General features: G+C 38.1%; 4 long non-coding RNA genes across 6 annotated transcripts; 2 read left to right on the top strand and 2 right to left on the bottom strand.

The window, feature by feature from the left end:
- Window positions 1-2,877: 2,877 nt before the first annotated feature.
- On the top strand, window positions 2,878-15,161 carry LOC143649322 (uncharacterized). Its single transcript, XR_013158950.1, has 5 exons — window positions 2,878-3,203; window positions 7,467-7,578; window positions 10,689-10,773; window positions 12,647-12,913; window positions 15,091-15,161. It is a non-coding gene; the product is annotated as an uncharacterized LOC143649322 (long non-coding RNA).
- Window positions 15,162-29,622: 14,461 nt separating this feature from the next.
- On the bottom strand, window positions 29,623-52,305 carry LOC143684994 (uncharacterized). The gene is made up of 4 exons (XR_013176317.1): window positions 52,121-52,305; window positions 39,168-39,873; window positions 38,171-38,733; window positions 29,623-29,748 (listed from the first exon to the last, which is right to left on the bottom strand). It is a non-coding gene; the product is annotated as an uncharacterized LOC143684994 (long non-coding RNA).
- Window positions 52,306-55,872: 3,567 nt separating this feature from the next.
- Window positions 55,873-109,541, top strand: LOC143649275 (uncharacterized). The gene is made up of 4 exons (XR_013158940.1): window positions 55,873-55,981; window positions 58,474-58,650; window positions 60,175-60,243; window positions 109,447-109,541. It is a non-coding gene; the product is annotated as an uncharacterized LOC143649275 (long non-coding RNA).
- LOC143649262 (uncharacterized) lies at window positions 59,113-102,838 on the bottom strand. 3 transcript variants are annotated; one of them, XR_013158938.1, is made up of 5 exons: window positions 102,512-102,838; window positions 102,029-102,117; window positions 73,735-77,083; window positions 73,599-73,648; window positions 59,113-60,234 (listed from the first exon to the last, which is right to left on the bottom strand). It is a non-coding gene; the product is annotated as an uncharacterized LOC143649262 (long non-coding RNA). The 3 variants fall into 3 exon arrangements; XR_013158937.1 differs by having other exon boundaries at window positions 59,113-60,186; XR_013158939.1 differs by lacking the exons at window positions 59,113-60,234; window positions 73,599-73,648; window positions 73,735-77,083 and adding exons at window positions 82,100-83,248; window positions 83,536-83,614.
- Window positions 109,542-144,179: the final 34,638 nt, after the last annotated feature.

Genomic DNA, 144,179 nt, shown 5'->3' with positions numbered 1-144,179 from the left:
TAGTTTAAACCTTTGTTACTGCTGAGCAAAGTAACAGTAGTTCACTGGTTAAGTCTAACCAGTCTCTTCAACTTCCCTACCACTATCTCCTTCAGGGTGCTACCAGATTCATTTTAATATATGCTCTGCTTTCCTGCAGTTTCTGTGTACTCTCCATGATTTGATTTGGATATAATCAGTCATCCCCAGAATCCTCCTACTTTCCATCATATTTCTTGGGAGAAGGGATTGAAATTCCTAAATGTGCTTAGATTTCCAAGTTTCTATTTGTTCGACAGACCCTGGGTTTCTATTTGTCAGAGAGCAAAAAGCAGGAGAATTTCGCTTCTGCTTCAGGCCAATCTGTAGTCCAGATGCCAGGAGAAGCTCCACACCTCTGTTCTGAGCTTCATTCATGTTTTAGTAAAAAGTATGCTGTGACCCTGAAAGAGTGTGAATTAGGGAGTACTGGCAAACCTCAATATTGAGCAGGAAATTTCATTAATCCATCCTGCATACTCCTATGTGATTCGGAGAACTTAAGTAACCGTCTCAAGTTTATTGGTAAATCTAAGACATAAGCCTAAGTGTGTAAACTCTCAATATTGAATTCACCCATAGGACAGGTTGAATAATGACCCACAAAGATGCCCACATCCTAATGCCTGGAACCTTTGAATTTTATCTAATATGGCAAAAGAAAATTTGCAGATGTGACCAAATTAGGGATTTTGAAATGGATTTTATCCTGGACTATCTGGGTGGATCCAATGTAATCACAGTAAGAAGGTAGGAGTGAGTTTGAGGAAAAGGCAATGTGATGATGTAAGAAAGATTTAAAGATGTAACACTGTACGGCTGGTTTGTTTTAAAGTTGGAGGAAGGGGCCACTAGTCAAGGAATGCAACTTTAGAAGCTGAAAAAAGCAAGTAAATGGATTTTCCCTTAGAGCCTGAGAGAGAGTACAGCCTCTACAACAACTTAATTTTAGCCCAATGAGGCCCATTTCAGATTTCTGACCTCCAGAACTGTAAGAAAAAATTGCATTAAAGTCACTAAGTTTGTGATAATTTGTTACAGCATCCACAATAAAGCTAATACAACTAGTACAACTACACTTTAATGTACGAATATCTTCCACCATGTAGTCACCACTTAACTTTCTAACCTGACACTCACCAAGTATCTTAAAAATGCCTTGAGAATGATTGCCTATGTGGTAGAAATCATTTCACAAGAATCCCCTAATAGCAGTCTCCTCATAGAAGACACTAAGGCAAAGTTGGTTTCCTTCGATATGGGAAAATTACTTAATTCCTCAGTTTCCTGATTGGTAAAAGTGAATGTAGCATTAAGAATCTTGGATCATAAACTGTGTTATTCAGTAATAACTGTTTTGCTGCAAATTAACTAATTTTAAGCCCCTCTTTCATTAGTGATGAAAGCTTGCCATTACATAAGTTTAGCTTCTTTGCCTTTCACAGCATCGAGTCTAAGTATGGAGGAAAGACCATAAACATTTCTGAAGCCTGGGGAGAGGGGAGAAGGTTGCCTTCCCCCATGATGACATCATTGAAATGCCTCTGTTCCCTTCTGGTCTGTGTATATTGTTCCAAGCAGATACCTCAGTATATTCTGAACCATAAGGACTCTTGGTTCTCTTTGCTACTCTCATTCCAAAGAAAAATGTTGACATTCCCCATGCCACTCTGGAGCCCATGAGGACTCTGAACCCTCTCAGTAGATTATCCCCATGTGGGCATTGCTCCTGCTCTGCCAAGTGCAGGGAACTCCACATTTTGCTGACTCAGAAAAAGGGGACCATGTTTTTCTACTCCAAACCTAATTTAAGGACTCTGGACCCTACCCAGCCAAGTTCTAGAAATGTTCATGTATTCTTGGCCATAAGAAAAAAACTTGCTTCAACTTTTCAGTGTCTATTTATCTCTAGATTTTAATGTGAAAACCCAAAGTAAACAACCTGACCCTGTGTTGTCTGGATTGTTATGTCACCATCCTCCTTTCAAGCAATAAAAACCTCATGACCTAGCCATTTTCTCAAAAAAGAAAAATGAAAAAAGGGGAGGAACCAAAACAAATGGCTTAAAATGCAGGGTATCTTTTGTTTCTCCCTTCAGAGTCACTCTTCAGTGCCCTGCTCTGTTCCCCAGTGGGAGGCACTGGCAGGAGAACAGTGAGGTTTGCTTGTTCATTCCTGGAGCCCCTTCTCCACCAAGTGGAGGAGAGATGGCCACGTCCCTCTACTTGATGCCACAGTTCCTGCTGGGTGGACTTTTCCACAGGTCTCCCTCCCTCTCCAGTACTCCCTCCTAGGGTAGTGACAGCTGTGCCCTCAGGTCACTGCATCCTCCCTTGTTGGTTTCCCCAAATCCTTCCCCTTCCTCTGCAGGGAGTCCTCTTATCAAACTCTCCTCAAATATCCCCTGCAATTTCCCATCTGTTTCCTGTCAGAACCTAGCAGAACCTAGATTGACAGAGTTTATATATATAAATTTTTTAAAGTACTTCATCACATGGAAATAACCTCACCTCCTTCACACAGTTAGTGATATAATATATTAAACTATTACGTGAAGGTTTTGGTTTAAATGACTCTCAATGGATAACATTAAAATACACATGGATAAAAAAACATACACATCAAGATGAAGAAAATCGTTTATTTCTTTTTTAGGATGTAGCTCATATGTAGTCCGAATCTGAGAGTGTTGCCATTAAATTTACAGAAGTCAGTTGAGACTCAAAATCCAGATAAGAAGCAGCCTTAAGATCTGAAATGTGCTGCCAAATAATTTTGGTAGACAGGTGTTCCAAAACAAATGTAGTCTTTTAAACTATAATATTTTTATCTTTTTATTTAAAGATACAGCAGTAAGTTTCAGGTAATAATGCATAGTCCAAAAAATACCTAGATTAAGATTCAAAGACTTGGGTTTTCCTCCTCCACTCTCTTTACTGATTCTGTGACTCGGGCCCAGATACCTCAGTATGCAGGTCTGTAAAGAGACAGCCAGTGGCTTAAGGTTTCTTTATCTTTTTAGATCCTAGGCATCTTTACAGGTTTGCCTAAGAGTATGGACATGGAATATAAATATGACTCTCTCCAGCTGATGAAGTCCACCTGTATATACATACAAAATGCCATATGTTGTACCTGATTTAAGAGGTTTCTAGACCAGCTGGATCTAAGAATTTTTGCTCAGGTAACCAGAAGATCATCTGTAAAGAAGATCATCTGTAATTCTTTCTCTAAGTCTTTTTGATTAATTCTAACTCTTCAGGTATTTCTGAGCTCCATACTTACAAGTATATAGGGATATGTAAAATACCATAAAATTAGCAATAATAACTAAGTTTACTGGGCACTTACCATGTGCCTCATGCCCAGCTCTTTCTGTGGAATATTCATTTAAACTTCACAAGAGCCTTACAAGGCAGGCTGAGGCAGCGCCCATTTTATCAGACATGATGTTAATTATGTGCCAAGAATCGTGCTCTGTGAATCCTCCTAACAGCTCTATAATGGTTTTCATTAGAGTTAGCCTGCAATTTATCATGCAAACCAGGACACTTTTGAGAATTGAAGGACCCATTATTAATAATTATGCTTGACAACTGGCATAAACACAGACTCTCAAGGGCAAACTGGGACATATGGTTCCTTTAGTTATCATCCTCATTTTTATAGAAACAAAGACTGAAAAAGTGAGGAGCAAAAGAATTTTCTAGAGACCATTCCCTAGGACATGGACTGGGTTTGATCCTATAGATGTCCAACTCCAAAGCCTAGCATTTAACCACAGCTTGCTGGGATAAACCAGTGCATGGCACCTACGAGTTTCCTAAGTGCTTATCCTCAAATATCCTTCCCCTCCATTGGAAATGACCTCGCTATTCTTGTTTCTGATCTTCCTGAAGATATTGAAATTATTTGCTCTTTTGTGTCAGTCAATCAATCTGCCCCTTCAAGACAAATTTTCTGTATTTAATCAATGTACTAGCATCAGTCACTTTAGAGATAAGCTAATGCAAGCTAAAGTTCTATGAAAATGAGGATTCTACTTCACTGGCAAAGCTCACAATAGCAGGGGTTTTTTTTTTTCAAGAAGGAGAGCCTAATTACCTTTCGAAATTCCAAAAATGTCAAACTGATTACGGTGTGTGCTTTTTTTATAACATCACATGCACCGAAGCTATTTTGGGATAATGAGCAATTTTAATCTTGCTTAATAAAAGCTATTCACAGGGCACTTTAGGAGGGGATCTGCATATAAGTAATTTTACTAAACCACTTTACCCCTTCCTTGGCATTTATTCAAGAGTATGCAAATTCTTCTGAAACTGGGAGCTAAATTTAGATATCAGAAGGGCAGAGCTATGGACTTAATTGAGTAGTAAATTTTATGTTTTTTTAAGAAAGTATCTGATAAAAAGGAAGTAAAACTGAATTTTGTATTTCACATGTCACATATGTGCAATAAAAAGCAGGGACGTTTTAAATTCCCCTCAGAGTTTCTCTTAATTAAACTCTGAATTAAGAGAAAAAAATCCTTTCAGTTCTTTCAGTCAATATGATAGAATAAGAATCATCAAAAGATATTTTAAAAGAAAAAAGGCCTAAAAAAAAAAAGAAAGAAAAAATGCTTAAGAAACTTTGTTTTTCTAAACATTTCATTTAAATTTTGACTCAAAAAGCAATAGGAAATTTTTATGGCAATACTTAAATTATAAACACAAGTTAAAAATAATCATCTGAAATGTAAGAGATTCCCCTTGTTGGCCAAGTAATAAGAACCGATGGCCAGATGAAGGCCAGATCATCTAAGCTTTAATGCCAACAAAGACAGCTGATTGAGACATTCATGTCTTGGTCCTTGAGATGGAAAGAAGTGGACCCTCTTCAGAGCATCCCAGGCTCAAACAAGTCTTCTGGAAATATTCTTCTTGCTGTTTGCTCTAGCTCTTTACTTTCTAATATTCTGCTAATACCAGAGCTCAGAGACTGACCAACAGAGACAGGCTTGTGAAAAGGAAACCTGAGGAAGTACAGATCTAATGGTCTGATGGAGGAAGCATTGAGCATCATTTCCCTTGAAGCTGTGATCATCCTCTGTTCTGCCCAAGATTTCTGCCTTCTCCAAATATTAAAGAAATCATTGTCCAAGCAACAGACAATGAAAATGAGGATATTTATTTGTGACTTACAGTCTCTCAGTCTTTTTGCTCTTAAGGAATTTAATGTAGTTACCTCATCTGATCGTTTAAAATCTTCTCATTTCCATCCTTATTTTCCACAATTCTTCCTTTTTTTCTTCCATTACTGTATCTGTCTTAAGTTCAAGACAAAATTCATTGGCTTTTTAAGGACTTAAGTGTAAGTCCCATTCCCATGGTGCCCCATTACCATCTTCATTCAATCAACAACTTTCATTAATGTTTACTGTTTGACTTGGGGAGCCATGGTGAACTAAAAGTAGCTCCAGCCCCTCAGTAAGCCTGTAGTCTGACACCTCTCCCTTTGTAAAAGCACTTTCCTTGCTTCCTTTTTTTCTACATGCACAGGGCTACTCTAGAATACAAAAAGCCTTCCTTCATTCAGAACCCCTCCACTAGTCAAAGTAAAACCTTTCTCTCTTCATTCTCCCTTAATGCTGCCTCTATTTAAGGTCCTGAGATAACCTGGTAAGCTTGTGCCATCTGTTCTACAGCCTTAGCATCCTCTGCAATCATTGCCTTCCTTTTTGCCAAAAAAGCACCGACTAATAGCAACTTAGAGTTAGTAGAGTCCTTAGAGATCACTGGATCCTCAGAATATTCTACCTGAGGAAAGTAAGTTCGTACCATGTCCCATATGTATTAGTAAGGGTTCTCCAGAAGAACAGGAGAGTTATATATATATGTATGTATGTATTCATAACTATGGGGATTGGTAAGTCCAAATTCCATAGGACAGGCCACAGGTTGGAAGCTCCAATGAAGGTTTCAATGAATTCTCCAGCAGAAGCTGACTGGTTAAAGCAGAGAAAGAAATTCTTCTTTCTAACTGGCAAAATCATCAGTTCCCACTATTGGACAGTAAGTTCCAGAAAGGCAAACAAGACAAAGCTGTGAAGTTAAAATTAAAGTCTTAGTCTAATTTACAGATGGAAAATCTATATCAGCAAAGTGATTCATCTAGCATCTGACAGCATTACTGTGGACAGAGCTGAACTGGTCTCTAGGTCTCCTGATTCTAAGGTTTTCTCTTGGATTTGCCTTCAGTCTAATCCTAAGAAGGAGAACTAACTTCTGTCTTAGTTCTCCTTGGACAGGTTTCCTGAAAATATCTTTTTTTCTTTGTCTACTATTTCTCTTCCAAGGCCCTTTACACTGAGCGTGCTCCCCCCAAAAATGTTCAGAGAATTCATAAACTCTCGTTTTCACTAAGACCTATTTATTGAAGACTGTTGCATCTACACACTCATCTTGGACATCTTATTGTCACCTAGTCTTATGCTGATGGCATAAGTAGGATATTTGCTGTGTATCCGAAATAGTAGAGGACAGGATCATCACCACCTTTCCTCCTCACCTCCACTAATAGTGATCATAGAGAAATACTTCAAGTTTCTAAATAGACTTTTAAATTCCTAAATAGGAATTGAAGTTCAGAAAACATTAGTGACTTGCCTAAAATTGTCCAGTCAGTAAGGAGTGAACTGGTATTTAAACCAAGTCTTCTGTCTTCAAATCCAAGTCTATATAGTCATCAGATTTTCTCTAACTAAAATTTCAGCTAAACAATTATCTTGCCCTCCTTGATGGCTAGAAGCAATTCCTTTCATTCTCCTATAGGAAGTCTTATGTTTCCTATAACAAGTGAGGCTCCTTAGCCCATCATTTCCCCCAGTCTCACCTTTTTTATGAGGCCTCCCATCTTTAATCAATTGCTACATCATCCAGAAGGCAGTAAAATGGAAAAAAAAAAAAAAAAAAGGTAGTCAAGCCAGCGAGGATATTTTTTTTCTGGGATTTATAAGGTGCTGATGGTAACACTACCTGTAGTGCAATGCTGAGAAGATTATATGAGATCAGCCATGTAAATGTACTTAGCTGTGGGCTTGGCACATATTCAGTAAGGATTCATTTGGCCGGGATCCAGAGAGAAATTTATTTCCATGCCATGTGTCTTTAGGAAACATGAACATCAATAATCATTATTACAAAATTTACAGAATATATTTTGATAGACTCTGCAGTGGAAATCCAATAAAGAAAAGATGGGAGAACAAACTGTTGGGTCTCCTTATTTCTTTAATTTTTATATAATTATTTTATTGCTTTTATATATAAAAGCAAGCATGGCCATTATAGAAAAATGTAGACAATTTAGGGAAAAATAAAAACATAATGTCATCCCCCCCCAAAGACAAAATAAACTATTGCATCTGGTGTACCCATTCTAAACTCTTCCTCTCTATTTCTAGTTTACAAACAGGACTGCCAACCTCATCTGTGTAAGTTGTGTACTACCTGACCCCAGGCAGCGTATTCACACAAACTATGTGATTGGTGCCCTCTAGGCTGTGCAACATAGTGGTATGACATATTACATATAACATTATCTGTAAATATGTGTATTATTTGTTGTTGCTGGAAAACTGTTCATATAAAACTGAATTTTAGTAATTTCATTTAATTGCAAATGTTTCAGTTTCCTAGGCTTCTCAAAGCAGATTCCATGAAATGGGTTGGCTTTAAAAAAAAGGAATTTATTAGCTTGCAGCTTGAAGCCATGATAATATCCAAATCAAGTCATCATCAAGCAAGGCTTTCTTCTTAAAGACCAGCTGCCAATGATCCTTGGCTCCTCTGCCACATGGCAAGGCACATGGTAGGGTTTGCTAATTTCTCCCTTTTCTTCTAGTTTCCTTTGATTTCGGCTTCTTGATCCCATGGTTCTCTCTCTCTCCGTTCAGTTTATAAAGGACTTCAACAAGAGGATTAAGACCTATTCTGACTAAGGTGGGTCACACCTTAACTGAAGTAGCCTCATCAAGAGATCCTATTTACAATGGGTTGACACTCACAGATATGGATTGGATTTAAGAACATGTTTTTCTGGGGCATATAAAGCTTCAAAACACTTTAGCATTTTACACAGTATTTTACAGTGTTATAAGAACTGCTTCACAAACATTTTTTTCTGGGACCAAATAATATCCCTTTAAGTGGTTGCATGATTTACTTAATTGTATGCATAATTTTTAGAACTTCATCTTCTTTCCCAATATCTGCTATGAACGTTACCATTTTAATGCATGGCTTTGTTAGACAGCTTTCTCTAATATTAAATAAAATATTAGATAAATATTTTGAGATTTCTTTAATATGTGTTATGATGGTTAAGGGTACAAACTTTTTACAGCATAGAAGATATATTTCCAGGTTGCTTTTCAAGAGTTAAACCTATTTATAATCTTACCAAAGAAGTATGAAGGCCTCATTTTAGTAAACCCCAATGTTTATTTAAGTCAACATTTACTTTAGCTTTCACCTTATTTCTGAAAGCAAATCTGGCTTGTCATCCCAACACAAAAAGGGGAAAACTGCTGAGAAAAATAGTCCTGGTCATAGTGCATTGGCTGGAAGTGAAAACCTGTAGAAGATTGAATTACATACTCAGATATAGATGGACGCATGTTCTTAATCTTAGTCCATGTTCTGTGGGTATGAACCCATTGTCTATAAGGCCTCCTGAAGATATTATTTTTAGTTAAGGTATGGCCCAGCTGAATGAGGCTGAATGTAAGCCATATTAGAGAAGGCCTTCTGAAGAGACCCTGAAAATCACGGAAGCAGGAAAGGAGAGAATATTGCCATATAGTAGGAAGCAGAGATACATCTAAGTAACCCCAAGGATTCATCAGCAGACAGCATCAGATCAAACAGACTCCAGAAGAAGGCAAGTCTTGCTGATATCTTGATTTTGGACTTCTTGTAGCTTCAAACTGTAAGTCAGTAAATTCCTATTGTTAAACCAAACAGTCGTGCGGTATTTGTCATTCAGCCTGGCAAACTAAGACAAAACATAAGGACTTAACGGTGAAAAGAATCTAATTCACTTGGCCAAAGCAAACATTCCTCTTACATTTGAAGGACAAATGTCTGTAAATACAAAAAAAAAAAATAAATGAGTAAAATTTTTTTTAAAAATTTCAATGTTAATATTATACAATTATTTATAAACATAGGCCTGCCTGCATTGACAAAGTTCTTCTACTTGTTCTTGGGAGCTTTAGAGACAAATTCAAAGAGAGGTTCTAAGAGCAGCCATAAGGCAGTAGTGCTGTCTACACTGTTGCTTCTCACTGTGCTCCGCGGACCAGCAACATCTGTACCACCTAGAGCTGGTTAGAATCTCAGCATCCATCGTAGATCTACAGAATCAGAATCTGAATTTTAACAAAATCATCAAATGATTCGTATGCACATTAAAGTTTGACAAACATTGGTTTGTATGTCGAAGCACAAAATGAAAAAAAAAAGCATATTTGAAAATGACCCAGAATGTTGTAGTCCTCACTTTGCTCTGGGCTAGGCACCCCTACTAGCTAACACCATAGCACAGCGACACAGTATAGAAACCCTATCACATTGTGCTGTGATTGTTTGCTTGGCAACAATTTTTTTTTTTGTATGTTTGCTTTTTACTTGTCTTCTACTCAATAATTTTTAGGGTGTTGCTCAATAAGAGTTCTGTAAACTTAATGCTCTTTTTGCAGCTATACAAGCCACATTTTAAAATTTATTTCCAAATGCTACTTGGGAAAGACAGTACAATGAAAATTATAGCAGTAAATCTCTTTATTGTATGAATTTGCTTCTCCAACTAAAACAGGTCTGCCTTCAAACTCCTTTCCTTTCGGTTACAGCACAGTTAAATCATGCCTACTCACTAGCGAAATCAACTTTTGTTAATATTCTATTTCATATTTTAACATCTTATTTGACAGGTGTGGTTGAGTTACTGGCAAGCACCTAATTTATGTCAAATCTAATATTATTTTCCTAGAGTAGAAGTATTCCCTGTCTTGTCTTAATCCTAAGGTGACTGTTTTTCTCTTTCCTTTTTTCAGGAGAAGAGGAATTGTGAAAGCAAAGTTGAATAACATATGTTAAATTATTTTGTGTGTGAGGAAACAACATTTATCACACTTATTTAAAAACCTTGAAAAATCCATATATATTTATCCCAGAGATAACTTAAAAATGGGCAAACATTGACTTAACATCATTTTACAATAATTTTCCAAATGTCTTATTTTAACCAATATCAAATCTTCTGGGTAATTTGTGAGAGGAGAAAAATATAAATGGAAGGTTTTTCAGGAGAATAGTTTTGCTCAAGCCCAGTTCAAATTTGTCACCTCATTTCATTTTATTGTTATTTCCATAACCCTGCAGTCTCAGAAACACATGCATTTCTTTTTGCTGGATACCTTAGATGTGGACCTAGCTGTGGTGGTAAATAGTGGCATTGTTAAAGTAAGATTAAGTATTTCAGGACCAATAAGGCAACTGATATTAATTGAGCATCTAGTAGTTGTCAGGCAATAGGAAGCTTTGCCATGTGCTTCACTTCATAGAACTCTAGCTGCGGTGGTGCGTAATAACAATATTATGTATTGTTATCTCTTTTTTCACAGATAAAGTAACTGATGATCAGAGAATTAAGTAAATTGCCATAAGCTTATACATTTTAAATGGAAGAAACCAGAATTAAAACACAAGGTATGTTTGAGTCCAAAGCTCATGCTTTTCTTCCACAGCCTTGCAAACATTATACTATCCCAAGCATCAAATGTCTCTGGTGTTTCTCTTGATAAATTGGGACTGAATATGTATCTATTTTATTTAAATAGGAATAATTACTGTAGTTCGGCGATCCATCCTTGGACATGTCTGAGGTTCCTTCTGCAGCTTGTGAAAAATCCTCAGTCTCAGAGGGATTTAGTAGTCTTTCCAGATAGCTGAGGACCCCAAAAGCCTTCTGTTCTCCCTTAGCTTAACTAAAGTATTATTATTTATTATCTTATATTTTATTTGTATAATTCTGTGGATTGAATCAAGTCATCCTCAAAGACATGTTCAAGTTCTAACCTCCAGTTTTGAAGGAGTGAACTTATTTGCAAATAGGACCTTTAAAGATTCTATCTGATGAGGTCAAATTGAATCAGGTGGACCTTAATCCACTGTGGCTAAAGTCCTCATAAGCAGTCAGTCTGTAGAAGTCAGAAAAGGAGAGAAAGATTGCCACGTGATGGAGGCAGAGAAGGATTTATATGTGAAGCAATGCCAAGGATTGCTGCAAGCCATCAGCAGAACACTACAGACTTGGAGAGAAAGCATGGCCTGGCAATACCTTGACATGAGATGTACCTCCAAAACCATGAGTTAAGCCAATCCAATCTGTGGTGTTTGTCATAGCAACCTTCGCAAACTAAGACAAATAGTGTCACTTTGTTAAAGGATTCAGCTATTTCTAGGAAGTTTCCTATGAATTTTACCTTTTATATACTTTTTAAAGTGAATTTTTACAAGTATTCAGTGACTATGCTCAAGTTGCCAGAACCCTGTGTTGGAAGCTGGTTTTTCTAACCGTTATGGCTATGATCTGGTAGTAGACTGGAGAGCATAGGAATGCCCCAGGACTGACAGGCAGGTCTGGGGGAGAGTGATTAGGAATGTGGCCCTCAATACATAAGCATCTAGTTAGGCCTTTACAAAAACCAAAGATTTGGCAATGTCAATGCATACATTATTTACAGCTTCACAGATGTGGTATCACATTAGGGAGATTTACCATTGTCAAAATAAACCCCCCCAAACACACACACACACACAACTCTTCTCAGTTAGGAAACAATTTTTTTTCAAATCTTTAGAACACATTTGAATGCAACAGGATAAACAAGCCCTTGGTTAACTAGGGATTAGTTCTGTTACCTTTTTAAAGTCATCAAAACAACATTTTCAAAGTTTGATTATCTAACAAGGCCTCCAGATAGGGTCAATATTCTGCATCTTTTGCTTTAATTTAAACTGCTGTTGTCCTCAGATTAAATTTACTTGAGTTCAGACCAGGTTTTTGCATACAGTCTTCCAAACACCTTAAATCACATCCTCCCCACCTCTGAAATTTTTCAAGTAGGCTAGTGTACCCCAGAGGGCAAGATCAGTGTGTCCCCACTTTACAGGTGGAGTAATTAAAGCTTAGGTTAGATTCAATAACTGGTGTTGAGGAATGTGTCTAAAAAGCTGAAAGACCGGTAGAAGAGTCCATCTCTATTTAATAGAGGCTTAATACTTTACTAGACTCTTTCAGGTTTTATTTATATTCCCTTGGATATTTTTTAAATGTAATTAACGGTTGACCTTGGCCAAATGACTTAATTTCTCTAAGCCCTAGTTTCGTCATTGGTAAAAGTGGGATAATAATGGTAGTAACTCATAAATTTATCATCATGATTAAATGAGGTAATTTACATAAAGTGCTTAACTCTGAGCCTTGAGCAAAGTAAGCAACTGAAAGATGTCAGCAATTACATTACTCTTTGGTACTGTTGGTCATGCTAAATTGAGGATTTTTTTCTTTTAATTTCAGTAAAGTCAACATTATTCTCAGCTTGTCCCAGGACTGCAGCTCACAAACTTGACTGAGTATCAGAATCATCAAGAATGCTTCTGAATGCACATTCCTGGGCCTTAGCCTTAGTTTCATTATTTAGTCATTCTGAGGTTCTGGAACAAGGCCTGAGAATCTGTATTTTTAAGGTTACTCAGATGATTCTAATGATTACCAGGGATGAGAACTACTTCCCTAGAAGATTCTCTCAGTGCAGGGAGTGCCTCAGGTAGGAACAAAGGGAAGGTAAGTTAAAGCATCCTCTTTCCCTATTTCTACTTAAAAGTGGTGATTATATTACCTAAAGGTATCCAAGTGGACTTAATCTCTCACTTTTTTGCATGCAGCTCTGCTGTGTGTGGTCCATAAGAGACATGTCCCAGTAACATAGATTCTGAGGGTCAGCTTGGTTCAGGGTAATATCTTTTGACATCTTTCTTGGTTTCCTGGTTGTAATCACAAATACCACAAAATGGGTTGGCTTAAACAATGGGAATCTATCAGTTCACAGTTTTGAGGCTAGAAGAGTGCAAAATTGAGATGTCAGCCAGAAGACAATTTCTCCCTGAAGTTTATGGTGTTCTGGGTCTGGCTACTAGTGATCCATTTTCTGTCCCATGACAATGCATATGGTGATGTCTTCCTTCTCTTCTGGGTTCTGTTGATTTCTGGCTTCTAACTCTTTTTTTTTTTTTTACATGGGCAGGCACCGGGAATCGAACCCGGGTCCTCGGGCATGGCAGGCAAGCACTCTTACCTGCTGAGCCACCGTGGCCCGCCCAGCTTCTAACTCTTTTGATGGCTCTCTCTCTGTATGGCTGAACTCCATTCTCTTTATAAAGAGCACCTGTAATCTGGAATAAAGCCCATCTGGATTCAGTTGGCCACACCCTAGTCAAAAATAATATCTTCAACAGTTCTTATTTACAATGGGTTCACATTCACAGGATTGGGAAAAAGCATGTTTAAATTGGGGTACATAATACAATCTACCTTACTGTCCAATTCCGGGCTTTGAATGAGTATCACATTACCCAGAGGGATTATTAGTGCATTATTTCCTTGAAGTTTTTGATATCTTGCTCTGGCAAAAGCAAAACTTACTTTGCATCTGGAAAATGGGAATAAACAAGACCATTGGCTCATGGTGTTTGAAGATTGAATAAGCCAAGCACTCAGCTCATTGCCCAGGCTCTGGGAATTCTCGTCAGTTCAGATACTATTAGTAGCAACAAAATATCACCTAAAACCATTGCCAAATGCATCCTGTTTAATCAGTTGTTATAAACATTATGTGTTGTTTTTTTCTTAATTAATTTTTTTTTTAATTTTGGCGACATTTTCATTGATTCGGTGAATGGTCACCTTGAGCACTTACAGAGGGGACACCAGGGACCCCCAATGCCCCAGCAGCTATTCCAGAGCTTCTCACACTCTAGTGCCAGTCTAGAAGATTTGCTCCCTACCCTCTACCCTATCTGCAATGTCCACTCCCTCCCACCTGCAGCCTTTTGCCTGGGGATTCCAGACCCTAGCTTCATACCCTGGATCCCTGATGAGCTTTATTCTCCTTCTTGGCTCAGCCTGGACTGCATCATGATCAGAAACAGAAGGTGCACAGGTTAGACCAGGGGCTTGCAAATGGACTTTCATAGATCCATCAGGAAAGGGAGGCTTCAGGTACCCTTCACCGCCTCTGCAACCAGGGCAGTTCCATTTCTGTCAGTTTCATATGTTGGGCATCCATGTAAGCCTCTGTTTGCTAAGTGTTCCATAGCTAAAAGATTTTGGCAGCAATAATAGTAATATATTATTGTTTTTAATATACGCAACTTACAGCATGGTCATATATCTTTATTTTGTTTTTGGTTGTGCTCTTCACTCTTGGGAACCCTAAGTAGCAGGAGTTCCACTCTCACCATCAGTCATGTTCCTCCCAGAGATCTTTCTGCACTCTTCCCTCCTCTCTACAGCCCCTTCTCTCTTGTTTGTCTTTTCAATCTTAAACCCCAGGACAGACTCCACTGCCATCGCTCCCACTCCAGCCTTCCCTTGCTCCTTCTCACTGTGGTCAAATGACAACTTGGCTGGTCTTCAAGTCCTTTAAATGTTACTCTGGTCTCCTGACTAGAGAAAATAGGGGGAGGAGTATGAGACTCCTGCAACCCCAAAGGGCCTGTTTCTGCAAGGTTAGCTGAGTCTTCAGGTTTAAGGGAAGGATGCTTTTTCCAGGTGTTAAACTTTGACATTTTCTCATAAGAGTTGATATTCTTTTTTCTTTTGCCACTGTCTTCAAAATACTGTCGCAGTTCTCTCTCTGGCCTTGGAGTTGTCTTAGTTATAATTCAAAAATTATAAATTTCTTGATCACCTGTTGTGGCAGGAACATAACTTATTTTGCATCTGTCTCCTTTCCTCCCCAGGGACACCATATGTCCATTTCTGGCTTCCACCTTCTTTTATAAACACAAGAGTAGAAGGATTTGGCTTTATTTAGTGAGTATCTTTTATGTCAGTAAATTATATACGTCCCTCTGTTGCAATCTTGGTCATTTCTCCTTAACCCATATATCTTCCATACTTGAAATGTCTCATTTATCTTAACCCTTTTTGAAATAGTGTTTTTAATTAACACCTTATATTCTTAAAAATATATTTATAGCTTTTTATCTACCTTGAACTCCTTATTATTGAACCTACAAACATAAAATGTTCTTGTTATTTTACCTATGATTGTTAGGTTAGTTGTTTAGTATTGTGAGAAAGTTACTGCATTATTTTCATTCTCTATCCAAATAAAGCAGTGACATGGTATAAATTTAAAATTACATATGTAGGGCAGTGGTTAGAATGCTCGCCTCTCATGCAGGAGACCTGGGTTCGATTCCCGGACCGTGCAACCCCTCCACAAAATTAGCATGTGTGGCTCTTATTTGTGGGTCTCATCCTATTTCTGTTGGTCAATGCTGCTCTAGACACCCAACATTTAGTGGCAAAGCAAGGGAGAAGAAGCAGTGTCCCGTGTAGATGAATAAGGAGAAGGAGGGGTCACAAAAACAAAGGCAAGCCTGGTCCATCTCCAAGATCATCATCTATCCAAAGTGAGCATACATGGGCTGCCTGGCTATAAACAAGTGATACCCCGCAAGTGCTAAATGTTTGAAAATAAGGACATTCACTTCTGAATAGGGTGATCATGAAAGTCTAAATGGAAGAAATGCTTTTGAGTTGGGCTTTGAAGATTTCCCATGAGTTTTCTGGGTAGAGGAAGTTGTGTTTTCTGAGGGGAGTAACTTCACACTTCCCTGGGCATGAGAGGACCATTTCTCCATGTGTTTTTTTAGCCGTGTCTATAATTTCATAGATAAGGATCTCCATTGGAAATTCTCTGCCTTTAGGGAACAAAGGATATATGACATCATCTATGGAAGACTGAGGGTGGGGTGGGGAGGAAAGTGGTGTGGGAAAGGGAATCACTACCTCCAAGGTAATACTTAGGTTTCCTTTTTAAGTTTTTAGTAATAATTAAAATAGATAAAAATCAATCGTCGATTAGAATAAAAGGGTGTTAAAGCTTAAAAGGACTTCATATTCCAGGAAGGAAAATTGAATCCCAGAAATGGACCAAAAAAAAATGAAGGGAATGAGTATTTATGTTTCCAGTTCTGTGCAAGGAATTTTTCATAGTAAGTTCATTTACTTCTTCCCTGTAACGTATTTGGAGCATCTTTTCAACGATGGAAAACCTGAGGCTCAGAGAAGCATAATGATGTCACTCTAGGCAAACACCTGATTACTTGGCAGAACTTTGATAATAATGATAGATTATTATTCCCAATGATCTTTCCACCATACCACATAGAGACACAAAGTTGGCATTTTAAGATTCTGCAACTAAGGCATGCACTGTTTAATTCTAAGTATCCGTGGATATTGCCTTAATTTTAAATATGATGAGAAAGGTCTAAATTTATTGGGGTGGGGCTGAGGGTGAAGGGAGCAAACCCCAGGATCTCTCAGCATTCAAGAGAGACCTGGGATCCTTCCATTTTTAAAAAAACTCCAGGTAACACAGAGATATACCAAAAAAAGTAGTGTGAATGTTCTGGTACATTTTAAATGTTTACATTTAGCACATTAGTGATATCAAAACATAAAATGAAATATGTTCTGCTCTTCACAAGACCGCCCCAGAACTTATGAAAACATTGACTCTTCACGCACCACAGGAGGTATAGATCATCTAGCAATGGGATGAGCTCTGAAAAACATCTTCTTTCAATCCAGTCACTGTATCTCGGTGACCAAACAAATACAATCATTTGGAGTTAAAATCAGAAGTCTAAATCTGAGACTAGACTAAATGATCCCCCCGAAGCCTCTCTGTGGGAGTTGCCTATCTGCATATTTTCAAAAATCCCTGCCCTCTCTAGGAAGCCTCAGAATCCTAACTGGCCAATGCTTTGGTGTTAGACTGGGTGACTGCTGTGACCCCATGGTTTGACATTCTCTCTGCCTGCTGGCGCTGCACTGAATTCATGCCGGCTGTTATCTATCTTCCTTTCAGCCTCCTTAGCAGGTCATGCTATCACACCTCTGCATAATTCCCCATGACCCTAACGTCCTTGCTTTCCTATCAGCAGGTTGATTATCCCCTCTCCAGTATCTCTGACTGCAAAGCAGTACTGATAGAAAAGACAGAGAAAGAGCCTAGTGAGGTTGAGAACACAGAAAGGTCAGCAGCATGAGAGACAGCCTCCAGCTCACAGGCTCTTTCCCAGTAGGCCCAACTCAGGCTCAAGGAATTCCCCCACCTCCAACCCAATGGCTGTGTACAGGTGTCCATGCAGGTGGCCCCCAGCCCCAAAGTCAGGGGTACTGTGTTAGGCAGCAGACCTAGACTGCTCTCACTTTTTACAAAGGGCATGATTGAGTATATCACGATTCCATATGACTCAGCTCCCCAACAGGATGCTGTGCATGAATACCAGAACTGCTTCCTGGCACACCCTGGGGATGCTGTAAGGAAAGCAATCTCCCCTCTATACCCAAGTCCTGAACTAGTTGAAGTAAAGTCAAATTAGGAAAAGACTGGAGGCCATTTCAGAAGTGAATGCCACCTGACCTCTGTTCGTGACCAGAAACCTATGCAAGTAGACTACAGAGTGCTAACTGTGTGTTAATGAGCAGTTATGAAAGATGAAAGCTTTCCACTCTGCTTTTAATAATTCACAGACCCAGGCTTTATGGGAATGAGCTGTGTGTTAAAACAATCTTCCCTGACCAACAACCCTTCAGCAGCAGTGATATCCAGTAAATTTCAAAGTGCCCAAACATAAAGTTTCTTTCAATATCCATCTCTTTCATGGCAACCTGAGGTGCTCAGTATCTTAACACTTGCAGGTGTAGATGCACTTGCCTCTTCCAGGCTTATATGAATAACTGCATCTTCCTGGTTTATACTTATTTGCAAAGACTCTGTTTCTCAGGTCAAGCTCCTGCTCTTTTTTACGCTTCTCTTCCAATGGAAACAGTACAGTTGCGGGCTCCCTGCCATGTACAGAGTGACAATGAGGGGATGGGAAGTCAGGCAGATCCACATCAGCCAGACGGTGGCCCCATGTACCTGATTCACCAGGCTCAGCGCTCCAGGCCTCCTTTGTTTTCACTGTGACTCTTGTACACTCATCCTTACACAATGCACTAACAGTGTTGATGGGGTCTCTGACAGAAAGTGGTGACATCTGTCATCTCTGCTTCACTCAGACTCTGGCTAGGAACTAGACCCCCAGTTGTGTGTTGTCTCCTCATTGTGTTCATGCCTGGTGGCTGGTGAGGCTATTGATCATGCTGTCCTGCAAAGACAGGTGGGTTAAACTTGGTCACTCCCCAGGCCTGTGCTTCAGAGTCAAACTCCATGAGCCAAACTAAATTCCTCAGTAGAACAAAACATAATTTAACATTGGTAGGCGAAAAATAAAAACACATAAATAGTCATCCACCAGATTATATTCATTATATTGAAAAGATTAAAAGTAAATAGATTTGGTAGTAGCAAATCATTTAGTCTTCACAAGGTGGTTGAATGACATCCCGCCTTCAATACCATCTATGGACCAGTAAGATCCTAGGAGAAGTGCCACAGGTCTAGGGAAACTCCACCTGTGTTGATCTTGAACCTCATCTACACAATTCAAGTGGGCAAAAATCGCTTGCTCTGAAGGATCCTGGGTCACAATCATACATCCACTGTTCCCTCTTCCATCATTACCCTAAGGCTGGTCACCCTAATTCTAATGCATCCTAAATGCCACAGTTACTTTATTCTCCTAAAGCAAGTTCTAATCCGGACATGCAAATCTGATTCTATCACACTCCCTCCCACCGCCATCACCATATACACACACATTCACATACACACCATTCTTAAACCCTCCCCAGCACCCTTAGGATGAAGTTAAAATACCTTGAGTTACAAAGCCATCCTTGACCTGTCTAGACATGATCAACTTTCCCTGCCTCGGTTTTGCCTGCTTTCTTTCTCAGTCTGGCCCAGCTGTTTTCTGTTGTTTTTCTTGCTCAGACATGGTCTCAGTTCTTATTCATACTCCTGGGCTTCTCTTTTCTGTTCTTGCAGTTCTGTGTTTCTGAAATGCTTCCCTCTTCTCTTCATGTAATTAACTGCTGTTTATCTTCTGGATTTTAAATGTCACTTACTGTTTAAATCCCTCTGTTCTATACTTTCATAATACCTTATCATAACATCCTTATCATAGCATCTCACTTAACTGTAATTACTTATTTAACATCAGTCGTCCTTGCTACAAGAGCTTTGGTCAGGGACTGTGTCTTTCTTGCTGCCACTGTATTTCAGTGCTTAGAACAGTGCTTGGCAGACTGTGGGTGCGTACGAATGTGGGTTGTGTGGTTGGTGGATGAAAGAATAGAAGAACAAATGGGCCTTTGCTTCTCAGCTACCTAGATAGCTACTGGACAATAAATGCCTTTACTTTTCTTCTTGTCCTTCTGCTTAAAATTACTAACCTTGAGCACATTAAAAACACCTTCTCAGGTGTACATACATTCATCTAGTAGAGTTATGCTACAACTGCCTCATTCTATGCTCATGGATTGGGTATCTGCCACTCTTACCCTTCTCTGCAGATGAGAACTGGTGCAGATGCTTCACATGTGACCAACCATAGATACAGGAGATAATTTGAAGACAATTTTTGCATTTGAGGCCATCAAGTTTTTTTTTCACTTCCAAGAATGGTGGCAATGGAGGTAACTTTTTGTTGTTGTTATGCTGTATGGCAGGGGTCACATTTCATTCTTTTTCCATGTGAGTATTCCCTTATCACAGCACCATTTGTTGAATATTTTGCTTGTTTGTTTGGAAAGTGTATGGGCTGGGAATCGAAACTGGGTCTCCTGCATGGCAGGCAAGAATTCTACCACTGAACTACCCTTGCATCCCCTGGAGGGAACTTTTAAATCTTTGTAATTCCACATCTATTTCATAGGCTGATGAAAAGTCCATTTAAGTTTTTGAATGATATATATCAGCTTTGGATGCTTAGCTCAATTAAACAGACCACCACATACTGAGATTTATCCTCTTCATTTTTTTTTGAAAGAGTAGCAGCCACTTCAAAACGTAGAAGGAAAACACAATCATCATCTGATGGCTTGTTCACATTAAATTTGAAGTCTGATTTCATCATTATTGGCAACAAAACTGAAGCTGTTGGAGATCAATTAATTCAATTCCTGCTTGCTTCACCTCTAGACTTCACTGAAAAAGGATCCACATTTATCATCTTCTCTTTCCTTAGAGAAATAGTCATCATTCCTCCTTCCCAAGACTAATCCTCCCAATTATGCACGAGGTCCCAACCCATCCTCAATCCTACTGCCCACCTCGCTGCCTCTATTATAGGGTTTTCCATCAAATGACCTTTTTTTTTTTTTGGCATGGGCAGGCACTGGGAATTGAACCTGGGTCTCCGGCATGGCAGGCGAGGATTCTGCCACTGAGCCACCATTGCACCACCCTTCACCAATGACCTTTTGTATCATCAACCTCTCCCTTTCCATCATATTCTTTCCTCAGCCTGTGAGGATGATAAAATATCCATTATGTTTAAAACATAATTTGAAAATATTCACAGTAGATAACATCTTATCTTCTTTTTAACCTTTATTACCTTACTTCTTAGAATAGTCATTCTGTGTTACCTCAATTTCCTCACTTCTCAAACCACCTGGTCTATCACTTGTGTAAACTATACCGTAGAAGCAGTTCTTGCTGATATATATAATTTGTGACCTGATAATTGTCAAAGGCAATGACTGTTTTTCAGATTGATTTATCTTTGAGTGGGAGTACCATTGACTAAATCCTTGGAGACCTCTTCTGCATCACCTAACTCCTTTCTGAATGCTCCTCCTCCTTCACTAACTTTCCTCCTATTCCTCTCCCTTGCACATACTCATCTTTTACCTTGCTGGTCTTGCTCTTTTTCTTCATGCCCCCTGGGAAGATGAAGAAACTTGTACTTTCTTATGCCATATGTAGATGGGCCCTCCAGACCAAATATTCCTTGGAGAAGTGCAGCCTGATTTCCTTTAGTCTATGAGTAGCTATACTTTAGCACCTATACTTCTCAGACACCTGGAGCTTTCTCCTTCACTGGTCAGCTAAAACTATCTCTTTGCTTGGTTTTTCTTTTGTCCTGTGCCAGTCTCCTCACTTTCTCACATGTTGCTTCTTAGTAATGACTTGTTCAAGAATATTCACCTGAAGTTCACGTCTAGAGAACCTGACCTAAGATAAACATTTCCATATAGCTTTTTCTCTTTAAACTAGACAATCTGTTATTCAGAAAATGTATGTCTTAGTTTGAGCTTCAAAGTATATCAAACTTAGCTTTAATAATTTTGATATTTTTTATCTCCAACCTGAATAGGCACAATCTTTGCAAAACAACATTTGCCTTACTCTTAGCATCTTCTTAGATTCAACATTTTTTTTTCATTAAACAACTCTAAGAAATGCTATTTTCAATATCTGTGGAATATTGAAGGTTGAATTTTATGAAATACTAAAAATTTTTATTAGATATAGACAGGTGATATAGATTGATGGATAGATAGAGATACGCTATAGATGAGAGATAAGAGATAGATAGAGATACATGCAGAATGGAAGTCCTTACTTCAGTCAGGCAATGCAAGTTTTGGCTCTGTATATGTTTGGCTCGAGTTTTTAAGTATCCTCAAAAATTTTTAAATGGAATGGGTGCCAATATATGAAAATTTGAGTACATCATCTGGAGCATGTCATATGGCGATACACGCAAGACTGCTATCTACACGTTCATTAGATCTTATTCTTAAACATGACTATAAGCAGCAGCTTGTAATTTATTTGGACCAGATTAGGTGATAGCATCAGAAGCTAATGTTTAGAATAGTCTGGTCACTCTTCAGTGTTCCTGCCTTATTAACAAGATGTGAATTCAAATTTCTCATAACAATTTCTCTTCTGGATGTTGACATAACCATATCATTTCAGATCATCATTAGGTTCTTTTTCTATATCCTTGACTGTCATCATATGTCCAAACTTATTGGTTCTAATCATGTAATGCTTTCTCTTTTAGGGAAGGACATATAGCACTCTTAGAAATATAAATTATTAACATGATTTTGAAGGGAAATATGGCAATGTCAAAATTTTGTACATGCTGGGAGGGCCGCGGTGGCTCAGCAGGCAGAGTTCTCACCTGTCATGCTGGAATGCTGGAGACCTGGGTTTGATTCCCAGTGTCTGCCCATGCAAAAAAAAAAAAAAAAAAGAAAGAAAACAAAACAAAACAAAACAAAATTTAAAATTTTATACATGCTGCCCTTTGATTTACCAGTTCCATTTCTATAAATTTGTTCAAATGAGATACTCAAACAAGCATGTAAATATGCATATACAAGGATAGGTGTCATTGCAACAATGTTTACAATAGTTTTCACTATCTAATTGTTTATCAATGGAAAACTGATTAAATATATTTTGATACTGCCACACAATAGATTAATTCACAGGTCTTAAAAAAAGATTATATATGTGTGTGTATCTGTCTGTACAGTATCTTAAAAAATCTCTTTGGCATATTGTTGAAAGAAAAAACAGCTTGTAAAACAGCATGTATATTATAATCCCATTTGTGTACAATTTATATACATATATGGTCATACATATATATCCATATATTATAGAGCAAGTTTTGGAAGGTTGTCCATCAAATTGTTGACAGTAGCTGTCCCTCAGTGGTTACAGGCTTGGATTTTTCTTTCTTTCTTATATTTTTAAATTTTCTGAAACTAACCTATTTTATCTTTATAAGTGGTAAAACAGTAAAAACAATTTCTTTAAGGTCATCATATAGTTATTTATGATTCTACATTAATTTGAGAATTTGAAAGCAAGTGATTTACTCATTGAAAATATATATACATACATAACATAATATATATTGTTTTGTATGTTAATATATATATTCAAACACATACATGGAAATTTCCCATTGAATCTTTACAAAAAGCCTGTGAGGTGTGTCTTATTATTGAAATTATTAGAGCTGAGGGACCAGTGATGGTGTCACTCTGATGGGCCCCAAAAATGTATCTTTTTCCATTTCTGCATATGACGTAAGGTCTGCTCTGGAAAATTTCATCATAGGATCAGAATTCATAGGCTGAATGAGAAATGGCCGACTTTATCTTACAGTCCTTTGCAGCAGGTATTATTTTTCTTTGATTCTAGCTAGGATCCCCTTCCTAAAAAAAAAAATTATTATTTTGATTTAGGATCAAATTAGTAGTTTGATCATATGTAGATCAAACTGGCCATTTTGTTGCTTTTGGGTTTAGCCTATGGACAGCTATGGATATTCTAGAATGGGATTGTTCTCCACATGGACAGCCTAACTTTTCTCTTTCACACTCTCAGCATTCCCTCAACACAGGAGTATACCCCAAAATTTATCTTATGTCTGCCATCTTCTATATCACCAATCATCCAATCTCTCTACCATGCCTGTGCTGCCGCTTGTCACCTCCTCCTAACCGCCATGTGCTGGATCAGTAAGTGGAGAGGGGCCTCGCCTGTACATACCCTCTGCCTATTTGCCATAAATACATCACAAGTTTCCTGACTTGTGGTTTTGTTGATATGCAACTTATCACATTTTTGAAGTAATTCAAGTCTCTCTTGGAGAATGAAGAGACCTAAAGAATTATGTATCATGCCAGTCTGATGGGGTCTGAACTGTGCTCCCTTTTTAGGTTGTTATCTAAAGCACTCAGAGAGTTCCTTGAAACTAAATGAAGAAAATAGACTCCACGCTCCTTTTACAAGTTTCATTTTATGCTGCTGAAATAAGACTAGATTCTGGCTTATTTGACTGTAAATAGCAGTTGGCATTCATATATGATAACCAACTGGCCAGAATACCAGTGTCACTTTGAGCAATTTTTCTGACTTCTGGTTAAGTTAGCCAGGCTGCAAAATGTTATTCTCAAAATCTCTGCCTTCTATACATTTCATAATTTTGAAATGATAAAACTAATGATTTCTCCTGAGAACCCATGAAAATCTTTGCATTCATTGTTTCTAATAAATTACTTGGGATTGAAAAGAACAATACAGTGGAGGGATTTTTTTCAGGTAGCATTTAACTAATAACTTCTTCACTTTTTAAATTGCAACTCATATTGTTTCAAGACCGTGAGAAATCAATCACATTATCAAAATATAACCAGACAATGAGACATTTGTTTTGCATCTCGGTTATGCAATTTTCAAGTCAAGGTCTGAGCCTAAGTAATTGAGCTTTAAAATATCATTTGACTAGAGGTCCCGATACAAGGCCCCAGTATTCCGCTGTGTCATTCGTAAGATCGAAAACTAATGACAATGCCAGGATCTGGGCAGTATTTCCCCTATCAATAAAGTCAAAGAAATTAGATAGAGAAAATTCATTATTATTTTTTTTTGCCTATTTGCATAATGAAATAGAACAGTTTCACCTTCCAGAATGATGTAAGCAAAACATTTTATTTATCACCCACTAATTCAGACACACTGGTTCAGTTAGAGCTAGAAATCCATGAAGCTCCTGTTGAAGTAATGTTTTGTTTCTATCCCCCTCTCTCTCATTTACCTACTATGATTTATTTTTATGTAAGAAAGAATTTGGATGGCATGGATTTTTCATATAAATTGATACAAAAGACATGGCAATTTTAATTTTAGTTAAAATCATCTTAAGCCAAAAATTATACAACTGTCATAAAGATGTGTGCATCGAAATATAGAAGCAAATATCTAAAACAGCACATTTGACAGATTGAAAATTGCTAACCATGCTCTAAAAGATCTCCAAGTCTTTGCAAAATAAACTGAAAGGATGACTATTGTAATTAAACAAGTTGCTGAACATTGCAGAGACTTTCCCTCTTTTTAGTTACTATGAAATATTTACAGAAGTTCATCATCTATTAGGTCACAGAGAGAATTCAGAAAACTTCTTTTGGTACTTTGTAGGCAAATTTTTATGAGCATAATGCAATAAAGTGAATAATTAATACAGTTTAAGTAAACAGCCAAAGCAAACAAGCAAAAACTAACCACTTTAAAAGGAGGAAAAGTTTCTTAAGAATCCATTGTTCTTAGAGAATATTAAAATTTTTATTAGAATTTTACTTTTTGTGTAAAAGAAGACAGTGCTTGGCACATGGTAGGTGCTAAATGAATAGTCATTTAATGAATGAATGATGATGACTTAGGAACATAATGAAAGTAAAAACCCCTTCTATGAGCACACTGTGCTCAAATTTATAGACCTAACTATATTTACTTAAATATGAAAGAATAAAATAAATGAACTAAACTTTCAATCCCAGAATTTGGAGAATGACAAGAAATCAAGCAAATCAGGGAAAGTAAATAATAAAAGCACAAATCAATATGTTTGTGGGAGGGAAAAAAAATAAGACAAGCCTCTAGTAACTTTAATTTTAAATTAGCATGAAAATAAAATGGAAAAGAATTCGATGTGAGATGTCATATAAGCAAAAGACACAGATGGTATTTTTAAAAGAATAATATATATTTAAGAGACTAACCTGCTATTACCTAACTCTTTGCTGACAAATTTGAGAATTTCAGTAGAAGAGACAATAAAAAACACAGCCATGGAACTGAGTAGAAGTGCAAGGAATACTAGACGTGCAAAAGTAGATTGCTTTCGAAAGTCTACTACCTTCAAAACCTGCTTTCCCTATAAAAGCCAAAGAGGAGTGCACCAACGGTGATGTAAGGTGTTACATAATCCTGGCAGACTTCAACAATGCAGTGGAAATAATTTAAGGAAGGAACTTGACAAACTCAGGTTCCAGGTATAGCATTAACTTGCTTTATGAACTTGGACAAAACATGGATATTATTAAAAGGAAAAAAATCAAGTTAACATTTTACTTGATATAATATACCAAAATAAAGTCCTGTAGAATTAATTATTAAAATGGAACAATTAAAATGGAAACCATAAGAGAATATTAGACTGTTCACAAAATAGGCACAGGGTTTCTAATGTGAAATATAATGGAAGAAATCATACGTTTGACTGAGAAAAAAAGTTGAAACTTTTGTGCCTATTTTTCTCATATAGCAAATTATTATGAGACAAGCATTTTTAACCCAACTAGAAAATAGGGCAAAAGCCCAGACACAAGCCCCTATAAAAGCAAGCATGGTTTACAATTGTTTTTTTAATTTTGTAACCTCCATTGTAGACAAAGAAATGCAAAATAAAAAGGATAATATTTTGGTCTACCAAGTTATCAATGATTTCAAATACAGGTATAGTCAATATCCAAGAGTGCTATTGAGTTAACATCAATGTATGTTGATATAATTCTTCTCTACATATTTCTTTCTACATCTTGACATATAGAATACCATTTACTGTATTAATAGTAAACTATGAAGAATAGCTATCTCAATAGAATATAAACCATTTAAATTTTAGTTTTTTATACTTCTTTGCATTTTAAAATTATACATACATTATAAAACTACGTATGTATGCAAATAATATATGCATTTATATAGAGAGGTATCTATATCAGTTGATATAGATATAGATACATACATGTGTACATAATTGATAAAGATATAGATATATACATACATGTGTACATACATACCTATATATATAATAAAATCACATACAGGTTGCGCAAATTCAGCTCAGTTTCAAACGTTCCTTTGGTACCTGTTAAATGAGGAAATTGGTCTAGATTCCAAATATCCTCTTTGATTAAATAAAATATCAAATCAACACTATTTTGTGCATGTATATATAGAGAGATCTATATATGTACCCATGTCTTTGTAAAATTGAGGATATATGTGTGTGTATAGGAGCATTTGTATACCCATCCAAATCACAGCACCTTGCTTTTCTTGGCCATGCTAAGTGTGTTTATATAATCCTCAGGAAAATGTGTCACCAGCCTGTGGTAGTTCAGCTCACTTTATAGCACCTGGACAGTTGTCAGTGGCAGTAGTTACACATCATGAATAAAAATCTTCCATAATGATTCAAATGCATTAAAAATAACAACAACAACAGCTGGCTTTTTGCCAAAATACTGTGCCATTTGTAAGTACAAAGTGCCAAGTGTACTTAGTATCTGCATTCTTGCTACTGGGTGCTGCTTAATGCCATGTGTCACATTCTGTACTTTGTTTTCTAACTTCCTTGTTCTGATTCGGAGTTCCAAGTCATGAATTGTGGATGTGCTATATGCACAAATAAATGTTGCACATTTTATTAACTTGCATTTTCTTTTTTTCAGTGAGCTTCAGCTAAAAGAGCAAGCTAATTTATATGAAAACAGATCATTTAGCACAGTAAAATTGACTAAAGCTATTACATCAAAAGAGAGTTTTTTTTCCCTTTTGTTTTTGTTCATGGCCCCTGGGCTAAATTTTCCATTGGGGCTCAAATAAATTCCTTGTTTTTTGTTTTTTTCCTTCCCACTTTTGAACTCTAAAGTAGTGTTGACATTTGAAAATGACTGTCATTTCTTCCCAGTGGAAGAGGATTCTGGCTTGAGCATGAATAGCCTTGTTTCTGCTTTGTAGCATGACCAGGTTTATAGCTAACCTAGTAAGGTCACCCTCTGCACAGAATTTAAATGATGAGTTTCCTGGGACCCACCTCTCACCCACCCTCCAATTCCCAAGAATGATGCAATGTTGCTTATAGAAACAAAAGTTACTTTCTGGGGATGCCAATGATTGTAATGATTTCTCTAGTGACATAGCTGCTTAACTGTGTTCCAAAAAGTATAGAAATGATTTAGATGCCTAGGCTAAGTTTTGTAAAATGAAGAAATCCCTCTCACTGAGCTGGTTCTACCCTTGTTAGGGTAAATGTGGGTTTGTAACTCAACTCTCCTTTTTCCCCTCCTGTCTTCTTCCTTTCTCTCCTGCTTTTCCTTTTACCTCACTTCTTTCTCCATCAGCACTTTCAACCTTGGGGAAATGATATGGTTACATCAAGTTTTCTGGATTATCCAGATGGCAATCAAGATAATTTGAGAGACAACAGATATCTAAGAAACCATCTAATCCTACTTCTCATTCCACAAGGAAATGCAGCCACCCCTGATGAATAGTTATCAAGACAATGCTACCCCAAACTAGCTTCAATTCCATCTTACCTGGGAGGTTTATTGAAAATTTCCTTGACCCATCTTCCGATGTTTGAAGCTGGGCCTAGACCTCCACATGGGAGAAAGCCCCAAGGTATACACTTATTCGTTCATAAATGTGCATAGAGTAGGCTTCAGGGTTTAAGGTATGGCACTCTAGGATGGAGGATATGCCCACAGGCCACCAGGTTTTCTAGAGGTCCCATTCACAGGCAAGAAAGAGGCAAGAATGGCACTGTGAGAGCAGTATTGCATCAGATGAGGCCTTGTGAGAACTTTCACTTATCCATTACAAATGCATTTCCCCATACCACTTTTCCATAGAATCAGCAGATCTCTATGGAGATGTAATTGACTATTCTTTTCTCATAACCTTTCTCAGGGACTAAATCAGGCCTTGCCCTGATGGCACAATCTTTGGATACATGTTTAAAAAAGAAATCTTCTATCTTCCAACTTCATTGTAAAATACAGCAAGCTTTGCAGCCAGCCCAGGCAAAATTGTTTTCTTCAGCAACAGCTAAGTTAAAGCGAAAATGTAATTATTGTGACTTCCAGATCCTTCCATTCCTACTGCAATCTGCTTTTCTTACTGGCTTCCTTTCATATTTTTGCTACTGCTGGTGTTTTCATTGACTCCTTTTGGCTACATAAGGTCTTTGTAGAAGGAATCGATATAGCCAATTAGAAGTTGAGGGGTAGGGAATCAGAGGAATATAGGAATTTGAACTTACTAGTTCATTTTTATACTAGTACTATGCACATGAAACTTGTGTTAACTACTTTGAAAAAATCATATTTTACTTATAATTTAAAAATAATATGAACAAAAGTACAGCATTTAAAAGTGTTTGACAAACATTGGTTTGTAGTAAACTGATATTAGTATTTTAAGCATAAATTTTTAATATTTTAAATATTAATAACAATGATCTCCCTGTAAGTTTTAAAAGGATAAATGAGTAAAATTGTATTTACTCAAGATCCTAGTGTGGTATGCTTGTTTATTTACCTGGCTGGAATATATAATAATAAAAGCTTGGATCCAAGTGCATTCAGATTCAGTCCAACCAAAAATTTGAAATTATAGTTACATAAAACATTTGACTTTTATTACATTTTTGATGTCTAAAAGCCCCACCCCCACCCCATCCTACCTCATCCCCAGCCACCTCTACAAAAGACTGTCTTCACGTCTTTAGCAGAATGATGTTATCACTAAATTTTTGCAAAGTGTTAGAGTTTTTCTAGAAGAGTCTGCTGGCACATTTGTGGTCTCCTTTAACTAACAGCACCTATGGAGAGAATGCAAGTGGGTTCAGGTCAGTACAAGGCGCACAATATCAGGAGAAAATTTGATAAATCGTACTATTTTTGATCTGGGACAGAGTGGGCCACTGGACGGAATCTCTAAATGCAAGATCTGTGTTCTAGCTGGTGGCATGGTGTTAAATGTTTAACAAGCTGTCTGGGTGGATGAGGGTGGGGAATCCTGAATTTGTAGCATTTGCCCAGGTCCATGGGTAAATGTTCCCGCTAATGGCTATTCTTAAACCAGTGTGACATCCCTGAACATGAAGTTAGGAAGAGATGTGCACAATCTCCTCTCAGGATCTTGCCACAGCATGCCACTGTTTGCTGAGTAACCTTGACTAAGCCATGCACTCTCTTTGATGTTTGGGTTTCTCACCTCAAAAACAAAGATAATCATATCTGTGCCTTTCCCACTTGTATTTTTTATAAGGGCAAGATGAGGTAATCTGTGTGAAATTACTTCCTAATTTCTTCATAAATTCTCAGGGAAGGGTTGTTGGATTAAGTATGTAACCTGGTTGTAAAAGTTTTCTGTTGTGGATGGTAGGGATTGAGTCCCAAATATTTGGTACATTTGTCTGTTTATTCAGCGATCTAACTCAGCCCTGTGATAGCCTTCTCATCACAAAGGAATGCATATTTGAAAATTAGTTCTAAGAAATCCTTTGTAAACATCTACATCTCATTAACCACATTTCTATACTCTCAGAACAACTGCAATTGCTTCTCCACAGAATTTATTTTTCACTCATGTTCTTCCTTCTGTTCTGGAAAATTTATGTATATTGCACAAATTTAATAGCTCTTTCAGCTTTTATGTTCCAGTGTCAAATCCTACATGATTTTCTGTCTTCCCATTAACACTTCCCAACATTTCCAATGATCAGGACTTATTTGTCATCAAGAATGCCAGTTTCCATTTACACATTTTTCTCCATGATGTTAAATCCCTTTACCTTGCTGTTAAATTTTTAACCCTCCTGCCAGTATGGAATTCACACTTCCTGTGAAATGGACTTCCCTTGATTCCTCAAAATCTTTCATTTATCAAATTTTTTTAGCCCTTTTTAACTGCACAGCTTCATTTTTGTGGTTATTATGTTAAATAATAATGAAATCTCAAAATTAGAATAAGCATATTCATATCTTCTGAATAGCAATAATAACACTTTAGATGGAAAACTACCATACTGGTGAGGTCAGAAGATTGTCAGAAGAGGTGGAATGGCTACCAGTAGGTCTCTCCAGGTAGATCTTTAGTCTGGTCACTAGCTTGTTTGTCTTTGAAATTGATTCTGTCAGCATACAGAACAGATGTTTTTCAAAATCAGACTCACACTGGCCAAATTCACAGACGACTGATGTATAATCCCAAATGCAAATACATAAATATACACTGACAACTATTACTAACATTCAAACCTGAGTTCTTAAATTGCTATGATTTGATTATTTTATTCCTATTAGCAGATACTCAAGAGAAGTTGCATCATAATCAGAAGAATGAAGGGTGCTTGGTGAGCCCTGAACCAGGGCAAGGGGCATTGGTAGTCTATTTCAGTTGTCAAATCATTCCAGGCTGAGATTTCTCCATGCATGCAGCTCCAATAGAGATATGTTTCCTATAGAAATTTGAGTCCCCAGATTGGATCTCTTTCCCCTCAATTGTGTTGGGATGAACCCTGCCAACTCATGCCTCTGTGAATTGTTTCCTCAGCGCTTTTATATTTAACCAGTCCCCTTCTGATTTTCTTAGAGGACCAGCTCCATTTGTCAAGAACTGATAGAGTCTCAAAGTCACTTATTCCTTTAGAGTAACTTTACACATTTCTACTATACTCCAATATGTGTTGACTTTATAATTGGAGTAAAGAATACTCTATTTCCTGTTATTTCAAAGAATCCCCTCATGGTGACTGAAAAGCTGTTTCTGTGATGCAAACCATCCCAAACATAATGACTTCATAACATAAGAACCTATTCTCATTCACACGAGTGAGGCTGGGCAGTTGTTTCAAGCTGCAGGTTCAGCTAGGTTTGTCTCCTCATCATTGGCTGGGCTAGGTCTGCCTCATTTGTGCTGAGGCTGAAGAGATCCAGCTCCTGGGGGAAACTGTTCTTGTGGCAGCAACAGAGGCACAAAAGGACAGGCCCAACCACCTAAGTACTTTTTCAATTTTATGCTGGTATCACATCTGTTAAAGCCAAGTCAATGGCTGAACCCAAAGTCAAGTACACTCCACCCACCAAGAGTCTAAAGCACTTCACATGGCTAAATGTCAGTGGGATAGGGAATGATGTTCTTTTCATGGAGGTAGGGGGGTTATTGTTGAAGAATAATCATCTTATCTACCACAGTGGCCTAAAAATACAATCTGCTATTTGAAAAGTTTTAGGTGTAATGTGAAGATTATAGCATTCCTGAAAGTTAAAGTTTTACAGAATAAAGCAACACACAGGCTGTTGAACTCATGTAAGAATTCAAACGCTATAATCAAACTGAACCAGGTATGTGATATTTGACAAATTATTTGTGAGTTGAGGTCTCTAGGTTTTTAGTTTTGAATGTGTGCTCGATACAACATTGGAGCCTCATCTATAAGCCTAAAATATGGCTTTTTCATAGCAGTTTCTCAATAAATATTAACTTGTTAACTATACCAACTCTGTTATATAAAGTCACTTCATAGCATCTGGAACAGTTTCTGGGCCATAGGGCTCATTAGCTATTAATGATACACACCAAATGCTTTTTCTAATTTTAAACATCATATCATTACTCCATCCATTTTGAGTTATACAGAGCAATTGTTCTCAGCTCTACTGTCTGCAGATGACTTCGGTCTTGCAAAATGTCTTCGGTCTTGCAAAATGTCTTGTGGATCACCTACTCCGTCTGCTTCTATTCACTATGGCAAGAACAATCCAACTAGAATTAATGGGCAACCAAGCCCACTCTCATTGGGAGCATCTGTTCTTTATTAAATGTCATAAGTAATTTATTAATTCTTGCCAGAAACAAAAGTAAAGACATTGTCATACTAAAAACATTATCAACACAAAAGACCAACGGCAGAGCACCTGGAGGACTCTGTCAGACAACCCTCAGAGTGTCATTAATCTGAGAACATGGGATGTCAGATTTCTTCTGTTTTCTTACTAAGGAAGACAGAGTTGGAGTCTGCCTGAACTGCAGAGTCCACTCTTTTTCAGTTGATTTATGGGATTGGGCTATAATAATGATGGATGGATTAGTAGTTAGTGGGATGACCACATAAACCCCATGGCAGATCATAGCAGATCTCATAAAATGGGAAAGCCAGTAAGGACATGAGAGATGACTGGGACCAACTCAACAACTTACAAGCATAGACTAAAGTCCAGAAAGGTGAAGTGACTACTTTAAAGTCACTTAGCAAATTGTTGGCAAAGCCAAGCCAAAATCCAAATTTCCCAATACCTGGATATTTTTCTGCATACACTACCACATAAAAATGGGTCCTTTTCCTTTGCTAGCCAGCCCAAATGGAAAGATTAGGGATTCATATGTACTCTCTTGGAGGGTTTGAGGATTTTTTAAAAGTGTGTACTTTCCTATTGCTTGGATTTGGGAATGATATCAACACATCTCTTCAGTAACAATGTTGATGAAATAGTAATGGATGTGTCTTTTCTATCTTTGCTCTATGTCAGGAGCTGTTTTAAGTGCTTTGCGTGAATTTTCTCACAACCCTCAACAACCAATTTTTTTTTCAATCTAGTCAATTTGTTTTAACCTTTATTCCCCTTATTATTTATTTTTTGTCCATATTTTTTACTCATCTGTCCATACCATAAATAAAAGGAGCATCAGATACGAATTTCACAATCACACAGTCACATTGTAAAGGCTGTATCATTACACAATTATCGTCAAGAAACATGGCTATTGGAACACAGCTCTACAGTTTCAGGTACTTCCCTCTAGCTACTCCAGTACAGTATAAACTGCAAAGGGTTGTCTATATAATATATTAGAATAACATCCAGGATAACCTCTCGACTCTGTTTGAAATCTCTCAGCCACTGACACTTTATTTTGTCTCATTTCTCTTCCTCTTTTTGGTCCAGGATGTTTTCTCAATCCCTTGATGCTGAGTTCCAGCTCATCCCAGGATTTTTTCCCCCACATTGCCAGGGAGGTTTACACCCCTGGGAGTCATGTCCCACATAGAGGGGGGACGGCAGTAAATTCACTTGCCATGTCGGCTAGATAGCGAGAAACCACATCTCAGCAATAAAAGAAGTTCTCTGGGCGTGACTCTTAAGCCTAATTTTAAGTAGGCTTGGCCTATCCTTTGCAGGGAACAGTTTCCCAGGGGTGAACCCCAAGATCGAAGGCTTGGCCTACTGATTTGATTGTCCCCACTGCTTGCGAGAATATCAAGAATTCTCCAAATGGGGAATTTGAATTTTTTCCCCTTTCTCCCGATTCTCCCAAGGGGATTTTGCAAATACTTCTTTATTCACTGTTCAAATCACTCTGGGATTTATCAGAGCATCACTCTAAACTGGGCAAACCAACAAAATCGCATGCCCTATTCAAGGTTCCATGTACTTATGGTTCAACAACCAAAATAAGTAGACACTTTAAATATTCCATTGTACAGGTGAAGAAACTGATGCTCAGAGTGACTAAATAATTTCTCATATTGCACCTTGATATTTGTGGCTTCTATACCAGCTATTTATTTGTTAGTTTCTTCCAGCAAATTTTGCCTTCTTTGGTGGAGGCAAAATATTTTCATATAAATTGATTAATGTTATGTATTACTTGTTTGCTAAAACATACCAAAAATTATTGTATTTGCTTTTTTATGTTTAGCATTCCTTAGTTTATCTTCAAACGTGGACATGATTAAAATCTACGCACCTTCATATATAGTATCTTATGGATGGATACCATGATAATGATTCCTGCAATAATTCTCTTCTTGGTGCCTTGCCTTTCCCTATGCCCCTCCCCAAGCACAACACTTAAAACTAGACTCTCCACGGTCGTATCCATGAAAGCAGTTGAAGTACATTGCCTTTTTAAGTGAAGACAACTGATAGAACCTGGATACAATGCACCAAATAGAGTTCAGGTACCCATTACTAGACTGAAACCTAAGATGCAATGAACTTTAAGCTCTATGTTTTAACATTTGGATGGGCTGCATTTTTATGAGTAGTCTCTAAATTCCTGTTTATCTTAAATCAGTAAAGGTACTGCATCCAGCTGGATCCAAGGAAGGAAGACTCAGTGACCCATTTCATTTCTCTGTTGAGTGCCCATTGCCTATTGAGACCAGTGCTACTGCTACACGGACCAAGCAGTGTAAAATCCCATTTCTTTTAAGATGTTCACTTTGTCTGCCCTCAGTCTGATACTTGGTCTTTTTAATTTTACACCTTCTAACAGGAGAATAGATGTATCTCCCCATAGCCTTTCCTTACATTTTCCTACTGGCTAATGATATTGAAATATTTTCCTGTGCTTATTTGTCACCATCCTTGACAAAGTGTCTTTTCATGTCTTTTGCCCAGTTTTCAATTGGGTTGTTTATTTTCTTATTAAGTTTTGACAGTTCTTTATATATTCTAGATACAATTTCTTTGCTGAATTTTTGATCTGTAAATGGTATCTCCTAGAAACCATTTTTTTCCTTCTTTTCGCAGTCTCTTTCCCATAGCAGAAGTGCTTAGTTTTATATAGTCTGATTTGTCTTTTTTTTTCTATTATGGAGTATACTCTTTATGTATGTCTAAGAACTCTGCCTACCTTCAAGTCCCCAAAATTTTCATGCATGTTTTCTTCCAAAAGCTTTATAACTTTATGTTTTACACTTAGATCTATAATCCAATTTGAATTAATTTTAAACAGAGTATGTGATATGTATTGTTTCATTATTTTGTGTATGGACATAAGCAGATAGACATATAGGCTTATTAGGCCATCTCCTTCAATTTGGACAATTTTAGATAGTTTCTCATTTTCAAAGTATTAATCCATTTCATCTAAGATTTTGAATTCATGTACACAGAATTATTCAAAGTCTCCTCTTACTATTCTTTAATGTCTGCAGAGTCTGTAGTGGCATGCTCTCTTTCATTCCTGATATTGATCATTTCTATCTGTTCCCTTTGCCGTTCCTGCTAAAAATTTATTAGTTCTATTGAGCTTTTCAAAGAACCAGCGTTTGCCTTCATTAATGTTCTCTACTGTTTTTCGGTTTTCTATTTCATGGATTACTGCTCATTATTTTATTCATTCTGCTTGTCTTTCCTTTTCTTTTGCTAGTTTCTTTATGTATAAGTTTAAGAAATTTGAGACCTTTCTCCTTTTCAAATATAAATATTTACTGCTCCCATGTTTCCTCTAGGCCCTGCTTTAGTTGCCTCCCACATATTTTGATATATTGTAACTTTATTTTTGTTCAGTTAAAATATTTTCTGATTTTCCTTTTAGACTTCTATCTGTTAATAGAAGAAGAGTGTTAACGTCTCCAACAATGCTTGTGGATTTGTCAATTTCTCTTTTCAATTATGTCAGGTCTTATTTCATTTATTTTGAAGCTCTGTTCTTAACTGCAGCACATTTAAGATTTTATATCTACTTGGTGAATTGTCCTTTTTTATCATTATATAATGTTCCCTTTTATTCTTGGTAATTTTCTTTGCCATGAGGTCTACTTTATCTGATATATTATAGCCACTCCTACTTTTTAAAATTAGTGTCTGATGTAGTGCATGGTTTATTTATATGCATTTGTTTATTTTTAATCTACCTAGGTCATTATATTTGGAATGAATTTCTTGTAGATCATTTATTTTTTAAACCATTCTTTTAACCTGTGTTTTTAATTAATATGTTTAAGCTATTTGCATTTAATGAAATGAATGATAAACTTGGATTTAGTCCTATTTAATTTGTTTTCTGTTTTCTCTTTCTGTTTTTTGTTTTTTTTTCACATTTCTTGCCTTTTTTGGGTTATTTGAGAATTTTTTAGTATTTAATTTTAACTTACCTGTTGTGTTTTTTTATATAACTTCATGTAGTTTGTGTTTTTTAGTGGTTACTCTAGAAATTACAATATGTATATGGAACTTTCACATCTACTTAGAATGAATGTTTAACACTTCAAGTGGGATGTAGAAAGCTTACCACCAGAATATTCAATTTATCTTCCCTCCTCATATTATAAATGTTATATGTTGCACTTACAGACATAGAAAATCCCATCAGAAAATGTTGTAATTTTCGCTTTGACTTCAACTATGCTTTAACTCAAGAGAAAAATAGTCTGTTGTAATTTAACCTATTTACTATTTTTATTGCTTTTCCCCATTACTGAAATTTGAGTTACCTTCTCATATCATTCGTTTATCTTCTTTCTGAAGTCCTCCCTTTAGCAATTCTTTAACAGCAGATCTGCCAGCAATAAATTCATCCAGTTCTTCTTCCTCAGAGAGTGACTTTATTTCATCTTCATTCCTGGAGTTTTCCTTAATATAGAATTTTGGTTGGGAGTTTTTTTCTTGCAATACTTGAAAATTATTTTGTCACTGCCTTCTGTCCTCCAGGATTACTGATGAGAAATTCATATTTTTCTAATCACTGTTCCTATACATTATAGATAATGTATAAATTATCTGTTTGTTTTCAAGATATTTCTTCATCTTTAGTTTGTAGCAGTTCAACCATGACCTATCTTGACATCAGATTTCACTGGGTTTATGCTTTTGGGGATTCACACAAGCTTCTTCAATCTGTAAGCTAATGTCCAAAAATATGAGAAATTTTCAGCATTGTTTCTTAAAAAATATATATATATAATATATCCTAAATATATAATATATAGATATAATCTCTCTATTAATTATCCTTTCCTTTTCAATGATACAAATTCTAGGCCTTTTATTATTGACTGATAGGTCCCAGATGCTCTGTTCATTAAACTGTATATATATTTTTCTCTCTGTTGTTCAAATTGTACAATTTTTATTGATCTCTCTTCAAGTTTAGTGATTCTTTCTTCTTGCATCCCTTTCTGCAGTTGGACCCATCCAGTGAGTTTTAAGTTTCTGTTATTGCTTTTTCCAGCTCTCTATTTTTTTATTTATTCTTTGCTGTTTTTTTTTTTTTTTTAGTTTTCCATTGGTTTAAGAGTGTTTACAATTGTGTGCAGGAGCATTTTAATAATAGCTGCTTTAAAGTCTTCAATTGGTAATTCCAGTGTCTGTGCTATCACAGCAATAGCATCTATTGATTTTCTTTTCCCATGCAAGTTGAAATTCCCCTGGTTCTTTGTATGCTGAGAAATTTTGAATTGTATCATGGTCATTTTGAATATTATGAAACTTTGGTTGTTTATAACTTACGGAAAAATGTTGTAGGTCCGGGCTGCAAGTTCCCACATGCCTTCTGTGGGCTGTGGTTCCAATGTCTATTCAATTGTCAAAGCCTTTGCAGTACCAAATCTGTCTCACGTGTACATCATCCAGGAGCCAGCTTGGGACTGGGGCTCTATTGTTTCTATCAATTCAGTTCCCAAAGGTTTGGTGTGCTGACTCAGATCAGATCCAGGCAAGTCCAGTGCAGGGAGTGAGCCCAGGTGTTAATTAAACAGCTTTGTGATGTCACTTGGTGTGTTCCTTCCTCTTCGCAATCTTCCACCCTCTACTTTTGTTTCCTTCAGGCATCTCTTTTGTGGCCCTCCAACCAGAAAGATAGGACTTCAGTTACTGCTGCAGTTGATTGAGCCTATCCACATCCAGGTCTGAGTGGTGGGAGGATAGAGAGAATGAAAGCAATTGCAGTTGACCCTGCATGCTTGAACCAAATTCCACTGCATGGATAGAAAGGTGCCTTTCTCTCAGAGCTCTGACTTCTGCAGACTTGTGTTGCTACATGCTGCTGCCACCACCACAGGATTGCTTGGAGTCTGAGGAATAGAACAAAGGAAAGAAAGAGATTAAAAAGGAGGGAAAAAAAAGGGTAGATTTCTGCACTTCTCCACAAGGATGGATTTCTGCACTCTCTTTAATGTTAGGATTTCCCTTTCCTGTTCTTCAGCCAGAACTATAGGGTTTCTCCTGAAATTCTCTGTGTCTGCAACCTGGTAGCATGTTAAATTCAGGCCTGGGTATACTGGAGGAATTAAAATTATAGTGCTATGACTGTTTTCTGTTAGGTTTTTTTTTTTTTTTTTTTTTTTTTGGTATTCTGAATTTTGGTCCTCTTCCCGATTTACCTGCTGCTATTTACTTGTCAGAGCCCTCAAGTAGCAGCTCTATGCATTAAGTCCAGGGAAAGGCAGGGTGGAGTATGCTTACTCTATTTTACCTGGAATCCCCCAATTTCTTTTAATGCACTTACCAGTCATAGATGTATATTGAAGTGCTCTACTATTGTCCCTCTTTTAAGAAATGGCTTCTTAAAGACATAATTTGGATTTTTAAATGGTGTATTACATCCCCAGCCTTATTCTAGGGATATATGGATGACTCTGTGGCTCAATGGATGAAGAATAGTCCATGGTTCTGAAGCATCTCACAGTATTCAGTTCCTTATCTCTGTTTACTTCCCCACTGTGAGCATTTTGGCTGGAATAGAAAATTAGATGTTCTGCCCTCCTTTAACAAGTCAGTAAGCACATGAACAAGTTAAGCCAACTGGACTCCTCCTGCTCTGAATCTTGAGGCTAATGACACAAGAATGGAAAAGAACAGTTGGAGCCCCTCATTCCCCGTGGTTGTGCCTGGATGCCTAGAGTTGCCAAGGTTCTAGTCGTGGTTCTCTAATCTAATTTACTTGCGGAAGATTGTAAAAGATCTTGCAGCAAAGATGTCATTTAACTGAAAATACATCGTGTTTCAAGGAAGATTGTTGCATTCCTTGTATGTTTCTTCAATGGCTGGTGATAGTCCTCTCTGATACGGCATGCCCTCTTGTGTAGCAGCAAGAGAAAATGTTTGAAAAAGTTGAAAGATATTTTCACTTGGCGGGTTCTTAGTTGAAAATTAAGATTAAATCTCCAGTGGTTGAAATTCTGATCACTGCTGGCAAAAAGCGACTTCATGTTCTGGAAAGAAAAAAAAAGAAAAGACATACAAAATACTCATACAGCATCTTAGACATCAAATAGCGCTTACAAAACAGCATTTTGATGAGTTAAGTGTAAATGAATCAGGAACATACGGTTTAAATTTCCCTTGAAATACACAGGGGCTTAAAAATTAAGGGAAAAAGTGCCTGGCAAAACGTGTTTTGAATTTTGCCAAGTCCTAAAGGTTTAAAAAGTAGTTCAAGATGTTTTGCCAGGCCACTTAAAACATCACTGGGTTCTCCCATCCCTTCAAGAGCGGGTCTAAATATTTTCTTCCTTCTGGCTGTCTGTCCTCCAGTTCTAAGGAGATGGGGAGTGGGTGGAGGGTTGTAACACATGCTTACAGCAGTCAGTCTTTGTTTTCTACTGCCTACTTGTGAACATGAGCTCAGATATGTATCCCTTTTTACATCCTCACCTATCTCTTTTGCAAACAGTCTCTTTTAAAATAAGGGATAATAATTTGTTCCCTGAAGTTATTTAGCACAACTCAGTAAAAATTTATATATATATATATCCTTCAATGTCCCCTAATGTTAGTCTGTCAGAACTTATGTGAGAAAATGAAGGAGGTCTGCCGGTGCTAAGTAAGAAGTTATATTTCACTCAGTTTAGCAGTGAATTCTGGGGGGAAATTAGAAATATTCAGCATAAACTGGATACTTAAAAAGTCATTTTAGAACAAATTATAATATCCTCAAATACATAGTTTATTATTGTATGTTGTTTTTATTTGTCAAACTTTTTTTATGCAAATTTTTACAAATACACAAAAAATTATTTAATGAACCCCATGTGTCCATCTCACAGCTTCAATGATTATAACCATTTAGCCATAAAGAGATTTTTAGGTCTTGGGAATTGCAATGTGATTTTTATTGAGTCAGTGAGTAATAAACAAATTAGAGTGGCCACTGCCATGTTATAGGAAAGAAATCAGAAGCTGAGATACAAAGAAATATAAGAAAATTCCCAAACCTTCCATGCCTGTATTCTAGGTAGGGCAGATACAGAAAAGATAAATATTAACAAAAGGAATGACTATGTTAAGTATGTGGCAAAGACTTTAGGTGAAACAAAAAAACACCACCAAGGAAAGTGAATTTATCAATGAACATTCATTTACTGAACCCTTGGCATTGAGGTGAGAATAAAAAACTAAAAAAGGAAAATCTCTGCTCTTCAGGAACTTGGTAAAGGTAGAAAGGCAGAGAGGTATCTTGTGTTTCAAAGACCAGCCTGGAAGTACCACAAACTCTTTCTACGGGTACTGAGTTATGCACTTTGGTGAGCTGTTTTTGCCCTTGCATGGAATTTCATTGTTATTTTACCAACATGAAATGTTCCCTAAAGGCCAGAATTATTGGGAGCTCTCAGACATGGTGGGAGAGGGTCATCTTAAAATTACATTTCCATCAGAGGAGGGAGTCTACTTGGCAGGTGGCCAGGAGACCACCTTTGAAAGAAGAAAGACCAATTTTACCATGACTACCTCAAGAGCTTGCCTCACTGCCACAGGCACAGATTAAGTAGGTCTAAACTCCACCCCTTGGTAGAGAATGCTTTAGAAGGTGGTGGGGTTGGGAACACAAGCTCCAATTTGGTCTCCATGGCATCAAATAGCTAATGTGAATGTAGGATTTTTGCCCTCTACTTAATTGGGGTCTTTTGGCCAAAGTAATTAATAATCTGGGTATTTGGATAATGTGAGACAACTTTGATTAAAAACACTTCTCTGTGTAAAGGGGCACCTACGGTACATTATGTTAATATTTCTACTGAAAAAGCAAGGATAGCATTTGAGTAAGGGTATTGGTGAAATGTGTCATGTAAACAACAAGGAATGTCAGTGTGCTCCAGTTTGTTATATACAGACTAAAATGAGTGATCAGGGATGACAAGTTGTGGTTGGAGATTAGCAGTGTTATCTGGTTTCATCTACTCTGATAACATTCTGGCCAAATAAACAGTTACATTCAAATCCAATTAAGTGTATTCAATATTTGGATTTGAATATTTGGATTAAAAAATTAATGTATAAAGAACCTATCAGCCTATGAGGCACTGTTGACATAAAAAATACCTTTTTGACAAACATGGTTGGGCTGCCAAAGCACTGTAGTAGTTTTTAAAACATGAGCCTAAAACTGACTAATGTACAGTGAATTAATCCTGAAAAGGCTTTCATTGCAACCCTTTGCTGGAAAAAAAAATTTTGTTTTCAAATCTCATCTAATGTGTGCTTATGTGTATGCATTCCATCCTGTTTGTCAAAAAGAGGGAATTTTTTATTAAAAAACTGATCCCAAGAATCTTATTATTGCTGTTTGTGTATGTGTGTTTGTAGCTACCATATATGAAAAGCATTAATAATTGTTCACTTATAGGTTAAAAAGAAACTAGTAAATTTCATTTGGATAATTTCAACCTTAAGGTGGAGTGTGATGATGAAGTTAAAAGGTCTTTAAAATTAAAAAAAGAAAAGAAAAAGATTGAGTTGTAGCTCAGAAAACTATGTATTCTGTGAATGCTCAGTTCATATGCTGGCCTCTGACTTTATGTATATAAAAATGTATAATATACAAAAGGAAGTGGCATATTCAGTCTCTTCATATGTTATAACCTTTGTTCTTTCTTAATACAGTTTTCTTCCAATTGCACAAGCAAAATTTCAACTTAAAATGTGCTTTTTCATTAAATCATTGCTTTTGCATAAAAAATGTTACATGCAATATACATGTTAAATTATTGTTATTTTTATAGCTAAATACTGTGCTGCAGGGTGGAATGGTGTTAGTGCAAGATTATGGGTCCCTGAATGGAAGAGGAAGTTGAGTAACTCACATTATTAATTTAACAGGGGAAGAACTAGAGCACTTTCCTATGATCTGAGAATCTTTTGCTGCAACTATCATTCAAGAAATCTCCCATTTCTAAAAATGATCCAGAACATTGGAGACAATAAAAATCCAAGTTTACAGGAAGCAGTATCTTCTGCTTCCCTTTGTCAATTTTGTGTTAAGAAAGCCGGATTTTGAAAATTAGAATTCACCCTAGAACTATTTGGTCTTGTCCCGACTGAGAAAGTAGGAGCTGTTGACCCTAGCCAGGGCAGGGAGCACCCAGTCTCTGGGATTCACTGGAGTTCTTGCGATGATTCTGTGGCCCTCAAGGCTGGTTCTGGTTGCCATATTCCGGTATAGCTCCTTGAATAGACTTTGGCATCTAGAGGGAGAAAAATCTGCTATCCCCTTTAAATCTATTGCATGAATAATATTTGTCTCCACTCTCCACTCTCTAAAAATCAGCAGGTATAGATTTCCTGATTTCTCCAGGATCAGAGTGATATTCTTTTCTCTCTCCTGCAAAAGATGCCGTAACCAAAAAGTCTAGATTGACATATTATGTGAAGAGCATCCTTGAATGTGTGAGTCCTTCAGTGGTCATATCAGTCGCCTCTTGTCTTTCTAGCTGTCTGGTTCAATGGGAGCAGCAGAGAGGAGAGTAGTGAGCATAAATTAGGCAAGGTCAACATTGAAATTTTCAGGGTGGGAGGAATCATAAGAAAATGAAAATATCTTCCATTGAATTGTTCTGATATTATGATTTGAGTTAAATAAAAACAAAAACAAAACACACAAGAAATGATTATTGATTCATTGGTGAAGATTTTGAATAGAGCTTTGGAGATGGATTTTTTTAAAAGAAATGGAACAGAGCCAAGAATAATTTGACAGGTTTAACCCTGCTGGTAATCAACCCCCTAGAGTCATTAAGAAAGACAGGAGTGGGAGGTGAAACATCTGGAGAAATGTGAGCAGATAACGAATTGGGTGGGTTTTATAAAAGCTAAATGCTATCTGTAGGAAGTTAAGTAATAAAAAATTTTGAGGCAAGAACCCAGAGGTCATACTCAGGTGAAAAGGGGAATCTGGTCGCTGGGCAGTTGTTCCAAGGAGAATGGGTATTGAAAGTCCTAATTCCCTCAACAAAATTCATAAAAGTGGTCAAACTTGGGTAGTCGAAAAACTCTGTCCAAAACAAGTCTTATTATGTGCTGGGTCAGCCTGCAATCCTGTAGTCCTCCCACCCCAACCGTGCCATCCTCAGCCTGGGCTGATTGTGGCTATTGGAAAGCAGGCAATGATATAGTGACGAGAGCGCCAACAGTGAAGTCACAGAGGATAGGATTCAAAAGATGCTGTTGTCACTTACTAATTATACCAAGAAAACTATTCCCGCTCTATAAGTCTTATTTTTCTCATTTGACAAATTTGAATAAAAATGCCTGCTTTCCATATTTTTGAGGATTAAATAACAACACATCTGAAACACTGTCTTGCATATAGCTAATGGTGACTAACTGTTGGTTCTCTTCGCCTCTTTTACTCCTTAACTCAGCAATTGTTTATTAGATACTATGTGGTAGGTGCTATGCTAGGTGGTAAGGTACAAAGATGAAAAAGGCACAATCCTTGTCCTAAATGAGGTTAGAATTTCAAGGAAGATAGGTATAAACTGGTATCTCACATGTACACTGATAACTGTGAGTGCTAGAAATTAGCACAGGGTACTATGGGGACAGAGAGGATCTGTAACCCTGCCCAGGGTAGGGAGGCGATCTGGAAATCTTCCTGAAGGATGTGGAAACTGTGTTCCTACAGGTTTAGTAAAAGTTAGAGAGGAGGCGAGTCAAGAGTTTGGAGCAGACAGCATGTGCAAAGGTCAGGGGACAAGAAGTGATGTGGTCCATGTGGGTAGTCTCCCAGACTATGAGGTTACTGAAACCTAAAATGCACAGCAGAGAATGGGAAGGGAAGAGGGGATGAGGGTAGCAGGGGTTCAGATTATGGAGTGATGTACATACCGTGGCATGGAGCATGGATTTCATCCCCAACCTGCATTCCTTGATCCCACTACTCCCTCTCTCCAATTGTTTTCTCACTTAGAAAGATAAACTGCAGTGAATTAGCATATATGAGAGAGTTAACAGGTGAATAGGGTAGTTGGGCAATAAGGACCTGAATTGTCTTAACTTAATGACTTCTGTAGTTGTTCCCAGCAGATTTTTCTAGCATGTGATGCCATACAACCCAGGTGAACTTGCAAGTAGTTTTGCAAGAAAACAGCCAGGATCGAGGACAACCCAAACCCAGGCATATTCCCCCAATTATAATGGGCCAGTATTTCAATTGAGAGCCTGTAACCCATCTTGGTAAGCATAACTGATGACAGAACTCACTGTGCTGGATCAAACAATGCTTTCTAATTCTTCACTCCTGTGGGTTACTGGGGGGCACTCTAAACCAGACCAGCATCATTTTTCTGCCTCTGTCATTGTTTCTCCCAAGGAAAGAACAGTTTTAACCAGCCTCTAATAGTGGGTCTTGCAGCCCAACCTGACCACTTCTCCCAAAACTTTCTTTGGATTCCGAGCCATAACCTGGAAGGACAACCTATAAGTCCACCTCAACTCATGAAATTAATTTCTTATAGGACCATTTTTCTTCTTTTTTAAAACTGTATAGTACTCTAGTTGAAACAAGAAAATGAGTGGAATTGCTTTGTAAGGTCGTTTTGTTATCTAATCTCAGAAATCAGTCAAGGGATCAGAAACTCAAGTCCCAGTGGGTCTAGGCAGGGGATTTAAATGTGTGCACTGGGGAGACACAAGAAAATAGGAGGTTGTAGGACATTTGATTGATCAAGAAATGCATGTTCCAGCAGAACGCTCTTCATGCTTAACTAAAGCATCCAAATTTGATCTGAAACAGAATATTATACTGGCCCAAAGTGTTGTTGTTTGAATTTGGCCTCCACTGTCCCCCATTAGCACGTCAATTATATAGACTTGATCAGTCTTCCCGATGTAATTCCTCTGGCATCATTTGTAAACAGCATCTGTGTTTTTTGACCTCTCGATGACAAGCTATATTCATCACTTTAGCTTATTTTTAAAAACAGGTCATTTAAATAAATGATACCAATGCCTAAGGATTCCTCCACCATGCTTCTCCCCTCCCATTCTAGAAATATTACCCCAAGAAGACCCAAAGATATCTTTAGTGACTTATTATGGAGGTTTGACTCACCCTAAAAACAATTGTAGGAAGTTCTCAAAGACAAGACTAAATTGGAAATTTTAAAGTAACCCTTTTAAACTAGAGATGATGGTGTCTTGAATAGGGCTTTTCAGAGGCATAAATGTAAAGCACAGTGGTTTGGGAAAAGCCCCAGGAATTCTGTATGTTAATGAGGTGACCCAGGAGATTTTGTAAGGGAGCAGACGTTTTTTGCAGATAAGGTTTATCACTAAGTGATAACCATCATCAATCTTTAACATTTATTGAGCAAAACACTGAACAGTGCTTTACAGGGGCTTTGTAGGAAAGCATGATGATGAACCCCTCTTCCCAGGAAGCAGGACATCCTAGTTAACCTCTTGAATTCTTAAAATAGCTGTTCTTAATGAAAGGAGGGTATAAAGTACACAACTGTGAATGGGGGCAGAAATAGAGAAATGGCTTGCTTTGTTCACATGCTGTTTAATGGTTAATATTGATTAAGCCACATCCTTTTGAGGAAGCACATGCACAAGTTGAGAATCAACATAGATCATAAGTTTAAATCAGTGGTTCTCTTGAGCAATGACAGCTCACAGGCACCTCAGTCTTAGAGAGGCAAAGAGACTTGCCCAAGGTCACAAAATGAATTCACCGGGTTCTTTGCCCCAACCTTCCAGGATGCCCTTATTAGACCAATTCCATTAACAGACCTTGAGCCATCACTCCCAACAACTAATCATTTTAAGACTGAAACCATCAGTCTGTTCCTGATTATTTCTTGTATTTATGTCTCTCAACCTAAGCTAAACAAATCCCTCAGTTGTTAACCATCGACTCAGCACATTTATTCCATATCAACCAAAACACTTTGGTGGCTTCTCAAAATCATGGTATACATTTGCACATCAAAAATAACAAAAACAAAAATGAAGTTTGATAGCAATCTTTTCATTTCTATGATTCTTACTTTAGAAAATCATACCTTATTTAAAATAGAGTGAAAACGGTACCTGACCCTTAAAACTCAACTCTGTATCAGTTTAAATACCATTCTGATCCTATAAGGCATTATTTGTATCTCCTCTGTTAGAGCGACTATGTGCATCTTATTTTGTGTTTTCACTTAATGTGAAATGAGTGAAAGAAGATTGTTTTGACAGTTTTTCTAGGGCTCTCCAAAAAAAGAGTATGATCCCTGTAAATTGTGTGTGGGGGTGTGGGTGTATGTTTTAATCCAATAGACTTGAATGAGGAGCGGAAAGCCGAGACACTAGAGCAACCTGACAGAGCCATAGAGCAAACCACAGCCCACCAGTAAACCATATGGCACTTCAGAGCAGTGCTATGTGGGTTGAGCCTCAGCTCTAATACTAGTCCCCAACTGTTTCCATCGCTATCATTGCATTATGACCAGCATGTGAACTGAAGTAGGTACAAGGAAGGCCTGAACTCAGAAGTAAGAATAAACAAGGCTGACCCTCACATTGAGACAATATTTCATCCTGGGTATGGGTCATCCTAATATGAAAACTATGATCATGTTTTCAGTGCCCTTAATAAAATTATTTTCAGCAACAACTCTGATTTTTGTACCAGGGATCTGCCTATGCTCTTTGCAAGTGTTTTTGTTTTTGTTTTTCTGTTGTTGCTTTTTTTTTTTTTTTTTTTTACCTCACAACAGCTTTCAAAGATATATGGTATATTTGACCACTATATAGAAGAAGAAGCTGAAGCTACGGGACCCTTCATTTTGAAATGGACTTAGTGCTTGAACATTTTGCAGGTCCCATTGTTACAACAACCACAACAAAACATCTCCAGCCCTTAGCACATGAGGCTCTTTTATTTCCCTCCTTCCATTCTTAGATCTTTGCAGGTAGAGACTTCCAATCCCGTTTGACAAGCTGCAGAGGAGAGGGTCAGCAGCTCCCACTCTCCAGGCAATGCTGAGTGTGGGCACTCCTGCCTGCTGAGAGCAACTATGCGGAACTCCTTGGCTGGGCCATATGGGAGTCACCGAGAAGGGGATAGTATGGCTTTTCTTATGCTCACCCTGTACACAAGCCACTGCCTCATGGAGTAGATGTAACTGTGATTTGGGAGGTCCAAGGACTCCTAACATCCTGTCTTGCACCCACAGAGTACAGCCTTGGAGCCAACCACCTATGTCCAAATCCTGCTCCTTACTAGCTCATGCAAGTTATTTAACCTCTCTGGAACACCCTTTCTTTATTTCTAAAATGGAATTATTAATAATAGCAACAACAACAACACCTTTTTCACAGGTCTTTTGTGAGGACTAAATACGATATTGTGTGAAATCTCCTACCACACAGCCTGACACACATCATATATTCAATAAACATTAGCTGTTTTTCTAAATATTCAAAGGCAATTTTTGAAAAGCATTGAGCAAAGCTCCTGGCTCTTAATTAACATTATGTAAGGGTTGGTTGTTACTCCAGTTGGTGTTGGCATTGTTTTCTCTGGCTCCAGTGTCCTCCGTAGGTTTTAGGAGAGAGGGTGGAGTAATATAAATAGCATCGACTTTGAAGTCAGACCAACCTGGGTTCAAATTCCAGCTCAGCCACTCACTACCTGTGTGAACTGGGGATGTTAGGTAATGTTTGGGAGCTTTCATGTTCTCATTTGTGGATTATAGATATTACTTCCTACTTCAGAGTTTTAAAGAAGACAAACCCCACTGCCAGGTACTCAAAGGCACTCAATAAAGGCTAAATCCCACTCAGCAGCTTCATCTCCCATTTTCACTTGTGCTGCTTCTCCCCTAGGGCATTCTCAGATTCAAAGTCACTAGTCATGGAGAAACCACATACACATCTCCTCCTCCTCCTCTACATGTGTTACTTACCTCCTTCTCGTGCTCACTATGTGACAGAGGTAAGAGAGTCCCCATTTTATATATTTGGAAACTGAGGCTCAAAGAGGTTAAGTAACTTACCCTTTGCCAGGCACACAGTGTGGCTAGCACGTAGCAGAACTGGATTCCAGTTCAGAATTGTTCAGCTCCAAAACCTGCAGCCTTTCACATCCCACACAGTCTTCTTGAGATAAGACAATCTCTGTTGCAACTGTGCAACCTGTTCTATGTCAACTTATGAGAGTTGCTAGCTCATTCTTCAGTTATGCCATGTCTACACAGCGCCCAATGCAAGAAAATCAGGGAACACCTTCAAAACGCACCAGCAAAGGTAAAATTTATGAATCCTCCCAAGCTACACAGAACCCTGCATATGTTTCTCCTGCCCTAAAAATAAGGGTGATTCCCCTGACAGAAAATATTATTTTTCTTCTGTTGTGTTTGTGAGGACTCTTTGAGATGTGATAACTGAAAACCGAATTCAATCCAGAATAAGGAAGGGCAAAAAAGAATCTCTTAACTCACAAAACAGGGTCCCAAGGGTGGAGTTGATTCAAATACAGCTTGATGCAGGTTTTCTGTGTGTGAGCAACTATTCAGAAAATGGTTCACACCTATGCTTTCTAATCCTACCTTAAACTTGGTGCTGTAGAGCTGTAGTAGCCCTGATTTCACATTCTCACAAATCTAAGCTAAAATCAATGGAGTTTGCATGATGTCTCCACAAAAATTCTGAGACTCACTGTGAGTCAGACTGGCCATGTGTCCATCGCTGGACTGTCTCTGAGGCTCAGATACTGACAGTTAAAGGTTCTATTTCTCAGTCTAGCCTGGGAGGCTTTCCCAGGCAAAGTCGGAAGGATAGTTCCCAAATGAAGACCAGGGACTGCCACCTGGCAAGGAGGGATAATACTGGGATACATCTTGAAACATCCACCCTGGCGGAAGCAATATATGGTTAGTTTTACTTCCTGCAAGGTCATTATTACTGTAAATGTACTATAAAAACATTATTGATGTCTTATGACTATCCTTTCCCAAACTTAGAGTTTTGACATCGCTTTTGATATTCAGAAATATTTTTGCTTGGAACAACCCCTATTCTATCTTGCTTTGTAACTCCTCACCTACTAATAATAGATATTAATGTAGGGATTCCCTCCACAGTTAAATTGCAGGCCCCTTGGGACAACACTGTGCCTCTTTCTAGTTCCAATAATTTGTTTTCATCTCATATCCAAAGAGTTTCCACTGTGAGATGAAGTTCAGCTCTGTTCTTACTGGGCTTCCTCCAAGCACAAAAGAGGATCACGAGACAGTACATGGAGCCAGGCAAGTTTAAGGTAGGATTAGAAAGCCTGAATGTGAACCATTTTCTGAATGTTAACCTCCCCAGCATCCCTCCCTCCCCACCAAAATCTGGGATATGACATTCGGTATATGTATGATTTCCTCTAGCACATTCCCCTAGCACAAATGATATGAGTGTGTGCATGTGCACATGTGTGTGTGTGTGTGTGTAGAGAAAGAAGGAAAGAAAGACGTTAGGGCCCTGTGCAGATTTATAAGGATTATGTACCCTAGAAAAGTCATGTTTTAATCCTGATCCATCCTGTGGAGGCAGCCATTTCTTTTAAGCCCTATTCAGTACTATAGGTTGGAAAGTTGATTAGATTATCTCCACAGGCTCAATTGTGGGTATTAACCTTGGACTAGAGGGAGATGTGACTCCATCCATTCCATGTGGGTCTTGATTAGTCTACTGGAATCCTTTAAAAGAGAAAATACTTTGGAAAGAAACGGGAGGCTGAGAGCCCACGCAGGCAGCCAGAGACCTTTGGAGATGAAGAAGGAAAATGCCCTGGGGGAACTTCATGAAACAGGAAGCCTGGAGAGAAAGCCAGCAGACACTGCCATGTTTACCTTGTAACTTTCCAGTTGAGAGAGAAACCCTGAACTTCATTGGCCTTTCTTGAGTGACAGTAACCTCTTGTTGGTGCCTTAATTTGGACATTTTTATAGACTTGCTTTAATTGGGACATTTTCATGGCCTTAGAACTGTACACTTGCAACCTAATAAATTCCCACTTTTAAAAGCCATTCTGTTTCTGGTATATCACATTCCAGCAGCCAGCAAACTAGAACAGACCTCTTCAATGTGCATAAAATCTATTAAGAAGATAGGAAAGGATCTAGCAATAGATGTGCAAGACCAATATGGAGAAAAAAATACATATATATATATATATATATATATATATATCTTCATTAATTAACTGTCATAAGAAAATTAATTGAGTAATAAACCAGTTTCAGGGATAGGAAAACTTAATACCATAAAGATGTCAGTTATCTCTAAATTAGTAGATAATAGGCTCAATTGTATTCAATGTTTTAATAGGGCTTTTAAAGGAACTTGGAAAGTTCAATCTCAAATTTGCATGTAAGGGTAAAGGGCCAAGAATACCAAAGATAGTTCTTAAAAATAATAACAATAAGGGGGTTTCACTACGCATAAATCAAGATTTTTATGAAGCTAGTGTAGTATTGATATAAGAATAAGCAAGTAGACCAATGGAAAGAATAGAAGACCATAAAGTAGGCCTCCCTGTGTGTGTGTATATATATATATATATATATATATATATATATATAGAGAGAGAGAGAGAGAGAGAGAGAGAGAGAGAGAGAGAGAGAGAGAGAGAAAGAGAGAGAAACTTGTTTTTGTGGGAAGCAACATTATATATCATTGTGGAAAAAATGAAAGGTTCAGTAAATGATATTGGGAAATTTAGCTATACATACGGAACAATATAAATTGAGTCCAAACCTCAAAGTATCTACAAAAATGTTTAGAAAATGGTTTAAAGGCTCAATTAAGAAGAGCAAAGCCTTAAAACTTTAGAAAATATACAGAAGAATATCTTTGCTATTTTGGGTTGAGATATAATTCTTACAAAAGGAACAAAGCAAACAAATCATAACAGAAATATTGAGAAATTCCATGATGTTAAAAAGTAGAAACTTATCTATTAGAAGGACACCATTATCAGAACTAAAATAATGGACAAGCTAGAAGAATCAATTTGTGCTTGCTCTCCATATTAAAGAACAAGAAAAATTTACAAAGTATATGAACAGGCATTTTACAGGAGAGGAAACCCAAATGCCCCCAAATATATGAAAAGACACCAAGCATCACTTGAATTCAGGTAGCTTCAAAAAAAAAAAAAAACGAACAAACAGCTGTGTATTCTTACCCATTCAAATAACAAACTTCTAAAAGTCTCCAAGTGTGGATGAGGATGCATGATGGACTGGAAGGGTCAGGTGCTGTCACCTTTTCAGATGGTCATTTGGCATCATCTGGTAACATTGCAGATGTGTTATCACACTACTCAGCAATTCCACTTCCCAGGAACTTCTGGCACATATGCAAAGAGGACAAATAAAGGACGATCGTGTGCCACATGATATACAACAGGAAAAAAGTCAAAAACTACTAAACATTCACCTATAAAATCATGGGAAAAATAAATTGTAATGTATTCAGAAAGCTGATCTATAAAATTTGAATTGAAAAATCTTAAGTTCCCTATGTCAACCTGAACAAATCTTGAAACTATGTTACATGAAGGAAAAGTTATGGTAGGCCACTCACCGTAGACTGATTATATAAAATATTTTTTATCTATTATGTATGGGCACAAACCTTGTAATGAAATTGCAAGTCCATAAGTTGGTACATGCCAACTTCAAGATGGCAGTTTTCTCTGAAGTAGAAAGAAGAATGGTTGGGGAATACTTTGAAGCATTTTATGGTTTGTTTTAAATACAAATTTCAAAGCAAGAAGAAAGAAAATACATTTGGGTAGTGACCAGAGAATATGTCTGTTATTTCCATTGGTCTACTTCTCCATTCCTATACTGATACAACAGTAGCTTAAAAAAATCTTAATTTCTACATGGCAAGTCCTCCCTTATTATTGTTGTTTTTTTTCAAATTTATTTTGGTTATTCTTGGTCCTTTACCTCTCAATAAAACTTTAAGATCAAATTTGTCAAATGCCTTTTGAAGTCCAATTAGAATATATTCAAGGAGAAGGAAAGTTGTATCTTGTAGATTTGGGGAGCATAACTCTACTTAGATAAAATCAACGTCTTAAGAATTTGCTCCTTTTGAGTCCATTTATGATCATGGCCTTTGCCTGAATTTCTTATTTATTTTCCCCATTCTGCCTGCTTTTTTCTTTGACATTATTGTCCTTAAATTTCCATCTCAAGTTCTCTTTGGGAGTATTTTTTGTTGTGTAACCTTGTGGGAGAGAGGAGAAAATTTAACATTAAGTTTCAAGGCACCTTCTAAGAACCAACAGAACCAACTGTCCAGAGGAGGGCTTTGCTTAGAATGTGGTTTTAGACATTAATAGTAATATTATTATTTACTTGTTGATTTAAGATTCACAGAAGCCCTAAAAGATAGATATTGTTTAGCCCCATTTTACACATGAGAAAACTGAGGCTCAGAGAGGTTAGGCAATATTTTCACAGTTAAATGGTTAAGCTCCATCAGAGCTAGTTGGGATTTGAACCCAGGTCTCTCTAACTGCTAAATTCCATGGACTTCCTGTCCTCTGACTCTCTGCATTCTGTAATCTTGCCTGGGGGGGTGTCTTACCCTCGTGTTTATAAACCACGAGGTACACTGGGGGTGGGAGGAGTACTTATTAATTATAGCATTTGCATGGCACTTCATGTTTGCAATGTGTTTTACAATTGCTTTTACTACTTACTCCTATTTTATAGTCAGCTCCAGTTTATAGCATGCTTTCTGCAATAACTGTGGTCAAGAAAAACAAACTAATAAGAAAACTGTCTCTGCTTTGCTGGGTAGAGGCACTCAGAATAGTCATGTGAATATCAGGCATGTCGGAAGACAGTTGTCAGGCGCAGTTCTGTTCTTTGCAAACAGATGAGGGCTGCCACAGTTCTTCCCACTACATGGGTCCTCAACACTCTTATCTTTTACGATGAAGAAAGTATGGCATGGTACCATTTTCAGTGTAAGCACAGCTTGTTACTTTTGCCAAAGGTTAAGAGACCTAATGACTTAGATCACTCTCAGTCTCTTTAACATGGACTTGTTTTCATTATAAAATGTTTTAAGGATTGCTGTGGCCTGGGCTGGCATGGTGGAGGGAAGGGCGGATGGGAGAGGGCTTGCCCACGTAATAACATGACTCAGAAGCCTGAGGTTATTTTTTCCCCCTTTAAGAGCATTTCAGCCCTAGGCTTTTGTTCACAGAGGTAAGGAGCAAGGAGGGCATGGAATCACCCTGAGGATATCGTCTTTAAGTGGGAGCCAGGAAAAATAATTGAATGATCCCATGTCCTTCTACAAGAGGACTGACATGTCCTGGCAGATAGTGCATCCTTGCCCGCAATCATGTTGGGTTTCCCTTTGGAAAAGGGGTTTTGCTTTTTCCTCAAGGTTGAATGATGTAGGAGGAGAGGGATTGGTGTTTTCTTCCAATGTTGAGACCAGCTTCCTTACCTCCTGCATCATCCTCTTCACCCACATCCTTATCATTAGCTACAATGACTGTAGTTTGAGCACTTAATTTGTTGTGCCCAAGCTAAACCTCATGTAGTATTCTCATTTTATAGGAAAAGTAAGAAAACTGATTGCCCAAGACTATCCGTACTCACACACACACACACACACACACAAACACACACACACACACACACCTTTGAGTAGTGCATTTTAAAAATAGTTTCTTGTTTGAGGATGCTGATTTTAGGGCAAACAAGATATTAAATAGGCAATAAAAAAGTATATCTAGATGAATTCCTTGGTTTTCCTGCTTCTAGAAGCCGCCTGCCTTCCTTGGCCTATGGCCCCCTTCCAATGTGTCACTCAGCAATGCATCACTCTGACTTCTGCTTCTGTTATCACAACTTCTTCTCCAGCTTTCCTACTTTCTTCCCTTATAAGGAACCTTGGGATTACAGTGGGCCCACCTGGATGATCTCAGATAATCTTCCCATCTCAAGACCCTTCTACCATGCCAGATAAAATATTCACAGGTTCTAGGCATTAGGACATGATGTCTTTGGGGGTTGAGCGTCATTACTCTGCTTGCTACACCTGGTTTTCACATACCTATAAAACTCTCTGGAGATAATTCAGGACAACTCTATGGAACTTAAAAAAGAGAGAGTGAGAGATGTTCATTAGCTATAAGAAGAGATTTTTACCAACTCAAAGGCTTTTAGAGCTGGAATAAGACTTCCCAGTCCACCTTCTCATGCTACAGGTGAAGATCCTGAGGTTCAGCAAAGAAAGTCCATTTTCTGGTATCATGAGGTCAGTTGGGCACAATGTGGCATAAGAACCCCTGACTTTGAGATTCTAAGCAGATTTCTTCTTGATATACCAGGAAGATGTGTGGAAGAGTTCTTACCTATATCCTGGAAAAGGCATTGGCCAAGAGATCTTTCATCTTTGTAGAGCATTGGGGCTTTTTGCTTTGTTTTTTCTGAAATGGAAAAATTATCCTTAAAGTTTCAGCAAGGAAATCATTTAATCACTTTTCTCATCAGGAAGTTAGTAAACATTCATCTAATAACCACGTGCTGCAGTTTCAAATTTGATGTACAGTAAATAACTGATATCTCCTTTTAAATTTCCCCCTTCCCTGGGAATCTGTCTTTGCCACTGGTCCATTAAGGTGATGTTATTTGAAGTTGCAGCCAGGTCAGTTATTCTAGAAGGGATGCAGGCTATTTGACAACCCAGTGTGAAGATAATGCAAAAAGCTGATAGCTACTGTGTGTCGTGGGTTGTGGTGTTTCTTTCTTTAGCCTTTTTCTTATATTTACAATAATAATTACTTTGACATAAATGTAACCCTCATGGCCATATATTATAGCATTTTTTACAGTAGAATTTATGGATCATAATCATAGTCAACCCTATATGACCTTGTAGAATGATATGCACATTGCTCAAAAGCCTGAGAAACTTTTAGGACCTGAAAGAGGCATGTTTTTCAATGTTGTATAGGTTTCCTTGAAGAGTTAATTCAAGACCAAGAGGAATTGAGGGAGAAGCTGAGACCACCTGCAGTTAAAGGTAAATGCAATTCATTTTCTGTGCTAATGGGAAAGAGGACTGGAGAATAGACAAAACGGTGAGGATAATGTTCCAGAGCTTTTCTTTCCTCACTGTAAATTGGACACTTAAGGCCCTGGAAAGACAGTTTTCATGAATGATCCAGGGGTATAGGTGACGAATATAAAAATGGTTCCTTCTCTAACATGCAAGTCCATGAAAAAAAAAAAGCCCATGTTTTCAATAGGAATAATTGTCTTTCTCTCCTACTTTCCCTTTGCCGTTTGTGCCTCTGGATAGCATTTCTCTAATTTGTCTGACAGTAGTTTCCTAGAGGGCCAGGATTTAGCTATACCCATTTGTGGAGCCAAATGATGCCCATTTTCTTTGATTGATTTGGGTTTGAATATGGATATCAAATATAGAACAATGACTTTTACCATTTGGGCATTTTCTTTTATTCCTGCCATTGAAATTAGTTTGACTGGTCCTCGGAAACAGAGCAGGGTCATTAACTTTGCTCGCTGTTGGCATGCATTAAATGCTTTAACCTCTTCATTCTCTAGTTAGCATAATAGAGTAGAAGGAGTATTGGCCATAAAAGTGGAGAATTTGGCCTCTAGTGTTTTGTTCTACAAATTAAGGAGTTGTGTGATGATAAGCTTTTGCGTTTACCCCTGGAGCCCATGGTAAGACAAAAAGAAGTTTGATTGACTTATGGTTCATAAGTTTTTGGAGTCAGATACCCTTCGAGAATCATTTATGGAACCTCTCCCTTAAAAAAAAACATGCTATGGCCCCCGAACTAAATGCTCTTGAAAATTCCGTTCAGTTCTAACATCTATTATCACATCAGATGCAGGTACTGTGTTAATAGCTTTTCATGTCTTATCTCATTTACTGCCCACAATAAACTAGGAATCACTTTTTTACTACCTGTATTTTAGAGAAAAGAAAGTTGAAGTTCAAGCAATTTAATTTACTAGCCCAGAGTCAGCCAGCTAGTTAGGGTCAGAGCTGAACCCAGCATCCTGTGCACTTGAGAAACTTCTGTGTGCAAAGCAGTGTGCTAGGCTAGGAAAACAAGCTTAAAACCCAGAAAATTGTACCAAATTATATATTAAGTTACAGAAAAGAACACAGTGTAAACACTCTATCTATTTTAGTAATTTTAGCAAAAATTAGACTGATTAGATGACATTAGTATTTGGTTTGTTTTTATACATTTTCAATCATTGAGCCAACATCTGACAGCCAGATTACCCAGGGTTTGCTGGATACTTCAAATAACATTTTCAGGGATGTTTTCCTAAAATGATAATACAGATTGATGGATTTTCATGACATAGGAAAGGAATAAAAAGAGAATGGAATAAATGCAGTAAAAAATAGTCATACTTCCCAGCATTTTTTCTACAGAGATTCATTCTGGATTGCATTTATGTAATCACATATTTTAGAGCAATTTAAAATCAAAATAGCAATACATTTCCTGAGTAATCCCATCAAATAAGAGACGAACAGGGTCATAAAAGAAAGGTTCTTACCCCTTTAGTGAACCAAAATCTTTGTTTGACTTTTCGCTCAATGTTATTTTCTCTTTGAAAAGTTACTAAAACTTGTGATAACTAAAACATTTCCAGATGTCTGGATTCTTTTCTATTTGCATGTTTCTCTACCAGTTACGGAAGGACCAGGGACAGTGGCCAAAGGGAGGCTTTCTTTTGGTGGAGTGGGGTGAATAGACAGGAGCCATTCCTTACTATTCTTGCTGTCAATGTTTGTCCCCAAAGAACTATTTTGTTGTTGTTTTCTCTCTCTTTTTTTTTTTCTTTTCTTTTGGTAAGTTTTTGCTCACAGTTTCAGCTGGGTTTATCCTAAAGGATGAAGGTGACACGAGTATAATGGCAGCTGGGAGAATTTTTAGGAGACCTGAGACTTGAAGTTAGGCCGTATTAAATCAGTGGCTTGCACCCCTCAACTGCAGTAATCCTCTTTCCTTCCCCCCTTTGCTCATTTGCTTTCTACCACCTCACTTTGTAAATTCCCAATAAGAAAATACAGAATCCATGCCCATCATGAAATTTGAAGTTAGGATACATAAAGCAAGATTATAATGAGAAACAGGTGACCAGTGGGTGTGCAATTAACAACATCAGTTAACATCTGCAAAATAGATTTTTAACCAATGGCTACCTATAACCCTCATTTCTTGGTTAGGGCCTACTGTTGGGAAATTACCTCTACCTGGATTTAGACTATTAAGAGACTAAATTGAGGGAGTATAAAAGCAGAGAATATAAATGTATGGATTCTTATGGTAGTCCTTAAAACTAGAAGAGATCTTGGGCCTTTTCCACACAGTATGGTGGCCTTTTATTCATCTGTCATAAAGAAGCTTGAGGTCTTGGCCCTGTAGCCACAGCATCTCATTATCCGGAGATAGTATGGGGATGGAAGGTGAAAAAGTGAGAGGCAGAGAATAACTGATTAATTTATCCCAATTCTAATAGTTCAGAGACCCAGACAGTATGGAGAATTGTTCCAAAGGAGCTCTTCAAATGAGGAAAGCAAAAACAAAATCAAAAGCAAAATAAAAACAACTGGAGTTGGAAACTCTAGAGATGGAAACAATTCAGAACTGCCTATCTAGAGATAAACCCAGTAGTGGATATAAACCTTCTGTCATGGTGGGTCCCTTCATTCTGAGGTATTTTTAATTACAGTACTGTGACATGATAGCTGTATGTGTTTTTATATTCATTCACAAAACATTGTAAAAGAGTATATCTGTGGTTGCTGCTGAGGATACAAATTGAAGAAGAGTTTAGCTCTGTCCTCAAAGGAATCACAATCCAGAAGGGTGTGTAGGCAATTTAAACAATGAGCATGTACTGTACAATGTGATCTGTTACAATGGAGTTTTGTGTAAGGAGTAAAATATTTCACTTGGTCTAGGGGAATAAGAGGCAGCGGTGTAAGAATATCAACCTAGTATTCAAACAGAAAATAATATAACATTTAATATGAGATCCATATCTAGGAATTAAGCTGCCAAGATATGTTCAAATCCTTTATAAAGCCATTTTCTTAATTCTAGTAACTGATCTCAAAGGAAATCTGGATAAGTACTTATGAGTAAGAGCCCTTAACATGGCAAAGAGTCTATTGAAAATAAACCAAATTAATCTATAAATCCAGTGACATTCCAAGCAGAATTCTAGCAGGATGTTGGCATAATGTAGAGGGGGCTTGACAAGCTAATTTTAAATTTGATATGGAAGAATAAGGGCTATGAATAATTGAAAACAAAGAAAAGAAAAGGTTGTTACCTTCTTCCAGATACTAAGATACACTAGAATGTCTGAGAAATAAATAAAAGGCATGATATTGGCCATGATACACACAACCGGACCATCAGGGACTGTGATTTGGTGACTGAATAGGCTGAACTTGGTAGACCACCATCAGGAAGCAGCTTTATTTCTCTCCCACTTCTGCCTTCAGATATAAACTGTTGTAATCTCCCTTCATAGCCCCTTGATGATATCTCAAACAGATCCCTGTTTTTTGGTTACTTTCATTCACAGTTCAGGTACTAAGAAGACTGTTTACATTACAACTTAATGTCACATCCAATTAACTATTTTTTCCCCTTTCATCCAGCTCAGAACTGATACACTCCAGTCTTCGAACTGAAAGTACTCAGAAAACTCAGTCCCAGTTCTATACTCCAGAGAAATGTTCACAGAGCTCCACCGTGTCCCTGTGTGAGCTCTATTGTCTTAGTTTGCGAGAGCTACTATGACAAATGCCACACAATGGGCTGGCCTAAACAATGGGCATTTATTAGTGTATAGTTTTGAGCTAAATGGAGTCCAAAGTCAAGGCCTTGGCAAGCCATGCTTTCTCCCCAAATTCTAGGGTTCTGGTGCTGGCTTCTGGCAATCCTTGGGGGTTACTTGACTATTATCTTTTCCTCTGGTCACATGGTCATATCCTCTTCTTCTTGCATCTGTGACTTCTGGGTTCTCTTTATAAGGCCTCCAGTAATCAGATTCAGATCCACCCTTATTCAGTTGGGCCACACTTTCACACTAACATCTTCCAGAGGTCCTCTTTACAATGAGTTTACACCCACAGGAATGTGGCGTAGGATTAATAATATGTCTAAATAGGGATACATAATTCAATTTATCAATCTGTCTTCACAGCCGTCTTGCCACCTGCAAGGAATCAGAGGCAGCCTGAAGGTCCATAAAGACGTAGTGATCCTAAAAAAGGTAAGAAATAGATTTAGATTTATACACAATACTACTAATGCACATCAGTAATAGGTAGGTGGAAAAGAACACTATGTTTTTCAAGAATACACACAAGTTCTAAGAACGTGAGCATGATCTACCAGGGCAGGTGCCTTAGCAAGAGGCTGAGAATGGGGTTAATGGAAGTGGCTGAGTGATAAAGGGGAACCCTAATGAAATAAACCAAGGAGGGTCATGCACAGACTGGCAATAATGCTGACCGTGAAGGGAAGAAGATAATAAACTCATCTGGGTGAGTTCAAAGTTTGTGCCTGATCTGAGACATGGAAACAAAGAGAGAACATAGCTGTGCGAGAAGGTAGGAGGTACAGGGGGCTCAGGGATGCAGAGGCTTTCACAGGATGCCAACATGGTGCCCTGGTACCTAGGATGAAGTCCACTTAGAGTGGAGGCAAAAAGACAAATGCAAGAGATGTAACCATAAATCTGACCACTGGTTCCACTCTGCTGGGAGGAGCATCTCCATGACATTGAGCTTGTTGCCAGGGAGTAGTTGTGGGAGGGAGGGGTTGTAAATGACATTATGGCTGCACATGGACACTGGCCATAAGAATGTCACCTAACACAGACCTTACCAGAATAGTCAGTGGGTCTCAAACCTGCAAATGGAGGACACATCTGGGAAGCTTGGGACACACCCCCAGGGATCCTGATTCAGTGGTTGCGGTGTAGAGCTGAGCCACAGGCATTTTATATTGCTCCATAAATGCTTATAACTTGGGTATTTGGGAGAAATACAAACATACCCACAGATATTTACTGTTGAAGAATACAAATGGTATTTACAAATATCTGGTTGCTATATTTTTTAACCCTTAGAAAGTTATCTCTCCATATTCTCAAGAGCTTAAAATGAATATTAACATTAACACTGCTTTAGCCTCGGGTGGTGCCTGGGAAAGCCTGTACTGATGTCCGTGTAGATGCCTCTAGTGTTATGTTATGTTATAAACAAACTGCGCCCCAAACCTATGTGCTTTTTCAGTCACCACCCCATCCCCACCCCTTTTCCAGAATGTTTCTTGGGATTATGGTTCTTTAGAGTGCCCTCTGGGAAATATGATGTCTCATGAGATTTCCAAAGCGTTCCTTGAAAGGCCAAGTTCCTTTCCAACCTCATCTCTTGGCCCAGTGATTGCCATGTCAGAAAACGCCATGCTTTCTCTGGCCTCCCACTTTTGGCTAATCCTGTCCATTCCTCAACTTCTATTTTCTCTTACCACTGCTGCCCTCTCTTCTCCTATCCTTCCCACTACCACCCTGTATATTCTGCCAGGCCGATTTTCATGGCACTTCTTTCTGAGCTTCCACAGCATCCTATACCTTCTTCCTTCATAGCTCCTATCACTGGTCTGACAACTGCCCTCCAAAAGACACAGTCCATGTATCAATAAGATACAATTAATTTTCAAATGATTTTGGCAGTGCCTACATATCCAAATTTATAAAAGCCATAAAATAAAGGAGTAGTTAACAAAGGATAGGGCTAATCAAAAAGTTTAGTAATAGGTGCAGTTTGATTGCACCCTTAAAGGGGCTGGCCACTGTAGGTCTGTAGGGAGCAGCTGGGATATTAAAAAGTGCACAGATGCAAGAGCCAGGGATATGGGTTGTAGGCACTGTAATCCACTGCCACCAAACAGCTAAACTGCCTTGGATAAGTCATTCGCCTTCTGTGAACCATAAATACTTTCTTCCTATTCTCAAATCAGTGGCTCTTCAGTATTCTAATTCACAGATTCAAGACTTTGTGATTGGATCCCTTTAAAAAATTAGGAGACAGACGTAAGAAAGGCAATTTTATCTTCTTTCAAGTAGGAACATTAAAAAAGCAGTCTTGATTGCTGATATTGTTAAATAAAGGACAAAACACTTTCTTCCCAAATTAAGTAGGAAAATTTATTTTAAAATGAAATGACAGCTAACAGATTATATTTAATACATAGGTAGGCAGTTAAATATAGTTAAAACCCCTAAGCAGCAGTTCTCTCTCTCTGTTTCTCTCTCTCTCTCTCTTTTTTTTTTTCTAATTTGCTGCAGTCTATTGGGAATGTTATCCTGGCTGAGGATGAGGAGGTGATTAGGAGGTGATAGCGGTGATGAGGGTGCAAGGTCAATCCCATGACATAGAGTCATGGGTCAGGAAAACATGTGAGTCATTGTTTATATCTTCAGTAGGAGTCGGGGGCCCCTTCTCCTGTGGGGTATTCATCAGGTGACTTGGAAGAAATTTCTGTGCATATCATGAAACAAAGAAACACTTTTTCTACTACTCATACTTTTCCTATGAGTTCAGTATTACTTATAAAATCTTTAGGCAACACTTTACAATAATGTATTTGATATTCTAAAATATAGCAATCTGTGGTAATTCAGGAGGGCAATGATGGAACTGTATCAATTTAGTTACCTTTTTTGAGACTTGATATGTACTGCAGACATCTCATTCTGCTTTGTTCTTGGTGGTTAGTGTTACTGTATACATCCCATATGGGAGCTAGAGAGATCGTGGGTGGATGAATGAATGAAGAAGCATTCAGACTAATCTCAGGGGACTGAAATAGTGAAGGAGTGAATCACAGGAGATTTGAAGGATTTCATTGGGTTTGGATAAAAACCAAACTGGTAGGGCAAATCTTCAAATTCTTTGATTCCCACAAAATTTTAAGGCACTTGGTTTTCCCGTGAGAATTTTAATACATTCAGTGAAGATTTGAAAAATGATTTTTCATATATACAAAGCACATTCTTTATTTGGAGAGTTGAGTGGTTAACTTGATTTTGAACTTGTTTACTGCTGAAAAGTAATGGCTTCCTGTTTTTGACAAGAGAGCAATGTCAAAAGAGGTTTGTAAAGCAAAATTAAAAGGTTCCATGGACGGCAAATAGGGCAGCACCATTTTTGTGAATTGGTTCTAAGTGAATCTTAAAACAGAATGACTATTCCCTGAAATGCACATGGGCATGGTAACTAATGTGAAAATTGCTTAACAAATGGCAATTTGATCCGCATGCAGTTTTCTTAGGAAGACTAGGAGTGTCCACTATACTAGCCAGCTCTATTCATTCTTCTTTCAGCTTTCATGGTAATCTTAAATATGAGGACAGACTATTTCTCTATGACAATCTGCAGTCTTAAAAATCTATAGGTGCTGTAGGGCAGGTCTAATTTACATGGAAGGTAAATTCTAATGTTGGCTTGAATTTCAGGTAAATGGATAGATTTGTTGTTGATGCATCTTTGTATTCACTAAATTAAAAGTTTAGTTCCTGCTATGGATTTGATATCGAAGCTGCAGAAATGAACAAGACACTGCCTATCATCTCATGAAGTCCATGGTCTAGTGCAGGGGTCAGCAAACTTTCTATTAATGGTCAGAGAATTAATAGTTTAGACTTATGAACTGTAAGGTTTCTGTCACAACCACTCAAGTCTGCTGTTGTACTACAAAAAATAAGCCACAGTTAATATGAAAATGAATGGACATGGCTATGTTCCAATAAAATTTCATTTACAAAAACATCAGGTAAGCAGAATTTGGCCCATGGGCTAGAGTTTGCCAACTCCTTGAGTTCTGATAGCTATGGAATAGGCAATTGTAACACAGGGTAAAAAGTTTTATAGTTATGGTGCTCCACCTTGGAGAGATGTGAAAAATGTGTTCAAAAGTACATGACATTATGCTGGGTCTTTAATGATGAGCAGAACTAGGCCAATGACTAAATAACTGTTTACTTCTTCCCTTCTTAGCATAAAATGCTCTTAAGTCTTTTTCACAACAAGGAATTTTCAATTTTAAAATTTCATTTTAAAAGCATTTTTAAGAGAATAAGTTTATTCCTTAAACTGAGCTCTTTATTTGATCAAGTATTAATAAATTAGCAAACAAAAACCTGATCAACCATATCCAAACTAAGCTTGAAGGGCCATCTTCTTGTATAGCCATGTGATTATAAGTGACACATCTGAAATCCCAAGAAATTCATTTGATTCTGAAAGGAAGTGATACAAGAAAGGAAGATAATTCCATAACTGATCATTTAAATAAAGATGCAGATAATGTTATTTATGTGACAAAATAGACAAATTTTCCAGTTTGGCATGTGTATTAATTTCATATTGCTATGTAATAAATTGCCACAAACTTATGTAGCTTGAAGCAACACACATCTCACATTTTACATAATTTGTCTGGCCACAGCTCCCAGCTGGATCCCTTGCTCAGGGTCTCACAAGGCTACAACCAAAGTGTCAGCCTGGCTGTGTTATCTTCTTGAGGAAGAATTCATGACCAGTTGCATTCAGGTCATTAGTAGAATTCATGTTTTTAATGTAGGACCATCCCAGGTTTTTTGTTGTTGGCTATTGGCAAAGGGCTGCCTTGAGTTCCTGGAGACCTCCTATAGCTCCTGGAGGCATCCTATACCACCTGGAGGCCGTGGTAGTACCTTGCCATGTGGATTTCTCCAGCATGACCACTTTCTTCATCTAGCCCACAAATAGAGTCTCTAGCTCCACTCTATTAAGACGGAGTTTCATATACGATATCCTAATCACAGAAATTGGTGGCCCATCACCTTTGGCATATTTTGTTAGTTAGAAGCAAGTCAAAAGGCTCATCTGCACTCAAGGGGAAAGGATTGCATAGAGGTGAACACCAGGAGGTGGGAATAATTGGGCCCATTTTAGGGTCTGTCTGCTATGGCATGCTTATTTATATTCTCCCATATCTGAGATGGAATTGCACTGTGTTTGGTTTTCCTTGTAAGCAGAGGCTCCATTATGAGTAGGTTTAGCCTATGAGTATAGAGTAGTCAGTAATAACCTGCACTATGTGCCAGGCACTAAAATATTGTATTTCCTTCTTATGGAAGAGGCTATTGGAAATAATTACACTTTGGAAGATAATATCGTCGCTAGAAGCTCCGGTTTGAACCAGGTCTGGCCGACGTCTAAGCTTGTCCTTTCAATCAGTATGCTGGAATGTGAGGCTAACTGACCCTATCCGGGATGCCACCATCATGTCATTATTACAACACCCTCAAATCCAGACAGAAATGCCCCGTATGCTAGATCATTTAATTAGGGCAAGCACAGAGGGAGGGGGTGAACCTCTCTGTGGACTAGCTCACAGAGCTATGCTCTGAATTCATAGGTTTGATTCTTCCTTGTGCCCAGTTGTGATGCTCAAAGGGACAAAACATTGAGCAAGAAGATGCAAAAAGGCAGTAGATATCTGTCACCATTACTCCAAATGAATTTTTATCATATATATACACTTAAAATATTAAGAACATCATCCTTGTTAATCAAAGGCAGTAATCTATAACTGAACTTTCTACCTCTAGATAGAAATAGGACAATATGGGACATCACCCAGTTCCATGACTCCATCTGTATTTAAGAAAAAAATAATAATAATTTGGCTTTTCCTTGGGAAGTTCCAGGCAAGCTATGAATTATGGCAATCAGGACAGACTAGGTCATGCTGTTATATCAAGCAACTCCATACTCCCAATGGAGCTTAAAACCAAAAGTGTATTTCTTGCTCACACGTATGTAACTTGAGAGTCAATGGAGGCTCTGTTCCTCATCATTGTCATTCTCCCTCCTAGCTGCTCCAATCTGTCTAGAGCACCCTCTATCTGGAATATTGTTGGTCACTGTGGCAGAGGCAAAGAGAGCTCTGGAGGGTCTTTGCTGGCTATGAAATGATCATCACAGAAGGGACACACGTTATTTATGCTCATGACTCATTAGTCAAACGATGACCCCACCCAGCCACAAGGGAGCCAGAAGGTACAATACTATCATGGCTTATGAAGCAGAAAGCTGGGACTACTTACTTCACTAATGACTACCACACCTATCCATCCAGAATCTATCCCTTCCAAACTAGAGTTTCAGGCAATGGCTGCCTTAAATTATTTCACATAAAGAAACTAAGGCATAGAACAATTGATACATGCCCACAGCTAAACAATAAAAGAGAAACAAACTGCTGCTTCTCAGCTCTTTTTTTTTTATTATTAATAAATCAATTAGATACAATTACAGGTTCTGTAAACTAAACCCGCTGATTTGGGGGGCATTGGCCTTTGCCATCAGAATTCAGATTTCAGTAAGTTTCAGAGGGCAAACAAATGTGACCAGAAACACTGAAGAGGAAATAAATACATGGGATGACCCAGGATTCTAAAACTTTTCTCCTAAATGAAAGCCAAATCTGCCCATAAAGAATGAGAAAAGTGTCCATGTTGAAATCTGATAAGAACTCCAGATATAGATGGTGTTCATGTTTAAAATGAAAATGATTTTGGTTCTAGTCCATACTAAGATGCTATTGTGAGATTCTGGCTTTTGAGATGAAGCTTTTAAATTGCACTGGCTAATAACTACAGAGTGATTCTGGGAACAATTACATCTCCTTAATAAAAATTATTGTATGAGTATTTCAATGAGTTGTTTCAGTGTACAGAACTTTGAGAGAGCCAGGTTAGTGGTTGAAAACTGAATCGGCTTCAGTCCTTACTAAGAAACTCAATCCTAACAACTGGTACAAGAATTAAAATGAAGAAAGGGGCCGTTTGACACACTAGCATTTTTGGAAGCCATTCTTTTTAGACACTACATTTTAGAATTTCCAGACATCTGTCTGTTGCTAGAATACCTACACATTTTGTGGAAGCTTTATTTGAAAATGCTGTGTACCTTGTCTAAAGGGCCAGCTGGGATGCCAGAAATAGTATCGGCTCTATTTATGTCTTTGGAGTAATTACAGTGGAATTTAAAGACTTAGTTTATAGATCCAAGAAGAAGATCTTCTGTGTACACTAAAAGGATGAATCCTTTCCAGACGACTTCTCATTTGGCTGGAGGAGAGCTTGAGGAAGCATTTCGTAACGTCAGCCAAAGCCGTTTTTAGCAAGACCTGGGTGGGATCCTTGCTGTTGATATCCAAATTTTAAAAAGCCTTGATTTTAATCTGTCCAAGGTTACTTTGTTGTAGTTATGAAACCATGAATCAATTTTAAAGCTTTCACGGATGAAAGGAGATATTGAGACAAGTGCCTGCTATCTTTTGTTGAATGGGGGGAAAATATGTTAACTGATTTCCTGATGGCTTTGCCTTGTGGACTTGAGTTTTGTTTAGCTCATGCCTTTTTGGAATGCATCTCTGTTTTTTCCTCTTCATGCCCTGCCTCTTACCAGAGGCCAGTGTGTGTATGTGTTCAAGGAAGAGGATACAGTGTGTGTGGTCAGTGTGCCTGCTTTCCACTTACTGGACATAAGCTGGATTCTGCTCAGAAATGGGATGCTAAATGGTGGTGAAAATGATGATGTACCTTGAGGGGGATTACAGGACACTGTGTAGTTTTTTGGAAAAATGAATGCTTTCTTATAGAATCGTTATATTGCCTCCCAGACTTTTTAATTACAAGACTAAAACCCAATTTATTCTTAAACTGTTCTAGTGTACACAAGCCTTTGAGAGAATTTATTTTGTCTGCCTCCGAAAGGATCAGCAAAGATCCCATTGACTATTCCATCCATCCTCTTAAACGTTCATGTGTGTTCCAGAGACTCCTTACTATTACAAATAATAACAATAATAAAATGATTTTTTGAACAATACATGCCTACTCTGGTGTCAGATACCTTGCTTGATCCAAGAGATTGCAACTGTGAATAAGCTAAACTTCTAATCTGGGCTCCCACAGACCAGCCATGTTCTCATACTCCATACTTTCCCAACCTTGTGTCCAAGTCTCACAGCAACGCTTTGTTGTTGGTCTTGCTAGCCTCACATCATTGATGGAGAAACTGCAAATCAGAGAGGTTAAGTGTCTTTTCTAAGGCAATAGAGTAATCAAGTCTATCTAACCAAGTCTATCTAACTTTCCAGCCACCGTTTCCCCTTTTTCCCAGACTTCCTGTATAACCCAGAGGTCATAATGGTTTGGGAATGTTCCAGGCTAAAATGAGGTTGGCCTCTTTTATAGAAATTGAAGTCTTCACACTCACTGTGCTGGTTTGCTCCATTGTTCATCTGGTTGATCTGGGAAATATACTTCCCAGAACCCCCTTCCCTCTATTGTTCCAGATTAGAGCAGGCCAGAAGAAATGAAGCAGGAGCCACTGAATTCTGAAGGACTTTATGCAATCAGATATGGTGCAGAGAGAAGCAGAGGTGGGAGGTTCTGACTTGGCCTTGCTATTCTCCAATTCACAATCAGTTCTTCCTGACTTCTTCCTGATTTAAGGGCTGACCAAAAGAGGCCCAGGCCCACCATGAGATGCTTGCCTGTGGGTCCACAGAAGCAGCAGCAACTTATACATGGTAGCCTCCTGGACCTCTCAATGGATGTGCGTAGCTTCTCAGATTTCCTTGAAAGATCGAATTATCGCCCCATCCCAGTGCTTCCAGTAGACTGCCAGGGACTTTCCTTCTGGTCTTCCAACTGCCCCCTGTATACCTTCCCTTCCCCTGCTTTTCCCACAATTATTTAAGGTCCACTTCCTATAAAAAAAAAAAAAAAAAAAAAACACCTTACACCATTAACATTAGGGTGGCTCTAATTCCCTGACTGAATCCCTTCTGATATATTTACTTATTCATTTGCTGGCACAAGACTGGAGTTAGGTGAAGGAAATCCAGGCCTGACCTTCAGATGCTCTCTATACTTAGCTTCATTTGGAGATGGTTGATCTTGGTTCAGGTAAGTCCTGGCGCCTCTTCAGTTCTCACGAAAGATGTCAAATCTGTTGTCAGTTTGAGTGATCATCTATCCATCCTTAATCAGCAACAGAAACCTGAAATCTTTACTCTTACTGGTTTGCTGTCCAACTTTTATTAAAAGCTCTTTTAGAGAATTCAGTTCTTAGATATTTGTCTTCAGAGGGTTTTGAAGTTGCTTTCATCTGAGGAGAGCTCTAAACTGAGGATTTCAGCTGATAGAGAATTGCATTGGCCTGGTTTCCAATTTCTCTGGGTATTGGCAGGAATGGGGGGAGCTCCCTTGTCACTGGGCCCTCATTCCTAAATTGCAGTGATTCATTTTTGTTCCTTCCTTGGCCCTCAAGCATTTGAATGGCTGACACCCCTGGATCGTCTAGGTTTTGTCACTGGATCAAGGTTTCATTAAGATATATGCCAACATGTGTGCTAAGAAAGAACCATGAAAACACTCATTGATTCATCCAAAGACGATGAGGATGTTGTCTCCACATCACTAATTTCCAGAGCTTTATATTTGGCATAGTGTAGTACGTTATTTGAATTTGACATCAAGGACATGTACAGCATTCTCCAAGTTTTGTGAGCCTGTGAAAACACAGCTAACTGGCTAGTATTCTCGCTCACTCCCTGAAGGCCACCATGACAGGTTCTTGTACCCCGTGACTGCTGGCATGCCCAGGCCCAAGCCCTACTGACCTGGCAGCAGGCAACAGCATGCAGCATCTTGCCCAGTTCTTATTCATATTTGTCTGTCTTGCAGGTTTAAGCTCTAAGCTTGGCTGTAGAGCTGGAGCTGTTTCCTCCCATAAATGTATGATTTGCAACACTGTTGACTTTTGTTTAGCTTTCCTGTTTGTCATATCTTACAATGCTTCCTTTCGGTTAAAAATATTTGGCAACTTTGTTGAAACAGTCTGGCTGCCTTAAATCAAGAATTTAAAAGTTTAATTTTGGTTGATTATTCTCTATAGAAAAAAAAAGGGGAGGTTTTTCAGCATAAATTTGCACTTCCTCGGTGTGGAAGATCTTTTTATCAGCTGATTTAGCCAATAGATTTGTCTCTGAAGAACATGAGACAATGATTATGCATATAAACAGTGTCTGGCACAAAGTTAGACTACAATAAATATTAACTGTTGTTATTATATGTGCAGTATACGTTATGTAAGTGATTATGTTTCCCGTTTTACTCTGGCTTCCAGGATGCTCCAAAGAAAATTTATGCCTGATTTACAATCATCTTGTAAAAATTATACATACATACAATGAACATATCTTCTGTTCCCAAGTGAGTTTTGTATCTCTAATTCCTGTTCCTGATTTTCTCTTTTCCCATTTCAATTTATTTATTTATTTATTTATTTAATAGTCCCCTGTGTAATGAGAATAGATAAATGTACTAATTCTAATTTTTATTACCTAAAGCAAAAGATTAGAGCTTCAGCCTCCCAATTGTTTTCTTTATCTTTGTTTTCTGTAAAACTACAATTCGATTTTCAATCTAGAAATGAAGCTTTTTTTTTCCTGAAATACATAGTTGATATATAACTCTAACATGTTTCTAAATTTTATGTCCTAAAATAAAACATCCAAGCATGTTAGCCTGGCACTGAAAACCTTCCTGAAAGTGCCTTAAACTTGTTTCTTTGGACTCCTTTATGAAATTTCAACTGTAGCCTGACTGACCTGTTAAAGTTCAGCTCTTTCACCTCACCCAGCAAAGTGCAAGGCAAATAGAGGAAAAGGCCAAATGTAAGATCCTGTAAATATATGGGCCAAACCTTTAGGAGATGCAACATGTCTAACAACCCTCCTTTCTGTTCATACTATTAGATAGTACAGGGCTTTACTTCTTGTTTTAAGCATTATTTGGGGGCTGGGGGCCGAAATGTTCAATGGGGACTTGATTCCACATAATAAAGAGAAAGTTTGAAAACTGAAAAAAAAAGGTTGGATTCATTTTGGCTCTGTTTCTTGTAAACAACACAAACCCCACTTAAGCTCTTTGCTGACCCAAGAGCACAACTGGGCCAAAGTGTTTTGTTTATCTTTTTTACAGTTAGGTCAATTTCCAAGCCTAGTGACTTTTTGGCCTTCACTCAGTGTGTTGCATTTTCACCTTGGGTAACCTTAGTCCCCCACTAAATTATCCTCCCTTCACTCATTCATTTATTTTATTCATTTGGTAAAGATCTAAGCTCTTTCAATGTGCCAGCCAAGTGGTTTTTAGGATTCAGGGAAGAACCAATATAGATGAGTATGTGCCCCCATGGGATAGGGGAAAGAAAAAAATCAAAACAAATAAAATAAAACCTACAAAGTTCAAATAGTCACAAGTATATATATATATGTGTGTATATATATGTATATTATATATATATATACACACAATATATTACTATACATATATGTGTGTGTGTATATATATATATACACACAATATATTACTATATATATATATATTTGTGGAAAGCTACATAGCAGGATGTTTTGGTTTGCTAAATCTGCTGGATGCTTTATACCAGAAATGGGATGACTTCTGCAATGATTTGTTAACTTACAAATTTACAGTTCTTAGGCAGTGAAAATATCCAACTCAAGGCATCAACAGGATGATGCTTGGAATCTGAAGACAGGTTGCTGGCCTCTGGGACACTTCTGTCACTTGGGAAGGCCGGCATCTACTGCTCCTTCTCTCCTGGGTTTCATTGCTTTCAGCTTCTGGTTCCAGTCATTTCTTCTCTCAGCTTCTGTGGGTCTTCTCTTAGTTTCTCTATGAACATCTCTTAATTTAATCTCTTAGAAGGGGCTCCAGTAAGGGGATTAAGACTACCCTGGGTGTTTTAGTTTGCTAAAGCTGGCAGAATGCAATATACCAGAAATGGAATGGCTTTTAAAAAAAGGAATATACTAAGATGCAAGTTTATAGTTCTAAAGCCAGAAAAAAATGTCCAAACTAAGGCATCCAGGAAAAGAAACCTTGATTCAAAAAAGGCCAATATCTGTCACATAGGAAAGCACATGGCTGGCGTCTGCTGGTCCTGTTGCGGATTCTGTTCTTCCAGTTTTTGATGCAGTAATTTCCTCTCTAAGCATCTGTGGACCTTCACTTAGCTCCTCCAAGAAACAACTTTGGGTTCTGTCTTGCTTTGCATCCCATGGGAAGGCACAGGGCAACATCTCCAGGGCTTTGCCCCTCTCTGGATATGTGCTCTCTCTGTGGGCAATCCAAGCATCTCCAAACATCATGTCTCTGTCAGCTCTGAAGCAACTATTCTCCAAGCATCAGCATCTGAGGTTTCTCCAAAATGTTTCTCTTTTTGAAAGACTCCACTGAACTCATTAGGATCCACCTTGAATGGGTGGAGTCATATCTCTAATCAAAAGGCCATACCTAAAATTGGGTATGTCACATCTCCATAGAAGCAGTCTAACCAAAAGTTCATACCTACAGCTGGATATGTCACATTTCCATGGAAACAATCCAGTCAAAGTTTCCCACCCTAAGCTATAGGTCTGGCCCCATAAGATTGTATCAGGCTTAAAACATGGCTTTTCTGAGGTACATGAAAGTTTCAAACCAGCATACTACAACAGACCTTAACTGAAATAACCTAATCAAAAAGTTTAACCCACAAGGTGGATTAAAAGAATATGTCCTTTTTGGGGGCATATAACAGCTTCAAACCAACAAACAAGATAACTGTTAAATAGAGAGCATTAAATTATAAGTTTAAAGGTAGTATTAAGATATGAATTAGGGTGTTCTTGGGAGATGCCTCAGAGGCAATGAAAGAGGAAAGGAAACAAATCAACTTGAACAAAAGGAAATAGCCCCCCAAATTTGACCACTTATAGAAATCATGAAATACTTGTGAAAGAGTGCCTGTTGTGTTAAGGATCAATGTATATCTAGTTTAGACAAATAATTCACTAAAAATAACAAATTTTAAACTATTTCAATATTTTGCAGTCATAAAAATCTATGTGATATAAGTCCTTATCAGTTAAGGAAATAAACTGGTATTTCTTCCCCTAAATTACTCTTTACTAGGTAGTCATATATACAATGTGCTGGGATTAGGTTGATTCCTAAGACACTTTCTATTCTCTGGGGGTGCACCAAGTAGTGAGAAAGGAGGAACAGACCAAATACTTTCCGTATGACATTGGGAAAGCAGAGAGAAGTACACCGATGGAGACATGGAACAGAGGAGCGTGGGAGATGGTAACTGGCAATCAGGTGTTTCAGAAAAATCTTACTTGCAGAGAAAATGTTTAGGGTTCCTGTTTAGGGTTAAGCAGGAGAAGAGAAAATAGCATGAGAAGAAACAGAGAGATGAGTAATAACATGGATATGTGAAAATAAAGTTAAGATAGGCCAGAAAACTTGGAATTGGATGTTGTCAGGAAATAGGTGATGGTTAACTCCCATGAGATTTTAAGCAAGCCAGAACCTGGAGAGAGACAGGAGAGATAGGACAAGGAGTATCTAACTAGAGAAAAGTAGTGAATAGACATATATAGTTCACTGCCATTATTCACAGATTTTATATTTAAGAATTTACTTACTGTGTTAGTTTGAAAGCTGCCAGAATGCAAGATACCAAAAATGGAATGGCCTTTAAAAAGAGGAATTTAATAAGTTACAAGTTTATAGTTCTAAGGAAGTGAAAGTGCCCAAATTAAGGCACCAACAAGAGTTTACCTTCACTCAAGAAAGGCTGATAGTGTCCAGAACAGCCCTGTCAGCTTGGTAGTCACGTGGCTGGCATCTGCTGGTCTCTTGCTCCTGGGCTCCAATGACTTCAGCCTCTGTCCCTGTAGGGGTTCCTCACTCTGCTGCTCTAGAGTTGGCTTTTATCTCTTAGCTTCCCTTGTCTCTCTCCAGGTTCTGGCTTGCTTAACATCTCATAGCAATGTCTGCTGGGCTCCAAACATCTTCAGATATCATGTCTCTGTTCTCCACATGTTGGCTCTGCTCTGAAGTTTCTGTCAACTCTGAGGCTTTTGTCACTTCTGTCATTTCTCTTTGATCTGTCATTTCTCCAAAACATTTCCTTTTTTAAAGGATTCCAGTAAGCTAATCAAGACCCATCAGGAATTGGTGGAGTCACACCTCCCTCTTATCAAATGCCACACCCACAATTGGTAGCGTCTCATCTTTGGCGATAATCTAATCAAGTTGGGATTAAAAGAAATGGCTGCTCCCACAAAACTGGATCAGGATTAAAACATGGCTTTTCTGGGGTATATAATATTTTCAAACTGGCACACCTACTCACTAAAATGTACCTGTTCCCAAAATCAATACTCATTATGCGTTCACATTTATTTGCAGACATGCACAGAGTGGCAAAAATTTTGAGTCACTTGACCCACACATTTCCAGCTGAGGTCAAACAAGGCATTATTCTGCCATCTTGTTTCAGTTTTCAGAGTGTAAACAAGTGTCCTTTTCACGGTTTGTGTAGTGCTATGATTTTTACATTTTTGTGCTTTTAGTTTAAATTGGCCCCCAAGCATAGTACTGAAACGTTGTTTAGTGTTAAGTGCAAGAAGGCTGTGATGTGCCTTAAAGAGAAAATACATGTGTTAGATAAACGTCACTCAAGCATGAATTAGGTGCTGTTGGCTGTGAGTTCAATGTTAAGGAATCAATGATATATATTCAATAAAATGCCTTTAAAACAGAAACATCCATAAATTAAGGTTGTGTAGAGATGAAAGGTTGTTACGAGAGTCTTACAAGGACTTTACCTTTAGAAATAATGATTCAGTATTTGTTACTCAGTGTTCACAATGACTTTTATGGAACATAACTACTACAAATAAAACAAATTGACTATGGCAAAGCTGAAGAATCTCTTGGAAAGAGGAGAACTAGGTCACTGAGGACTAAAAAGTACTTTAAAGGAAACCAAGACAACTAAGTGATTCAAAGCAAAATGAATGTCCATAGTATCAAATGTGGCAGGAGGTCTTACAAGGCTGATGCAGTATTGTTGAGTGGAAGAAAAAGGAAGATCTTTGGTGACTTTTCCAAAAATAGTAAACATTGTAGGCTGAAGCCAGTTTGAGGGACTCATGGAGAGAAAGAATGGAAATTAGTCGAGTACTGCTTTGATAGTTAATATCAAGTGTCAACCTGATTAGGTTGTGGTGTCCAGTTGTTTGGTTAGGCAGGCACTGGCCTGACTGTTACTCAGTCTGAGAGTATTTCATGGATTTAAATCATTAGTCAGTTGACTGCATCAAGGAGATTGCCTTCCAGCAATGAGAGAGGCCACCTTATCCAATCAATTGAAGGCCTTAAAGGGAGAACCTACAATGTCAGCAGGAAAAAAGAGAAGAATTTCTGTCCCAATTCCTGATAGCCAGCTTCTGAGGAATTCATCACCATCAGATTCCCAACTTTCTACCTGTCTGATGGAGCTAGGATTTGCCAATTCCCATGGTGGTATGAGCCAATGCTTATAATTTAATATTTACATGCTTATATCTTGACGATTCTGTCTCTATGGAGAACCCTGACTAGTACACTTGCCATGGCATTAACAAGAAGTTTTACTACAAAAGAAAGATGTTGAAGGCCTAACTCACAGAACACACATGATTCAAGGGACGTGTAATGCTACTGTTTTATTTTGTTTTTTAAATATACAAAGACTTGGATACTTATTTAGGCCAAGGGAAAGAAACCAAAACAGAAAGGATCATTGTAGATAGAGCAGCAAATATTATGTTTGATTGATATAAGGAAAGCAGATGGGATCAAGGGCAGTCCTGAAGATGTGGAGATATTTGCACTGAACAGGAGACAGAGAGCATCTTAGCATCTTATCCTCTGACATTGCAGACAAGGACGGGACAGATGGAGATTAATATCTATGTAGAGAGGATGGGCAACAGATAGAGGTAGGTCACAGTTCCTAAGGAAAACAAGAATAGAAGCCAGCTCAGTCCAAGTTCAAAGATTGGTGAACAGAGAGGAAGACAGAACCTGAAGACCATCAACAAGGTATGATGGCCATACGACCCACTATGTAATTGTCTTCAACAGTGTACTGAAGTTAGGAATAGAAAATAAAACACAGAATTGGGATTTTTCTCGAAAATGTATCAGGAACTGAGTGGAGGAATGGAATGAAGGGTGGGAAGGTTGAAGATGTTAAATACTAGTTTTGAATGCCAACATTGCATCTGGGCTGGATTGGGAAAGAAAGAAGAATGGAAAGTGGTCAGTGAGAAAAGAGAGGTACACTGATCGAGGTTCTCCACGAGGTGGTGAATAGTAGAGTGGGAGGAAAAGAACATCAAATACTTATGATGGGCCTGAAAAAGAAACCAGATACTCCAGTCCTAATATTTTATGTGTTTCTATAAATATTGCTAAAAAGCAATAAAATTGAGTTGGGAATCAACTGAAGAGCAAAGATGAGTAAGGAATTAATAAAAGGTTGTGCCAATTATTGTATTGTCTACTGCTGGTGTCAAGTGCTGAATTTTCAGGCAATAAACTTTACTAGGAAAGGATAGATTCTAAAATGGATGTGCTTATCCCTTTTTCTGCCTAATAATCTAAATATAAGACCATAAGTATGTAGGATTCCACAAGAATGCTTATGTCCCTCTGGTAACCACTTCCATGGGCAAGAAAAGAGGGTCTTATTAAACATAAACTTGGAAAGGGGATTCCTTTTCGACAGGTGATCAGAGTCTGTGGATGCAATTCTGACTAATAATACTGACCACACATTTGAAGTCTTGATTATCCTAAGAGAAGGTACTACTGCTTTGGAGATGATACCAGCCTGCTGCCGAGTCTCAAATCCTTTGAGCAGCAATAGAAAAAGTAATACTGTGATAATAGGTAAGTCATCCTGGTTTTCTTTCAAAGTTTTCCAGTCTTTGGTATGTAATATCTCCAAATACATGAAGACAGTAAATAAGCATCAGCATATATTTATCATATATTAATGATTCAAACTTCAGATGACAAGTTTACTTCTGTTGCTGTCTTGTGCACTATGGAAAGAGCATAAATAAGAAATGACCTAGAACAGAAAATAAAACACATGACATGTTATTACTTTGCATCCAGATGGTGAGAGCTTGCAAATCAAATGAAATATGGGAGATGCCACATACATACGTGAATAAGACCTCAAGTAAATCCAATTTCTCCACGAGGTGAATGATAGCACATCTGCTTCCTCCCTTTGTGGTAACTTGGATGTTGGATTTCCAGATAGATGGATGTCTGAAAATGTTACCTATGTTCTCTCCATAACAGCCTCCCCTTTCCCACCTCAAACTACCCCCACGGATCCTGTATCAAATCACATATTATGTGAGGAGCAGTCATGGGACCTACTCGTCATCCTATGTGGCTGATTAGCTAATGTGCAGGGCTCCTTCTGTCATCATCCTGGCCTGCCGTGGCCACCTCAAATGCAACTGGGCTGTCTCAAATTTTGCAAGCTATTTTCTGAAAGGTTTTGCTCATCCACCAAATCTAAAACTTTTCTGCCATTTGCTTTTCCCCTTAATTTTTCTTTTCTTTTTTTTTGTTTTTTGGCATGGGCAGGCACCGGGAATCAAACCCGGGTCTCTGGCATGGCAGGCGAAAACTCTGCCTGCTGAGCCATACTTGTCCACTTTTCTTTTTTTTCTGCTCCCCTTAATTTTTGAACCCAATGGTATTTTAAAAGAAAAACATCATCCATATGGTTTTGATTCATGTAACACTTAAATCATTAAAAGCCTGTTTTGTAAGAGCTTTTTGATGTCCAAAATGTCTTTTCTTGGGCCCTTTTATAAGTCATTTAAAGTCGGTCTCCCTACCAGTTTCCTCCTGCTCTGTCCCTCCCTTAGAAAAGGAAAATTTTCAAAGTTGAATTTTGCTGGGAACAGATGATTTTTAACCCCAAGGGATGGAATTTCTTAAATCTTCAGCCCAGCCCACCCATATCAGTTTTTCTCAAAACATGGATGTGTATACACTCCTGCCCAGAATTCACATACCAGGTAGTTAAAAGATGATGCTATTGTGTGGTCATATAAATTTATAAAATATGATGCATTTTGTTAGCAATGTTTTTAGCCAAGATAAATGACACTATCAAAGTCTATTTTCAATCCCCTCATGCCACACACATCACAGTTCACATGTATCACATTACATGGCCAGCATTGCTGTGGCTCCTGTCCCTGGGCACTCCAAGGTCACAGTGTCAAAAGGGCTTCTGGTATTCAATACTGAACAGAGCTTCCAAACTTACCATCGCTTAGTTCACAGGTCACTACAGTTATGCCTGGGAGGCACTGGTAAGTGGAGAGCAAAATATACCGACCTTGATATTCTCTAAGTTATTTCCTTAAATATTGAGAAAAGTGTGCTTTTAGGGAAAGTGACTATGTGGAGAGTGCTATTTGTTCTGACCCTTCCCTTTGGGTTTAAACAACCAGGCATTCAACTTTGTAAAAATAATGCCACCTGAGGCTCTCACACTAGTTTTTGTCTTGTAGTTTCCAGTAGCAATGCTGGTGTCTTTTCTGGATCCCTTTGATCTTCAGAGGATAACACACTGTGTTGCTGAAAAGTTAATACACATTTTTCCCTTGAGAATGGTCATGCCAACCAAAATTTGGAAGCAAAATATTGCAATTAATACTGATGGAGAAATAAGTTCTCAAATTGTGAACTACTTATAAATTAAACGTTTGCAAATATAACACCTTTGTTTCAGGTTGCTAAAACTGCGAGAATGCAATATACCAAAAATGGATTGGCTTTTTTTTTTTTGCATGGGCAGGCTCTGGGAAGTGAACCACGGTTGCCCACCCATTACTTAGTATTGGTTTTTATAAGAGGATTTATTAAGTCACAAGTTACAATTCTAAGGCCATGAAAATGTCCAAATTTAGGCACCAAGAGGATACCTTCTCAGAAGACAAGCCAGTTTTCTCTGTCCAAGGAATGTACATGGCAACATCTGCTGTTCTTCCCCCCTGGCTCCTGGTTTCAAATGGCTCTCTCAGTTTCTAGCATCTTCTGGGACTTTTGGCATCTTCTGTATCTCCAAATGTCTATGTCTTGGTTTTATCTCTCTGTGTCAGCTCTTTTAAGGAGTTCAGTTTAAATTAATTAAGACCCAAGTCAAATGGGCAGGGTCATATCTGCATCTAATCAAAACGTCCCACTCACAATTGGGTAAGTCACATCTCCATGAATCAAAAGGTTCCACCCACAGTATGCCTCCACCCACAAGATTAGTTTAGGATTAAAAGTACATGGTTTTTGGTGGTACATAATATTTTCAAACCAGCACAACCATATAGTAAAACTCATGGAAATCTGTATTCCCTTTGACTGACCAAGATAACTTGCAGAAATGTATGCAAAGGAATAATGGTTGATTAGTATAAACATTTAGCTGCAAAAATTTTATTTCAAATAGTGAAAAATTTGAAATAATATGGAAAAATCACCCAATATAAAAATTTAGGGGACTGAATCAGTGACTGTTTCATAAAAAGCAATAAAATGCAACCATTTATATCATGGTTCTAGAAGAATATAATGATACCAGAAGTTTTTGCAGTATATTGAGTGTAAAATGTAAATTTCATAAGGAAACTACCATATGATTGTTTGTAGAACCTAAATAAATTTTATTTTATTTTATTTTTATTTTTTAACAAGTAGTTATAGAACAGATTTCAAAGTTTTGTATGCCTAAATAAATTTTAAAAGAGCAGAAACCATAATTAGGACATTAAAGATAAATATATATTTTATAAATTCCCTACAATGTGCATTAAATATACTTTTTAAATAGTATTTTATAATTTTTCATATTTGAAAAACACTTATGGTGCTGATGTTTGTGCTGGTTTTAAAGGATCATATACTCTAGAAATGCTTTAATCCGAATCCATTTTGTAGAGACAGACTTTTCTTTTAACCCTTATTCAGCACTCTAGGTTGGAAACTTGATTAGATTGTCACCACAGAGATGTGACTTGCCCAATTGTGGATATTAACTTTTGATTTGATGGAGATGTGACTCCATCCGTTCTGGGTGGGTCTTGATTATTTTACTGGAATCCTTTAAAAGAAGAAGCATTTTGGAAAGAGCTTAAGAACGAGAGAACCATGAGAGCCCACACGGCCAGAGACCTTTGGAGATGAAGAAGGAATATGTCCCTGGGGGAACTTCATGAAACAAGAAGCCTGGAAAGAAAGCTAGCAGAGGTCACCATGTTCACCATGTGCTTTTCCAATTGAGAGACCCTGGACTTCATCAGCCTTACTTGAGTGAAGGTAACCTCTTGTTGGTGCCTTAATTTGGATATTTCTATAGACTCACTTTAATTGAAATTTTCATGGCCTTAGAACTGTAGGGAACTTGCAACTTAATAAATTCCCCCTTTATGAAGGCCATTCTGTTTCTTGTATATCACATTCTGCAGCTAGCAAACTAAAACAATATTAAAAAGCAAATAGCAGAAGAGATCTCTAGAACAAAATTCTTAGTCTAGTACACTTGTGCATTTTTCTAAGAGTTCAATGTACAAACACCTACCAATTTTATAAACTTGTGCAAATATAATCCTAAGCCTTTCACTTTTCCTAACTTCTATTGAGTATTAACTATATAGTAATAACGTCACCTTTCTATGATCCAAGAAAATAATATGAAGCCTTCTCATCAGATGGCAGCATCTCTTGAGTTAATCATATTTCCATCTATTGGGACCACTTCATACTAATGATACAGGCTTTAATCTCTGGAAATAGGAATAAGCACTAGGACTGCATACCTTACAAGAGTATATAATCAGTGAATTAGTGACCAGTTATAATGCTATATTAAGTACGGTTCTTTGTAGCAGACTTGTATTTTTGATTCTAGGGATTTTCTCCCTCCCCTAAATTTTATTATAGTTATAATTAATTTTCTAATTAAAAAATCCTAGTCAGTAAATCATTTCTCTCATCCCCATTCATGGAAGCACTTTTTCATAGCAAAAGCCCCTTATCCTGCCATCCTTTTCTTCTATAATCCTTTTATCTTGCCATTGAGCCACTATCTGCCTTTTTATTCCTTACCACCATGAACCTCAAAAATACTAATCCCTTACACCAGAAAAGGGTCATGCACAACTAACCTTCTGAAATCACACTGATCTCATTTAGTCCTTACGAGAGTCCTGTGAAGTAGATGCTTTTTAATCCCTGTTTTACAGATGAGGAAACCAAGGCTAAGTCATTTGCCTAAGGGGGAATGAATGGTAATGAGCAGAGGCAGGAGTCAACTTCAGGGCTGTCTGACTCCAAAGTCCATGTTCTTAGCTAATCTTCTGGCTTCCTTTCCATCCTAAAAGCCATAATGCAATCAAAATACTCAGCACAGTCTCTGGCACACAAGAACACAATCACCTATGACTCATCAGTCAAATGGGGTGTCTCATGGCTAAGGAACACAAGGAAGGAGAAGGGTGAGAATTCTCTCACGGTTTTCAGAGCATCTCTATTCACTTATTTTAAAAAAACTTTTTATTTTGAAATAATTTCAAATTCAGGACAGTTGTAAAAATAATAAAAACCTCATAAAGAGGATGCCAACAAAGCTCCCCTTTGAGACACCCACATAATATTTGTCACCTCTGCCATATCAAACTGTCCATCTTTCTGTCTATAATACATACATACATGTATTTTCTGAGCATTTGAGAACAGTCACATGCATCATATTCCTTGAATACACTATAGTTCCATGTACATTACCTATGAAAAGGATATTCACTTACATCATCACCTTAAGTGCAGTTATCAAGTTCAAGAAATTTAACATTGATATGACGCTTACAGTCTACATTTCAAACTTTTCTTATGTACAAATAATGTCCTTTTGTGCCTTATTCTCATCCATTCTTAGAGCGCATCCAATATCTTGTATTACATTTGTCATTATTCTCTTTAGTTGCTCGTTCTTATTTTATTATGGAAACATGTACAATATATATATCTTCCCATCCCAACCCATCCCCAGTGTACCATTCAGTGGGATTACTTCTATTCACAGTGCTGCAGTACACTTACCACCATCTATTACTAGGACTTTCCCTTCACCCCCAAAAGAAGCCTTATACTCATTTTGCATTAACTCCTCACTGTCCCTGTTCCCCACCTCTGGTAAACTATACTCCACTTTCTGTCCCTATGAGTTTGCATATTCTCTGATATTTTCTTCATAGTTACCATGAGGGCTAAATCTGACATATTAATCTCTCACAATTTCCTTTGCTTTGATGCCAATTGAAGTACAATAGCACATATAAACTATGTTCCTATACTCTTCCATCCCCTCCCCTTTATGTAGGTCTTGTCACAAGTTACATATTTATATGTTGTGAGTCCCAAGCAATTAATTTACTATTATATTTTACACTTTTGCCATTTAAATACTGTAGGACGTAAAAAAAAAGGAGTTACAAATAAAAAAATACAATTATTACTGGTGTTTATACTTATCCATGCCAATATCTTTACTGGAAAGCTCTGTTTCTTCATGCAGTTTCGGTCAATTGTGTAGTGTCCTTTCCTTTCAACTGCAGAACTCTCTTTAGCATTTTTTGTATGGTTGGTCTAGTCGTGGCAAAGTCCTTTCAAAGGACTTTGAAAAACTGCTTTGCCAGATGCGAAATTCCTGTTTGGCAATTTTTTGCTCTCAGCAATTTATATATGTCTTTCCACTGCCTTCTTGCTTCCACAGTTTCCGATGAGAAATCAAAACTTAATCTTATCCAAGACTCCCTTGTATAAGACATGTTGTTTCTCTCTTGTGGCTTTCAGAATTCTCTCTTTACCTTTGGCATTCCACAATTTGATTATAACATGACATGCTGTGGATCTATTAAGATTCATCCTATTCAGTGTTCATTGTGCATCTTAGATGTATGTATTCATGTCTTTGTAAAATTTGAGAGATTTTCAGCCATTATCCCTTAGAATATTCTTTCTGCCCTTTTCTGGCTTTCTCTTTCTTCTGAGACTCCCACAATGTACATTTTGATATGCTTAACTGTGTGCCACAGGTTTCCCAGGCTCTGTTAACTTTTCTTCATGGTTTCCTTTCTGCTCTTCAGATGGTTTCAGTTGTTTTTCTTCATGTTCACTAATCTTCTGACACTTTCAATCTCCCATTGGACCCCTGTGAAGAATTTGTCATCTCTGTTACTATGGACCTCAGCTCTGTTTGGTTCCTTTTCACAGTTTTCATTTCTCTATTGGTATTTTCCTTATGTTCAGCTATCATTTTCCTAATTTCCTTTACTTCTTATAAAGTAAGTTATCTTTCATTTAGCTCTCTAAGAATATTTAGGACATTTTTGAAAAGTCTTTGTCTGAAATATCCTAGATTTGATTCTCCTCATTGATGGTTTCTAATGTCTAATCTTATCCTTTGTTTGTAGCACCAAAATATAAAAAACAGCTTACCCATTCTTTGCAGATTTACTTGTTTGAGTCCTGTCCTTCAGAATTTATCCATTTAAAAGTGTTTTAATTTCCTTGACTCCTGAAAGAAGACAGTATAAAATGAGTTGGTTTTTAATAGTGGGAATTTATTAGCTTACAGTTTTGAGGCTGAAACAAATGTCCAAATCAAGACATCATCAAGGCAATGCTTTCTTCCCAAAGATTGGCTTTTGGTGATCCTTGAGTACTCTGCCACATGCCAGGTAACATAATGGCATCTGCTGGTTTCTACTTTCTCTTCCAGGTTTCATTACTTTCAGCTTCTTGCTTCTGCGGCTTTTTCTCTCTTTGCTGAATTTCCACGCCTTATAAAGGACTCCAGTAAGAGGATTAAGACCCACCCTGGGCCATGCCTTAACTGAAGTAACCGCATCAAAAGGTCTTACTTTTTATAGGTTTGCACCCATAGGAATGGTTTAGCTTTAAGAACATGATTTTCTGGGGTACATGCAGTTATAAACCACCACAGTGAATTTAGGGAATAGTTTCAGATAAAACTGTAGGGGCTTCCATGGTCCTTTCTGTGCATGTGTATTGTCTTGGGCATGCACATTTGGAATTTAGAATTCCCCCACTTACATGAATAGGAATATCCATTTTCCCTCAGAAACAGTTTGCTCATGGTTCCAGCCACCACACTATATACTGTAGCCAGCAATCCCCTTGTCCCAAGCAGCCACTTTTCTTTCCTACAGCTTTCTGTAGGAAAGCTCTATAAGCTACCCTCTATACACAGGGCAAATTCTGGGATGGCAAGTTCCTCAAGCCACCATCGGATTATTGGGCCATATACTCTTGCACGCAGTAAGTGCAGAGGGGTTACTCTTCTTCCTCTGGAACAAGAACTAAGGGCCTACACTGAGAATGTAGGCTGGTTCGGTGCCTGACTTGGTACCCAGTGAGTGGTGAAAGAGAGGCTTGCCAGGGATCCAGGAGACCCTGGGATTTTTTCTCTTTTTTTCGCATGGGCAGGCACTGGGAATTGAACCCGGGTCTCTGGCATGGCAGGCGAGAACTCTGCCACTGAGTCACCACGGCCTGCTCCTTTTTTTTTTTAACCCTAGTGTTTTTAAGTGTCCTTTTTATTGATTTGGCACTTGTCTGTTGCAACAATCCTTAGCTGTTTCTGGAACTTGGAGAGAGGTGTTTCTGTCAGTTATTGCTAGTTGCTCAAAGCTTCTGTGTGGGGACAGAGCCCTGAAGCTTCTGCTCTTCCTTGTTGATTGAGATGCAGCCCTGAAGCTTTATCACTTCTTAAATAATTATACAAGCCAGGGCATCAGCCCACTTCACTTTCACATTCTGTAAATTTGATAGAAGATTTGTAGTAATATAATTATTAGGATAAAATCAATCACTTTAAAGCCATTTGGAGATCCTATAATCTATTGTAATAAATTATAGTCCTATTTGGCCAACCAGTACTGGGAAAGGACTAGACCCACTACTGAAATTGACTAAGACATTGAATTACTTAGCATGTCTCCTTTTGCTTGTGTATTTAGATTATTCATGATAACTAAGAAAGAATAATTTTGATAATTGTTTTGAAATATTTTCCATTTCACAGCATTGAGATTATATTAATATTAAATATAAATATTTAATGGGAAATACTGACCCTTGGTGGGTCAGTATTTTATAGCCCTGTTCTCACTTTCTTCACTATATGAAGTGTAGAAAGATAGAGAGCTAGAGTATATTGCATGATCATATTTGAATCTTGAATTACATGCAATCTCTTCAAGTGCATCATGATTAATAAAGAAGCCATGGAAAGTTCTTTTTGAAGCTAGGATGAGATGGGTATAGTATATATTATATTTTTGTTGTCATTAAAAATAACAAAAGTTAAATTCTACCGTGCATTATTTCAACAATATTCATAAAACACGCGGTGAGAACAAAGTCCATATTTGAATAATATTAAAGTCTGAAATTTGTGTTTTTAAGCATCTATATTTTATACTTATTTCCAGATTCTAGAGCTGTCATTAATAGAGTGGAATTTTTAAGTGCACAAATGTCCAAATATGTTTCATGAATGATTTAATTTCTCCTGTCTCACAATATCCTTAACTGAAACATAGAGGCTTTCAATTGAGTCCTTCCAAGGCAGGTAAAATCCAACAACTGTTGACCCAGAACAGTCACTCAGCAGCAATTAATTAAAAAAAGAAACCCTTAAAAAATACTCATCTGCACTTCCTTTGAGTGACAACCAAATATAAAATAAACTGCGACATTATGTTATGTAAACTTCATAACTATAGCACGCACATTTTAGATGCCTTTTCACAGCCTCTGTTTTGCATCTCATGATAATGATTCTTGGTCATGCACCACACAATGCCTGTCAAACAACCATTGTCTAAAGATGTGGTGCTTAGAGGCAACGGTTCTTAGCCTCCTAAGGGTTAAAGAAGTCAAGTCACTGAAAAATAAGGGAGAAAAAGGCACAAAGGAATCCTGTTAAGGTCTGTTGAAGATTAACAGACCACCACACAAAAGCCTCAAAGCATCCTTCCACCTTCTGAAAAAAATGTACTAAAAATGTTACCATGGAAACAACCAATTAAGTAAACCAGTAAAAGAGGATAACTATCTACACCTCAACCAAACAACACAAACAAACAATAAAATAAAAGCACCATAAATCAATCAGGCTTTAAATGTAACCAGAATGAATGAGAGTGGGGGAAGGTATAGAAGAGAAAAGAAAACAAAAATCCTTAGTCTGTGATAGTTAAAACAATGTTAAAATTTTTGGAAAATGGAAAAATAAAATAAACAAGAGGGCACATGATTATGAATTGCAAATTTATGGCTAATACACAGGCAGTTCTATTTGGTGCTGTCAATGGGTTCTTTAGGATTTTATTTTAACATTATAGGTTTGCATTAGTAGAACTAGGAGAAGTCTAGAAACTATTTGTTGGCCCTGCTCACTGACCTGTAATCTATGGGAAATAAATCAAATAAGCTCATGGCCACCACGGAGCCCTCTTTATGTTGTAAGATATTGTTTGATGGAACCAGAGATTCTGTTGCCTTCCCCCCACCCTGCCCTTATCACCATGGAGCGGAAGGCTGAGGCTCTGACTAGTACCTAACTCAAGGAAACCAGTTATCCATAGACAAAACAGCAAATCCATCCTATTCACCCAAAGTTTTTGGGGGGTACTAAAAGCCCTTTTACATCTTAAGTCATGAGATCTAAGGGATCAAGGAGAGAAATAGCTTTGGAGAGGACTAAGAGGAGAAATGATTGGAAAAATGATTGCTTGTATAATTGACTGATTTAAGGAAAACCCTTATTAAACAGTTCACCTTTCCACTTGAGTGTTCTCAGCTACTCTTTTTATTTTTAACAGTTGTTCAGAGAATTAACTAAATGCATGCATGCCATGTTAGTTCCACATTAAATTTGCTAACAGGACACATCAACTGACACACATCTTTACAGAGCTATATCTATTGTGAAAATTTAGGCAATATTTCTTTGCTAACAGCTACCACTTAATACTTCTTGAAGTTCCACTTATAAAACAGAGCTCGGAAACATCAAAACATACTTGTTAACAGTTGGATTCAACACAAGGGAAGCCAATAACCCTTTGCTTTCAGGGCCTACATGAGAGGACACCAGTATATGTTTAGTTTAATTTGGGTGAGCACATCCCTTTGGATTCCAGAAATCAAAGATTCTCAATGACATTGGTTACTGGATATAAACCCTACCTTGCTTATACCATTGTCTCATGATCTGAATTCTTAATGGAAGTATGATTTAGTCATTTTGTAATTTTTCTTTCTTAATTTTTCTCTTTCTCGCCCTACCCCCTTTCATCTTTCTCTTCCTCCTTTACTTCCTCCATCTCTTTCTTTCTCTCTCCCTCTTTCTTACTAACTCTTCATGTGTGCTTTAGCACTTAGAGATAATGCAAAATTATGGCATTTAATGACTTAAAATGTCATTTGTGTTTTGGGTCCCTTGAAAGATTTTAGAATACACAAAAAATGTTCCAATTGCTTATTGTGCTTGGAACAGAATGTTATGTATTTAGCAACACTGTTATTTGTCGTTTCTGTGTTCCCTTAATCTCTGGGGCAATGGAGATTTTCTCAGCAATCTAGAGTGAGCCACAATTGAGGGAGAGACCTGATGCATGTATGTTGTTTTGAGGAGATACCAAAGAACTAGACTTAAATATTTATTTGTTAGCAATGTGGGATTCCTAAACAGATGTTGTTCAAAAGTCCTGAAGCACACAGCATTTGTGGTATGGGGCAAGGCCATTCTGTAAAAAGGTGGAGTCCGCCTCTTTCTCTGTTTACCCATTGTGGGATTGGAAGCATTACTGGGGCACTGTTCAATTAAAAATAATGGAAAACCTCACCTAGTTAGAAGGGCAGTAAGCATGCTTCCAGAAAGGATGGGAAAATTTGTTTGGCTAATTTTAGTTGCAGCTCAAATTTCAGAATCAAATCTGAATTCTTTGGTGATTTCATTTCCTTGCCATTGACAAAATGCAGCTGCTTGCTCTTGAAAGAAAAGACTCTAAAAATTTAAAAGTATCCTGGGACCAAATGGCTATTAAATGATTATATTTTGGTAATTTAAGTGAAAATGAATCAGGAAAAAAATGTTAAATTGTAAATTTTAAAATTAATGGAGCAACTGTTCAAAGGAACACACATTTCATTTTCTCTGGGCAACGCATGTAAATAATAATTTATAACATTCAAAAATTCCTAATCTTTATGTGAGTTTACCTATGTAATATTAAATAATATGGACTGATTCATAATGTGAACTCCTTTCCAAAGTACAAAGTACAGTGAGTACTTAGAGTAAAATAAAGTGAAGGGCATACTTTTTACTTATAAGAAGGTGTGACAGAGAGAACAGAAACATCATCTTTGATTTGATTACAGACCAGTAAGGATCTAGATGGTAATTGGGTGAATTGCCTCCACTTTTACCTTCACTGGCACCCCTAAAAATGGTCTACCCTACTGCGATGCTCTGCCCAGTGCAATCCAGCCTGTATGCATACCAACTACTGTGTAGAGAAAAGACATTTAATTAACCAAAAAAAATTTTTAAATGTACATTAATCTTCCAATAAAACTACAAAAGGCTTTGACGATGATATCAACTGTGTTTTAGTTAAAGCAGTATACTTCAAACACCAGGTTGTCAAACAAGGGAAGAATATTCTCCCACCTCAGTCCCACATCCAATTCTGGCCCCTTATTCCTGAGACTTATGGTAGAGAACCCAGATCAGGACATAATAATGCTAAATCCGCGACACCCCGGTCTAAAGTACAGAGGATTAGTGTGTTTGTTCTTTTCCATGACATCTGCAAAGCCTGGTGCAGTACCTGGCACAGAACAGACACTCAGGACTCATACTCAGTAAACTCCTCATTAGTAACGAGGCTGGTGATCATGTTGAGGAAAAGTCAGAAGGTGACTCCATAACATTTACTTAACTCTGCCTATTCAACTAATTCCATTACAGCAGCTTGTCTATACTCTACAGGTATCGTAGTTTAGTTCCTGCTATAAGATATGTTAAAGGGCCTCTGTGGTCAATTTCTGCCCTGTGCCCGTGTTTCTCCATGGTTCTGGGTTATACTTTCAGGGAGGTCCACTTCTTCTTTAGCATATGAAACGCATTCATCCGTTACCTTTTATCTATTCTTATTTTGTAAGAACCTCTTTAGTTAGCATAAATGGGGGATAAGAGAGTTTACATAAGTGAACTTTCCAAGCAATTGAAACGTATCCTTACCCCATGAAGTAGTATTTAAATAAAATTTGCCATTTTGATAGAAAAATCTTTCAAATGCATTGTGCATTCTCTTGCTATGCTAATCATAATTAAATTCTTAATGTTTGTTTTTGTGTCTCTGATGTTGAGCACAGTAGCTGCTACACAGATAATATTGAATCTCAGTAAGTGCATTTTAAGAACAAATAAACTCAGGAACCATTGAGGAAACGTGTAGGTCCCTCTTGCTGGACAGCCCCATTTTCAATTTCTGAGAGCCCTTTTTCTTTCTTATTGTTGGACAGTCACTACCTGGAGCTCATCTCTGGAATTAATTCCTTTCTCATCACCTGTAGATTGAAAAACCAATTATCAGCCTTCTTCAGTGCTGTATGAGGGCCTGAGGTTTCTCCTGCCTGTGAAAAATGTACTTTAATTTTCATATGATATTACGGGAATAAGTAGTTAAATTTAAGTTCTTATTTCATTCACAGACAATGCTGTTTTTGGTTATTGTGCTTTATTTTAATTTTATAAATTACTACATTTCATGCCTGTAAAATCTGACTTTATGTTTGATGTTGGGCAATTGACAACTTTTAAGCCGCTTTTGCCCCACATCTGGGCAGAGCCATCAGAAAGCCCAGGAGCTCTCCCTCTTGACATGTGGGCCATGTAACAACCCACCCCCATGCCCTAATCCACCACCCCCTCAACTGCTCACAGGAACCGTCACCTCAGGCCCACCTCCTAACACAATATAAACCAAAACTACTTCCTTTACTCAAGCCATTTGAGCTTGGGTGCTTATCCTGCTCTCCCCAAAAAGTCCTTTTATGTGACTAATAACTTTCTTTATACCCTCTTAAGTGTATGTGTGAGATCATCAGTATCAACATCTAAATCAATTTTGTCCTCCACAAGGGAATCACAAAATGATATCTGAAGAGCTAATTTATGTAAATACTGCAAAACTCTTAAGATAAAAAGTGATCTAGTGAAAACTATTTATTCCTTTCTTGTACTGGAACCCATCTACTGAGTTTCTTGCCCCAGAAATAGTAGCTATTGTCAGCATCTTATATTTCTTCCCATAGATATAATAAGCAGATAGAACTACGTGTTTTCTTTTTAACATAAAAGGTATAGACTTTTCTGAACTTTGCTTGTTTCACGATAATATATCTTGGAAATCGTGTCAATGCTTATATAATTGTTTGTTTCTTTTAATGGATGCATGCCATTCTTTTTTGTGGCTTTAATAAAATTCATTCATTCACCTGCATGATAAAGACCATTTAAGTTATTTCCAACAGGTTATATTTGATGTATTTAGTAAATATCCCCACAAATTTCCTATAACAGACTATAGGTGTGAATATAATTGTTTGTTTTTTTTATATGAAGAGTTCAGAAAGTGTACCAGATAAAAACCATTTCTGTAATAATTACTTTAGGGTGTACTTCAACTAGAAGAAAAAGTAATTTAATTGAAAGAAATATCAGTAAGCAAAAATTACTTAAATTTACTCTAAAGTACAAATAATTATTAACTTAAAAAATGGAACTTTAAAACCAAAATTCCAGGAAATATCAGTATGGAGTGGATTGAAGATAGGAAAAGGGGGGAGAAATAAAATTTTAATAATAGCCAAGATCAAGTTAATGCAATTAACCCCATCATATTTATTTAAAATAAATTGTAGGAATCACACAGGAAGAAAAACAGATGGAAGCTGTGAAGAACTTAGAAGTGGAGGGCAGTGAAGAACGCACACTTTTAAGCTAACAGGATATATATATATATATATATATATATGTGTATATATATATATATGTAAACTTAAATGTATCAATTAGAGAAAAAGATAGAAAGTAAATGATTTTTTCTCCTTGGGAAATTAGAAAAAGTAACCAAAGAGATCTAAAAAATGCAGATGGAAAAATGAATAAAATTTACAACTGAAATTAATATCATTAAAATAAAAAACAAAGCAAATTAATGCTTGTTAAGTGTCATGGTTAGGTTCATGTGTCAACTTGGCCAAGTGGTGGCACCTGTTTGCCTGGTCGGGCAAGTGCTGGCCTGTCTTTTGCTATGAGGACATTTCATAGAATTAAGTCATGATCACGTCAGCTACATCCACAGCTGATTCCATTTATAATCAGCCAACAGGAGTGTTTTCTTTAATGAGTGATGCTTAGTCTAATCACTGGAAACCTTTTAAGGAGGATTCTGAAGAGACAGGCTCTCTTCCTGCTTCGGCCGGCTAGCCTCTCCTGTGGAGTTCGTTCACACCCTCCATCGGAATCGTTAGCTTCACAGCCTGCCCTATGGATTTTGGACTCTGTGTTCCCATGATTACATGAGACACTTTGATCAATTTTATATTTATGAATATTTCCTGTTGATTCTATTTCTCTAGGGAACCCTAACTAATACAACTTGGTACCAGGAGTGGTTCTTAAGAAACAGAATCTTAAAAATGGATTTTTATGGAATGGTTTTCTACTCTGACTGGACTCAAAGGCACTAAGGACTCTGATTCCCATAATAAGAATGACATTGTCAATCTATGGAGTGAGTTGGCAAAAGAGATAGTCAAAATATTACCATTCAATTCTTTTAATGCTTCACTTGCATGAAGACAGGCTCTGGGGGATAATCTTCTTGACACTTTATGGAGTTATGTGGAAATATGAAGTATAGAGATGTTGGCTGGTTGTTGTTAGATGCACTGTATACATTAATGAGTGAAAGGGATGAACTTAAGGCTCCAAACGAGATGCTTAAGCACCATCTGACACATGTAGATGTTTCTGTGAGTGTGCCAAAGGAAGATCTTATTTCCTGTAGCTGTAGACTTGAGATCTCTGAAAATCAGACTCAGAATCTTATTCTTAGAGTAGCAACTTTACAACACAAATTGAAATCTCAATTTTGGATGGTGTCTGCCATTAAAGTGAGGGCATTTATTGGAAAGGAATGGGACCCTGATAAATGGGATGGCAACATATGGATGGATAATGATGTCAGTGGCGAGGTTGAAACACTAGGTCATGCTGAGTCTTCTCTAGATAACCCTGTAATAGCCTGCCCTGAGGATATAGCTGCCCCACCTCCAGCCTGCCTTGAGGAGTTGGCCACCCAAACTCCACTTGAAGGGATTAGACATAGAGGGATTAATCCTGTTTCACCAGATGAAATTGCAAATGAATGCCCTGAAGCAAATGGCTTGGAAGATGCTTCTAATTCTTTTCATGACCCACCCCCACCAATGCTCATTTCTTCTAAACCTATAACTAGACTAAAGTCTCAACTGGCCCCTAAAGGTGAGGTGCAAAGTATCACACATGAGGAGGTACATTACACTCCAAAAGAACTGTGTGAGTTTTCTAATTTATATAGACAGAAATCAGGAATATGTGTGGCAATGTATTTTAAGGGTGTGGGATAATGGTGGGAGGAATATAAGGCTGGATCAGGCTGAATTTATTGATATGGGCCCACTAAGCAGAGATTCTGCATTCAATGTCATAGCTTGAGGGGTTAGAAAAGGCATTAACAGTTTGTTTGGATGATTGGCTGAAACAGGGATCAAAAGGTGGCCGACATTACCTGAGGTTGAAATGCCAGAACTGCCCTAGTATTATGTAGATGAGGGGATCCAGAGGCTTAGAGAGATTGGAATGCTAGAGTGGATTTATCATGCAAAGCCTGTTCTTACACCCCAGGAATGTCCGGAGTATGCACCTTTTACCAGAACACTGAGAAATAAATTTGTGAGACTAGCGCATCATCCCTGAAGAGTTCTGTAGTTGCACTTCTCTGTAGGTCAGATATTACTGGGAACTTCTGTCACTGAGCTGGAATCCTTAAACACAATGGGGATGACTAGATCCTGAGTTGGCAGAAGTCAGGTGGCAGCACTTAATCACCAAAGGCAGGGTGGATGTGGCTATTATAATAGACAGCAAACTCAAAGCAGGAGTCAAAATAATCTGACTCACAGAGATTGTAAATTGTGGGGTACCTAGAAATGCAATAGATGGGCAGCCTACTAAATTCTTGTTTGAGCTATATAAACAAAAGAGTTCTAGGTCAAGTGGACAGAAGTCTAACTTGAATTGCAAAAACAGAGACATGGCCCCTTAATCAATTTCCAGACTTAAGACAGTTTACAGACCCAGAAGCCCTTGAATGAAGGGGCAGCCATGTCCCTTTGGGGGAGAACCCTGTTATACTGCCACAAATCTATACTGTTAATCTTCCTCCAAGCCTTCCCCAAGGAGACCAATGGCCTTTTACCAGGGTAACTGTGCACTGGGGAAAGGAAATGATCAGATATTTTGGGGATTATTAGATAGTGGTTCAGAAGTGACATTAATTCCAGGGGACCTAAATTATCACTCTGGTCCCCCAGTCAGAGTGGGGGCTTATGGAGGCCAGGTGATCAATGGAGTTTTAGCTCAGGTCCGTCTCACAGTGGGTCCAGTGGGCCCCCGGACCCATCCTGTAGTTATTTCCCCAGTTCCACAATGCATAATTGGTATAGACATACTGAACAACTAGCAGAATCCCCACATTGGCTCTCTAACTCATGCAGTGAGGGCTATTATGGTGGGAAAGGTCAAGTGGAAGCCACTAGAACTGCCCCTACCAAGCAAAATAGTAAATCAGAAGCAATACCAGATTCCTGAAGGGATTGTAGAGATTACTGCCACTCTTAAGGACTTGAAGGATGCAGGGTGGTGATTCCCACCACATCCCCATTCAACTCTCCTACTTGGACTGTGCAGAAAACAGATGGGTCTAGGAGGATGACAGTGGATTATTGTAAGCTCAACCAGGTGGTAACTCCAATTGCAGCTGCTGTTCTAGATGTGGTATCATTGCTTGAGCAAATCAGAACATCCCCTGGTACCTGGTATACAGCTATTAATCTGGCAAATGCTTTTTTCTCAATGGCTATTAGTAAGGACCACCAGAAACAGTTTGCTTTCAGCTGGCAAGGTCAGCAATATACTTTCACTGTCCTACCTCAGGGATATATCAACTCTCCAGCCCTATGTCATAATCTTGTATGCAGGGAACTTGATCGTTTCTCCCTCCCACAAGACATCACACTGGTCCATTATATTGATGATATCATGTTGATTAGACCTAGTGAGCAAGAAGTAGCAACTACTCTAGACTTACTGGTGAGGCATTTGCGAGTCAGAAGATGGGAAATAAATCCAACGAAAATACAGGGGTCTTCATCTCAGTGAAATTTCTAGGTGTCCAGTGGTGTGGGGTATGTCAAGATATCCCTTCTAAGGTATATTAATTAAGGTTCTCTAGAGAAACAGAGTCAACAGGGAACACTCACAAATATAAAATTTATAAAAGTGTCTCACGTGACCATGGAGACACAGAATCCAAAATCCACAGGGCAGGCTGTGAAGCCAAAGATTCTGATGGAGGGTCTGGATGAACTCCACAGGAGAGGCTTGCCAGCCAAAGCAGGAAGAGAGCCTGTCTCTTCTGGATCCTCCTTAAAAGGCTTCCAGTTAATTAGATTAAGCATCACTCATTAAAGAAGACACTCCCCTTGGCTGATTACAAATGGAATCAGCTGTGGATATAGCTGGCATGATCATGATTTAATTCTATGAAATGTCCTCATTGCAACAAACAGGCCAGCACTTGCCCAAACAGACAAACAGATACCACCATTTGGCCAAGCTGACATGTGAACCTGATCATGACATATGGTGAAGGATAAGTTGCTGCATCTGGCCCCTCCTACAACCAAAAAAGAGGCACAATGCCTAGTTGGTCTCTTTGGATTTTGGCAACAACATATTCCTCATTTGGGTATGCTACTCTGGCCCATTTATTCAGTGAGCAGAAAAGCTGCTAATTTTGAGTGGGGACCTGAACAAGAGGAGGCTCTGTGACAGGTCCAGGCTGCTGTACAAGCTACTCTGCCACTAGGACCATATGATCCAGCCGATCCAATGGTGATGGAAGTGTCAGTGGCAAATAGAAATGCAGTTTGGAGCCTTTGGCAGGCCCCCACAGGAGAATCACAATGTAGACCCTTAAGATTTTGGAGCAAAGCCTTACCACCTGCTGCAAATAACTACTCTCCTTTGGAGAAACAGCTTTCGGTCTGCTACTAGGCCTTAGTAGAGACTGAACACTTAACCTTGGGCCACCAAGTTACTATGAGTTGCCTATCATGAGCTGGGTGATGTCTGATCCACCAAGCCATAAAGTTGGGCATGTACAGCAGCACTCCATCATAAAATGGAAATGGTATATATGAGATAGAGCCAGAGCAAGTCCTGAAGGCACAAGTAAGTTACATGAGGAAGTGGCCCAAATACCCACGGTCTCCACTCCTGCCACATTACCTTCTCTTTCCCAGACTAGAGCTATGGCCTCTTGGGGAGTTCCTTACAGTGAATTGACTGAGGAAGAGAAAACTGAGGCCTGGTTTACAGATGGTTCAGCACGATATGCAGGTACCACCCGAAAGTGGACAGCTGCAGCATTACAACCCTTTTCTGGGGTGTCATTGAAGGACAGTGGTGAGGGGAAATCCTCTCAGTGGGCAGAACTTCGAGCAGTGCACCTGGTTGTTCATTTTGCTTGGAAGGAAAACTGGACAGAGGTGCATTTGTATACTGACTCATGGGCTGTTGCTAATGGTTTGGCTGTATGGCCAGGGACTTGGAAAGACCATAATTGGAAAATTGGTGACAAAGAGGTCTGGGGAAGGAGTATGTGGTAGACCTTTCTGAGTGGGCTAAACACATGAAGATATTTGTGTCCCATGTGAATGTGCACCAGAGGGTGACTTCAGCAGAGGAAAGATTTAATAATCAAGTGGATAAGATGACCCATTCTATGGATACCAGTCAGCCTTTTTCCCCAGTGACTCCTGTCATTGCCCAATGGGCTCATGAACAAAGTGGTCCTGGTGGTAGGGATGGAGGTTATGCATGAGCTCAGCAACATGGACTTCCACTCACCAAGGCTGACTTGGCTACAGCCACTGCTGAGTGCCCAATCTGCCAGCAGCAGAGACCCACACTCAGCCCCCGATATGATACCATTCTCCAAAGTGACCAGCCAGCTACATGGTGGCAGGTTGATTGCATTGGACCACTCCCTTCATGGAAGGGGCAGCGATTTGTTCTAACTGGAATAGACACATACTCTGGATAAAGTTAGGAGAGAAAAAAATGTGTCATTGTTTTCTATTTGGAAATTAGGTATGGTTTAAGGTAATGAGTATAGCTGCCAAGTTGACAAGGGGTGGACTGTCATTGTCAGTTTCATGTGTCAACTTGGCCAAGTGGTGGTTCCTGTTTGCCTGGTTGGGCAAATACTGGCCTGTCTTTTTCTATGAAGGCATTCCATAGAATTAGAGTCATGATCACATCAGCTATATCCACAGCTGATTCCATTTGTAATCAGCCAAGAGGAGTGTCTTCTTTAATGAGTGAAGCTTAATCTAATTGCTGGAAGCCTTTTAAGGAGGAGCCAGAAGAGACAGGCTCTCTTCCTGCTTTGGCTGGCAAGCCTCTCCTGTGGAGTTCATCCAGACCCTCCATCGGAATCATTAGCTTCACAGCCTGCCCTATGGATTTTGGACTCTACGTTCCTTATGGTAGTTTCCTACAAAAGGAATTCTGGAACAGAATATAAACTTATTTAAAAGCTCTGGCCATATACTACTGAAATACATTGCAAAATGTATATACCAATTTATAATTTAACATCCATTTATGAGAGTGTGTACTGCACAATGTTTGGATATTCTGATTCTTAGGAAAAAATTGCTAACTTGTTAATTTTTGTTACTCTTGTAATTGTACTTTCCATAAAAATTGTGGTGATTATGGCCTCTAGCATGTCATTTTTGGTCTATATGAAAATTCTAGATTTGAGGATAATGATTTGAAATTTATGGATGAATATGTTCAGCTTTTCTGTTGGCTTCTAGGAAACTTAGCATCACATTTGCAATATGCCTTTAGAAGGCGTATCAGAATTCATGGCATGAATTTATTGCACTGTTGTCACTTCCAACCCCATCTACATTATCTTATAATTCTTTTCCTCTACTCTGTTTTTAAATTATTTTATTTTATTTTTAAATTATTTTATTTTGTTATAAAATAAACTTTGAAGGCCATAAAATCTAATTTTGGGGTCAAATGGGTTGTAAATAAATATCAAATTTGAGGCATTGCATATTCAGTCTCTTTACCAAATTATTTTATCTTTGCCCACTTGACACATACCCCAGCTTTTCTTGATTCTGATATCCAGCACCCTATCAACTCCTGCTCACCACAAGAAATCAGATTCAGAATGCTCTTTGAATGAACAAAAATTGGGTTTACATATGAATGTAAACCCATTTTTTTCCTCTTTTTTAAGGATTAAGATTAATCTATTTGGAATATATTTTGGCTTGACATGTAAGAAGATACTCTTAACTTCTATTCTTCCAAAATTTACCCATTTTCCCACATGATTATTAAACTATTCTTCTCCTTTTCATTGTTTGGTGATCATTCCTGTAATTTATACTATGCTCATATATATGCATATATGTTACTTAAATCAACTATAATATTTCCTAGGGAAAACTCACCACATTACTCTCTAAAAACTAGCAACAAAAATTATTTTGTTTCATTGTTATTCAAGTGTAACTTAGATTCAGTTAGCCAATGTGCATATCTATAGCGATATCTTATTGGAATTGCAATAGCATTATATTTAAAAATTTTGGAGGAGAGCAGTAAGCAATTGCTCTCTAAACTTTTAGCATTAAATCACTTCTTAGATTTTCACTATCTATATGTCCAAACTGTACTGTTACTTAGTCAATATTTTGTAATTATCCATTGTAAATGAGTTGAGTGAGTTAAGGAAGGAAAAAGAGAAGGAATGTACTTGGGTCCAAGTACACAGCCAGTTCCTCCATAACTGTTCTTTCCCACTGGTGACAAACTGAGTTTCTTTCCCTTACTTAAAATTCCTGGCAGCTCTTGGAATGACTTATCACTGCTGACTAGCTACTGTTGAGCCCAGGACTAACTCATCGTGCAGCCATCCCTGATCCTGTTTGCACATCACCAGCACGTACCCTGTGTATCTCTGCATGCCTTTCAGCTTAGATCATATATGAAGACAGAGTTTGCCATAAGCCATCATTTATAGCACTTTTTGCATTGTGTTAGATGTTCGGTTATTTTGGTTAGCCAGATGCCAATGAATTTTGAGGGTCATTGCTTTCTTATTGTAACTTCATGTTAGTGGGAGAGAAATAAGTGATTTGGCTAACTAAGGAGTGTTAGTGTTGCTTTTAAAGCTTGTGTCACATGCACACTTAAAGAAGGAAGAATGGAAAGTTGTTGTCTAGGAAAGCAACTTACCAATCAGAATAAATCAGCCTCAATCACGATAGAAAAATTGATAGAAATGTGGCCCAGGAATACTTTTCATCTTTAAAATAAAGTAGAAACAAAAGTGAACATGAATGGGATTAGCTTTCTTAGTATTGTGTAATTATTGTAGGGAATAAAGCATTTAAGTTACCCTGGAAAAATACATAGAATGGAATGTTTTAACCCTCTGCCATTAGTCCCTATTTACTCAGATCCTTCTCTCTCTGACTATATTTAATCTGTTATTTAACCTGTCCGGCTAAGTTCTTCATTTCAGTGACTAGAATTTTTGTTTACCTTATTTCATTTTTTTAATTCTAGAAATTCTGTATACTATTGTCTTCTAAGATCGCCTTTTTCTGTCTTATAAAGTCATATTTTTCCTCATATTTCTTAAATCAATTTAAATTATGGTCTCTTTTAGATTATTCTAATATCTCAAGTTCTTGGAGTTCTAATCTTTTTTCCAAGCTGTGTCTGTTGACCCTCCTTCTCTTTGTTTCCTTCTAGTTTCTAGTATCTTTATGAATTCATCTACATGAATGTGTGTGTGTGTGTGTGTGTGTGTGTGTGTGTGTGTGTAGTACAGGGTGGAAGTGGTGTTACAGAGGAGTTCTGCATCTGTTACATCAAAAGACTTCAAAAGTAGCACTTGTCTAGGATGAGCTTTTATAGGAATTTCTTCTAAATTAGATTAAAAATGAAAATTTGGACTTTCACACCCATGCAGACAATGTCACACTGGCAGAGATAAGGCTTCACATTACTTTTCTGGGTCAGTGAGCAGGGTTTTGTCTATTGTCAGTGGTATTTATTTCATTCCATCACGTATTTCAGTTTCCCTCAGCTAAATTCTAAGTTCCTAGCCCTTAACTCAGGAACTGGTAAGAGGAACATGAACCTAACCAAAATTTACAATGATTATTCTGGTACCTTAGTGGCAAGATCAGTGAAATTTCATAAAAACGTGCTTGAAAAGATCGTGTTTCCACCTTCATATACGTTGATACCCCTAATTAGACTCAATTTTATTTGAGTTTATTTACTGAGCGGCTAAGGCCTTAAAAATTTCAATTTGAAAAATCAAGGAACATAAAAAATGAAATGGACAATTTTTCATAGCACATCATTCATTAACAGGACCATTTATTGACATCATTAGAATTTATAAGAAAAATAGCCGAAATCGAAAGATTGTATGGAATAAAAAAATGTTTTTACATGAACTTAAATATGCATTTTCAGTCTGGGCATTCTAAAAACTGTAAATTAAGACCTCATCCAAAGAAAAGAAGAAAATGAAAGATGAGTTTGATTAATTAAAATGTTTCTAAAATATATTATGTATAGGTTAAAGAAAAATATTTTTAAAATCTCATAATATCCAATCAGTAATAACCAAACTAATGCATATAGTTCGGAAAAATATAAATTATATTATAACACTAAATATCCCAGAAATGTCTTTGAAATGCTGATGAACAAAATTCCTTTTTTTTTCTTACAATCAGCCACCTTGGGACTTTTTCACAAGAGGGCAGGAATTGGAGAGACAGCTACTAGATATTCTGGTAACCAGTTGGCCCAGAAAATAAAAATTACATTCTAGCATTTTCATCTCAGATGCACACAAGGAAATTATTGCAAAACGACACTGTTTCTATAAGAGATGAAAGAAGCAGCATTTTTAGAAAATCTATTACTTCAAGATTAGCACTTAGCTCGTGGGAAAGACAACAACTGAACAGCAGTTCAATGCTAGGAAATTCTGGAAAAGGCATATGGTGTTGTGTCAAATGCTACAGAACTGAAGATTCCTTTCTTGCAGATAAATCAGAATGCCAAAAAAGCAGCCTCTTTATATTTAAGTAGATTATATGTCAAATAATAGGAAATATGAAGTACTGACAGAGGATGAGTCAAGTCTAGAAGAGAAAGAGAAGCAAGATTTTGAATATCATTCGTGCCTCCTGGGACCAACTGTAGCAATGGGTATTGTAGCTTATTTCAATAATCGTAATACATTAAGTCTTCAAGAGATTACACCTAGCTACATCCCCGAAAGAGGCTCTGGAATGGCCTGAGAAATTCTGAGTAGTGTAAAACATGGACTTTATTGGACATCTCTTATGTCGTTTTGTTCTATTGGTTTAACTGTTCATTTTTTTAACTTCCGGGCCAGTCAGTTCTATGTGGATTCTTTACAGGTTCACAGAATTGCAACCTGACCTGACCTGTTTCACTTTAGCCCTATTTTTGTACTTCTTAGGCTTGCTGCCCCAGAGATTTACTGTTGACATCTTGGTGGAGTACACCTTGGGAACTGATTCAAAACTCATACATGTGCATCTCAGAACTGTGAGGGATTTAATGGCCTGTGAAACAAACCTTTGATCAATAAATGAGAGTGGTTGATGGATAAATGCTTCCACCTTTCTTTCCTGGACAGAGAATCACCCAGTTCCTTAATTGATCTCAAAAGATTGAACAAGTAGGCATCCTTAGCAGTGGCCTACTAGAAGCTTAACTTTGAATTGGCTCTCACTCTTTCCCGTTCCTTACTTCTCTGGTCTCACTCCTGCTCCATGAGTCATAAATCTGAATAAAATCCTTGCACTTAACTATATAGGTAGTGTATGTGTGCATCTTAGAAAATAGAAAAGATCAAGATTTCTCTGTAGAGATGTTCAACAAGGGTTATTTCTAGAAATCCCTTCTAATATGATGAAAATTGGGAAGTAAACTCTGAAATACTTCTATTCGAAGTAATCGGTGAAATGGTAACAGGAAGCTACAAAAACAGAAAGCTCCCCTAAGACATTGAACAACAGAAACAACAAAACCACCCAGTAACTAAATATTCCTGCAACCTACCATTTAACCAATTAAGACTCTGAGAATTTAGAAAGTTCCCAGAGAAAAAGGTAGGACAAAAAAATACCAACCATCAATCAAATAGCTGTGCTAGTTTACCACGCTGTGCTGGGGCACCCAGCGATCAAGACGGTAGAGGCACCGGCTGTCAGAATCAGCATTTATACAAGAAATCAGACTATGGAGTCAGACCAAGTCTTCAAACCCCAGCTTCTCCTTGAGAGGCTTCTGGTGATACATATAATAAAAACAACAACTAGGCAAGAACCAACATTAATTTATCACTTTCTGTGTGCCAGGCCCTATTCTAGTTTACCTTCTTGATAGTCACAACAAGCCTACCTGAATCTTGGGCTCTTCTTCAACAAGTCTTGCCTCCATCCCCTGGGTGGACAGCTTCACCTCTTTGCAACATAGCCCTTTCGTGAACACTGAGAGAGAACGAAGAAGGCCTGTGTGACCTTGGGCAAGTCACTCAACCTCTCTGTGCCCTATTTTAAAATGAGGATGTTTACTAATAATACTTAACTCAAAAAGATACAATGAGGTCCAAATTAGATTGTGCTCACCTACCCTTAGTTTAATATCTGACATGTAGGAATTTGTGCTACTCTTCTCACTAACCTTACCATTTTGGTCTCCCATACCCATGTGCAATCCAGGTTTCCATAGACCTCTTTACAGTTATTGAGGGCACCACGTTAACCATAATATAAACTCTCACAGAATCCTGGCCCTCTTTGTAGTTCATCTCAACCTCCCCACTGTTTCCTCTCCCCTTCCCCAGTTCTCTAGGAGTCGCAGGGGCATCTCAGATGTACTTACCAGCAGAACTTGGTGTATTCTGCCTGGCCCCATTAGCAATTTCCAGGGTCTTTGAAGCCACCGTGGGCAGCTCCTGGCCATCATCCCTGCTGCCTGGCCCTTGGAGGATTAAAAAGATGGTCTGTGCTGTTGTCTCCCAAGGCTCGCAAAGCTCTAGGCTGAGAAAGGCCAAATGGTTCTCTCTGGATAGAAAGAAAGACAAAAAAATTTTTCCCTCCCCAAACCTCACTTTGTGACTTTGGCCCTTAATTGGTTACAACCAGTCCTTGGTATAAAAACATCTCCCTCAGCCTCTGTCTGCAGTGAGGCCAAGGCCAAGTTCATGTCTCTGGCCTGGGGAACAGACGCCATCTGCTTGGCTGAGATCTTGGCTAAGCAAGTGTGGGGGAAACAAACACATATTAATACTGGTACTGCCCCAAACCAGTAAGTTTAAAATAGGATGACCAACATCCCTGGTTTGCCTGGGATTTTCCTGGCTTGAGCACTGGGAACCTTCTTTTGTCCCGAGCAAACCAGGATGACTGGTCACCCTTGTTTAGACACACCCACAGAGGGGGGCAGCATCTCTGAAATGGTCTACTGTCCCTGAAGGCCCTGCTGCTCCAGCTGGATTGATGGTTGATGTGAGAACATCCTGCATACCCAATGAAAGATCACAGGTTACACTAACACTGCTTTCCCTGACAGGTACCCTGGTTTATTCCCTAGCAAAATGTTTGTTGTGGTGTAGACATGTGCTTTGTCTCAAGCGGCTGTTATAGAAGTCGTGCTATCCCATCTGGCCCAGATACTCTAAGACTATTGGAAATGTCCTTTCTCAGATTTCCTCCCCACATTCCTGCCTCTATCTATTTTCTGATACTTTCCAATTCCCCACTTCCTTTAATATTGTCCAGAGAGCCCGCCTTCTGTGTGTGTGGCCTCCCAGTGTCCCACATCACTGTTAATTGGGGGCCTTTGGTTTTTTCTCTCTGTATCATTTCAGAAATGTTTCCTTCTTGGCAAGCAAGCCTTTCTACATCCCACACTTCCGATTACAAGAGTCTCAGATTGGATGTATGTAATCATCCTGCTCCCTTTCTCTCTTTCTTTCTTTTTTTCTTCCTTCCTTCCTTCCTTTCTCTCTCCCCCTCCCTCCTCCCTCCCTTCCTTCCTTCCTTTCTTTCTCTTTCTCTCTCTTTCTTCCCACCCCTACCTCTCTCTCTCATTTTAATTTCATCTTGCATGGCTACAAGGTTAGCTCTTAAAAAGACCCATCAGCTCTCCCAAGAGTTTGAGACAGACTTGATGATTCTGATTTCTTTTAATCAGGTTAATCTCTGGTGTCATGAAGGGGCAATTCATCATCCCATCAATCCAAGCTTGCCAACTCCTAATCACCTCACACCTCACTCTGCTACAGGTCCATATTAGCAGTTCACTCTCAGCCATCTTTCCCCTTAGGGAGGGTCTATTGCTCCCTCCTGGGAGTGGGAACTCCATGGTTGCTGGATCTCCTCTACTGGGAGGGGATCCGGCCAAAAGGGCAGAACTTGGGGCGAGCTCTCCGATTCCCCATGGTAACTCTGGCCTCAGGTGGCCACCCCACAATCTTGCTCTTCCTGGGGCAAAAGACAGTTCAGGTACCTTGACAATTGCAATCTGCAGACTTAACAGTCATGAGGCACCCAGGTAAGGGGTGGCAGCACTGAGCTGGGTACAGGTAAGGGAGTACCTGACATCCTGAAGGGGGTCCTGTGATTCAGTGTTTTTACGCTGATGGCAGGACAGACCCTTTCTCAGCAGTTCTCTAGGGGAAAAATTACCAAGCCAAAGCAGCATGCTCACAAACCGCTGAGCCTCCACTCACTCTTCAGGCTGAGCCCAAACCATGATGGAGCTTTTAATTTCTATTCCATAGACTCTTCTCAGATGCAAACCTTCCCCAGAAGTACCCAGAAGTGCCAGGTCAGGACTAATTCAGGAGGCTGCCACCTCCAGGGTCCCCTCCTGTGAGGGGTGATTTTTTTATTCTCAAGAAGTACATGGCTCCACCCCTGCGGTTATGATGTGAAGGGAGGTCATCAGCAGGATTTCAGAGGAAAGGAGAGCTACCCTCGGAGATTCCCAGGTAAGGGTCAGGGATCTGGGGAATTTGCCCTTCCCTCAGTAGCCCCACATTCTCTGATAAGAGCAATTGACACCTTTCTCCACCTTATAGGAAGTGCTTGCCAATGCAGCTTCTAGCTGCTCTCCCTCTTCCAAGTAGGTTGCAGCTCTAATTTTCTCTTTTTCTTTTATTCAAATTCTGAGACTGTCATTCTCCCCAGGTGAATTCTTGTTCCCACTTTTCAAAAAAACTGGCAACTCTCTTCCCTAAGGAAAATCAGAACATTCAAATTCAGCCCCAGCAGGTCACCCCTGAACTCTAACTCAATTAATTATATTATATGTCCTAGAGCATATTTTTTATTAAAATCCTCTTTTGTCCAATATTTATTCATTTCTCATGCATCAATTACTATTCTATTTTAATACTCATGATCTCTTTATAGTACTTTTCATCATAATAAGAATTCTATAATTATTCATCTGAGTATTTGTTGCATGTTTGCTTGTTCTACTAAATTTTAATCACATTTAGGGTAAGAGGCAGATGTGCTTTATATTGCCATATCCTTGCACATTTTTAGAACATAGCTTTTGTTCAACAAATATTTTGGGGTGAATTAAAACATAAATACAGTGATATTATAATTTCACTGCAAAATAAATGGCCTTTTAATGAAAACCACACCACACAACTTAAAGACAGTCTTCCAATGGATGCAGAAGAACATTTTCTTTTCTGAAGAACTACAGATGTTGAGGTAAATACTTGAGGCCGTCAACATGTGGTTCCTGGACCCTGTGAGAGGTCAGGCAGGAACTTGCCTGGCATGGGTTTAGTTACAGTGTATATATAAAACAGAGTCCAATCATAATTTTGCATCTGTAATTAGGCCTTTGATTTAATCTCTCTCTACTTCATTTCCTCTCAGCAAAATGAAAAGTAATAATCTCAACTGTTCTTTTAAGCAGAAACATCTTTTTTTATGTCATTGAAAAGGGCCAAAGAAAGGAAGAGCAAATTTGTAGAGGAAATGTCAATGGATTTCCAAATTGGAAGGTTTGGAAATCATTTGACATTAGCTCCGCTGACCTCCTTGCTGTTCCTCCTGAGGCATATTCCTGCCTCAGGACCTTTGGACATGCTGTTTCTACAGCCTGCAAAGTACTTGTCCAAGATGTCTGTTTGGCTTACTTTTTTTTTATTCTCCATTACTTCTTCGTATAGACTTTGGCAAACTCCTGCAAAAACCAGAAACTTCTCCCCTGTCCTTCCCTCACCAGATTCTCTAGCCCTCTTACCAGTCTTTATTTTTCTCTATGGCACTTACACCAAATGACGTATGATCTAATTTTGTATTCATTTTTAACTGTTTCCCTCTAGTAGAAGGTAATTTACATAAGGACAAGAACTTTGTTTCACTGCTAATTCTTTTTTCGTATATTGTATGGTGGGGTCACATTTCATTATTTTTCCATGTGAGTATCCCATTATTGCAGCATCATTTGTTGAATTTTTGTTTGTATTGCTTGTTTGTTTTTTGGGGAAGTGCACGGACTGGGAATCGAACCTGGGTCTCCTGCATTGCAGGCGAGAATTCTACCACTGAACTACACTTGCACCCCTTCACTGCTAAATTTTTAGTGCTAAGAAAAGTATGTGATATATAGAACTTCTCAACAAATATCTGAGAAATGAATAACTGAATGAGGTTAAAGTAAGACTTTACCTGCAGAAACTATTAGTTTAACCCTAGTAATGAAGGTTTACTCCCAGTCGTGTCTGGAACTGAGAACTGAATATATGCTTTTCTTGCCAGCTGGGCATTCAATGGCATCAAATTGGTAACTTAGACTTGACAGTGATGGGAATATTTACACCATAGAAATGGGCAAATGATACAAAATCTGGACATTTGCCTTTGCTTTTTTTCCCCTTGGAGATGTACTTCTTAAACATTTTCCCAGCGTAATACTGGCTTTACGTTATTTATAAAAAAGTGTCCTGAAGTTTGGTGCTGAAATGGATGTGCTTCCTAAGCTTACTAACAGTTCAGTCCACCCAAGGGGGGTGGGGGTGTGGGGGGAGTTTTTCAAAGGACTCCAGGGTGGAAGAAAAACTTGATAAAACTGGTGACAAGCAGAAAATTGGGATCTAAGGAAAACTGAACCAAACAAAGCATAGAACATGATTGACCACAACTAGGTATTACATAAGAATATTGTTCTAAGTAAGGTATTCAAAATTAAATCTCAGAGCACAAGGAAGACTAATTAGACTCTTGGGGCCTGAAGCCTGGCTTATTCTTGCAGTCTCCATGCAGGGCCCTGGACAGAGATATACACTGTTTTGTGAATAAATGCAGAGTTTGGCAGATGTGTCTTAAATATAACTCAGATTTTCTCTTTTCACTTGTAAGTTAAAAACTGCCAGTGCTGCTCCCTATACAATGGAAAAACATCTGACCCCTCAGAGCTAGAATCACAGGAAAGTCTTTCACCCTCTTTCTCTAACCAAACTTTCATCATCTACCTTTATCTCACCGCTATATTCAAATCACACAAAAATGTAACTTGTCTGGTAACGCGCCCCATTGGAAGAACTTTTGGCCTTTTGCTGGGCTCAAGTGCAAGTTATGACTCTGCCCTTAGGGCTTCACCTTATTCTCTATGTCACCTCTTCCAGTCTCATCCATAAAAGGTGGGGGGGGGGGGGGCGGGGATGACATGTCTTAATATTTCTATTCACACACATGCCATTCCCTCTGCAGGTAGTGTAAATTTCTCTTTCCTCACTGACACACTCCTCATTCTTCAAGATGTGTCCAAATATAACCTTCCCCTTGGATTCTTCTGACTTTCAGCATGTTGGGGATCAAAGAGATGTGGCATTTCTCATTGTCTAAATGTTTGCAATCTATTTATAAATACCAAAAAGGAAAAAGAAGAGAAACAAATCATGTGAAGAAATGCATTAATAGGCTATGGTGTCCACAGGGCACATCAAAACTACTGCCTTTCTGTGGAGACGTGGATGTTAGTGGGCCTTCCTTTTCCATGTGCCTGTTTCTTTGAATGCCTATGTCCCCACTAATCTTAAAATTCATTAGACTGGGGCAGATGGTGCTTTATTTTTTCATTGTGATATCAGTCTATGAACATAGCTAATTATAAAATACAAACCGTACAGAAATAAATTGAATAAAAACTGAAAGTTTCCTTCACATCTCCTAACTTTACTCCACTTGCCATAGATAGAAAACCTTTTAAAACGGGCTCAGTGCATCCTTCCAGTTAGTGGGTATGTGTGGGCTTATGAGTGTGATTTCATAAACACGTCTTTTGTTTGTTTGTTTGCTATTTATCATATAATGAAATCAGATTATACAAATGTATCTATGAGTGATATTTTTTAAATTTTAGAGTGTATCTTGGCAATTTTCTATGTCCATGGATAATGCAAAGTGCTAAATAGTATGTCATACTCTATTTTAAAGGGGACCTTTTAATGGACATTTGCTTGCGCCTTTTTTTTTTTTTTGCCACTTCATACAAAATTGCAAAAGACATATTTAAACACATATCTTTGGGTACAAATACAAGGATTCTAAAGGGTAGATTTCTGAAATATTGAGTCAATACATGAACACATTTCAAATTTTAGCAAGTATTGCCAAACTGCTATTCAAATAAGATGCCCCAAATTACTTTCTTACCATTTGTGCAATCAAAAACTAATTCTCTTCACCCTTGCTCACAAGCAGTGGATGTTATCAACTTTTAAAAATACTAAAATGGATTTAATTAAGAACAGGCAACTCAGATGCTCTATTGTTGAGGCTATAAATCAAATCCTTTAGTGTTTCAGGGTTTGGGATGTGTGTGTGTGTGCATATGTGTGTGTGCATGTATGCATGTGTGTGCCTGTGCGTGTGTGATTGCATGAGTGTGAGCATATGTGCACGCACATTTGTGAAGACTTCTAATTCATACTTTCTGTGCAGCTGCATTGTTTTCCACTCGGCATCTGATGGTATTCCTGTTCTTCAGAGAGACAGTGACTCTTGGAACCGGGTTGGCCAAGGTCACACCCGAGGACTCTGTTGAGTCTATACTTTGTCAGGCGGCAGGTGTCCAGTTTGCATAGAGTAGTACCGAGCATCACTGTTAGCAGAGGTCATTGCTGAGAATTGAGCCACTGATCAGATAAAAAGAGAATCTGCTGGGGGTAGCTGGAGCCTCTCCCAGGTCAGCCTGGCTTATTTAGTCTGGGAGCTTTGATGGGTAGGCACAAACACATCTGCAGCCCTTTCCATTCCTCCACTAAACTCATTTATCGGGGCATGGGGGAAGGAGGCAGGGACATGGGGGAGTGGGCTGTTTTTCACTTCCTAGCAGTGAGGGTCAAATATCAGCCTTGGAGATGCCCCAGGTGCTTCCCCAGGAGAATCTAAGGGGTCTTCTTGTTCGGCAACAGAGATCTTTTGTTAAATCACAGATACAGAATGTCGGTCATTCTGCACTAGTCTACCGAGGCAGGGCAAACCCTACATAAGAACGCATAGGGTATATATGGAGAGAGATAGAGATGGATTAATGATGCGTAATGTATAGCTACAGCAATCATATACAAAACCCGTGTAGCTATTTGTGTTTAGATATGCATCTATTCTTATAGGCCCAAACGTTGGAGGAGGCCAGGGGCACTCTGTAACTGAAGAACAACATAATGGAGTATGTAAATCACAAAAGCAGTTTAAAATCTCTGCGTATTTTATATTTTCAAAGGTGCTTTTCCTCATATTAAATTATAGTAATGTACCTCTCTTGGTATCTTGCTCTAGGAACAGTGTGTGAGAGATGCACATGTAATAGTTGTGATAACAAGGTAAGGAGAATTTTTTGAAATATAATTTATAGACTATAAATAAGAGCTGGGCCATGCTTTCTTACTGGGAAAGAAAATGTGTATGCGTGTTATGACGTGGCTTCTGTCCTTGACTGAGGAATTCCATGTATTTTGAAGATGTTTGCTTATTTAAGAGACAAGTTATCCCTGCATATCTCTGCTTGTTTAAATTAATCATTTTCAGTTTGTATTAAAGTAGGATGAGGGTCACACTTGTGGGAGGGGGGAATCTGCTCGCAAGGCTGTCCTGTTACCAGCATCAAGGTTGGCACTGCTACTGTCATAGACTAACACCACCATTAAATGAACGAAAAATTGGAAAGAATCTCATGAAAAATAACATACATGGTAATTTTTACAGTATATCCACAGTGCATGTGATTTAACCAGGCTGCATCTGCACACTGGAAATAAATTGCATATAGGAATGCTTGTATAATTTTTCCCAATAGATTAAGCAGAAAGAAGTTGGACTGGCCACCTAAAACAACGGGACATTGAAGGTATTGTTTGGTGTCTCAAATTGTACTGCCTTCGTTTGTTTTATTTTTATTCTCACCTGGACCAAAAGTACCAAGCACTTTGTTTTGGATTTTTGTGAAGATCCATTTCCTCACCCCCACTGGGAACCTGAGTAAAGAAGTACTTCTATAAACCCTGTAAACAGGAGCTTTGCAGCATTTGAGTTGGGTCCAAGGATCCCACCTAGAAGAAATGATCATCTAGAAGCAGGAAGCTGATGGGGCACAGGTCCTACAGGGCCCTCTGCCCGCTGCCAAGCACATTTTCCTGATGGCTTTCCTTGCTACTAGTACCCTGCACATTCTCTCCTCTGTCACCAATATTACTCTCTCAAAAAAAAAAAAATCACTTAACTCCCTTGCTTATCGATACAGTGAAATCCAATTGACCCTATTGCTTACAAGATGGAATCCAAATTTCCCGACTAAGAGGCTGTTCATAATCTGTCTGTCCCTAAAATGTTCCTTACATTATTACATGGAACCATTGCTCAGTGATGCCAGGGCAGGCCTTTATACACAGTGGTTTCTTTGCACATTTGCTTTCCATCCAGCACCATCTCCACTGGAAAACTCCCAACTCTTCTTCCTCTTCATTGAAGCCTCACTCAATTATGCAGGCACAATCATTTGTGCTGCCCTCTGTACAACCTCAGCCTCATTCTCTTCCCTCTGACCAAAGGAGACGACATTTTTTCTTAATTTTTGTGTATAAGAGGAGGCTGCTTTTTTTTGTCGTATATGCCAGTCTCTTCACTAGAATGCAAGTTTTTAGTGGCAGAAATCCTTTTTTTTTTCTTGTTTTTCTAACACATAGTGGGAGCTCAATAAACATGTTAAATAAAGGAATAAAGAGTTTTCCTACAGTGTTAAAGAAACTGGATCTTTTGATTAATTAAAAAAAATAGCCCAGCTATAGATTATGGTGTTTTATTAACAATCATAAAGGAAATTCTCTTTTTTTGTGAGACATATCTGCGGCATTAGTCAAACATACATATTCCCAGGGCCCTCCCTGGAGACTCTGATTCAGTACGTCTGTAATAGACTTCTGGAACCTGTGTGATTATATCCTGTCCGGTGTGATTCTTATGATTGCAGAGTGTGGAAAACACAGTCAAAACACCAGCTATATTGTTAATGTAGGATTGCCACATTAACAGGTGGGGTTGCCAGACTGCTTCCCCACCATTCAAAACTTTTTAAGTAGGTATTTACTAATTGCCTAACACAGACAGGCACTCTCCCAGGGCTTGAAATCTTCATAACCATTGGAAACGTTGCTCACTCCGGCAAGAGTAGGTGAGTCAGTCCCCTCACCAGGAAGCTGCCCAAATGAGTGAATTTAGAACCATGTTTATTTAACTGATTAAATCCATGTTCCATTTCCATAACATAAATATCTGATGTTCTCCTTTCATGTTATATAAAATTGTTGCCTAAAGTAAATGCTGTGGTTGGCAATTATAATGTTGAATGTACGTTCTAAAACTCAGCATTCTCAACCCTCCTCTAAAAGAGCCATTCATTCCCCTTCCCACAAAGAGCAGAATCTGATGACTCGCCTTGGGGTGCAGTGCCCCACCACAGTTGAGGGTCTTTATCTGATGCCAGATTCCCCATCCCACCTCATCTGTTCCATCCTGCAGGAAGTGATCATCCTGTCAAAGTTGAGCTTAGGCAGATATTCTGCATTTACATTGGCTGAGCATTCCAGATCCCATCCTGCATTCAGGTTTTGAAGCAGGGATGGGGAGGAACAGAGGCAGGGAGAGAGTGGCCAATAAGTTGCAAGGATTCTGGCTCAACAGGGTTAGCTATAAGTGCTACCCAAGGACAGGAAGAGATGAAAAGAAAAGTAAGTTGCATCAACTCCCAGTGCAGCCTGGAATCCTAATTATGTGGATAGTATAGAGATTTAAAATGAGCATTCCTAGTCTCAGACTTAACAAATCCTTCCGAACAGCAAATGAAATCACTTCTAAGACCCACTCCTGTATGGTGCACTAAACCAAAGTAGAATCATACATCCCAGAGAGACTTCTGACATCTCTCTCCCAGCTGCTGGAAAGCAAAGTACAATCAGGGGTAGTAACTGTACTTGCAACTGCCCACAGATGGTGGAGCCTAGGTTCTTAGAGCCTAAAGGAAGACCCTGAAGTCATCATTCCACTCATCAAATGTCTATTTTTAAAACCTCTTACATGTGCCCAGAGCTTCTCTTCTTAACTATTATTAATAGTATTTCTAGTTTTAGTCTTACATAGATCCTTACGGAATTACTGGGTCACAACTCCAATCCCATTTCTTGTTCATTCATTTTAGTAGATGTCATATAGTCAAACAAAATTCATTCAAGAATTAACTAAAAGCATCCTGATAATTTTCTAGGGGAAAAGAAAAGAAAGAGACTTGTTAAATCTATATATCGAAGCCATGGGCACTGTTCTGATATGATCAGGCTGCCCTGGATTTGCAGAGGTCATTGCTGCCAAATGGAAATGAATAATAGATTACAAATAAGGCCAATGACAGCGTGGGGTTTGAGGAGCAAGCTAATGAAATGGTCTTGCTCTTGGATAAATAAGGCATTTGGTGTGATTTGAGCGTTGTGGAAGGATTTGAATGCACCATTACTATAATAAGGGAATTCTGGTCAAATGAAAGAAAAAAAAAACACTGAAAAAGGTAATCCATATCATATTTACTCAGATTAGTATATTAGATTAGTTCAGATTATCATATTATATATATGAGCATGCATTTAATCGATAAAAAATCCAAAATAAAGAAAGCATCGGCATAGATAATTTTTGGTTGAAGGTTAGGTGTGGAAATCTTAGGAGCTTCGATTATGTTTTGGGTGGAAGGAGTGAAGGATGAAGTTGTTCTGGGAAGCTTGGATGTAGCCTGAGCATGCTGGATGCCAGAGAGTGGTTGCCAAAATTGTGGAAGAAATTTTAACAGAAGAAGCCAGCCTGGCTAGGTCTATTCAAATATTACAGCTTTAGTATGACATAGTTCTTCCATGTAGATAGCATTTAGGAAGAGGTAATGAAAACAAGCAATCACCAGTTCCAAACCAAAATGAATTGCTCTATGAAATAACAAACTTTTCATTATTAGAACAAAACTTCCTAATATCTGAATTCATATTCAACAGCAGTGGTTTCTTGGGGGTAACAAGAATAACAAAACATTTTCAAAAATTTTATCATTTACAAGAATTTTTATGCATCAATTATTTTTGGCATATTTAGGGAAAATAGAACTTGAAAAGTTATGCTGCTCTTTACAGGGCACCATGAAATATTTAATTCCATAATGCAAAGCAAGGATAGTCAGCAGAACACATCCTTATGTGAATGAAATATTAGATCATGTGCATAAGTATCTATGGAAAAAAGCTATTTTTTTCAAGCCTGATCAATTATTTACTACTGATTCCATGGATCTAACACTAATTTTCAGGAAAATTGAAGCAGATATTTTACACATTTTTCTTTATTTGAGAGAATTCCATGGTAAGAAAACCAAGTTTTTTATATAATATCAATATTTTAAGGAGATGTTGTCTGTGCCATTCTGTTCATTATTTCATTTAGATTTCATTATAACCTGTTAGATAATCAAGATCTTCTCTAATATCCAAATCAGGAAATCAATTAACCAGGCTGTTGAAAATTTTGTTCCAATCTGATACCTGAGTCCATATTCTCGAAAAACTACAAATACTTCTCACATTTCTTTTTCATTGTGATCATGTGTAATCAGCCAGTCAGAATTGTTTTTGAAAGCAACTTTATAAGGTTGAAGTGGTTAGGACACAAACTTTGGAGTCAAATGGCTCGGGTTTAAATCTTAGCCCTGTGGGTGGTGTGACGGTAGCTCAGTGGCAGAATTCTCAACTACCATGCCAGAGATTTGGGTTCAATTCCTGGTGCCTGCCCATGCAAAAAAAGAATAGAAAAAATTCCAGTCCTGCCACTCACTACCTTGGTAATTTTTCCAAAGTTTCTTAATCTTGCTGAGACTCTTGTACAGAATCATAAAATATGGTAGATACATCACAGGCCTGTTACTGTTAAGTGAGGTAATTCTTGTGGAAGACTCAGCACAATGCCTGGCATTAAATAAATCTCTGATGTATGTTACTTCTGAAAATTGAGCTAGGCCACCTTCTGCCACATACAATGAAATCTTTCTTATTCTATTTTGCTTTTTCATCTTCTTTTTGCAACCGAAAGTACATGTTTCAATATGTCCAATCTTTTTCTCCATGGCTGTCAAAATTTCCAGAATTCATGGGTGCTTTTTCTCAGTTCCCATCCGTCTCACTTTGCAATACTACTTCTCTGGGTTCCAGGGAGCAGTTCTCCCTCTAGCATGGACAACAAAAAGTGCAAAGACAGACAAGAAATGCACTGTGGATGTCATACTTCCACATGAATATCCTCTCCAGGTGTCCTGAGAGAGAGGTTCTATATTCCTACTTTACCTTTCCTCGGTGCCAGTCTTGTAGCTCTATTCCATACAATGCTTCCTGTAGCATCACCTGTAATATGGCCTCACGGTAAACATGTTTGTCTTTATTTGAATCCGGTATATCTTTCCGACTTGGGATTCTCACCTTGACTTTCCATCTCACACTAATCCAGATCTGTAAGTGCATATCTGCCCAGACTTTTTTCAAAATCTTACTCCTGGATCTCTTATTTCTGGGTTCTGCTGACCATTGAGATACTCTACCCAGACAGGACATTTCCCTTCCCACCTAGATGATTATCTCCCAGCAGACAGGACTACCCTCAACACTCTTCTCAAATTCGGGTGAGATATTTCTCTGCCCCAAATGGAACTGATTGTACCAGAAAGCTTTAAATTCTTTATCCCTAAAAACATACAACAATAAAATCATCTTCAAACATTTAAGGTGGCAAAAATGGTGTAAGTTCATTCTATTACAGTTCCAAAGGGATCAACTAATTTCCTCACTCACTTGTTCACTCATTCATTCATCAAGCAAATACCTCCAATGCCACAGGCTTAGCTGGATAGGAGCTGCCCCAGTAAATATGATATAGCTGCCGCCTTCTAGGAACTCAAAGATTCTGTAGGTAAGTAAACAAAGCTTTATATATTATGTGACAGTTGATGCCCTGGGGATCAGCATAAAGTGCTTGAGGTTACACAGAAAGGACCAATAACTCCTGCGGGAATTCCTGGAAGACTCTGATATCACAGCTATCTGTGAAAGATGAGTAGGCGTTAGTCAAATTCAGATGGTGGTAGGGGTACAATTCCAGGCACAGGAAACAGCATGGGCAGAGGCCTAAGAGTAAAAGATAATGGTGTTTGAGGAAATGAACCACCAGGGATAGAGAGATCAAATACAGAGACCATGGTATAAAGAGAAAATGACCATCCTACACTGACCATTTACAGTAACCTCTATAGTACCCTGCCTCTTCTTCATTTATCTTGCCTCTCTGGTGGGATTCAGTTGCCCTTAAAAGCAAAATGTGCAAAATTTGAAATATTATTATTATTATTATTTTGTCTTTTTGATGGTTGCAGCCCAAAAGAGATCATGAAAATTCAAAGTCATGAAATCATAGATTCTAAAAGTTGAAAAGATCTTGAGGGGTGTTGTAGTCAATGCCCAAAAATGGAATACCCAAGTTTTCAGCGCAACATACATTTATCAAATATACTTTTGGGGAAAGATTTATAATGGGAGGTTGGAGTTTTGCAGGCATCTGTATATTTCTCTCATCTTTAAAAATCAGTTTACTCTATTTTCTCTGTTTCCCTTTTCTCTTTTTTGATGTAAAGGTAGCTGAGTAAGGGGAAGACCTGATTGCTACGGCAATACTCCTTGTCAGATGCAGTGACACCTGTCACTGAGGGATTTCAATGGGAGTAAATGATACCCTGTGTGGCCGATAAACAGGTATGCTTGAAAATTTGCAGAAGAAACAGCAACCTAGAGGGAAGAGTGCTCACTGATAAATGAGAGAAATGTGAAAGAGGAGCCAGTCATCAGTCAAGTGACAAAACCCATTCCCAATCTTCAGTTAAATTTAAACCAGTTGTGTCTCATTGAGAAAAATAACCAATTATCTGGTTCTTTACAAGGGTAGGCAGAAGAGCCTTTAGGCCACGTTCTGATGTTCTTAGGCATGTTCTTGTCTGAAGGGGAGACCCTATGGAAATCATAAATCAACAGATTTCATGGTTAGAAATATCTGATTTCATGCCTACTTACATTTCTAGAAATGTCATATTGAAACTATGAAGCATATGCTATAGCTGGGACACCCAGGGGCTCCCCTTAAAATTCCCCTCTGTGCTTTTGGCTTCTGCATGAGTTCTCAGGCTGCACGAGGAAGAGCCATGAGAAAAATGCTACTTTAAAAAATGTCTAGTCTTTTTCGACTTTATGTTACAGGTGTGAGTGAATATTTTATAATCAAAGCTGATCCTGCTCATTTTGTGAAATTGAGACACAAGACCAAATGGGCTACACTCTATAGCCTTCTCTCAAGGAGACATAATTGTAGCCTGAACACCCTGGGGTGTAGAAAAGTAATGATCCAGTTACAGTAGCTCAGTCTGCTCCAGCAGAAGTCTTTTAGCTCAGGACCTCTTCAGATCCCTCCCTTGTGAGATCTGGTGCTCCTTTCCCTTGGGAATCAGAGGCTGCAGGGCTCTTTAGGGATGAATTATCTCCATTTCTTCTTTGCTGTTGGCACAGATGCTAGTTTGTTCTGCTACAAATGTCACAACCATGAAGTGGGGAAAGACCTTACTGCTGTTTCATACTCTAGTACTAAACACAAAAGTGTAGTGCTTTCTGCTCCATTGACCCCATCCTATCCCCATTTCTTATAGAGACTTTCTCTTTTTACAGAACAGGCATGGAAGGCAGTCAACATTTCATTGTGTCCTGCAGCATCTAATTGTCCCTTTCCTCCCATAGTCAACCACTGACCTTCTCTTTATTCTGGGTGAGATTCTTCTCTTTTAGGAATGCTGCTGCGAATACCCAGAAGTGACTGATGCCCCTGTGACCTCTTAGAATAAGTTCTGGGTAGGGGCACATGAGCACCAATGAGTCTTCCCCACAAGAATGGTTTATAGATCTACACAGATAGACCTAAATATAGATAGTCAGAAGTTAGAGAGCTCAGACTGGCTCCCTATTTAAATTGTATCCATCCAACAAATTTTCTTGGGCATGGATGATGTTTTTTTTTTAATTAAAAAAATTATTTCTGAATGTCTCTCTATTATATCTGAATTAGCTGAGGTATACCGCACACATTGCTTCAGGAGCCACCATCCCCTATTCCTTATGCCTCCTCTTTACCTGGCGTGCCCTGCTCTTTAACACTACTCCTCTGGCCCTTGGAGGAATTCCATTTCCAACTGTGGCTTAGATCCTCCACTGAGATGCCACTAGTTAGGATAATAAAATTAAGTCTATGAAAGAACAAAGTGTTCAGAACATAGAAAGCACTCAATGGATATTGATGTATTAACTAAATTCAGGAATGAAAAAGACCTATTCTTTTAGAGTACATTGATATATCTATATCTATTTACATACACAGATCCATCAGACAACAAAATGTCTTCATTCTCTATTGCTTCCAGGAGTCAGAACAAAAAAAATTAATCAAATTGTCATACTATTTCTGATACTTCTTAGAAACCCGATAGAAAAGAGCCAAGCAACTCTAGTGCAAAAGGGAGTCCAGGTTAAAAAAAAAAAAGAGAGATTACCTAATAGCAGAGAGCAAAGGACCTTTTCATAGATCCCTAGAACAAGAGCAATACAGGAGGAGCTGATGTGCAAAGCGAAAGTGCTAATAGGTGTGGCTGATAGAACTCCGTGCTCTGCAGGTATTGTGCCCTTGGCAGTCCTCTGACCTGGGAGCGGTGGGATACTCTGCCATGTAGGAAGAACTTCCTTTGAGTTGGCCACTGAATCTCTCTCGAAGCCTGAGACTTCAGGGACAGTGGTGGCAATAACTGTGGCAGTCGCAGAATCAACTGCCTTGCCATTCTGCATGTCCTACCCTGTTTGTTCTGATCCTGCAGGTTAGCCCATGGTGGCGGAAGAGTAGCGCTGGCCAAGAAAAAGAAGCTCACAGGATAGAAGCTGTCTTAGGAAGAGTGCTAAAATGATAGGAGATTTTCAAAGATGGATTTGGTCACTATGAAATCAACTCATTCTGTGAACTTAAAACCTTCAATCATCACAATAGCCCCAAGGGATAGGGGTTGTTATTATTCTCATTTTACAGAGAGGTATATAACTTGCTCAAGGTTGCAGAGCTCTAATTGGTAGAACCAGGGCAGGAACCATGCAGTCTGAGTGCCTAACCAGTATCTTGTCCTAGTGAAGTGCCAGGTCTGGTTGGAGGGATGAGGGACAGCTAAGCCCAGGCGGTAAGACTTTCTGACTTCTCTGCTTAACGCCATTGCCTCAATTCCCCACCTCAGCTAATGACTGTCATCTTCTCCTCAGTGTGCTTTGCCTGTCCTTATACCCACCTCCTCTTTGGCCCCTCCACCCTTATTGGCAGAAGGGTGCAGCTTTTTGAGTACAAATGTGGGAACACATACAGAAAGATTTCAGGAGTACTCGAGGAAGAAAACCAGACTAAGAATTGTGAAAATTGAATTCCAGCATCTACTCTGCCTCTAACCAGCAGTGTGGACTTTAGAAAGTCATAACCTCTCTGGACTTTTGTTTCTTCCCCTATCAAGGGAATGGGCTAGAATAATGTTAAGTTTCTTTGGAGTTCAGAAACCCTACGATTCTCTGTTATAAACAAACCAAATATTTCAGCACATATTCTTAAAATGTTGATAAAACAGCTTAAATTGTCTGTGTTAATTCCACTCCATGCATTTCAAAAACAAGATCTTTCTTCATCTTTTTCACTTTTTTTTTCAGTTTAGCTAAAAGTTTCCAGTTGTTACTACAGAAAGGTAAGGAAACCATCATGCTGCATGACCAAGTTTTTCTCTGTTTTATTATTTTTTATTGTGTTTTGAATGGCATAATACAAATCAGAATACTCCAAAATAGTGCAAAGCCTGTCAAGATTTTTTTGAGGAAATTCGCAGGAACTTCCTGTATTTTTCACAACCATTTAGCATATGCCAGATGGAGAAAATAATGCACTGCTTCCCGAGGAAGTGGGACATTTAGTAAGGGGGTTTTTCACACCTAAAAAATAGTGTCTTTTATCTCTGAACAACCCATGAATCTATGAAGGGAAAAGTCACCAGGGATCCACAAAGCTTCTGTGGTAAAAAGATATTGCTATAAACTGGAGGAAAACTTATTTAATGCAGTCTTGTAAGTATTGCAGGGATTTAAAGAAAAAGCAAAGGACCCTTGCCCATGCTTAAAGAAATTAGGCTTCTAGAAAGGGCATAAAATCTTGGGTTTTAAACTGGGAGCTGATACAAAGGTGAGAGTAGGAGATGGTAGATTTCAGAGCTCCTTCAAAGCCCATGTCTGAAGCCACTGGCAAGTTGTAAAAGTCTGGAATCCTGATTTTTTGGCTCAGAGAATTCCTGTGGCATTTGACCCCCATGTTCTGCCTTGTTCTCTGATCTTCTTGTTATGCTCTGGATGCATTGTATTTTCTTTACCTACTGTGCTGGTTTGAATTTGTTATATACCCCAGAAAAAAACATGTTCTTTTAATCCAATCTCACGACTTATTGCTGGGTGGGACCTTTTGACTAGGTTGTTTCCATGGAGATGTTACCCTGCCCATTCAAGGCAGGTCTTAGTTCACTTACTGGAGTCCTTTGAGAGCAGATGGTTGGAGAAAGGAAATGCCCTGGGAGATGTCAAGGAAAGACCCACAGGAGCTGAGAGAGCCATTTTGAAACCAACCCATGAGAGAAGGGCCATCAGATGTCCATGTGCCTTCCCATGTGACAGAGGAACCTGGACGCAATCCGCCTTTCTTCAGTTAAGGTATCCTCTTGTTGTTGCCTTAATTTGGACATTTCCATGGCCTTAGAATTGTTACTTGTAGCTTAATAAATTCCCTTGTAAAAGCCAGTTCATTTCTGGTATATTGCATACCAGAAGCTTTAGCGAACCAAAACATCTACTATGCTATTATGAGGAGAACTGCAAAAGAATGAGTTAAAAAGAAAGATATAGAACTTGTTCAATGGTTATCACCAATAAAAGAGAAATAGAGATATAAAGGAGGACAGGGAACAGTAAGGGTGGCAGTGCAATTTTAAGTTAGGGGAGCCAGGAAAGATCTTATTGAGAAGGTGAAGTATGAATAAAGATTTAACAGAGATGAAGGATGAAGTCAGAAATATCTGGAAGAAAAGTGTTTTATGCAGGGAAAACAGTGAGAAGAAAGTCCCAGAGACAGTGCCTGGATGTTTTTAGAGAAGTCAAGAGAGCACTGAGGCTAGAGCAGAGTGAGAGAGGAGTGAGAAGAGTGGCCCCACAAGGCCAGGGACAGTTGGGGGATGGAGAGTCGGAGAGAAGAGGGCTTGGGGGCCATTGTTAAAGAATTTGGCTTTTACTCTGAGTGACATGGGAGGCTATTGGCAAGCTTTAAGCACAGTGGTATGGCCTGATACACAGGTAAAGAGGTCTTTCTCACTGTTGTGTATAGAGCAGACTATAGGCATAGATGACGCCAACGATGGCCCCCAATGAACCATATTTCACAGGATTCAGATCCTTTCAGGGTCCCCTCCCACATTGAATCTGGCTTGCACTGTGACTGGTTTAATCCAAGAATTTGGTGAAAGTTCTGCTGTGCTTAAGAAAGCCTGGTAGCTTTCACTTTGGCAATTTTTAACTCCCAGAGCTTCTATGTTAGAGGTTTGGTTATCCTGTTTGAGGGATCCTATGAAGAGACCATGTAGAGTGGGAGGGGCCCTGAGATTATATCAAGAGAAACAGAGGCTTAGATATCCCAGATGAGCTGATCCTGCTGAGGAACCACTTGCGTGAGTGAAGACATCTTGGATGTTTCTCCCTAACCTAATTCTGAGGCAGCCACCTGAGAGAATTGAACAGAGGCCAACAGGCTAACCAACTACCTGAGCTCCAGTCAACTCCACAGATTCATGAAAGATTATAAAATGGCTATTTTAAGCTGGAACAGGGTTCAGAGGCCACTGTAAGAATCCAGGCTCTATTAGTACTAGAGATGGGGAAAATGTATCAGATTCCCATAGGTATTGAAGGCAGAGGGTCTTCTGATGGATTGGATATGAGGTGTGAAAGAGGAGTCAAGGATGCACTGGAAGGCTTTTGGCTGAGGAGAAACCATCCATAAAAGGGGACCTTAGAGCTTGACAACCCTCAGACGGTCCCTCATGCAAAAGAACTGGGCAGGGAGGCAGAATCTCGGTACAATGCATCCAGAACATAACAAGAAGATCTGAGATTGAATTAAAGGAACATGTTTTTTTCTGGGGTATATAACAAATTTAAACCAGCACAATAGGTAAAGAAAGTAACTCCATAATTCCAGGGTTTATTACTTGTTTTCCTCATTTTGTAGTGCCAGTACCCCAAACAGTGTGGAAAATAGCAGAGGTTCAACAAAGATGTGTTGAATGAATGAATGGATGAAGGCTGGCTCCCACCCCCAATCCAGACTCCTGCTTGTTACACCCCCTCTGAGCTCCTATTAGTCCAGGAGTGTATAGATCTCATGGAGAACAATCCAAAGTGCACCTTGAAAGAAAGGGGGAGTTTCCAAAATTGAGAAGTTTATGGAAAGACATCCTGGTGTGCTTTGAAGCTGCACTGTACTACATATGCACAAAGAAGGCAGAGTCATCATGGAATGGTGAGCTTTGCCAAGCAGGAACCTGGAGTTCAACTTGAGAAGATGCAAGAAATCATGCTGCCTATGTTAGGGATCTCTGGGTGACAGAGGGGCATGAAAATCAGAGTTTCTTGAACAGGAGAACAGCATGCAATAAGTGTGAGTTTAGGGAGAATAGATATGTAGCAGATGTGTTGCCTACAATAATAGACATCAATCACTGGACGCAAATGAACCGGTCATTGTGAGAGATGCTTTCCAATGGACCATCTTGATGTTTACAATGGTTAAGCCCATGGATTCCCTGAGAAGCAGTGAGCTCCATGTAACCAAAAGTATTCTCCAGAAGAGCTGAGGATGTTAAGGATCTTGCATTCCACAGGAGGCCAGGTAAGTTGGTCTTAATTGTCACTCTGACTTTAAGATTCTATTTCTTTCTAAGACCTCTGTTAGTGTGCAGGGCTTGTAAAGGACATTGCAAATTATTTACTTCATGCAGAACCTAAAATATATGAAGTGGATTAGTAAAAATAAAATAAAGATTAAAAATATAAATGGAAAGCAAGAGTAAAATGGTTTGTATTATATATTTAAGCAAGGGAAGTCTACTGAAGACTTTGAATAGAAGACAATTTTAAGCAACAGAAAATCATTGAAGAACCGAGAAGATACAATAGCATTTGCGTTTAAAAAGACTACTAGAAAGATCTGATGGAAAGGGAGGATGAGCTGAAGCCTGGTAACGTGGTTTTATCTGATTTCTGAGTCTCGTTCAAATGTGGGAATACCTGAGAAGACTTTTAAGGCTTAAAAAATCATCTATGTACTTCTGAGAAGATATATTGTTCCATCAAATGTTCAAAGTATCCATCCAGGTGCTATAAAATATAGAGAGGAAGAGATGAGATGATTCTATTAATTCTTCATTTCAGTTAGAGAGCATGAAAACTTAGCAAAATACCTCATTCCACATCATATTTGGGATACTGTTATGTGTTCGTCAATTCTATTTTAACAGGTGTATTGAGATATAATTTATATGCTTTACAGTTCACCTGTCTTATATATACAGTTCAATGAGTTTTAGTAAATTTACACAGTTGCACAACAATGACCATAATCCAGTTTTAGAAAATTTCCGTCACCCCAAAAAGTTCCCTAATGCCCATTTGCAGTCAAAAGCTCATCAATTTTTAAGATTATTGCAAATGTACTGGTAGGAAGTATGGTATTTCATAGTCTATGTGAGATTATATCAGTCTGCATGTGTGGGATAATAAGACTAAGAGATAGACGCGCAAAGGTAGAGACAAACTGAGATTGTGGACAATTGATATAAGAGTCACCAAAATAATTCTGCATGCTTAACTTTTTTTTTTTTTTTTTTTTTTTTTTTTTTTTAAAGACAGAGAAGGAAGGAAGGATAGAAGGAAGGAAGGGAGGAAGAAAGGGAAACATCTTTAAACATTTTCTTATTTTTATTATATTTTGTTTGTTTGTTTTTTACATGGGCTGGGGCCGGGAATCGAACCGGGGTCCTCCGGCATGGCAGGCAAGCACTCTTGCCCGCTGAGCCACCGCGGCCCGCCCGCTTAACTTTTTTTAGGATGTGTTATTGCTAATATTCTCAAAAAAGCTTCTATTCATTTCAAATGTTTTAAAAAGAGGTTGTTCTTATTTTTTTCTTTTTTTGATGTATTGGGTTAGGTAAGGAGCGAGTTTCAAAATTGCTTACTTGATGCTAGCATAGCTATTTTCAATCATAATCTTAAATTGTACCCCAATATATGAAACAGATAAAACTGAACCACCATCCTCAACGAAGGTAGACGGATCTGGCATGCCAATCCTTTGGACTCCCTTTCCAAAATTTTCTGTCCTTCCTCTCCACCCCCTCATGCTTACCAGGAAGCACCTTGAGGAATTCCTAGCTGTGAAACGCAATATCAAAATGACTGGATTTTTTTTTTCAGCATGGGCCAGCTCCGGGAATTGAACCCAGGTCTCCAGCATGGCAAGCAAGAATTCCGCCACTGAGACACCATGGCTCAACCAAAACCACTGGATTTTAGCCAAGTCATTCACTTGGCGTCTTAACAGGTTTGCATTCTTTCCAGAGCCAAGCACCTTTCCCCTTACTAGGTCACATGGTCAGCAAGGTCAAAAATAAGGCATTGATCATTCAATCACCTTGATCCCCTCTGGAAAATGTAAAATTCTTTACATTGTCCTTTGAGGGTCAGTGATGTCATCGCAACATTTATGAACATCTTTGCAGATAGTCTCTTGATTTATTTCCTCAAAGGGTTGCTATACCCATTATTAATGGATTTCATTTAAGCTTATTACCTTAACAAGCACAATCTTGAAATTGTTGCTGAGCACCTCTCTGTCACCTTCAAGTACTGTTAACATGATGTTTAATCTCATATTGTATATATATATACACACACACATAATTGATGGTCTTTATTGAGATAATTATGAGGTTTTCCCCTTTGACCTTTTAATGCAATATATTTTATTAATTAATTAAATGATACACGAACATTTTTGTTTTCTGGCATAAATCTCAGTTGGTCATATGGAGTTACTCCTTTATTTTCTTACTAAATTTTATTTCTCCTTACTTTCTTAACTACTGTGTATCTATATTCATGTTGAGATTATTTAGTTATTTTTGGTGGATTTTCTCAGCTTTTAGTAGGAGTTAGCCTCATCGAGAATTGCAAAACCTCCTTCTATTTTTTCATGGAACAACTGAAAAGTATGGGAATCATTGCTTCTTTGTAAGTCAGATAGAACTCCCCTATAAAATCTTTTGGACCTGAAATCATTTTTGGAGATAATTACTTAGCAAACTCTTTTTTTCTTTCTTTCTTTCTTTTTCCCATATTATTAGTCTTATTAGATGTCCTTTTCCTTCATGTTCTGCTTGATTTACATATTCCCAGAAAATTATCCTTTCAATAAAGTTTTCAAATTTATTGTAACATACTCTTTTTTATATACCATGTTATGAGTTGCTTAAGTATCTTTCTCTCTTTTCTTTCCTTCATTAAAATGCTATAGAATGGATCCTTTTTGTTTTTCTTTTTTGAAGACCTAGTTGTTAGATTTATCAATCAACTATTCTCCTATTATAATTCATTAATTTCTTTTTATTCATTATTTTCTTTGCCCAATTTGTTTGAGGCTTGTTTTATTACATGTTTTTTAAACATTTTGAATTTATGCTTTGTTAATTTATTCTTTCATTTTTTTGATGATATCTTTAAGAACATTAATTTGCCTTTGAAAAGAGCTTTGGCATGTTTCCATATGTTTTGGAATACAGGCTTTATTTTCATTGTTTTCTAAATAGTAGGTAATTCTACTCAAGTTGTTAGTTTTTCTATTAGTTATGCTATTAGTTATGCTATTAGACTATGAATTTTTTCTTTTTTTTTTTTTCACATGGGCAGGCACTAGGAATTGAACCCAGGTCTTCAGCATGCATGGCAAGTGAGAACTCTGCCAGCTGAGCCACGATGGCCTGTCCTATGATGATTATATTTTAATTACAAAAATAAAACCTTTTTTCCTCTTTTCCCCCTCTCAACTCTGCAGACCCTTCCCCATAACTTCCTGAAAGTCAACACTGTAGGACAATCCAAGGCAAATCTGATGTTGACTCCTTATTTAGCAACCTGTCTCGTCCCCTCTTCTCCTCCAATTTAAAAGCTGAATAGTCATGCTCCATGTGGCCCTGTAAAATACCCAATATCCCTTTCTCCTATTGTTTATCCTTCTCACTTTGATGAAAGAATTTTCCCTTCATTCCAGGAGTAGTGCATGAGTCTTTGATATAAAAGATAAATGAAACCTAAAGTCTACTCAGTGTATTTCTCTCTGGCTCTTCCTCTTTCCACCTCCAACTCAGTGATGTTGCTCTATGAATCAATATTCCATGGTTTATGCCCTTTTCATTCTGCCATCTGGCATTGATGGAGATTATAATCCTCTTCAAAGAAGAAGACATGGATTGGGGAGAGGGAATTGTCACTGGCTGCTTCAGAAAGCAGCTGTCTCACAAGTGAGTGTCTGTGGGCTCTTGGGTTGGGCCATGATTCATGTCTGAGATATGAGGACATGCAGGGATGAAGGATGAGTGTCCTCCTTTCTGCCCTACATCATGTTGTCTTATGTTTTCTCTTTCAAAAGGAACATGTGGAAGTTTCAGAAAGTTTCTCAATCCCATCCAACTCATGAAAGTCTGTGCATTTCTTTCAGATGAAGAAAAATTGTAAATGAATACTTTTAGATCTGGCAACTCTAGATCTACCCATTGGTTTCATGGATATTTTGATACAGGGTTGGGGGAATTAATTAAAAATTAACTAGCTAGCACCACAACCCTCAAGTCATAATAAGTCTGAAAATACCTTTATTTAACTTGATAAACCCTTAAAGTAACTTGACAGTTTTTATACCCTCAATGGTAATTCATGGGGATCTAAATGCATGGATTAAAAATGATTTTGTCAAACCTCAACTTTTGAAATTCTGAACTGGTGCGTTTGTATTCTCACTGGTTCATTCTTAATCATTTGATCCCTTTACTAGAGACATCTTGCCTAATTAACTTGTATCCTATGAAACAGATATTTAAAAACTATCACTGACAGAGAAAACAAATGATTGATTTGAAAAATCTTCAAATATTTTGTAGTTATATCCCCCACCACATTCTGGGATAAAACTCGCTTTGTTTTTATTTTAAATGTTAACCTTCAAAATAACAATTTCCAAATTTATATCAGAAAGTAGAATGTTGGCATTAGAGATTTAATGAAATGAAGATAAACAATTTTTAAACTCCTTAATCCTGTTATGATTAACCACAAAGCAAAAGATAAAAAATAAAATAAAACCAATCCAATCTGCCCCATATTTTAAGCATCTAGGGTTCTAAGCAATCTAATTCTCGGTTTGGCCAGTAAAATAACATTTTGGTGGATGAGTAGAGGTGAATGTCCATTTATATGACTAGGATATGAGCACAACTTGTTGACTTCTGCTCACTTTCCATTCATTCCTTAACCCCTTACAATAGGTCCTCTCCCCCCAAATCTTCCCCCACTGCTTTCTCCAATGTAGTCTTTAATATTCTAAATATTGTAGCCAGAATAATTGCTGCTGATAACACTAAGCACAATTATATCTTTCTTCTACTAACATTCTAATGGCATTCCATCTCATTTAGGTGAGAGCTGAAGTACTTTCCATGGCTTATTAAGCACTCCATATTTTTGGTCCTTCTTAGCTGTTTTCATCTTGTACTGATTTACCTATCTCTGTCTCCACTCCAGCCATACAAGTCTCTTGCCACTCCTTGCTCAGTAGGCAGACACCTTCATCATCACCCTGGCATTATCTTTGCCTTCCTGCTAAAAAGCTCTTCTACCGGGAATGAACTGTCTTGCTTCTTCACCTCCTCTGGGCCTTCAGTCAGTGTTACCTTTACAGCAGAGTCTTTTCTGACCATCCTTTTTAGAATTATAAACTTCTTCCCATCATTCCCCTTTCCTGCTATTTCTTGATAGTGCTTATCACCATCTGATGTGTTTATATATATATCTATACCCTCTAGAATATAAACTCCATGAAGAAAGGGGTTTTTTGTTTCTTTCTTTTCACTGCTAAAACCCCAGTGTAGCAGTCAGGGTCCTCCAGAGAAACAGAAGCAACAAGATATATATTTATATATGTATAATAAGATTTATTATAGGAATTGGACCATGTAACCATGGGGATTGGCAGGTCTGAAAAGTCCAAATTCTACAGTGCAGACGACTAGTTAGATGAAGGTGACATTGAATTCCAGGAGATGGATGGCCGGCTGAAGTAGACAAAGAAATTCTTTCTGATTGCTGAAGTCATCAGTTCTCCCTTTAAAACCTCCAACTGATTGGTTGAGGAGACTCCTCTCATTGCTGAAGGCAGTATCCTTTGTAGATGTAATCAGCCCTAAATGTGATCAGCTGACTAACGATTTAAATCCATCTACAAAATACCCTCACAGTAACAATCAGGCCGGTGCTTACTTGACCAAACAACTAGATATTGTAACTTAGCCAAGTTGATGCATGAAATTAACTATCACACTCAGTGCCCAGAAGACAGAGTGGAACACATAATAAGTGTGCAGTAAATATTTGTTACATGCTGAATGAATAAAACCCACAGAGTTATTAAATAATATTGTTCCCATTGAAAAAATTCATAATTTTGTTTGTTTTTCTTCTCTCATTTTGATTTATCTGATTGCCCATAGGATTCATAGAGACATAAATATATCACTTGCCAAACTCTGCCACCCCTTATTCTTATTTTTTTTTTTTTTTTTTTTAAAGAGAGAGGGAGGAAGGGAAGGAAAGAAAGAAAGACAGAGAAGGAAGGAAGGATGGAAGGAAGGAAGGGAGGAAGAAAGGGAAACATCTTTAAACATTTTTTCGTTTTTTATTATATTTTGTTTGTTTGTTTGTTTTTTACATGGGCTGGGGCCGGGAATCGAACCGGGGTCCTCCGGCATGGCAGGCAAGCACTCTTGCCCGCTGAGCCACCGCGGCCCGCCCCTTATTCTTATTTTTAAAAGCAGGAATATAGATGAATGATTTCTCCTAAATTCTGATAGTCAAAAGCCAAGTTGTGCCAGCTTTAAGAGCCAACAAAAATTGCCTGAGAAAGACGACATAGCTCTCTTTACAACTTAGCTCACATTCAACCAGAAAGTTCTTCTTGGGGAATATCAAAGGGAGTCCCAGTCATCGAAGATCTTTGAGATGATGTATTCATCATTTATAAAGAAAATATGAAATTACTACAAATTAGTATATGATTCATTCCTAAGTATTTAATATAAATATTTACTGCCTAAATTTCACAAAAGATTGGTAAAATATCCAAATTCTTGACCATAAAATCATGATGTGAAAATGAAGAGATGTAGGGAGAGATGGGATGAGCCTTAATAACCTTCCTTGGGGTAAAGGACAAAGCTATTAATTTATGTGAGTCAGTAAAGATCTGGCCTTCTGGTTTACCAGTCAACCATTGGAAAACACCAGTACGGACAACAAATACTACAGGAAGACAGGAAGAGGGGATGTGACAATGGGCAAGAGTTGTTGAAAACATTTTTCAGAAGAAAACAGGCTTTGACTGAGTGTTGCAGAATGAGTAGAGTTTGCATAGAGAGAAAGAAAAAAAGTGTATCTTAGGTGGGGAGCCCCAACATTGAAAAACACCCTAAAAATTTCATCTAAGCAACAATGAGGATATTAATGTGGCTTAAGTTAAAAGTTGATATTTAGAAGTATACTGAAAACTAGGGAAAAGAAGTTTGGTTTTTCTTTGGCTACAATGGTAGGGTCAAGTCATTTGGATCTGCAATAAAAGACAAGAAAGAGCCCTGTAGAAACCTGGTAGAGAAGGAGGATCAAGTTAGAATATGAATGAAAGGAAAACACTCAAACCCCTAACTTGATAATGCTACATGTAAGAGTTTAATTAAAGATAAAAATAAGCTTCTAGAAATGTTTAAATTATAAAAGGTAGGAAAATATGAAAAATTAGATAAAGCTAGGAGTTCTATAAATTTGAACCAACTCCTTTTTTTTAGTAAAGCAATGTAGATTATGTGACTTTGTTTACAAATAATCATTGTTGCACATCAAATTTGAAAGCATTTTTTTATTCAGATGCTATTTTAAAATATACTCAATAAATTTGATTGTATATGTTTTTTATTGTTTTACAAATGAATATGCATACTGCTAGACTCATTTCTTCTAAACCAGTTTATGAAAAACAGACATACATTGAACAGAATAAACCATCCATATTATTAAGAACACAAGGAAAATTATTTTGTTTCTGTTTTTTGTATTCCCCACTCTTTCAAGCAGATAAAGAACTCACTGGGTCTCAGAAAGAATCTAGGATAAAAGAGGAAGATTAACAAAGAACCAGATCGATAAAGCTTGGGATATGTGGAACTTTATCTAATGAGTTGTTTGTTGAGCAATCACTATTATCAGTGCCTATTTTTTCTGATGCTCCATTTTTATAAACTTGGTGAGCTATTAAAAAGTCAAAGTTCCCTGAGATATTAATTCTCATTTGTACATTATCTTATTTCTTAAGTCATTGCAAATATTTCCAGATATAGATATGTTTGGTCATCTTTTATAAGAAATGGAGGAATTCCTGTGCTGTGAGAATCAGTAGGCTTGGCTGGGCATGAGTTTGTGGAGCCTGGGTCTTTAATGCCTTGAGATGCTGCCTAAGGTGGGAGTCCTGGACTCCTGCAGCCTGGGTTAGAATTCTGTACCCCTTACCTCTCAGCTTTGTGATTTGAACCTCTCTAAACTACAGCTTCTTCATTTGTCAAATACGAATAATATACCATGCATGTTTCATTAGGCTGTTATAAAAATTAATTATGATAAGCCACATAAAATCGTGGCACAGAGTCTGACATGGTTTTACTGGCTACAGTTATGTGCTCAGGAGAACCCCAGGCTCTGTTAAGTTCCAGACCTGGAGATGGTCTCTATTCTGTAACATAGAAACAATTTCTCCAGTGTATCCTTAATCCTCCTTTGCAATCAGTTAAGTGTAGAAAAATGTTATCTTTCTTTACAGGTCTGCTTTTGCATTTATTTAGCAGTATAAGATAGCTTGCAGCAAATTTCTTGCCAGTTAATAAGAAAATCTTTTGCTTCAGTTTCTACTTCGCTCATGAATTAGATACAGTTTGCATTTCAACCATCAAGCAGGCAGAAAAATGATCAGTTCATTTAACAGCGCTATCAGTAAAGAATGTCACCTAAAGAGGACTGTCGGTGTTCCAATGTTAGATGCATTTTACTTTCATTTGTTTTTGTTTTGCATTATATTCTTCTTGCTTTGGAAAGGAAATAGCTGTTATGATTTGAATAGGTTTATCTAATTTAAAAAAAAAAAAAAAACTTTTTCCCTGTTCTGTAGATCCACTGGGAACCAGCCCCTCATAATATCCTAGAGAAGATTCTATTGATTTACAATCAGATGTTGGCCCCTGACCACTACTCTTTCCTATGTGACTTTAATTCTCCTCCACTCTAACTAATAAAACCAGAGATTTTCTGCTCTCTCTCTTCTGTTAGAGGACAATGATACCCTGTAATGGGTTTTCCCTGTAGTATTTCATTCTTCTATTTAAAAACAATGAGTTATACATTGTGTAATTCTGTTCCTCTGCAACACTTTCACGCTAAGCATAAATCTGACATTTACAATGGTGCTTTTTAAAATTCTTCATTATTACTAAATCACCACCCATTCATGTTCAAAAACTCAAAGAGACTCACTCAAAATGCTCCATGGGAATACAGCTCCCTTGTCTCAGTAATGAAATGCTCCCTGTGAGCCTGCCTTAGCAGCCTCTACAAGAATGAGCGCGAGAAAGCAGGAGCACATGCAAGAAGTTGTTTGTTTGTTTTGTCCTGATTTTCAGGTATCATCTTGTCAACAAATGTAGTTATCACAGTCCTTCTTTTCTGGTGTACAGCTGCTTGCAACATGTGGTTATTTGAGGATAGTTGAGCAACCCTTTGTGATGAGGCTGATGATACAGAAGCAACAGCTGAAGAAGACCTTCCCATCTGTCTGGAGCAAGGACTCTGGGAACAGCTTTTTGCACTTTTTTTCTTCCTTCAACATTTGTGGCCATGGAGTACATTTTTTTAACATCTGCAGGACACTTTTGACACATAAGGATGTGTTTGAACATCCTAGTAGCATTTGGAAATGCCTGTTTCATTTGACAGAATTTGCAAATCACATTTCTCCCCCTCCAAAGAACTTGCAGCATGGAAATGCTTCCATATGCTACAAGTTGTTCTCATCATTTTGTTTAAGAGAAAACAAAAAAAAGAGAACTGTAGTTTAGTTTGTAACTTGCCTAAACCACCATCACGACCAGCCACACACTTAGCAACACTCTCCTCTTGGATCCAACACCGCATGCTTTGGACTACGTAGGTCTTACTCCCTGCTAAGACCTTGTAGGTAGTTTCTCAACTTAAAATAGTATTAATTCATTAATAATTCTCCCTGTTATTACTTTATGCAAGTGCTTACCAGTTCGTTTATCAGTGAATTTTTTTTTTTTTTAGTTCTTCAACAGTTAGGAGGATTCATGTCCTTAGTCTTTTTCAAAATTTTGCAGAGTAAAACTCTTTTTTCATGTGTGGGTACCAGGGTCCATTCTACCAGTCATCATGATAGGTATATAGCAGCTACTAGTCCAGACTCAACTAGAACCTCACCTAAATGAAAACTCTCCATCCCCATCCCCTTCTGAAAATGACTGTTATTTATTGAGGCAGAGGTGGGGAAAGAGTTACACCATGCATGATAGAATTCATAAAAAAATCACAATTTGGAAAACTATTTAAAGATGTAAACATAGGCATAAAAGATGGCTCCCAGGGATGAGTCTGGCCAGGCACCATGGGATCAACAATGCCATCCTGACCAAAAGGGGGAAAAGAAGTTGAACAAATAAGGATCAGTGGCTGAAAGAGTTCAAGATGATACTCTGGAGGTCATGCTTATGCAAGCTTCAGTTAGACATTGCTACCTATCATAACTTGCCAAACCCTAACCAAAACCATTCCAGCCAATCCTAAAGACACTTAGGGCAATATGTAAGATTGTATAAAGGTTCCATGCACTAGGATAACTTTCCAGAAACCTACAACTTTCAGAGGGGTCCCTTGACCAGATAAGTCCTGAAACCTAGAGGGGTCAGCTTCTCCAGAACATCAGCTAGTTACATCTTCCTACCCTTTATTATTAACAGTTCCTTCCAACATGAAAAAGTTAGAATGGCCATAGCCCAAATACCGTTAAAGAATGGGAGAAAGAACAAAGGTAATGGTGGAGTTATGTAGAGAAGATAGGGTTTAACAAACGAATATGATTGCTGAATCATTATATTGACATTTCTTTTGGTCTCCAGCATCTTAGAGCAGCTAGAAGTAAAAACCTAAACCCATACTAATCTCTGAAATCTGTTCTACAACTAATTTTTGCTCTGTGCTTTGAAATTCATCGCTTTTTTATGTGTATGTTATTTTTCACATGAAAAAAAGTAATGATAATATATATAATATAATATATACTATATATATAATATATATATATTCCTTATAGCCTCCAATGTTCTGGAACAGCTAGAAGGAAAAATCTGAATTGATGGTACGGTAGCTCATGAAAAACTCTGGGATCTGTCCTGTAATGACTTGCTGAAGAGTGCTTTGAAAACTATTGCTTTTTTCTTTCTTTGCTTTGTATATGTTATATTATATAATAAAAAAAAATGTTTATAAAAAAGGTATAGCCATAGGGTTACAAGCATGATAGAGGGTTAATTCTGTCTTCAGGGTTCCAGGTTCCAAAATACTGATGTTCATTCATTCATTTACTATGTAAACAAATATTTTTGAGCTACTATGCGCTAGGCCAGAGATAGCAGATAAAGTCATGGTTCCCTAAATTGAGAAGCATATATTCCAAAGGAAAATTTTTAAAAAAGAAATGCATAATGATATTCCTATTAAATGCAGCAACTTCTCTATAACATGGAGAAAAGAATGGGTAATTCTGCTTGGGGAATCAAGAAAGGCTTCACAGAGGGAACTAGTCTGAGCTGAGTTAGAAAGAGAGAACGCATTTTTCCAGGTGCAGCACTGAGAATGAGAATTTTGCTCAGTAGAAAGTGCACATGTAGAGGCACATGAGCCATGCTGTTTCTCCAGGGAGCAGTGAGCGGTCCATGCCAGTAAAGCAGAGGCCTGTGAGAGAGAAGGAGCAGAAGGTCCAAGAGTAAGGACTGGTTGGTGTCTGCCTTATTAAGGATTGCTGATAGAGAAGGAGCAGTAGAGATAGCTATTCAGAAATGTGGCCGGATCAGGACTTTTATTATAGAAAAGTCACTTAAGGAGTGTTGTGAAGGATGAAACATGAGGGAGGCAGTGGGTAACTGACCAGTTAGGAGTGCAATGTAAATCTGAATGAAGTCTCCCATATATCAGATAACCCAGCTATATGTGGCATTTGTTTTAAAAAAAAAAAAATGGTACCACTAGTAAGTGATCTTAATGTTCTATTACTGAAAAAATGAGAAGACCCAAATACTCATCAAGTAAAGGTAAGAATCCATTTCTTTCATTCAATTCTTTTCCACTACAATAAAACAAAAATTAGGGATTTATATTCTAATAGCTTCCTGTAGGATTTATATAAGGGTGATAAAGTTGTGGTATGGATGGTGGTGAATACAGCACAACATTGTGATGTTATTAATGGTACTGAGTTGTACCCTTAGTAACGGTTAAAATGGAAAATTTTAAAGAAAAAAAATAAAGACATTTGCTACTGTTTAGTAGATCCAACTTTTAAATAAAATCAAATTTAATATTTTATTTTATTTTTTAATACTGTGAACCAACAGTTGGGATTTTAGAAAACCCTTCCTTAGAAAGTTGGAGATAAAGTTCTGGAACCTGACATTTAATTCTCATGACTCACTTCATTGAGCTAGTCATAAATTTCATTGTGTCCCTAGGGTAGTTTAAAAGGATTTCTTTTACATTTTGGCCAGTCATTATTCCCTTTTGGAAACTTGTATCTTTCCTACATGTACTATTCTTTTTTACTTTTTGAGATAAACCATGAATTGGGGAAATTTTTATAGGGAAGAAGGAAGTAGCAACTGTACCTTTTATTTCTTAATCAAATTTCATGAATCTCACCCGGAACGATGGCTTTGGAAACAAATAAACTGAGGTCTATATCACAGAGCATTTTTGCATTTGAATAATGTGTCATCTTACTGTTGCCTGAACTTATGCTAAAAACAAAACCAAACCAAAGAAAACCCTTGGCTATAACTTCTGAAACTGAGGTGAACCTAATGGGGCAAAGAAAAGCCCTTCAGATACTGAGAGGGAATTTTCTACTTGTTTTTGAGCCAGGTCTTGGCATCAGTGATCTGATTAAATTCTCTGAAACTTGGTGTGCTATTGAGCAGGGCCTTTCCCCATTGTAACTCACCTGGGTGTGCCCACCTGAGAAGTGCAACATGAGGCATCAGAATGATGAGAGATACAGACTTCAAGGGAAGAAGAAAGAGCTAAAAGGTGTTCTTTGTTTTCAAAGCACATGGTACCAAGATAAGCTATTTTATAAGCATTATCCTATGGCAAAGGAGGGAAGAGTTCAGTGCTTTATCCCTGAACAGTGAGCAAAGACTCAGAACAGACAATGTGGATTATCCAGCACATAGAGCCACACCCCTGAGCTCTCCACAATGCCTCTTTAGGGTGAACTCTTTGACAGGGGTTATGTTTTTATGACCAGTCTAGTTCAGGCTCTGAATATGATACCAATTTAACTATGTAACACCAGGTAAGGCCTGATTTAAATGGGGCTTCCTAGGAAAGACAAGATCATACAAGAGGCGATGGATAGGATAAAAGTGATAATCATTATTAACTTAGTTTCCTTCCTGCCCGTTTTTCTTCCACCTGTGGGCCAGAAAGAACCTGGGGGGAATAAATCAAGGTAAAAGGAAAAATATGTGCTGCAATGGGTTGGACTGAAAAAAATGGACAACTCTACAGCACCTTGAGAGGAGAAGCCAACTCAATATACTGCAGGCTCCTGAAGTTTGCACAATGAAAGCACTTCAGGCTAAGTTCTCAGCAGATGTGACAGATGTGACCACATTATTCTCATTAACAGTCCTGGGAATCCTGGTGTGGAAACTTCAGCCCTGTGTGAGAATAGTCTCCATTGTTTTATATCCCCAAAGTCATATACAGTTGTTCTGTAAATGTCACTTTGCTTAATTCACAATGTACCTTTAGTCACTCTAATATTCTCTGTTAGACATACTCGCATGCATCTGACTTATCCAGATCTTGCTCACAAGTAGAGCCCACCACCAGCGCTGAGGGAGAGCTTAAGGTTCATATTTGCTTTTATCTCCCTGAGCTGTACAACAGTAACAAGAAACCAGATTGTGTGTACTGTTGAGTCAGGGGTGGCCTCCCATAGTTTTGTTAGGGCAGTAAAGCTGCTCAGCATTGCCTTTCTAATGAAGGCATCATTGAAATGGGAATAGGGAGAGAAATAAATGCCAATTCACAATACTCTTTCCATATAATACCCCAAATAAATGAATATGCTATTGCTAAATGATAAATGTTAAAATGATAAACTGGACCTGCTACAAGGTATCCTATTCTTAAATTGAGATTTGTCAGCAAAGATCCAAACACTGACCACTATATCTGTAGCTTAGACCTGCCAAGTGCTTCAGCCTTCGACATAAGCATCCTTTGACTTCTTCGTGTATGTAAAATGGCCTTGCTGCAAAAAGGCAAAGGCAAGCATTCTGGAAGTGTCAGCTGAGACTCTCTGGGAAATAAGACATCTGTTAGGGGGGATAACTGAGCCCTCAGGTAGAGCTCTTCATTTCTTTAGAGGGTTGAATTAGCTCTTACATTTCTGTGGGTGGTGCAATGGGGAAAATATATGCAAAATCTCTCCTTCCTCCTGCAGCAGTACAAAACAATAAATCATGGATAGTAGACCTAAACATGAGCCTGTCCCTGGTTATGGAATGTCCAAGCCAAAAAAGATCCTAAAGATCAACTAATTATAACCTCTGTTTTGCAGATCAGAAATAGAATCCCAGAGATGATGTGACCTATATGAAGTCATGCAGAGTTAGGGACAGAGTCAGTAAGGCAACCATGGTCTCTTGGGTCATAGTTCAATGTGCTTTCCAATAATCTGAACACAAGGAGTTTTTAAATGCTTAAATACTAAGCCACAATTGATCAATCTCATTCTCCAGTTTGGATATAACAGTTCCATTGGTACAACCGTAAGTTTTTATATTTATGCTTGGATTGTTAAATTGGTAGGTTTTATTTTAATATCTTCTTCTTTTTCTCTTTGGCGTTTATGATCAGATCTTAATCTTTATAAAGTGAAATAATGTAGGTCTGGTTTGGTGTAAAATATTTCCATTTGTCAAAATTAGTTTGCATAATTTTAAGAATATACTTAATTCCATTACTCTGAAATAATTTGAATTGCTTGTGGTTTGAGATTTGACCTGTATAGGGCTCTGAAAAACAGGACTTATGCTTGAAAAATAAGGATTTGGAGTCAGGCAAACCTGGATTCAAACTTCTGGTCTATCATTTATAAATGATTGAGTTATATAATTGCTTGGAATTGCTTTGGATTTCTCTGTGAAATGAAATATTAATATCACCTGCTTCCCTGGCTGTTAGGACTAACAGAGATAACATAAATAAACAACCCAGAAAAATACTAGTGTATTAAGCTACTCAACAAATGTTGGGTCCTTTTCCAGTGTTGGCAGAAATGCAAGTTATACTTGCAGAATGGCAAGTTTTGACCCAAGAGATTTCTAGCTTTGATCAATTTATCATATATATGTCATTTTTATGCCATTATACTCAGAAACACACAAACACACACACACACACACACATACACAAACAAGATAAACATATGTTCAGTTTTAGAATGAACAGCACTTTTCACAAGGTCTACAAGTGGGTGCTACAACAAACACACACACACATACACACACACACACACATGCCACCATCAAGAACAGGGTGAAGACAAAGGGAGAGAGATTGAAGAACGCTTTACTCTGAGGCTTTTTTCCTTGCTCTTTTGTATTTTCCCATTTGCAATCCAAAAGATAAATAATTGCCTTTCTTTCTGAAGCTTAAAAGAAAAACCATCATAACTTTATTGCAGAGGTGATATAATAAAATTCAAAAGAGAAAGCTTTCTGAGGACCCTTTGGAGATGTTTAGGCAGGAGAGCAAATATCCCTATCACAATGCCTTGCATTAGTTAATATTTGTCAGTCCCTTTTGACTGATATGATTTGTTGGTTAGCGTTAAACAAGTCATATTGTCTTCAAAGACAAAGCTTTGATTTTATCTTTTCAAAATTTTCAGTGCTTCAAGAGCTATGGGAAGGGCAGTGTCCAAATGATAAGGGGGCCTTGTACGTTTGGAGAGCGTACAAAGGTATGGAGACCCTTATGTGTTTCCAACTGCCTTTTCGGTTCTTTTGATTCTCACACTTTGCAACAGCTAGGTCAGGGTCTCACTGATGATTCAACAGCAAATCATAAGCGATGTCTTGTCCCAGTCTTTGAACACTCTTCTTTCCTGAAATAGAACTTTTTCCTCTTGTGTGTCAAGTCATCGCTTAGAGTTTTCTTTTCCTCATTTCTCCCCCACACTGATTCAATGAGAGCCAATATTTCTAATAGAATCTGACTTGCTGAATTTTTTTAGCATTGCTATTATTGGTTCTTGACTTGTGTTACAAATTGTAGCCAATTAATTTAAGCTCTTATAAATCCAAAAGCCACTTCGGAAGCATACGTCTTAGGTATTTCCAGTTAAAGAAAGCATTGTCACATATGTTTTTACCATTTGAGCATCATGTTGATTACTTCTTCTCTAGTTTTCAACCTTATCACAATACAACTAAAATTTCCTTTTTTTTTCTTTTTATGTATTTCTGCAACACTTTGGCTTAAAAACTATGTTTACATATGTCCATAGGAAAGAGAGAAAAGCTTCAATTCATACTTCTCATCACATACAAAGGTTAATTCATAGATCTGAAACATAAAACTATAAAAATTCTTCAAGAAAACATAGGAGAAAATCTTGGTGACCTTGACTTGGGCAAAGATTTCTTAGATATAATACCAAAATCAGTATTCATAAAATAAAATATTGATAAATTGGACTTCATTAGAATTAAAAACATGTGCTCTCCAAAAAACACTGTGAAGAAAATGAACAGACACCTCACAGACTGGGAGAAAACATTTGTAAATCACATACCTGGTGGACTTGTATCTGGGATATTTTAAAAACCTGATTAGGTTAACTCCACAGAGATATGACTCACCTACTCAAAACTCAATAATAAGAAATTGTCAAAAAACAATCAAAAGATTTGAACAGACATTTCACCAAAAAGCTTACACGGATGGCAAATAGGCACATGATAGAAGCTCAACATCATTATTCATTAAGGAAATGCAAATTTAAGCCAAAATGAGATACTATTACACACCTGTGCTGGTTTGAAAGGATTTATGTACCCTAGAAAAGCTATGTTTTAATCCTTATCAGTCTTGTGGGAGCAATCATTTGCTTTAATCCCTATTCAATAATGTAGATTGGAAACTTGATTAGGTTTGTGACTCACCCGCTTGTGGGTATTATTTAAAAGTAAATAGAGGGAGATGTGACTCCACCCATTCCAGGTGGGTCTTAATTACTTTACTGGAATCCTTTAAAAGAGGAAGCATTTTGGAAAAGGCTTGAGATCCTGAGAGATCAGAGAGTGATGACAGAATGAGGAGAATCACAAAGCAGAGGGCCCATGCTGCCAGAGACCTATGGAGATAAAGAAGGAAAACATCCCCAGGGGAGATTCATGAAACAAAAAGCCTAGAGAGAAAGCTAGTGGACTTTGCCGTCTTTGCCATGTGCCTTTCCAGTTGAGAGAACCTGAACTCCATCAGCTTTTCTTGAGTGAAAGTAACCTCTTGCCTTAATGTGGCCATTTTTGTAGAACAACACCTATTAGAATGGCTAAAATTAAAAATATTGACCATCCCAAGTTGTGACGATGTGGTGTAACTGGAACACTCATATCCTGCTGGTGGTGATGTAAATAGTACAATCACTTTGGAAAGCAGTTTGGATATTGCTTAAAATGTTAGATATTTGGATGAAGTATGTGAAAAAAAAACTGCTTAAAAAAAAGTTAGGCATACACCTGTTATTCCATACCAAGGAATTTAGCCAAGAGAAATGAAAGCATATGCCTATTCAAAAACTTGTACATGAATGTTTACAGCAGCTTTATTTGAAATAGCCCCAACTGGAAATAACTCAAATGTTCATCAACAGATGAATGGATAAACAAATTGTGGCATGTCCATTCAATGGGATACTACTCAGCCCTGAAAAGGAATAAACTATTGATACATATAACAGGGGGAAGGATTCCTACAATAATTATGTACATTTATATAAAAAATTGCACATTTGTATAAAATTCTAGAAAACACAAACTAATCTATAGTGACAGAAAACAGACTGGTGGAAGCCTGTAGGAGGAGCTGGCCAGGAGAGACAGGAGGGAAGCATAATGAAGGAGATGAGACAAGGTTTTGGAGTGATGGATATGTTCAATATCTTAACCGTGGTGATGGTTTCACAGGTGAATATGTGTGTTAAAACTTGTCAGACTGTTCACTTTAAATATGAACCTCAAAGCTGTTAAACAATAATAAATACACAAAAACAAAGCAAAATAATATCCTGTCCGCTTAGAAGGCAAATCTGGCAAAAGATTTGTGAAGAAATCTTACCCAAGAATAGGTGGCTATCCCCAGGATTGAAGGAGGTCATGCATGACTCATACAAATAAGTGAAAACCAGAGAAGGTGGGAGACCTGCCCCATGTTACTCAGCCCCTCAGGGTCTAAACTCTGATCAAGATCTTCTGACTCCAAGACCAGCGAGGGCTCGGCCTCTTCAAAAAATGGTAGACAAAATACAAAATTATAGAGTAGTCTCTTTTGATCCCACAAATCTTTATGTCTCCCCCTTTGGCTTAAGCCAGTGTCTTTTCTGTAGACTGTACTAGCACTTTCACGTTGCTGGAGTTTCTTTCATCCCTTTTCAAGCTGTGGATTGGTTATCGGTAAATCAGCCCATATCAGGTGAATGAGCAAAAAGCCTCCTCATTGGCACTCAAAGTCTTGCTGGCCTTCCTTGTCTTTAAATGCCTTTTTAATTTCATGTAGACACACAATCCTTAGGCAGGAGGGAAGCATTTTGGATTAAACAATCCAGTGCAGTTTGTAAACATTTGCCTTATATTGTCCCTGATATTATGCATGGAGTACAGATTACCCCTTTGTCCTGTGAAAGGAACACACAATAAAAGGACATACAACACCGCTGATATTAGAATAGCTCTGAAAGTTCATCAGTTTCTCAGTTGTTGTTCTTCTTTGTTTAAACTATTCAAATGATTCGTTAGGGTGAGTTTGATTTTTGCCCTCTGCTGAATCTGAAATGTATGTTTTACTTTTTTCTTGTGCTTTTCCCTCTCCTTATCATCTCCCCTGGTGAGATATAATTTTTAAATGAAAATCTTTTCCATAACCGTGAGAGAAAAATGATACTCTGAATGGTACCTGAGTATTAAGATTGCTATCAAAAGGTGTGAAAACATTTTCTCCCCCCTTGGGAACAAAGAAATAAGCATCCTCTGTTGTGGCCTGGGAAATTGAATATCATGTGCTATTGGGTTCAAGAGTAGGCAGAGAAACTTAGGAATTAAAACAGTGGTCGTGCTACTCCTTGCTCATTGCAATAGTGCAATTGGCTCACAATTAGAGCACGTATACTTGGAATTGGTTTCTGAGAAGTAGAAATAACTATGCTCGTTCCTTGTGCTGGTGAATGCAATGTGACTGCTGTGGTTGAGGAGAACTAACTGGCCCACAGTAAATAAGAACCCTGACCTTGGCCTCATTACCAGCAAGAAGAGGCTTTAAGCGCTTGAGCAAACTGTCTGCAGATGGAAGGTTGATGCTATTGCCTAAATAGCGGATTGAAATTAGCCATGTCATTGACAGTTGCCTTTATGGAAGATTTCTGATAATAGCTGTTCATTTTACTTATCCTGGGCTTGATGCTATCAGAAATACAGTAGCTTTATACTGTCAGCCTGTCCAAATTGGTAATAATGAAAACATACCATTGAGAGGAGCATTTTTCTTTTTCAATGTTCTAAAGTGTTCTTATTTTGGGTGATGGGGGGAGAGCTTGATTAGCCTGCTTCCGGCATTTACCAGCAGTGGGTCTACTCTGTGGGTCTACACTGGTCTCAGATTTTCCAGCAGGCACGTTTCTGAGGACCTATGGTTTTACACTGTCTTTCTTGTGAAACAGTAGGAGTTGGGCTTCATTCCAGATATATACAAGCATTTATTATTAGTTCTCGTAAGCATAATCACTATAAACAATAATGTACTTTAACAACCTGGCAGCCAGTATCTTAAATCCCCAGAAATCTTAGTTAAATCCACAAGAAAACTTTGTAACAGTTGTCTGGGGGTATTAGGGGTAACGTTTATAAGCAGGGAAAGACCATTTTTCACTTTTCAAAAAGGCCTGATTGAACTAGCATTTTGGTTCCCTCAACCTTTGGACTTTTGCAACATCTCAGTGCACAAAGAAGCTGTAATTGGGACCGTATCATCTAAATACCTCCTGGCAAGATTTTTGATGAAAGGCCATAACCTGGAAAAGAGAGGCATGTGATTTCACAGAGTCAATGTGTTTGAGTTTGTACAGGGTGTGCCAAACTCAGTGGGCATTTGAATTTCATGGATTCCTTGTATCAGACCTTCCCTGACTCCTTTGCTATTGGGGGTCACTACCACTTAGTTCAATCAACCTCTTGTTGACAAAAAAAAGAAAGAAAGAAAGGAATTAAAAGCCCCAAAGGCTTCTTGGACCTTACCAACTCTTACAAAACAAATTAGGATGATTTAAGTGGGAATGATTCAGAAACATATGGATTAAATTTCCTTTCACATACAAATGGGTTCGAATATTAAAGGGGAAAATGCCTTGGAAACCTGCATTTGGGGTTTCATGCAGTCTCGTGTTTGAATTGTGGTTTTAAACAGTGGAGAGAGTCTGCTTGAGTCTATCACGGTCTCCTTCTCAGCTTCCATTATAACTGGAAATACTTCTTTATAGCAATTTGTGTATTGCTTATACAAGTACCTGTTGTTGTTGTTTTTTACTCCAAGCAACATTAGCTTCTCAAGGGCAAGGCCCCTGACTTCCTCATATTTTTACAGCCCTAGCACACAACACAGTGTCTGCTACATGTTAGGAGAGGAATAAATGTTTATTATTTGGATGAACATATGCATGGATTAGTTATTTAATAAATCCATCCGAGCCCACCTAATCCTTTTGCAAACTGGCCTTTACTTCTGAGATTTTGTTACAGGTTAATTCAACTCAATAAACTCTAGGTGGCCAGAGGTACTGACTTATTCTGGGCCATACCACAAGGGTTTCAGAATTTTCGACAAACCCCCTTTTGAGTGAATTCTGGATGGGTAACTTGCCCCCTTTTTTTTTAAGTTGTCAACTATCTGAGACAACTTTTCCCCCCAAAATTTGGATTTGGTATGACTCAGAACATATTTTCCCAAGAACAGCCCCACACCCCACAATCTAAACCCCTGTGTACTATAAGGGAAATTTAATACCTGTATACCTCACATCACACAGACCTTCTAAAGATCTTGCTCTTTGGTAAGAACTATTGCGAGAGGTTTAAATGAATATATATATTTTTTGTATAACTATAAAATTGCACTTTACCAGTGATATCTGGAGCAGGTTATGTTACCTGCCTACCTGATAGCCCCATTTTTTCCTCCTAATGGTCCAGGCCAGCCTCAGGGGTATTTGTAAGGTTAAGGAATGCTAGTGATTAGCTTGAGCATGGGCCTGTGATTTTCTTCTGATCTGTGAATTCTACCTGACAGGCTCCTGAGGGGGCTTCTAGCAACATTTTCTTCACTCTTAAAAAAGTGATCCACTGTGGAGTGCATAAGTCTTCCTGCCTTTGAATGTCATCAGTGAAGATGTGGTTCTTGGCTGTGCCATAGCATCATGAAACTAGGAGAAGAATGTCAAGGGAATTGCAGAGAAGCCAACCTGGAGCCTTGACATTGCTGAGATTCTGAATGTACCAACCTAGGACCAAACTACCTCTAGACATCCTGCCATTGTAAAATAATAAATCCTGTTATCATTTAAGCCGTGTTTAATTGAATAGTCTATTAGTTGCTTCTAAATGCATTGCAATTAAATGTAGCATCTAGTGAATTACAGGATAGTCATTAATACAAGACAGATAAATGGGTCAGAAGACAGATGATTTCAAGTGTAGAATCATAGACTGTAAGAGAGGGAAAGGATCAATAGGGATAAATTCATCCAATAGTTTTCAAAAAGTGCTTGTCACAGCTTTGGGTCTTAACTGGTTTTTCTTTGGTGAACTGGCAATT

Source organism: Tamandua tetradactyla, chromosome 1 (genome assembly GCF_023851605.1).
Source record: "Tamandua tetradactyla isolate mTamTet1 chromosome 1, mTamTet1.pri, whole genome shotgun sequence".
Taxonomy (NCBI): Eukaryota; Metazoa; Chordata; class Mammalia; order Pilosa; family Myrmecophagidae; genus Tamandua; species Tamandua tetradactyla.
The sequence above is the reverse complement of the archived record's forward strand: the minus strand, read 5'-3'. Positions and strand labels throughout refer to the sequence as shown.